A 115,815-nucleotide genomic window follows, 5' to 3' on the forward strand; every position below is an offset into this window, starting at 1 on the left:
CGATACCAACTAGAGAAACCTATAAAATGGTGTAAAGGCTCAATAATTTATCTGTTTAGCAAAGAGTTAACCAGTGACCCAGCTGCTCTAGGATCCACAGGGATTTCTGCTGCTGGAGGTGGTGGGTTTTCCACCATTACTATTTCTGAAACTTTTCACTGCCACTCAGAATATCAGTGCATATCAGCATGTAGTTCCTAAGCATTTTGTTTCACGTCAACTTTTTAAAATAACAAGAAGGAAAAAATATTAGCAATGAAGAGGAAAGGAGAAACTGAGATGTAATTCTACAACGGGTAGAAAGAATTACAGTGCTTTGCAACCCTACAGTTGTCTGCTGCAGTTCATACAATCCAATGCTTAATATAATTAGCCAGGGTCTTGCTCCCTTTTTGTTTCCAAAAGGCTGAGGGTCTTTTTCAAAGTCCTTAACTCAAGGGAAGGAAGGTGTTCCCGCTTCTGTGTTCCCTCCTCTTACCCTTAACTTAAGGTACACCATTATTTTGTGGTAGTGAAACCTGAAAACAATGGTAAAGAGTTAACATAAAGGACTTCAGCAAAACCACCGACAAAATACCACCCAATCCTGCTCTAAAGAGGTTTCTATAGAACATCTGAGTTAAGCATGGCAATTACAAAGAAGCTCAAGTGGTCTTTGCTTGAAATTGCAAATGTACCACATTGCATTATCACAAGAATTCACATGCAAGAACAGTTTGCAGATGGTTTGCATTGGCATACTTTATGTAAACGCTCTAGGGAACAGATGGCATCATGGGTTCTTGTGGCAAATGTGAATTTATAGTGCTCACAACATGCTAAAGTCTTTTGCCTGTAGCTGAAAAGCAACAAAAATGAAGTGGAAACTCAGCCCTGTAAATCAGTTTGCCAGTCCTTGTGCCATTGAAGCTATGGATAACATTTAGTTTAGTCTTTATTGTGAAATTTGGGTTCTTTTATTTGCCATCTACTTGCAATTGGGTGCGAGGGCATGTGGCGTGTGTGTGTTTATTTGAGTACACATATGCAGCTTTTAAATTAATAGACTGATATTGTGTAAAGACCAGGAAGTTGAGATCTCAACCATCGTTTAATCCAAAGCTTTTGAATTTTTGATCAGAAATTGAATTCGGATAATTCCAGTTTTCCGTGCACACATAGATTGCTCTGGGTAAATCAATTGATTTTAAACAAATGTTGACGAATATTGGTAGAAGTGGTAAAATAACAAGATAGGTTAGAAGTGTGAATTACTGACCTCTCAGTCATTTTGTACATACAGATCATACAGATGCAGTGGGTTGAGCATCAGGGCACATTAGTATAAAAAATGACAGTTCCTTCTCGTTTGGACACAAGTTGGAATTTGAACATATTCTGTAAAGAGGAGGTATTATTTAAGAAGCCAGACCTGGGGGGGGGGGGGGGGGGGGGAGAATATTGTGTAAACCAGCATTGAATTCCTTTGGAGCTATTATATTGAACTTGGAATATAATTATTATTGTGGTGTATTCCCTAATTATTTAGATGCTTGTAAAAATTGATTTTATGTAAACACAGCTTGTTCTAAAACAGCCAGGTCTTTGCAGTGAATGTAAGTTGTTTAAAATTTATTGACCTGTCGTTCACATGTGTTACTTTACTAGCACTTAATGGTCTGTTTAGATAGTCTTGGTGTGTATGAACTCCCAGTGCGCTACTCCAAGCACCACACGTTGACAGGTAGCTGCCATGTAGATAAAATAAGGGGCCCTACTCCAAAGCATACAGGGACACACAATCATTAGTTATTTTCTAATCTAAAGCAGGGATTTCCTCGGCAGCCAGAGGAAAAGAAACATTCTGGTTTGGCATTATCTTTGCAGCTGAGTTCGGCCCTAAGTCCTGAACCAATATGCAGCAAGGCCAAAAGCAAACAAGCAGGAAATCCAGCCTTGCACCGAATGTAATTGATTTAAGGAGTCTGAGCTTTGAGGGTTTCTTTTTAAATGCGTCGCGTAGACAGTGGCCGAGATTAGAAACTTTAGTCCTTCAAACTCTCCCAAAAGATTAAAGACTGGTAATGGAAAGGTAAATTACTTTTGTAGTAGATAGAGATCACCTTAAAAAACCATTTGTGGTAAAACTTGCTGCGGTGTTTTTTCATCCTGTGCAGTGTTTTTTCATCCTGCGGTGTTTTTTCAAAGCTGTCCAAAAAGAAAAACTAAAACCAAAAAGCATTACTTCATAAGCACTTCAGTGCTTATTCTCCGCTGGCTTAAATGTGATTGCTGTACTTCTTTTTCTTAATTTTTAGGGCTCCTGTGTATTTTATGAGTTGACATCACCTTTTTTATTGTTTAGGTTTCATGAAAAAATGATGCCAATTATATTTTGTAGATTAATGTAGCTCATGTTACTAACTTTGCTATTCTGTTTCTACGTTTATGAGGCCGAGTATGTCCAGAGACTGCCGGTTTTTCTGGTTGCTTCTTGTAATTGTGGATCAGCAGCATAGTTGTCTTAACTTGACACAGGCAAGGGTTGCATCCCTAAAATCCACTGCTGGAGTGTCATCTGTCCTGCCCAACTTAGTGGTTATCAATGTGTCTATGATCTAGGAATACTTGGCACCTAAAAAGGTATTTATCTTAGCTTTAAATGCCTAGTTTGAAAACATAGTCCTAAATTCATACTAATACTACATCATACCATCTGAAAACTTACTCTCAGAATATTTGGGGCCCTGGGAATTCAGCAGCAAGTTTTTCATAGGGAAGACTGTTTTATTTCTGTGTTTCAGTATTTCATAGCGTTCTTAAGTAAAGATTGTATTATGTTTCTATTTATTTTTTTTCCCACATATGCAGTTGCATAATTGTCTTTCTGCCTTCATGTCAGGCCAAATTCTGCTATATTTGGCCATCAGTAATTCAGAGTAACTATTATTTCCAGTGGATTTACAATTATGTAACTTGACATGACATCTGCAGTATTGATAAGATAAATCAGTATCAGGTTTTGTTTGCAGTGGCAATAAAGATGTTTATCCATTGACTTTTCAAAATACGCTGACCTTCCCTATAGACTGAGCAATCCCAGTATTCCTAACTCTTAAAAACAACAAAAACCCCACAACTCTTAAATGCTTTGCTGCTGTGGAATACACTTGGCTTTGAAAGCATACGAATTTAAAACATAAATAGCTACAGAAAATGCTTTTAAAAATGAAGAAATTTTGCCCATATAATTCTGTCTTTGCTATTTTCCACTAACACAGGATTACAAATTTTCTTAGTAGCCATCCATTACAATTAACAATTAGTACTTTAAAAAAGCAGGCCATCCTCTACCTGATAGATATGAACATAATTTATCAGCAATGGAAATGTCACACAGACCTGACGGATTATATATTTGGAGATCAGAATCACATTCACAAAAATGGTTATTTGAGAAAAGCTCTGCTCAATAACTCCATATTATTCCTCTGCAAAATACAACATTTTTGTGCTTAAGTTTCATATTGCTTTCATAGTTTTTGCCCTAGGAGCAGTGCGATTAGCTCAGGAGGGTGTTTAAGCCTAGATTGTCAACCTCCAGAGCTATCTTTTATTTTGAATGGTTGTATTTAGTGATAAAGTATTTGTCATCGGTTCTGTTCAGTAACAGGTGATCACGTTTTAGTGTGCTGAACACGAGCAAATCCTGTTGAAGATAAGGAAGCTACAATAGTGTGGTGCCTCTGACAGGTTTAGGTCTAGAGATTTTTCTGTTAAAAAGTCCCCTTTACCGTAAGCTACATGGTCATGCCTTGTTATGCCAGCTTTTTCCTCTCTGAATATCTGAAGTTGACTTTCCAGAAGTTCCTACTTCTGGGTGAGACCATTGACGGTATTTCTTTCCCTTGGCTGTAGTACTCGGCTCTACACCAGTCTGTTGTTCTGTGCTGTACCCCACGTTGTCCCTGGAGGATAAAGGGTAAGTGTGAGGACTGGGTGGCCTTGAGTGCTTGTCTCTCTCTGCTGGTGCTGGGAGGTAGGCCTTCATGACACCTGCTAAGGACCGTATCCCTTCCCTTCTGCTGTCTTGGCTAGGTGACCAACATCCTCATTCTGGAAGAAGTCCTGTTTCCATCTTGACAGGGGACGTCCAGGGGAGCGTAAGGAACACATAGTGATGCATTAAAAAGGTTGTCTTTTGGGCTTAAGTTTTTGTTTTAGCTAGATAGGGGTAAGGTTAGTGATGACAAAGATGGCTGGCTGGCTAACAATTAGACAGAATTGGGACTGAGCTAATGAGAGAAGATGGGGTAGGACCTTCCCAGAAGGGAATTTGTTATTGGTGTGATAAGCTTGGGCATCTGGGTTCTCAATACCAAACTTTATTCTTAGGGGAAATCTAGCAATTTTTACTAACCAGGGTGGCACTCTTTCTTATCCCTGATGAGAAACCAGCAAAAGCTTCACCATACTTGTGATATGGTGATATGACTTCCACCCTTTTTAATAAACTTGGTGAAGTGTAAGTGACCGGTAAGCTCACCTCTAGTTTAATGTGCCAGTGGGGACACTGAAAGATATCCTGTGGTTGCAGTTAAACTCCAAATAGGTGACCAGAATTCCCGTGTGATAGAACTGTCCTCTTGGTGGGCTCAAAGGATATTTTCCTAACTACTGACACTTTAAGAACATCACGAAGAGGCATTGCATCACTGCTACCTAAGCCGAGCCCATTTAGGAGATACGTACAGGAAAGACAAACAAAAAAATCTCCTTCCCCCCCTTTCATCAGATATCTGTCCATATCTCAAGAAGAGGACGCTGTCACTGAAGGGACTGACTTCTTGCATATATGCTTCAATATTAGGTAGTACAAAACACCACAAAAATTCTGTGGTTTTAGGAAGGGAATGTTATATAAGATGTATGAGTGCCCAAGGACGGACAAGCAGGTGAGACAACTGGAAACTTCCAAACATTTTGGATAGGTCCTGAAGGTAGTTGATCAGATTCCCAGGGTGGGTCCAATGAGGAGATCAAAATTTTGTGTGAGTGTTGCTAGCCCAGTAGAGCCAGTTCTTCCCCAAACTGGGCAGTTCCAGAGACAGCAAAGAGCACTTGTGTGAGGACTCCAGCCCTCTGCTAGCAATGCTGCTTGGAAAGACAGTGCCTGTCGCAGTTCCTGCTTTCAGCACTTCTCCTGGGCTCGAAGTCTCACATCTAGTGACACAGGCTCTTTTGCCACTACAGTGTGCTGAACAGTTCTGAGAGTCAGCAAAAGCCATAGAAAGCTCTTTGACTTACGTGGTTCCTACCCTTGTTGCTGGATAGGGCTTGGATGCTGCAGGGGTTCAAAGGCTATCAGAAAAACAAGCAGGGTCAAGGCATGGACCAAGGTGGTGTCCTGTGAGTTGTCCATACTGACAGTTAGCACACAGGCCTCCTCTCCCAGCAATGCCGTGCATGGTTCAGTCGTCAGCTGAGTGAGGAACTATCCCCATAGATATCCCCAAGCCAATGCTGTAATGTATGGGGGAGAAGCTTTGAATGCAAGCTGTGGCTCTGGCCCGTTGTATTTATGAAGAATTGCCGTACCTCTGCATAGACCCTCTGGAACTCACAGGGGAGAGTTCGTGCTAAGATGTTGTTTGGATCCAGATTCCCAAAACGGTCAAGAGGGTCACTTAGGATGCAGGGTGGTGCCTGCATCTTGGCTGAGGCTAAGGCTGATAGACAAGGCAGGCGTACTTTGCTAAAATGCAGGCATAAATATCCATGTATTTTTTTGCGGCTGTGATGGTGTGGTATATGGAGTAGAAAAAAATTATTTTTTTTTTTTTTGTTCCTGTGCTGAATTGGCTATTGCTATATGGTAACTAATAGTTGAGAGCTAGGTCTGGTACCTTCACATATGCTTTGAAAATGCTGTCGTGATCTTGACTACAGATCTTGAGGTGGGGGGCCGGCAGGATGGACATGCCACCTTTAATAATATTCATGTGTTCCTCTGTATTTAGAGATACTTATGTCTGTTGTTTGATTCAGATCCCACATCTATAAGCTTTTTATTAAAAATTTTCTGGAAAATTTTATCTTCCCATACTGAAGGTCTTTTTTTATGAAGATATGCTCCTGGTCCCATTGGCAGGACCTTATTAGCAGCATTCAGAAAGCTTCACAACAGGAAAGTCATGAGCCCTGAAGCTGTAGCTTTACATATATAGTCATTCCCTGCTCCCCCTCCACCATTTGAAGGCCTGTAAGATCTTCCTCTCTATTGTTTTTAGGATTATGTTTGTTAAGGATACTAAACTGAAGGATAAATCAAAAGGATTTTGTGATCATCAAGATTTACAATCATCACTATATTACATACTTGAGTAGGGTTAAAATAACAACTCAATTTTAATTTTAAGGGGAAATGGGGGAGTATATAAAGAATACTATTTTTTATGTAGTTATCTAGTAAACAACAAGGTGCAAGATTGCACAGCTTGGACAACAATTTGTAAGGAATAATAATAATAGAGAATAATAAGCTTGTCTCGGAGTATTTTCAGTACCTTTCTGTTGCCTCTTTTGCAGGTCCTGAATTCACTTTTGTATTTCTGAGTTACTCAGTGTTACCAGCCCCAAATGTAAAATAGATTATAACACTGACGCACAAGTTAGAAGGCTTAGTAATAGTAATTTAGAGTATTTCTTCCTTATCCTTTAGTTTCCTAGCCTTTCAACATGCCGGTCTGGTCATGTTTATAGGTCATTCTTCTGAGTCCTTAAAGCTGAAGACTTCTGTTAACTGAAAACGGAGTTGCTCATTTGACTGCTGAAACTTAGATAAAGAGAAGAAAAGGGTTTTTTTAATCTCACTATGAAGCTGAGAGATTTGGCAAAATTATTTAATATTATTCCTACACTTTAATGCCTTTCTTTAAGGGTGAGGGATAAGATGTGGAGCCTTAATAAAAACCCTTTTATTTAAAATCGTCACTGCATCCACTGTGCCTCGACTTTTCAGCAGCCATCACAGGTGCTCCTCTTTGCCATACGGTTGCCCATGGCAGGAGCTGCTATGAAGCTGCAGACCTTTCCATGATGGAGGCGAAGTCCTGCTTCACTGCCCAGTGTAGCGTGCATTACAAAACTTCTCTTCGTACGCTCAACAATGCTAATATGCAGAAGGCATTCGGCCACCAAAAATACCTTCTGTAATGAGGAAAGAGCTCGTCAGCTGATTCTTGGTATTTGTCTGCACCCTCACTGTCAGTGCGTTCTAAGTGGTCCATGTAGCCACGAGTAATTATTAGAAATGTGTGGTTTCCAGAAGCACAGTACAGACTCTGTACAGCTCTGCAAATGGCTGAATATAAACCCAAGCGGCAGGCATGCCTAAGGTCATGTTGGGATGAGGTGGGTGTTTGTGCATTCAAGGGGAATTTTTTTAAAAAAATAAATAAGTCTCCTTTGGATTCTAAAGTGTGATGTTCACTCAAAAGTATTAATGTTAAACCAGTGGCCCATGAGAGGCTTTGTGAGGGTAGTTTTGGCCTTGTATAATGGGATCAATACATTTTTGGAAAAAAGGAAAATCAAAGAACACAGCAATGCGGTTCTATTAAAAGACTGTATACATATATTGTAAAGGTGCTACAAATATTCCCAGTGTGGGCTTCATCTCTTCCCAAGGAGTGATGCACCCAGGCCCCAAGACTTCATAAAGTCTGAGCATGGGACATTTGGATCCAGGTTTTAGCAGACTAGCAGAAATCTTAGGTGCAGGTGTAGGTCCTGGTTCTGAACTTAATATTTCATGCTTTGTTGAGTCTGGATCTAGAGTTTGGGAGAACAGGCACACTCTGACTACCTTAAAATAGTTTAAAATCACAGGCTGGCTCTGCATTTCTGTGAAGGATGTCACAAAGTATTTTTGTTCTGGACCCTGTATGATCTTTCAATAAAACATCTTGCTTCCAGTGTCTAATATCCTAAAGAGGCCTAGTAATTACGTAAAAAGCTCTGCTTTATCAGTTGACTTTCTATGGTTCTTGTTGTCACTCTACTGTCTCTTTTCCTACTTGTCATCTTTTCTTTTTCCTTTACTTGGGTATGTGTTTGAAGTTAGTTTTAAAGGAATAAAACTACACCCGTTTATTTACATAGCAGCTGTCAAAGCATGATACTCTCTTCTCCAGAAGTAAGCATACAAAAAAAGTTCATCCCCTGGTTTGCCATCTTGAAATTGCAGGGACTTGGGTTTTCTAAACCGTCCTCCTTTTTATGAGTAATGATTCAAAGGAAAAAAATTCTGCCAGGAGCACAAAACCTCTAAGTTATTGTCACACTGGTATCACTTGCTAAAGCCGTGTAATAGGTTTGTGGGAGAGACCTTCAGAAGAAAGAACCGTCTCTGTATCTTTCACTGGGAACTCGGAATAGGAAAGCTGCGGCTTAATTCCTTACGGTGTTTTCTTGGCATCAGCTCTATCTCCCCAGCTTTTATTCAGGGCTAAAGAAAGGACGGTTTTGTTTTGTTGTGTTTTTGCAAGAGAGTTAAATAAAATCTTAACTGTGTCTTTCTTTTTAATATTGGGAGCATAATAAGGTCACTTAAGAAAAAGTAAGCCAACCAGTAAGCCTGGGACGTCTCTCATTTCTTTAACAGCTACATAGTGTGTGCAGCTGAGAGCTGCCAGTTGGATCCTAGGAGGGGAGAAACCACTTTAGTTTGTTTGGTTTGTATATGGAATAACATTTTTCTTGCCTTGGAATACTTGTTTGTCATCACTCCCCCTTTGTGTTTATGTTCTGCTTGGAAATAGTCTCCATGCTGTATATGCATTTGCCAGGATGTGCACATAAACAATGTTCCATTATGGTCAGCTCCGCATACTCCTTATTTACACCATATACATTCGGCAGTAAACACGTTGGGGAATGACAGAGAGCAAACTCTTCTTGGCCCCTTTTTTCAGTTAGTCCAGACTTTCTGCCATATGCTTGCTGAGGTCCCACTTCTATTCATGTTTTTATTAGGTAGAAAAAAAGTGTCCAGACTTCCAACAAAGCAGCTTTTGTGTTCTCTGTCAAAAAAAATCTTCTCCTATGAAATGTTGATAGAAGTACCCGGAGTCCTTGTGGGGGTGCAGAGTCTGAATAGGCCCATGGTGAAAGCACGGGAGGGGAGAGCAGGGGAGGTGGGGTACAATTTTTGCTTCCTGAGTGCCGTGAACAAATATCGGTTAACTTTCTTTTCCTCTAGTTTTCCATTTGGAAACCAGGGTCAGACCCCTCATCCTGATGCTCGTTATGAAGGCGATGTTTTTAAAGTGTTAAAGGCTTTCAGAATTTTAGCTGGAAGAGACGAGACGAGACACAAAATACTGTTTAGTGTAGCATAAAATGGAAGTTTGACTTAGAATATATGCTGTTTAGTAAAACTATAGAACCACGGTAAAAAAGTTTTACAGTGGCATAAATCATTTTTAGTGACTCTGCACTTGAAAACGGTTGGATTAGATCTTTTTCTCATTGATTTTGTATTTGGTTAATGATTCCAGTCCTGAGATCATAAAGCTATGTAAGATGTAAAAGATACGGGAAAATATCTTTAACCTCTACATTTAAACTACGTGTTTCTTTTGACGTTGAAATACTGCAATGACCTGGTAATGTTTTCCAGTGTTTTAATTTTTGCTGATGTACAAAAATATCACAGAAGAGCTGATTCGTAATTATTACACATGGTATTGCATAAATTTCTTCCTAATTAAAAAGCTTCTAAATTCTGAATAATCAATTGATGAAGGCATATGGTTTTGACAAATTACACATTTAATTTCTAAAGATTTATTAGAAATTTGACCTACAGCTAGTTAATTATGATTATAGTACTGATGCAGTAATACTGGAGATTGATATAATGATATGGTTGCAAATTTATTTTGATATCGCCTACCTTAGTAGCAGGATGTGGGAATACACCTATATTTTGTACCATCTTGTTTATTATGCAGTAAGGCATTAGTTTAATGAAGAACACAAATATTTGATAGGTGTGTTTTGGCATTTGTATGAAAAGGTACTTTCAATAGAGCATAAGCGTATTGAACCTAGTCCTTCAGGTTTTACCCTTTTATAGGCTACATTTCCAATGGAGTCAGTAATAATTTTAGATGAATAATGATAGTAAAACATGAACTTTTTTTTTAAAAAATCCACAATAAGAAATGAAATTGATTCTTGCTAATTAATTTTCAGACCACAAAATATTTCTGAAGTACATCTTTTTGGACTAATCTCTCATCCACTGTATTGATACTCTTAGTTTTATAAAGTCAGCAGCTAAGTTATTCAAGAAGAGCTTTCATGATGTCATGCAAGAAGCCAAAGTAAATACTGAATATAATTTAAAATGGTGTCTTTCTATCCCATCTGGATTTACAAGTGATCTATGAGAACCATACAAAGAAAATACAGATGAACTTTCAGAGTGTGAAACATTTGGAAAAGCAAGGCATTATCTTAAACATGTAGGTAGTCATTTTAGTAACATACAAAGGTTACCTATTTTTTTTACAGCAATTAAGAAAAAATAAAACTTTAACAAGATCCTTTGTGTTATCAGAGCAAATAAATTTCTGATTTCTTCTCACTACAGGAGCTACTACTGAGCAGTGAATATTCTTCATGAAGGGCAGTTGGTGGGAGGTGTGCATTACGGGACCTGCTGTGTCCATGTGTGAGAATGGTGGGGGAGGGAAAAGGGAGCAGAAGACAACTTGGCTCAAGGCTTTTGACTTCTGATCTTTCAGCTGAGAGCGTCCCTGGATCTTTCCAGAGGAAAGGAAAGGTATAGTCTTACCCTTGTCTGATACTGGGCAGTGTCAGTGGTGCCTGCCCTTCCTAGCCTTGGTTAGTGCCCAGGGTACCGTGAGTCCAGGTTTGGGTGTAAAAAGAAGGAAGAGAAGAAATGATATAGAGGGTTCTCACTTACTGTGACCAGAAGACAGTCGGAAATGTGTATATTGCATCAGTCTGATCTCTTATTTTCTCTGCTGGAAACCTAGTGGCTCCTTTTTCCTAATAGTACACAGCTGTGGCTCACAGCAGTGAAGTGTGACCACACGAGGTACGCCCTGAGTGAGGACGTGTGCCCTTTCTGGTCCCCAGGGTCCGTCTCACGCTCTCACAAGGGGGGAAACTAACAGGGCTGAATTATAACATTTTAAAAATAAAGCACTTTGGGAGTCTTTGCCCTAGATTTTGACGTTTTTATATTCAAACCTTGTTAGTCCTGATAACCAGGAGAACAGGAATAGTATTATACTAATTGTATATAATATTTGTGCTTATATTTCGTGTATACAATATACACAACTGCAATGCAGTTCTAAAAACAAAATAGGGAAGCTGCTGTAATGAAATAGTTTGAGATTCTCATGTAATTACTTGATGCCAGTAATTAGAAAGGTCTATTAGAAAAAAACAATTAGTATCATAAGATTTGCAGGAGTTTTTTAGGAATTTACTGTACAATTTTGGATGAAAGCAACACATTCTCTGATGGGGAAAAATTCTCTTCTAGATTAACGAAGTACTATCTCTACCAGCTGAGGACTTTTTAATGCTTCAGTAATTATCCAGGCAGAAGTCAATGGGTGGGCAGAATTTGGGTGAGAGAGACCATTGGTACTTGATAAATGCAGTCCAAATAAGATCCCCGCAGACTAAGCATGAACTATTTTTAAAAAAATACATTGTATGTTTTCTGTATGTCATGACACCTGATGATATAAAATGTAATTTAGACCGATCTGAACTCGCTGCATTCGCTGCTCATTGTACCATCAGCATCCCGTGGTGAGTCAGATAGCTTTGCTTTCACTGTAGTAGCACTCAACTCATTTTTTTCCAAACATTTTTTTGCAAACCTATGAAATTACTCTGAAGCAGGAGGAAAAGGTCTCTTAAATCATGCCAGATATGTTAACTGGGAAAGGGTTAATCTGCCCTCAGGAGTTGCTATGTAACTGAGTCCTGCTGTGAGAGTCAGGGTTTCCAGCCAATGAGACTCAGCCCAACAATACAATGCATCTATCTTGTGTTTCTTACATGTTGTCAGTTATTGGAGTTTTTCTGAACTGGAATTACACTCCTGCTCCTTTCATACTCTCCCACCGAGTCTTAAATAATTGTATTCCACACCAAAGTCAGAAAATAACAGTACAATGGTGTGCATTTATCCCTGAAAATGTTACTTTTGACAACTTTGATGAGTGTGTAGAAAGATCTCTCTTGCACCAAAACTAGAAAACTTGAAAGGTGAGATTTCCCAAAGAACTTCAGAGTGGCACATGCCTTGGTTCACTTTCAGTCCTCCAGAAAGCCTTCTCCTGCCTTTCTGCTCTCACCTGTGCATGCAGCCTTCAGCCCATTTGCTTTTGCAGAAGGAGTGGCTAAACATCTCAACCTTAAGCTGTTCCTTCCTGCCGAAGATATTTCAAGAAGCCAGTATTGATTTTTCCCTGTGTCCTGATTAGACTTTCTTTAGCTATTCCTCTTCTTAAGGCCACTCAAGGCTTGAAGGCAGAAGCATGAATTCTTTAATTTCTCCTTTAGAAGAGCCAGGTGTGTTTTCTCAAAGTCTTGCAGCTCAAGCAAAGCCTCTGTGGTTGCGCCAATATATTTGTATGGAAAAGGTGGCACTTCTGGTTTTTTTTCTTTGTTGTTTTTACTTTTTTCCTGGAGGAGATCCACCCACAGTCCCTTTGAAGGCTGCTGATAAGATGAGGGAGAGACTGAGCTTGGCCTGTAAAAACACTACTTAGGAATCTCTGCTTCGGCTGTTGGGTCCTGATAGGAAGCAAGAGAGTGGAGTGGTATTTGTCAACATGTCGTTCAATTCTCAATAAGTTTTACACTTCACTTAGATCTTTGTGCCTCATTTTTTCCAGTGAGGTTCTGCCTGATAATTTGTGTTGGCAAAGCTCTTAGCCTTTCCTACATGCTTGCACAGTTCTGCCTCCGAGTGACATAATGTTCCTGCATTGTTCAGCTAGCAGAATAGGCTTGAGTATCAGTGGTGTGTGCTTGTACTCTTAGCAAGTCTCGTTTTAAAAAAAATAAAATAAATTAACAAGTTTTAGACAAAATTAGGAATCCAGCAGGTGGAACCTTAACTTTTAAAGTCATTAAATAACTTGTATTCACTAACTTGTCAATTAGTCTAGTGGTTTAAGATCTGGTTGAAAATAGCATGATGGTGTACTTTTTAAGGAGAATTCCATCATGTGTCTCAGAATTGGGAGTGTGCACACGCTTCATTCTTGTTTACTAAACCTCCTATGGGTTGAGGCTTACTTTCCCCATCCATCAATCTCAGTAATTCCTTGAAGAAGTTGACCCACAACCCTGTTTTCTGGCATATCCTTAGGCATACTTCTTGCCAAAGACAGAATGGATGGATGCAGCAAGGGGGAGATCTCAGAGCCATTTTTGCAAAGGCAAGAGTTTCCTTCCACACATTCTTCTTTGCGCGTCTCCATATAAAGATGGGTGAAGTCTGTTCTTCTTATAGCCTGATAAGAATACATGGAAGATTAGTGTCCCATGAATGAGAAGCCTGTTCCAGAAGATACTTGCCCAAAACCGTGGATGGGTTAAAAGGAATGGTTTTTTTCAGTGTGATAGACATTTTTTTAAGGTCTGTGCAGAATTGTTCAGTCAGAAGAAGACTCAAGATAACAAAATGAAGAGTTTTGGTCTGGTTTATGCAAAACAGATTTGGTAGTTTTATAGACCTGTCAAACCTGATATGCTGCATAAGATGCTTGGAGACCACCTTGCACGTCCTTCACTACATGTGGCACAAAAGGTTCCAGAAGGGCAAAAAAATTCATGATACTGCGCAATGGCTGGGTTAATATGCTGTTGACCACCACAATCTCTAACTGCACCCCAGCTCTGTAAGTCCTCTTGGATTAAAGCACGTGTGTCAGTCATGATTTCCTGAGCATGGCCACAGTATGTCTGGACATTCAGTCTCTTCTGTGGCCCAGTCTGGCAGACCAAGGGTATGGGAATTTGCAGATCTACTTAATTGTGTGGGACTAGCTCAATGAAGCAGGTTGAGACCATGCAGATTTTTCTTTGTGGACTTAAATTGCAGAAGGCAAGTAGAATTTGAAGAATGCACCAAAGAACAATTTGATAGGTAGAGTTTGAAAACCAGGAAACATCTTGCAAGCATTTTAGACTGGACTTCATTCATGCTGCTGCTGCTTGTTCTGAAAGCAAGTGGAGTCCAGCCCAGACTGATTTTTGCTGAGATCTTGTCTATGTTTGGATGTTACATTGGTATAACAATATAGGGTGAGAAAGCGATCTTTCCCTTTTGAAGGAGTTGTACCTGCAGCAGCCCAATCGTGGACAGTTATTGTAGCATAAAAGGGATATACAGAATCCCTTACCTGCTCAGCAGTAGTTAGAATATGATAACTTGTATGCTTGTAAATCTGATTCCGTTAGCAAAGCTTACTTTTTAGGCTACATCAATAAAGTTACAGTGATAACAATGTTCCTGAGAGAACGTGTGCCCTCAGTTAATTCACACAGTATCGATGGCACATGATCTACAAAAGGGACACCAATTTCCCAAATACATGCCTCAGCTTCTGTGTAATCCTACCTCATTTACAGCAAAAATTCCCACAGACTGTTCCCCACACTGTGCCTAAACAGAAAGTACATCTGCACAATAAAATGAAGGTGTGGTTGTACAGCGTGTTAGAGCAACAGGCAGAGTAGAGGTATTGGCATGATGACCATCATTACTGGTGGATTTCAGGTGGTCTCACCACACTGTCATTCCCGTCATAACCTCTGCTAGCCAGGTAGCCATGCCAGCACATTTTCCAGTCACTCCTTCATTTTTGCCTTTTAAGATGCCCACAGACAGGATATTGGAATATTTTTTCAGTGGTTGATGAAGGTTTGTGAGCTAGCTAAGCGGGAATTGGATTATCATGAATACACGTGTCAAACTGCCGAGCTGTGGATCTATTGCAGTTTACACTAATGGCATAATCCAATCCAATCTGCATCAGGCTTTTTGTGACCAGAGCTCTGCACAAGAGTATTTCGGCTGTCACTGCCCTCTGGGATCCCTTGATATGGGTTGTCCCTGTAGCAGTGTAGGAGCACAAGCCCTAAATGCTGCTCAAGTCTGTCTTAAGTTAAATAGGGCCTAAGTAAGAGTTAGTCTTTGTTAGGATATATGTCTGCACTGAGCTGTAGTGCCAGTTATTGCTCGATAACCTTGGTCTTTTGTTGGAAGAAAGTCACTAGGGCTAACTTTTTGCTAAAAGTTTAAGCTGCCGTCAGTGAACCTCTAGAAATAGTATTGTCCCAGTTTCTATTCTGATTCTGGTTACAACTGGGGTTGTAAGTTGTCTGTGTCTGGAACTCCATTTTTTCTGCATTTTCTAATATTATTTATTTACACATTGTGAGACGCCTTTGAGGATATCAGAACATCAGGAAATACTGTCCTTTTGTTAGATAACTTTTTTTTTTTCCTCTCCCTAAAAAAGGCAGAAACAACACAGTTACTCATACAGCCTTTTGGAATCTCTGTTTTATTTTTAATGGAGCTCTGAGCTCTTTTGCCTTCAGCCAACCATGAGCATATTCAGCATATAGGAAACTTTATTGTTAAAAGTAGTATTCTCTGCAGTTTAATATCAATATTTCTACTTGCTCTTCTGCTCTTTCCTACATCTTGCTTCTACTTAACGTTTTATAGATCTCCCAGCCCTCATTCTCCCTGGATTATATAATGCAATGTGTCAGTGCCATGCATGGCACTCCAGTTACCTCAGCATTTCCATTATAACTCTATGTTTTGAGGGATTTATAGGCTAGCAGTAAAAATCTCGTTCTTGGCTAAACCTTGAAACAGCAGTTTCTGGTCATTTAAAAAGAAAACAAAATGAAACAAACTTTCTTTCCCCTCGTTTCTCTATTTTTTTCTGGCAACCATTTAGCAGTGGTGTTTGCACTGCAGGATCCTCCTAAGCAGCAAGTGTAGATTCAGCATGTAGCCAATTTTTAATGTAATAATGCTTTTCCTTTTTATATCCTTCAAAAATGCATGTCATCCCCTCTTTAGGCACATGATGTCATTGCTTCTTTGCCAACCTTTCTGGAGCCTACAGCAGTCAGCCTTTGGGGCCTCAGAGAAGTGCGGTTTGGTCTGTGTTTTCCTTTATTTGCAGCACGGATGTGTTTTAAAAAAATAATATTTATCCTTCTTTGTCTCAGAGCCCAATAAGTTACTATCTCATCCTGTGTCACGGAGCTACAAATTTATCACAATCCAAGAAGACATTGGCTATATATGAATATCTAGAATATCAGGGCTATTACCAAAAACAAATTTGGAAAAGATATTAAATCTCATGCTTTAATGCTTAAGTGATTTGCTGTTAGAGAACAGGCTATTAGAGGACCTATGGGTGAGTTATACTTTGCCAATCGCTAGGGATTCCTGTATTTTCCTTAGAAAGATCTAGTAGCAGTCACTCTTAGAAATGGATTGCTGAACCAGATACGCTTCCAGTTTTATCATATAGGGCAGTTCTCTTCCCCTGGCTCCAGGCCAAAGGAGTGTAAAACACAGTATGGATTCTAAGAAATGAGGTTGTGTGCTCAAGTTTGTGGAGATGAATTATTTTTATAGCCTTTAAGTTAAGCAATCAGCTTTAAAGGCATCTTTACAAATACATATCCACTGATTAAAACAAACAAAAAAGCCTTTATCAGTAAGGGACTCTCAGACTGGTTGCATGCTCGAGTTCTGGGTCTGGAGCTGACGAACTCTGCTTTTCCCATCTAAAATAAAAGACTGCTCTGCACTGAATAGTCTTTTGCGAGTTGCTGTTATATTTCAGGCCTGAAGTAATTCTTCCTGTTACGTGCAAATTCCTGTTTCAGTCATTGCGAGCTGTATAAAGTAGCATATAGGAGTCAGAAGAAACCCCTTTTTGACTTAATTTCACTGTACTTCATGTTTTTCCATGTCTTTTGTGCCATTTCATTCCGGTAATTTTACTGTTTTATTTTCTTCAGGGCAATTCATGCTCAGGATTGATACCCATTTCCTCAGGACTACCTTGGAGTTTTAATATTCAGCCATTCTCTTGTGACCCAGTGTTTTTCTTCCCCATAATCTTTTGACATCATTCATGTTTTTGAGACACAAGGAAAACATCCTCCAATACTAAAAAATACATTTAGTGAAGGAGTATTCAGGTTTTCAGATTGGAAACCCTGTATCACCAGTTGAGGGGGGGAAAGAGGGGAGAAAAAAAAAAAAAAAAAGGGAAAAGAAAAGCTCCAAGCAGACAAGTACTGTTTCATATTAACATCTATTCTCAATGAAGAGGTAAAAATCAAAGCCCCTGTGTGTGAGGCAGGGTTAGTGAACTGCCAGTGATTCTCCCAGCAACTGACACAAAGGAATCTGTGAGTATCAAAGCTGAGGCAGCAAGCTTAGTGTCAGCTCTTGCCTAGGGAGTAGAAGAAAACATCACTTTGTCTCTGCTTTCACTGCTTAAACACACACATCATTCACTAGTAACCATTTACTCTGCTGTCAAAACTGTTTCAAGAGAGTGCTACATTTGATTAATAGTGAAATGCATGCAAAAAAAAAAAAAGCCCACTTCCCCTCAGTTATGGTTTGGAGAATTTTTGCATGTACTTCTTAATTTTTCCATCCTGTAAGTATGTCTGTAGTATTCCAGGAGTACTCTGTTGCTTCTAGTAAAGTAATTTTTATTAGTGTGCCCAGTGCACTCATCCTAATTCTAGTTAATGCTTTCTCTCTCGGTGAAGCATATTATGGCATCCTCAGCCTCTTGTACTAACAAAAAAGTGACCAGCACAAACATGTGTGCAGTACATGATTCATAGTGCTGCTTTCTGAATTGTCCAGTGGGTAATTGCAGTACAAAAAACAGAGAAACAGATGTAGACCCTAAACCTTGGCTGTAAATTTTTGTTTTATGATTATGGGTTTCAAATGTGCTATGTCACACTGACAAATATACAGTAACACCAAAGGAAATAGATTTCTGACTTGAACTTTTGCTTTTTATTTCACTTGTGGCTAAGAATATGTTTATTGTAAAGTTTCTGCCATCACAGTCTGAGAGAAAATAGATTAAAGCGGTGATATGAAATCACGATTTCTTTGCACGGATAAAGTAGAAGATAATGGAGAGTTGTTGCTTACTCGCACCTCTATAGGAGCTGGGTAGACATTTAAAATATGTGGCAATACTTAAAGTTTCATTACATTTGAATTAGAGGGCTATTAGTTACTACAATAATTATGGTTAGTCCTGATCTAAATTAGAAAATACCCCCCATTTTATGAATGTAACTTTTCCTGATACTCTGTTTAAGAAAAACAAGTATCATACTGTTTCAGAGTAAAATATGAGATACATAAATTACTGTATTGTAGAAATAGTATGCGAGCAAACTATTAGGTTATTTGAAGAATTTGTTAATTACATGTGGCTTTAGTAATAAGTATAAGCATTAGCACAACTATTATTTGTAATAAAACATGATGAGCTCATTTAGATACAGTGAGAAAAAGCAATCTTTTTCAATTCATATGCAGTTAAGCCTGACTTCCTGACGTTTACTTTCAGAAGTTGCCAGCCTACATTTTGAGGGACGATGGGCAGATTTTATTTTAAATATGGTTTTATGACTGCTAATGGAATAAACATAACTGTATTTCTGTTTGTCTTATTTTGTTTATTTTAACTCACATGGGCAATATGTTTTTCTTGGCATAAGCTTAAACTGTTCCGAGAGCCTTGGTCCACACAAAATGCTGTTTTCTCCCTAAATTGGAGACTGAAAAAACATGCTGTGTTTTGTATCATCCTTTCCAGTTATTTTTGTGGTGCCGCATTACATATTCCAAACTTCTTGTGCGTCCTGTGTCATCTGGTTAGAAAATACTATCTTAATTTAGCTTTGCTACTGAAAACAAAATTGTAGCAACATTGCCAGCTGAGGTCTTAACAAAAATTTAGCCACTTTTTTGCTTGCCTTTTTAATACAGCGAATGCTGCTTGCTCTGCTGACGTGGTTTAAACAAGCCTTCCCTGAAGGATGGGTTTTTGGATAAACGTGCGCTGTGCATAATTTCTGGATTACAGAGCATCAGGGGCTTCTTCAGCTGGAGGAGTCTGAGCTGGGGGATGACACCCCAATGGACTGAGAAAGTCCTTAAAAAGTCCTTAAAAAGACACTGTTAAACTCCAGTGTTTGTAACTCTTCTGCCTAGAGGAAAGACGGAGAACAGAGGCTGCCTGCTGCAGGGACAGCCAGAGCTCTCCCGTTGGAGGGAAAGGAGCCTAAGAAAAGCTTTTGTTTTTATCTCTTCAAATGGATTCGCTTCCAGATTGCAGCAGGTCTTTCTGGTGGCCGATGGTTTTCATCGTGGATATATCAGTTTCATGGAACAAGTGCGTGTGCTGTGTGGGGGGTTTTGTTTTGGGGTGGTTTTTTTTTTAAATTCTTGAACCTGTGTGAAAAGTTTTGTTAATACAATCTGCAGGCATTGTCTGTCAGAGAGCATTCAGTTCATCAAAAGACTTTTTGTGAAGAGGGGAGACCGCATTGATTGAAGTGGCTGCGCAGGTCCCAGCACCAGTCTCTGCCTGGCGTTTCTTTACGGTCTCCAGTTGTGTGCCATGTCTGCGCGCAGCCTCCCCTGCTCTGCCCGACTGCCATCTTGGGCTTTTCTAGAAACAGACAGTAATCGAGGGGTTTGTTTTCCAGTTTCCAAACCCGAGCTAGCTTTGGGGTGGGAAGCGAGGCTCCTCCATGCCTTGGGAAGCTGTGCTCCAGGCCAGTGCTCCAGGCCAGTGCTCAGTCCGCCGGGGATGAGCAACTGGGCTCATTCACTGAAGGACATGGTCCTTGAGCTCGTTTCCTTTCCAGTGGGGCAGGGGGAGTGTTTCCAGGCTGTTGGTTTTCATTTTTAAAGTCTCTGTAGGAAAAAGGAACTGGCTGAGGCCGCAATGGATGGAGTCTCTGTGGAGCAAGACTTTGCAGAAGGTGGTCATTTAACTAAAAAGCAGAGGGCTCCCTGCTGGCTTGATGGAAATGGTGGGCCACCATGGTGCCGGCTGTGGTGTCCTGGCCACAGAGCTGGGAAGGCCTTGACACCTACTCCTGCCACGAGGGAGGGCTGCCAGGGGTGTGGTTTTGCTGAGACCTCTGACAATGTTTTCATGGGAGCAGCCCCATGCCCTCAAAATGGTTGTGCGAGGGGAGCCAGGGTTGCCTGCCCCCGGGAGGAGGTAGCCACCATCTCCCCCCCTGGCACCTTGGGGTGGGTCCTGTTCCTCACAGACCTGCTCATGGCCTTTCTCCTCTCCGAAGAAGCTGGGGCTCATTAGCCCTCTGAAAGCTGATACAGCCCCTCCGGGGCCACGCGAGCAGCCCTGGCCCCTCTCTGCTAATCAGAGACAGGCAGGACCTGGTGGCCCCCAGGCCGTGGAGAAGAGGGGTTGTATGGCTGCCTCCAGCCCCAGGCTGGGTGGTGGGGATGGGCCCTCCTGGGTGATGGCGCCTGTGAAATCAGGCCCATCAGGGAAGCCTGGGATCGCTGGGTGAATTTAGGAGTGAGGGTAAGGGGTGATGGGGAGAGATGGGACCTGACCCCCCCACCCCACTCCAGGAGGCACGGGGCTGGCGCCAGCCATCTTCTCTGATGGTGACATGGGATGGGGGTCCCCACAGGTGTGCGCGGGGCTGGGTTAGGGTGAGGCTGCTCCACACCCGGCCCTGCCAGCCCAGAAGTTGGGGCGAAACCCACGTCCATGGCTGTGGTACAGCAACAGATGCCTGCGCCTCGCTTGTGGCCTCTCCTGCAGGGAGGGAGTGGGGTGGGGCGGGGGAACCAAAGTTTTAAGCAAATTGAGCTGGAATTTAAAAATCCTCCATTCCCTGCAACCGCTGAAAACATCACTGTCTCAATTCCCTTCCCCTCCTCCTTGTGGTTGTGTTTTTGTGGGTTTTTTGGTTGTGTTTTGTTTTTTTTTTTTTTTAGTTTTGTGTTGGCTTTTTTTTTAACTTTCTTATTTTGGATCTTTTTCCAAGTTGGCCTCCCCGTTCCGCACCCGCCGTTGCCGCCCGCTCAGCGGCAGTGGGGCGACTCCCGGCAGGGCTGTGGCTAGCGTTTGCCCGCCCGCCCGCCTGCCTGCCTGCCTGCCTGCCCGCCTGCCTGCCTGCTTTTTTGCAGGGCTGCTGGGAGTTGTGAAGGCGTGTGAGAATCCTGGGAGCTGGTGATGTCAGACCGCTTGGGTCATTTGAAGGTTAGCAGCCTGGGAAGGGTTCACGGAAAGTTCACTCGCATATATTAGGCAATTCAATCTTTCATTCCCTGTGACACAAGTAGTAGGAAGTGAGCTGTTCAGAGGCAGAAGGATCTATTCACGTCCGAGGGGGGATCCCGAGTCCCTACCGGAGCCGTTTTATCCCGGGGAGACGGGCGATCGGCGCAGCGAGGGACGCGGCACCCACCTGGCGAGCGCCCCGGCAGCGGGACTGACTCTCGAGAAATTTTGGGGGGGAAATTGATGGGAGCTAAAACTTGGAATGCGGCTCGCTTCCCCCCATCTTGCTGGATTGGCTGGGCAGCCTGGAAAATGGTAAATGATCATTTGGATCAATTACAGGCTTTTAGCTGTGTTGTCTGTCATAATTCATGATTCTGGTCTGGGAAAAAGACCAACAGCCTACGTGCCAAAAAAGGGGCAGAGTTTGATGGAGTTGGGTGTACTTTTATGTGCCATTTTCCTCCACACCTAGAGGAAAGCACTTTTGCAGGCATTCTGTGCAGGGGGAATCATGTTTGACTGTATGGATGTCCTAGCAGTGAGCCCTGCTCAGATGCTGGATTTCTACACTGCGAGTCCGTCTTCCTGCATGCTCCAGGAGAAGGCTCTCAAAGCATGCTTCAGTGGATTGGCACAAACAGAGTGGCAACACCGGCACAGTGCTCAATGTAGGTCCCAACTGTTATTTTTCCACTTTAAAGCAATTATTATTGAATTATTATTATTATTATTGATTATTATTATTTGCATGTCTTTAAAAAAGAACTACTTGTAATTAAGCTTAGGGGTAATGATGGGTGGGGGGAGGTTTTGTGCAAAATGTGGTTTGCAAGCCTTTTTTTTTTTTCTCCTTTTGGCAAGAAATTAAAAAGGAAAGAAGCATCGGGCTGCTTTCTGTTTATCCCATCTCATGTAGCATACTGATCCTAACAACAGTTGTGGAGCCAAGTAGGAACACATGAAATTATAATATAATACGGCAGATACTTGCAAAACTCCAACCAGTGAAGGACAAATTTACATAACAGCTCTGTAGCAGTTGGGTTTTTTTCTTTGCTGCTTTAATCTAATTTTGTACCGCGTTTGATAATCGGGGTGCATGTTGTCTCAAAGTGCATTTAGCAGAGCAGCCAAGCAATTAAAATGCTGCTCCGTACAGTTCTTGCGAAGATGTGGAATTGCAGAGGATAGGTACCATTCCAAAAATTAGACAGTAGTTTTAAGTTTCCTAAGAAAAGGCAATATTTCTTTGTACTGACCTTGCTGCCACCTTTCTTCTTCACTTTGTTGCTCTAAGAAGTTGCTGTTTTGCTAGAAAACTACTTGCTGTGAACACCCTTTGAGTTTAACCATCAATTATTTCTATACCTTGAGATCCAGGCAGCGTTGCACTGGTAACAGAGGAGGGAGAGTTAGTGGTAGGACACTTCTGAAAATATATTATTACGTTAGAGGGTCTTGATTTGTTGCTGAAATACATAGATGGTAAACCATCGCAGCTTTTTAACACCACAGTTTCAAGTTTGAGAAATGACAAGAAGTGCCAGAAAGCATCACCTTATTCTCTGCATAAAAGCTTGCAGGATGCTTCACTGCTCTGACGGTGATTTAGATAAATGGCTTGGCTATCTATCAAAATGTTTTTAGCACACTCTGGGGCACTTCAGTACACCATTGACCGTATAATTCTGTTTAAAATTTTTGGTTTATGGTATGTTAAAAAGTTACCTAGGAATTAGAATAGTTCTCCCTTCAGTACAGTTTATCTCAAAGGGGAGGAGGGGGAAATCGAAAAAATAAATAAAAAAATGTTTGGTGAAGGAGCGTATGTTTCACTCTGCTCAAAAGTTTTCAGTCACCATATGACATTTGTGTGGGTTGAGTAATGAAAACAGAATTGTAAAAATCAGTGAATGCCAGCCTACAACACTGCAAATGTTTTGATGTCTTTACAATTAAAATTAGACTGTGAAGTTCAGCATGGGATGTTTATTTTCTCCGCGCTGTTTTCAAAGTGCTTCAAACATGATATGAAACAAAGATTTTGCTTCAAAATAATGTTACTAGTTATGGGAGAGCTTCAGTTTGGGGGGGAGGAAAAAAAACTCAAACCAGATGTTTTGCTAAAAATGTGTTTTCCTCTTTTCCATGGTTTAAACTTTAGTGTAACTTCAGCGGTGATATTGGGGAAACTTGGAATTAAATAAAGTTTTCTGGAGTAGGAGGCATATGCTGTTGTAAAAAGCTTACATTTGCAAAATATTCTTTAAATAACTTCTGCTTTAAAAATGTCCTGCTCATTCTCTTTTATGTTGGTAATACCTAGAAGCAGGATTCTTAAAAACAAAATATATGGTGTTTGTTCTTGGGGAAGTTAAACACAGGATTACCCTTATCAGACTGGAATGAGTGGTAAATATGTCATTTGCCGAGGGCCTGTGATAAGAGACAAGTGTTGATAACAGCAAAGTTTAGCTAATCAAAGAAACTCATATTAACAAGGGTAAATAAAAAATACAGGAAAACGCATTCAGGAATCTAGTCTCGTAACTTTGTAAGCAATGGGATTAATCTTCACTGCATGGGAATTTAAAATCAGGCCGAAACCTGAATCATAATATGGTGGCTGTAATTTGAACTGTGAAAGTTAATGGTATAGAAATGTGGAAAAACAATTTAGGTAGGGTCCAAATGAAGAGTTCTGTTTGAATTCTAGAGCAAGCTTTGTTTTTAATTTTGAAGAAAGTGTAAGCGCTTTATGTGTGGGGGTAAATATCTGTAAATGGATTATAAAATATTAAAATTCTCTCAACATGTAGGATTTTTTTCTTGCATCTTGTGAAGATAATGACAGAACCAGAGTTTTTGTGGTCCACAAAGCTTTCAATGGTTTAAAGGTTGCTCCAGTGCTTATAAATACAAAGATAGCAATGTTTAATTCTAACTCTGTGTTTCCTGATCCTCTATTTTTATGAAGACCTCTGTGATTCAATGGAATGTAATCATAGCCAAATTTTGAAATTATTAGACAAGTAATAGATAGGTTTTTTGGTCTAGTTTGTTGTTTTATTTTTGGCTCTGCCATAAAAGCAGTACACCTGCAGCCATTGCTTTAGGCCTTAGAAATATTGCTTTGATAGAGACGTGATTGTAGAGTAAAAGGTAAATGGTTGTTGAGGGAATAATACATGGATAGTGCAGACCCTGAACAGGCTAGTAACAATCCCAGGCAGCATCAGCGTTTTGACTGAAATGCTGGCAAAATTGGCCATTGCAGGGGTTAGGGCAGAATGCTGTAGGTCTGCAACTTCAGCTCATCTTCAGTATGTTAATCCCGTTACGATTCACTAAGCAAGCACACTCCTGCAGCATCACGAATCTTCTAGTCCACGAGGGTCTGCAAAGTAAAAATAGAGGGTAAGGCGCAACCCAAACATGACCTTAACTTGTGTGGTATTTTTTTCCTCTCCCCTGTGGGAGGAAAAACCTGCTATGGGTTGGAACCCAAAACTTAGCCACTGTATATTGCAAGATGTGTTACGAGCACGCAAAACAAATACCCGATTTTGCACTCATACATGTTTGGTTTATGTGATATTAGTTATATCATTATTGGTTTAAAAAGAAAGTATTTATTTGCTAAGAAAATTACGGACTCAGAAATGAGAGCAGAACTGACTGCACTTTTAATCACATGTCATTCTCACTCCTTTTCTCATAAGACAAAAATCAGGTCAGTATAATCAAATGAAAAGAGAATAGTTCTTAAGTGGACAAAAGAGTTAAGGTTGCAAGAATAAGTAATTTATACTTTTTTAAGTGAGGTAGAATTTTCTGCTCCTTTGCAGTGCAGCGACAGCAATTACTGAGAGAAAATGAGTAACTTTTGGTGAAATGCGAGCTAAGTAAATACTGCAGAAGTGGGAAGTGGACAGGCCCTGAGAGAGAAAGAGCTGCAAGGAATGGTAATTTTCCTTTGGCCTTGGAAAAGCCTATTAAAAAAAAAAAGTCTTCATTAATTAAACAGGCAAAAAACCACAAATGAGCAGGCCCAAAACAAGAGTAAGTTTGTTTGGCAGTATGTAGCATTTCAGCTAATTATGTCGAGTAGAAGACTACTGCCCACCGCATTTTGTTAGGTTTAGAAGAATAAGAAATTCGATGAAGGCAGAAGTTACGGATATGGCAGCAAAATGTAATAAGATGTCGAGACTCTTGTAGCATACAGTTCTTATTTCAGTTTAGTGGGAAGTGTTTGCCTGGAGAGGATCTAGCAGGTATTAACTTTCAGAAAGTTCGTGAAGGTGGGACTCCAGAAGGCATGCATTTTCCTTCTGAATTCTGGATTATTGCGATGTTTGGGTCAGGTTCTCATTCCCTGCAAGCACTGGAAATACTGGAAACATCTGTGCTCAACAGAAAAAAACTTAGTACTTTATTTTCTTTCATCTTTCTGAATTTAAAAACAAACATTTTGAAGTGAAGGACTTGTAATCTGCATTCCCAAGTATCAAATTGCTGCAGGTGTGTTTGCTAGTGCCCAGAAGGCAAGATCTGTTTGAACCAGGTTATTTTCTTTAAAGTTCATCTGTAAACTTTACAGTTAAATCGCTAGGACTGATTTGCTTAGGGATATAGTCTTTATTTAAATTTTTATACTTGTGGCTTAATGCCCTGAACTATGCAATGAAAAGTGTTTGTTTCTGATCCCCGACATTCAAAAAAAAAAAAAAAAAAAAGCATGAATGCATGGGGCTATTTTTATTTCAAATTAACTGAAATGAGAACAACTATTCTCGACGTAGACTCTGATACAGTTAGCCTGATTCAGCTGCTGGCACAGGAAAACTCTAATGGACACGCACCACTGTCAAAAACTCCTGCAGACAAAACTGATGAGAGGCGTTCGCTGGTGAAGTTAGGGTGGGATAAGCTTGGAGGAAAAGCAATGTATCTTTGGGTGACTCCCTGCGCGCCTAATGAGTCTGTGCAGCCGAGGTGCAACTTGTCAGAACAAAGCCAGGCTGGCGGGGCGCTGCCTCGAAGAGGGTTACTGAGAAGTTTTAAGGAGTTGAAAGAGAGAGATAATGTTTCAGGCAGCGAAGTTAGTCATCCTCATATCCAGTTAAATCCCCACTTACTGCTGAGCCTGTCTTCGTTAACCATGTGCGCGTCAGGCCTGCGCCGCAGCCCCGCTGAGCCGAGGGGCTTTGCACGGGGAGCGAGGTGCCCCGGTTGGCGGATTATGCTTCCACCTCCCTCCCCTGAACACCCCCGAGTGGCTGTTTTTCCTCAGGTCTAATTTACACACCGCCCTTTACGCCGCCGATGAAGTGCGGGCTGTGTTACACAGCAAGCATTTAGATTTGGGAGCGGGGTTGTGAAAGGGACATTGTGCTCAGGAGGACTGCTGGCCGCCGCCGTCAGCCGCGCCGTGCCCCGTCCTATTGAGACCTCAAAAGCAGAGCACAGCTGCGATGAGTTTCCAGATCTCTTTGGCCGTAGGGAACCGGGGCTGGTATGCGTGCGAGTTGTTGAGGGGGGGGAGCATCCCTTTCCCCCTCGCAGTTTCTGCCCGGGGGTCTGGCAGCAGCCTCCGAGCAGCGAATTTACAGGGGCAGGCGTCTGGGGCCAAATTAGTTGTGGTTTCGGAGGGCTTTCCAGAGCTTCGCTAGGCTGTAGCGTGCAGCCCCATGAGGAAGGATATCAGTCGATGTACAAAATGGCCAAGGAGCTTCGGTAAATAGACTTTACCCTTCAAATCCAGAGGTCCTGGCAGCGGCTGTGCGGGAGGGTGGGGTTGTACTTTTCCCCTTCCTGTACTTGGACACTTTTGATTATCCAGACTTTCTGGGACTGAGCAGGGCTGCCTTATAACAAAGCCTGCATAATATAATTGCCTAAATAGGCCTATTGTCCTTTTCGAGTCACTGTGCTGTGAAATCTTTCAACTTTTGGTTGAAAATGTTGCATCTAACTTTTAGACGGCGTAATGGCTACAGCGAGGAGGAGATCCTTTCCCCTCATTTCTCATTGCTGCGTGGTTGAGAAGCTGATTATATTCCTGCCCCCTATTGATGTTTACTCCTTTTGGGAAGCAAATATTTTAGCCCCTTCTGGCAGGGGAAACTGCCAAAAGTAATAGGCCTGGAAATACAAAGCTATGATTGATTTTGACCTTTGCTCACGTGCATGAAGTCTGTCCCCATGCAGTGTGACCCGTGCCACTTCTTGCTGAAATCCAAGCCCTTTCAAACCAAATGGAACCATGAAAATACAAGCCATGAAATGCTCAAAACTATTCTAAAATAACAGAATAATCATTTTCTCTGTATTGGGAAAAAAAAAAAGGTATAGGCAGGAGGGTAGCAAAGCTGGATTTTCTAGTACGCAAAACGAGTAATATCTTTCGTCTGCTGCTGCCTTTTATGAGAACCATATTCTAGGTACAAAATAAACAAACTGGTGTCATGTGGGAATGATTCTTCTGTGCAGTCTTTCGGTCACCGTAATCTTAGCTGTTCCTCCTAATTTTAATCAGTAAACAACTTTCATCCAAAAATGTGGATTTTAAACTGTCTTTTAAAAAATAATCTAAGGTCTGGGATTTTATTAATCCGTCGTTGCATGAGCAAATGTGTTTCAAAAGTTAAGAATGTCAGAAACAGTAGCCTGAAGTTAGCATCCTAAATCCACATTTCATGGCTTCATTTCCAAATATGCTGAGCATCTATGAGCTCCCTCAGCACTTCTAGAAGCAGGCACATATTTAAATGGCCAAATACTATTTAGAACCCTCATTTAATATTAAAAAATTTTGAAGGACTTCCCCAATTCTCCCAAACTATATGAAAAAGTAATTCAATTACAAAGTTCACAACATTAACAGTGAAAATAGAGACACTTACAAAACAGAGTACGAATTGCTTATAAGAGCATGTTACTCTCTTTCTATAAGTTTACAAGTCAAGTTTGCAGAATTCCACATTTAAACCACAGACCGAGTTTTTTTCCCTGCATTTTGTCTGACACTCAGATTTCTGTGATTGTCTGTTTTCTTCCTTACGTTAAAGTCTGCTCATCAGATATTAATCTGAGACAGTTTCAAACTTGTGGTATAGATTTGAATAGCTGTATGTTCTTCATATACTCACTCATCATTAGCAGCCGCTCTGGATTGTTTTCCCAGTGGCAGCGAATTAATATGACTGTGGTCACTGTGCATTTTGCTTATTTTGGGGGGGGGGGGAGGGAGGGAAAAATCTAGCTTCCTTCAGCTCATTTTAGTAATCTGAATAGGAGCAGAGAACTTGCATCATGTGACGGGGCAGCTCACGGCAGCTCACCAGCATGGGGTCCCTGTGTGAGAACCTCCCTTGTACATGACAATCTGATAAGGATATCATGTGGTTTAGAAACACATTCCCACAATGTTCACTTCTTTGTCCCTTTATTTGGGAGTGGGTAGGAAAAAAACTTTTTAACAAACTAATGCCAGCCCTTATATAACTGACCCCACTTTCTTTTAGCGTTGTGTTTGAGCCTTACAGCTTCTTCAAATACTTTTGTTAAGAGAGATGGAAATATAATCCAGCAAGTCTGTGTAAAGAATCCTAGACACAGAGTATATAATATACCTTCTGTTCCCCTTGGACAAGGTAATTTTTCTTTCCCCTGCTTATACCACATATAAACTGAATATTATAAAACTATGTAAGTTAAATATACACATGCAAGCGACACTTGTATAGGTTTAATAGGTTAAAGCTTGAATGAGTATTTATAAATTCTCAGGGTGCTCTGGATCTTCACCACTAAGGACATGATGTTAAAGTCCATCCATAGTTTGGAGGGATTTCCGTTTTATGCACTTTCAGTGACTTACATTTTACACTCTAAGTGCATCCCCTAAGAAAAAGAGTAGAGCGATTTCTCACAACTAAGAGGTTTTTTAGCACTGCTTAGTTTCTTTTAATGGTTTGGAGGATCTGTTTCCATTGAACCATAACATTTTTCTCTAGGCTCGCATTGTATTTTTAGCAAGGATCTTTGAACAATCAAATGACAAATTAAGTATATTTTTGTCTTTTAGAGCCTTATCTAGTGAAGCACTTAAATGCATTTAATCCTCCACCGTTGATTTTAGTAAGAGTTTCAGACACAGAGTGGTCATATGAGTGAGCCTTTAGTGTATTCATGTACCAGTACTTTTATGAAATACTAGTACAAGCTCGTGTCATTGCACTGGATGTTCAGCACAACGAACATCCAACATTTCTTTTCTTCTTAGAAAGAAAGAAGGGACATTCTCCTTTCAAAGGTGTATAGCAGAGGTGTGGAACAGTTAAACAGGTTGCCCGGTGTTGCACCAGCCAGAGGCAACTGCCACAGTTTGATTTAACTTGGATTTCCTTCAGTGGGTGCTTCAATCCTAGAAAGCCATTTGTGCTCATAAGACACAAACAGTGGAAGGAATGGTTCAATTAGAAAAAAAAAAAAAAAAAAAAAACAAACAAAATGCCACAAAACCCCAGTCAAATAACACCAAAAAAATCTCTTGAATCCTGTGATTTTTCATCTGTGGTGAGTTCTTGAAATGGCCATCACAGTGATCTTCTCCAAGCTGGCTGGTGGCACAGCAGCACATCATAGAGAGATGCGCATCTCTTTTCCTACAAGAGTTCCTTGTCATCTTCCAGTCTTGTACCAGAATCACTCCTCTGCCAGCTGGTGGCCGATAACAAGAGAATTCCCAGGTTCTTGCATGATAAGTGGATGAAACTGGAATTCAGCCTGGAGAAGAGAAGGCTCCAGAGAGACTTTATTGCAGCCTTCCAGTACCTAAAGGGGGCCTACAGGAGAGCTGGGGAAGAACTTTTTACTAGGGCATGTAGTGATAGGACAGGGGGGAATGGCTTCAAACTGGAAGAAGGTAGATTTAGATTAATTATTAGGAAGAAATTTTTCACTTTAAGGGTGGTAAGGTACTGGAAGAGGTTGCCCAGAGAAGTTGTTGAGGCCCCATCCCTGGAGGTGTTCAAAGCCAGGTTGGATGGGGCTTTGAGCAACCTGGTCTAGTGGGGAGGTATCCCTGGCTATGGCAGGGAGGTTGGAACTCGATGATCTTCAAGGTCCCTTCCAACCTAAAGCATTCTATGATTCTATGAAAAGGCATCTGAGTTGATTTAAATATTTCACTCGTTCACCAATACCAATGTGGAATCAAAGTGTTCAGGCACGGTGCAGCCATACCTTGGCTTTCGGGGGTCTTGTTGCTTCCTGCCCCTGCACCGGTGCTCAGGGAACAGCTGTGGGCAGAGACCGGGGCAGGGAGCAGTCTCCTCTGCCGCTCACCCCTCTCCATCTCCTGAACGCTTCTTTAATTCCTCATCTTGTACCCAATACCCCACAGTGAAAACCAGCGTTGCCTGTCTTTCCAAGACTGAACATTCGCTCGCACACAAAGAAAAAGGACTTGGAAAACTGTGTCACAGTGCCACCTGGCGATACCTGCCCAAACCGTACCCTTGGCAAGGGCTGTGGCAGCCGAGGCAGTTGATCCGCAGCCGGATGGATGATGCTTTCCCCAGGACTCTGGTTTAGACGCAGGGAAATGCCTGTGTGCCCCTCAGCTCGTCTCTCTGGATTTTTTTTGCACAACTCTCTGGGTTGTTCTAATCAAAGTTCCTATCTTCTCTACAAACCTTCCCTTCCTAGCACAGAGCACTAATCCACCAATCTGGTTTTTGGCTTGGGGCACAAGTCAAAGGACTGGCTAAAAAAGTCACGCATGTGTGAGCTTTTTTATTATTCAGATCAGGTCCTGAGGGGGGTTGGTTGATTGTTTTTAAGCGGTTGTTCATACTTCTGCCTCTCAACTTTTGGGCTGAGGAGGTTTTTTTCCACTACCACCCCACCCTCCCCCCCCAGTCTCTCAGAGCATTCCTTTGCATTGCTTTGTTGTTTGGGTTTGCTCTTTTCATTCATTGGAGGAAGAAATTTTATTAGTTATTGGATCAGGGTGTATGTCAGATCCTCCTTAGTGGCTGGCTTGAAAGTCTCAGAGACCGGTCTGTCTTAAAGACCATTCTGGTTTCACCCCACATTTTAAACACCAAGTTGTAAAATGTAGAACAAATGCCAAATCACCTATGTCTTTCAGGTGTTTGTGCAAAGTGTCTTTGATGAGGGGGGCTAACAGAAGAATATACTTTACCCAAGTCTTCATCCCCCGGTGAACCCCAGCCTTCCTCTTTCTGTTTGGAGACTACATTCCGGCTGTGTTTTTCTAGTTGCGCAGATCATCACATGCTATGCAGGTTAGGTATGTGAACTGCTCATCTTTCTATGCTTTGCATGTATTGCCACATTCACTTCTCTGAGACCATGCCAAGAAGGGATCCATTATCTCTCCGAAGTTTTGAAACGAAGCCTTCGGCTGCCTGCAAGAAGTCAGAGCTGACTCATATCCTTCTGTGTTGGTTTTTTTTTTTTTTTTTTTCTTCCTTATCCGAATCCTTTCCTTTCTCTGTGTTTTGGAGAGGTCCTGCAAGACTTCATGGTTGAAGCACAATCTACGTGTTAGGAAGCACTGCATGTCTGGAGGCAGTTTGGGAAAATAGCTGTTCCCCTCTCCCTGAAATGGAGCCCGGTATGAACGCAGCGGTTGTTCACAGGGGCTGTTTTCACCTTTACCAACATGTGAAAGCAGAGCTTAGTTACAGTGTGATACACTGACACAGCCCAGTAATACCGTGTTTGTTATGCTTTTGCTAACCTTAATTTCTGTGCAGAACAAGAAAATACTCTGACGAAAAGAGATGAGGAAGGAATGGAATGACGCAATTAAATGAGATTAAATCAGAGTATCGGTTTCCCTGGAACACGTATTTGGCTCTTTACCAACACTCTATTCCCCGTTTTTCAAATAAACACATATTTTCACATGATAACTCTATTTGAAATATTAATGCTTCCAGGGCTGCATTACCTTTGTTTCTTCATCAAAGTCCATTACTATGAAAAGGCTGCTGTTCCTCAGGCTGTTTCAGCTTCAAAAGAATTTTAGGGCCTGGTCTATTGGAAAGCTTGGGGGTGTAATTAGTGAAAATGGAAATAGATGCAAGAGAAATTTAGTTCCTGATGTTTTAATTTAGTGTAGTACTGCCATGTGTTGTTGAAGAGGATTCTTAAAGGCAAACATAATTATTTCATTATGGTCTTCAGAATGCTTTCATTGGTCTTAATGACAAGAAGCTGCATAAGGAGTCATACATTTTAATTAGACCTTCTTATATTTACATCAGATAAATAACAAATAATTGATGAAAAACAAGTCTTCTGAATGGATGATTTCACACAGAGCTCTGGTTACAGTTTAATGATAAAACATTTCTCTTATTGCTTTGCATTTTAATTATCTAGAATTATTACTCTAGCAGAGATCTCAAAATACTGTTATTTCCATGCATTTCATTAGATTCACAACTAATTTATATGAATCTGAAGCTAAGAGAAAAGGTGTTTTTCAACATATATCCCTTATGATCAGTTTCCAGCTTTATTAATTTCATTTTGCTTTCATTTCTTACATTTAGACACCTTTTTTTTTTGGTGATGGACTCTCTAGTAAAAGCTAGTGGGAAGAGGAGTCACACCTTTTCCTATGTGTTCAATTCCCTACACAGGAGCAAGTCCTGCCATTGTTAACAGCCCAGAATCCCTGTAGAGGTTAAGGAGTGAGTATGAAATTGTAGGGCTGGTAGTGGAATTTTCTAAGGACAAATTTGGTGCCTCTTTCTCACCAGCATAGTTGAAAGTTGTATTCCTAAATCTCTTCAATTTACTTGGAAAATCTTACCAATACCTTTTTATAATTGTGTGCATGCTTGCAGATGCCTTAAATACCTATATTTTTTCTTTTCTTTACCTCCTTTATTGGACGATTTTATTTTAGAAATTATTTTAGAGTTTTGCTACTTGCAGGAGTCTTTAATGTTTGCAAGCTCTCCAGCCTTTCATATTTGTAACAAAACATATTTCACGATTCATTCCTGAGAGTATACAGAACGCTAATTGTTGTTATTGATTTTAAATTTCGCAACCATTACAAGTAACCCAGATGAGTGGCAGATAAAGAGTAATAATCCATGGAGTTCTGGAAGTGTTTCATGTTTGTCTGTAGTACTTTATGTGATCAATAGTAACTGCCCCATTGAAACTAACTGCTGTATCAAATAACAGTAAATCAAATGAATGTGCTTACAGATTATTTATTGAAAGCTTTAATTGTTCACTGGGGTCCTGCTTATCTCAGGAAACAATAGAAGCCAGTGATCAGGCAAACTGGTTTGCAAATGCTGGGGGTGCCGTGAAACAGCGAGGTCTCCCCTGTGCCTGGGTGATGTGAGAGCTTTCCAAAATGTACCTCTGTCCCACTGGGATTGCCCATAGGGGTTGATCCCAGGGTAAATTGGTCGGGGTGAGTTTTCTCAGAGAACATCTGTTGAGTTCACAGGTTAGCCTTTTTTTTTTTTTTTTTTAATTATTATTTTTGTTGCAATCTCTTTGGATGACAAACATGTCATATCTGGTGGGTTAAAGTGTGGAAAAAGAGCTAAGATTTCCTAAAATTTCCAAGAGGTCCATGTAATGAGAGTCAAAACAGGATCAGACCTTAGAAAGGGAAGGGAAGGAAAGGAAAGCACACTAAATTTATTCTGTGGAAAGCTTACCTAGGTATATTACAGTTTTGGGCAATGATGTGCTGCTGTCATTGCTTGTCAGACTTGTGCAAATATCAAGAAATTAAAACCAATTACTTCTAACTAACATCTCGAAGCCATTAGATTTTACTGGTTCCTTAAAATGGCTGCTCTGTCTTGTCACAGTCACTCCATGAAGGACTAGCGCCACAGGTTGAAAGTTTTCTGGGCCTTAAAGTGAAATAGATAGTCTTATTTTGGTAATAGCCTCAGTGTGTTGTCAATTATACTTTGCTGTGGCTTCAGAATCCTTCCAGTGTCAGCTGAGGCACTGAAGCTGTCCTTCAGCAAATTCAGGAAGAAGGCACTGAATGAATTTACATTTAATAACACATCTTTCCAACCGTGACCACTGGGAAAGCATTTGTAAAAATGAGCTTAATTTCTACAGAAAGTGATGGCCCAAATCTCTCAAACATGGCAGGAAGAGTTTTTTTTTTCCCTAAAAAAATGTATGTTTTGTGAAATGTACTTATATGCATATGTATAATACTGGATTATCATAATATAGACATTTAAAAATTAAAGCACAGTAGCCAGAGATCTTCTGGAATCAAATCTCACTTGAGAAAAGTAACTTCCCTTTTTCAAGGCATAAGCTTTGCCTTACATTTCGTGGGACATCAGGTGTCAGGACTGAATGTTGCTTGTGTAGCTTTTTGGAAAAAAAGTATTTCCTTTTTTGTCCTATTCTGTATAAAGTACAATTGACATTTTCCCTGTTTATAAGGCTGGGATATTGCATTCAATTGTGAGCAGCATAGCTGGGCAAAAAAAAAACCCAAGTCACCTCCAAACCCCAAGTTGACGGTAGGTTTTGAACAAGAAAGACCGGGTGACTAGGAAATACTGCTAGCGTGTATGTGTTTGCCTACAGCACAGCGTGTGCGCATTTTTCCTCTTCCGAATGAGAATCATACTGGCAGACAACATAAAGGTAAAATGATGAGCATTCCTCACTCCAAGGGCTTAATAGGAAAATCCACTGCAGGTAGAGAATAGGAGAACAGAATATTGGAAAATGTGCTCTCCAGTCACGGTACTCATCTTGTCTCCGGTCTCTTGTGAATGTCTTATTTTATTGATCTTTGGTCTTCTAGGCAGAGAGTAGAGGTGCGCTCTGAGCCACAGTCGTAGTATCGCTATTGCTTCGCTATAGGACACCGAGCTCCTTCCCAGCTTTCAGCTTCTGCTGCACCTACTGCGAAAGGGGCAGAGGGCTGTTTGCCAGGTTAACCGCAGCAGTGGGAAGTAAATGGCACCTATAAAAATTTTTAAAAATAGATATAAAATATTGTGTAAACTCAACGATAAGGACTCTGAATTACAAGGAGAGGAAATCTGTTAGTGTCTTAGCGTTTCATCTGTGTTACCATCTTTTGTCTGGTTGGTACTCCGTTCAGAAATATTCGAAATTCCACTCAGGCAAGCATTACAGCTTGATAAACCATATATTTTATTTGGCCCCTCAAAAGATATTGGTGATGCCCAGTTCTTAAATATTCCATAAACTTGAATTTCTTACGTTAGCATCAGAAATGTTGAGGTAAGCTGCTCTTAGTAATATGCTGTCCTGGTCATGCTGAGGGGATGGAGGAGGGCAGAGTTTGTCCCTGTTTTTGTCTCAGATGTTGCAAATGTATGTGTGCTGGAGGATGTCGAAAGGTTAAATTTTGGTCTGACTGCCCTTCTAGTTGCAGATAAGCCCAAGTGATGAAAGCCATTTTTTCCTGTTACTGTGTCATGTCTAAATGGGAATAACGTATTGTTTTAATTATACCCCCACAGTTGCAGCAGTGAAGCAATGTGGGTGCAATTAGGCTAGTGTAAAAATTAATCTTAACACTTACTAGGGAAGTAAGCTACGTGGATGTAAAACATCTGTATACAAGCAGAGGTACCCCAGAGGTTCACTGCAACTGTCAGGGGCATAGGAGATGCACATTGGGCTATCTGCTTGGTTTAAGAAACCACCTTTGCCTCTCCCAATCTACGCACTGCCCTGTCCCCTGCGGGAGGCTGCTGCTGCACGGCAGGAGGAAACGCACGGCTCCATTTCACAGCCCCGAGCCTTGCCAGCTTCAGCAAATGGCCCTGTTTTGCAACGGCATGGCTGGGGAAGCTGGACACGTGCTGATCCGCCGGAGGGTTGGTAACCTCTGGGAAAAGGGGCTGGGGGTGGCTGCCCTGGGGTTCTGCTGGTTCAGCAGGTTTCATCCCAGCTCCGTTGTGGGATGAAACCTCCACTCAATAAAGAATCATACCTCTGGGTGGCATAATGCCAAAAAAAGGTCTGCAGCGAGGAACCAAGAGTTGAGATCCCGAGCAATGAGAGATACAAGCTTCTCAGCTGTCCGTTGCCTTGTAAAAAAGGCAAGTGGCTGTGTGACAGGGGGCTGTCAAAGAAAATAAGGAGTTAGACCTCCTTTTCTAAGGAAATCAAAACTTAGAATTAGCAGTGCAATAAAAGCCTTCTAAAGCAAAAGCTGGAAACAATACATTTTTAATAAAATGGGCAGTTACTCTAATTGCTGAACCCCTACTGTTCAATTTCTTTTAGTGCTCTTATTCATTAAATTCAGCATACTTATTATTTACAGATGTATGCGTTTTAAGTTGTTTATAGAAACCATGCTTTGCAGAAAGCTGTGGACGGTATAATACTAATTTGTAAGTGTTTATTGCTGCCTATAATATGCAATTTTAAAAACAATTAAAAATAGCAGTGGAGCTCATCATTGGAGTCAACCCCAAACTGCCCATGAAAAGTGAAATATTAGTACCGTGTACCACCTTAAAGGTTATAGGCCATTTGTAGTGGAATGATAGCATACCCATTAATGAAGAATTTACCTGTTCTTAAAGATTTTAAGCTCAGCAGTCTAGTTTCTAGATATTATTCTAATGTAACCCATTTAAACGTATGTGATGGAGTTCATAATTGCCCTTGTAAATGGGTATAGAAAGGAGGGTATATAAATCAATTAGTGATATCCAGCAGTGTGGCTGTAATACAAATTAATTGGGATGATAAGGGTTTTAACTGCTACTATACTTACTTGAAGTAGTTTCGATCACTGAATTGGCTCTTGTTGAGTCACTCTGTTAATTTTAAGATTTAAAAACACTTAAATATCAAAATGTTCTGAATTAATGGTCCTAAAGTTTGAGAAATAAAATGATATGTAACACAGCAAGTCAGTTTTACTGCATTTCCAAATAGAGCACAACAGTTTTATTTTGTCCATGTGGTACTGAACAACTGTGTAATAGTATTACGTGATTAAAGATATTAAAACACTAGTTTTCTTGCTGGATTCAAGCCACAGCACAAAGTCATGATTAATGGTGTCATAATAACATGTTGAATATATAGAAAATAAAAAAATTATTTGGCAGACATGGTAATACCAAAAACTAATACCAGCTTGGATAGGAGGTGAGTTTTGAAGAATAAAATCATTCCTTTAGTATAATACTCTGGATTATTCTGTTTGGATGCTTGAAAGGATTTCAAGATAAAAGTCCTCAAAACACTATAAAACATTCAATAACTACAAATGGAGACTTTATGACTGAGTAGAATATCTGGATGCATGTAGAGATTATAGTAACTATTTCATTTCCCTTGCAATTTTTATTTGTTATTGCAGATACTGGATCTGAGTTTTCTCCCGTTTATGTTTACAAGTGAAGAGTCTTTCTTGGAATCAGTGGGGTGACATCACTGTTAAACAGATCTGAAAAAGTCAGACCCCTCTTATTTTTAAGTGTTTTGTCCCTCACAATGTGGCTTCTTTCTTATTTTTGATCCTGCAGGGAAAACATGCTGAATTTTTGACACCACAGTTGTATCAATAGGCCACAGAAACAGGGTCCGTTTTCGTAAATAAAGAATAAAGAGTCCAGAGTTCTCATCTTCTCTACATTTGTGTGGCTGCTTTGCCTACGCCACTTTACTCCAGTTGAGGATCTGACCTTGGGCATTTACTGGTAAAGCAAACAGGGCCTGAATTCTAAGAAAAAGGTCATTTTCAGAGGAAAATCTAACTTCACATAGATGATAGCACACTTTATATACTTTTTAAAAATAAGATCCTATTTTTCAGTTTTGCAATAATGCAGAATTTTTTTTCTGGAGACTGATGCAATTTTGCATGGTAGTGGCCAGGCAGAAAATCACCGACCTGAAAAAACTACAGAGCTAGCGTCTTTCGGATGTTTTTCTTCAGTTTTCCGTACGATTTATTTTTTTTCATTTAACATGTTTTCTTTCTCGTTTTGAAAGTAGGCTTCTAATACAAAGTGATGAGCTGCTGCCCTGTAAACTCCGCCGTGCCTGCCAAACCCTCCGGCCATCCTGTCTGTACACTTACTTTCACCCTGGCTCCCTCATGGTGTCTGCCTGGCCATTTATTTAGCGAAAGACGCTCCTGTTCTCAGTTACTAGCGCGTCATTAAGTCTCACTGTCCTGTGAGTAACACAGGTATAACCAGACGCAGTTCTTGTCCCTGATTTAATTAATCCTGACAAGCTTTCTGCCTTCCACGTTTGCTCAGGTGTAAATGCTTCTCTCTGGCTACACGGACACATAAACCCAAATGTAGAACTGCTTTGCTGATACAACTGTAAAACAAACAAACAACCAGCCTGAAAATCAGTACCATTTTCTTTGACAAGGTGATGTGAACACAAATCTCCTTTGTTAGTTACACATACTACCCTTGGGTTTAGCGGAGCTGGTACTTGAGAACTGGGCATTGCAAACCAGGGTAAACCTTACCCCTGTTTGAAAATACCCTCATGAGCAAACCTAACAGAATACGAACGTGTTTTTACAGAGCAGCTGCAGCCTCCGTGTTGTCCTTTACTGCTAGCTGTAGTAAATAGGTGTGTAGAGTATGTAGTTCCCAGAAGATCCTGGCTTTACTGGCAGAAGCACCAGAGGTGGTTGCAATGACAGCTCCCCTCCAGAAGACCCACGGGGCACAACGCAGTGATGCAGCAGCTTCAGCAAAAAGTTTCAGGGTTTTTCATTCAGAAACACATGGTTGGGGCATATTGGTGATTTCCAGATCATATGTGCTCAATATATCAGACTAGCCCGGCAGATTCCGGCTTATGTCTTGGTGGTATATGAGGCTGGTGTTGGCTTGGACAGTATAGTCAAGAGTAGGAGTCTTTGTGGCAATTTCTGGTGTGGGACACAGCACCCACATGCATGGACGCTGCCTTCAGGAGAGGATTCGGGGCTCTTCTCAGGGCAGATCTGTTGTCTGCTGGGACATTCCTATGTAATTGTATATATGGTGTAGTAGTCTTATAGCAAGTTGGTTCCTGGCTGAAGGTGAGCCTTTCATCATCTCTCCTGAGTTGCTTGCCAGCAGCAGTGGTGGCTTTCGGGGGCAGAAGGCACCCAACCCTGGCCTGACTTGCGGTGGGCAGGTGAGCGGGGTGCACACGCAGGCTTGGGGGTGCTTCGGAGCTACCACGTTAGAGGGCCTGACCACAGACTGAGCTGAGTTCCCTCCTCTGTCACGTATCCCATGTGTAACTTGGGGCTATGTTTTGAAGATGCTGTTAGAGCCACAACTAGGTTCTGGGTTGCTGCTGAAAATCCCAGTTGGGTACTGCTTGCATTTCTCAAGGAATTTAAGACCCAAGCAAATCAAGTCCTTAGCTGTCAGTGCTCCTGTTTCCCATCTGTAAAGTAAGAACAGCTCTTCTCTCACTTTGGTGTTACAAAGGTAAAAATATGAATGCTCACAGGTTATTCACATACTGGAGTGGCAGGGTCCATGCTTTTACATCAGAGAGGTAGAAGAGAGCAGGATCTTTCATGCTGCTAAGTATGGCAGGACCAGAAGCGCTGCCTGCTGTGCTGCGTGGTGGGGACAGCGGGGCCCGGGGACAGTCACTCAGGGCACCTGTGATCTGTGCAGGAATGTCACTTGGGAAGATACGCTGGCAGGCGGGGCCCCTGCAGTGCCTTAATAAATGGCACTGTAAAGTCAGGTAACTGAATTTGCATGCTTAACAAATGGATTCGTTAAGAGGTCAGATTGTGGCATAATGGAAAAGTATGTTACAGAAGATTCCCCACCCTTCACTGGGCAACTGATAGAGGATATTTGTGGGAATAATAAACTCTGTGCTACAAATGAAGAAATTAGCTGCTAAGGAACAGAAGTTGTATTATGAGACTAGAACAGACGGCTAACCAAAAATTAGATGCTGTTGCCTTCTGATTTACTGCAAACAAATCTGGATAGCTCTGCTATGCTGGTAGTAGGATGCTGAACTTTATTTCCTGGCCCTAATCACCTGATGTGAATAAAGGTTTCAAAGGGCTATACTTCTGTCGTATTACCAAGATCAGTATCCACTGACTCCCGCTGACTTAGGTTACATGACTCTGCTGGTTAACATTACAGATTTGCAATGGAAACTTGGCAATTTTGTTGATGAAACGCATGAAGGAGAGAGCAAGCTGCATCATATTCCCAGTTCTAAACTGGGGGAGATGCGGCAGATGAGGGTAAACACTTCCTTTTCTGCCATTCCAGTTGGCAAATACAACTTGGTATACACACAGCAAAGGCATTTACTGACTATGAAGCAGCTTTTTTTTTTTTTTTTTTATTCATCCTTTGAAGTTAGTCTGGTTTTTAGCACTGAAATACTAAAATAGTTAAAGTGAAAGCGCTCCAAGGAACTGCTTTGCAAGTAATGGCTCCCCTCAAGGTTATGGAGGCCTTTCAAGGTTCATTCTTTCAAACACCTTTTGACTTGGCAGGATCACGATCATTACTATTATTTGCATTGGAGTAGCACTTGAAGGTCCTGCAGCGCCGGTTACTGTACACCATATTTTGAGACCCTGCCCAAAATAGCGTACTGTCTAAATACACGAGATGCAAAAGGGTGGGGGAAGAAAATACTGTCCTGATGGTATGTCTGCCTGCAGCGGAGCAATGGCCAAATTTGTACTTGGAACTTCATTAGGGTAAGGCTATCAGAGCAGAGAGCGTGCTTAACTGCTTCTTGTACTCGCAAGGCGGAGGGCAGAGTTCAGCAGGACCCCTCTTCTCCCAGATGCAACGGGACAGAAGCCAGCTGTCCGTATCGCTCTTGCACAGGCAAGAGTAGTAACAGCAAAAGCACTTTGGCTTTAGAGGCTCCTGCCAACTCCGCTGCGCCTATCGGGGCTCGCACCTTGTCTGAGATAGCTATTGGCAGCAGCAGGCTGTGCCCCAGGCATGGCTCTTAAAATGACCTGGCCCGAGGCACCTTTTAGGTGACCTTGGGTGCAGTTAGTCCATTAGTTAGACCTTGCAGATTGGGCTTCTGAGCTTCATAACCTCTACTTCGTGCTAGTTTTGTTGTTATTTTAGACATACTGTAGGAATCTTGAGCAGCACGTAGCGAGAACTTGCGGGATACTCTTTTAGCTTTTGAAATAACAGAAAAGGATCATTTTGGATTGCGCACCCTCAAGCAGAAACCAGGTCATGAAGTTTCATCTTCTGAAGTCCCTGGTGAAAGCAGAATGCCCCTTTTCAGGCTAAAAGCAAACCTGAAGACTTAGAGGGGTTTTTGGCTTTCTGCCCAAATTATACCTCTTTTTTTCTTAAGGCCTAGACAGTCTTGTAGAGATTAATTATGACTTGATTAAAATTAATGCTGGAAAAATTGGACTGAAGAATTAAAATAGAATAACTTGTATTTAACGTCATGGCTTTAAGGCAGATGTGTGCAGCTAGAAAGACGCAAATAATAAAAAAGAAACCCTCAAATGTGGACAACATACTTTCTTAATTACTTCTTAAAATCCTGATAATAGTATCTCAATCTGGAGTTACTGTGGGAGCCTATGTTTTAGCCCAGGTCTGTTGTGTTCATGTGTAATAAAAAGCATTCGCTCCTGAACCTGGGTGCATACCCAGCCCGACGAGGAAAGATTTTTGATTGTGGTTCTGATGTTACCCAGGCATCCCCTGAGCCTTTTCTTCTGTCCTCCTGCCCTGAGCCCACTCCACCTCCATGCCGTCCACCCCCAGCTCAAACAGCCGTCCAGCGCAGCGAGTGCCGATACGTGAAATAGTAGCCCAACTTCTTTCCTTTGTGTTGTTTTCTTTGCGAGGGAGAAAATGGGAGTCTTCGCACAAGGGAAGACTTTGTTTTCCTATTTCTGTTGTCTGTGATCCCCACCTGTTGTATATATGGTAAAAATATCTGGGACTTATAACCCAGCAACAGTCCACAGCCAGAGTCATGTGTGACCGGGTCAAACACACACTCGCTGGAGGGTCATGGCCAGGTTACTAAGTCAAGGCTGGCAAGTCTCCACCATAATGTTTTCTTTCTCTCTCACTCTTTTTTTTTTTTTTTCTTTCCTCTTTTTTCTTCTCCCCTTGTCTGTCTTCCAAACAACAGTTTTTAAAAAAAACAACCTCGTAACAATGCAAACTATTTAAGCATGACAAATTCAAAGGAGTTTTTTATTAAAAAAAAATTGGAGGGGGGGGGGGCTGAGTCAATGATATTTTGGATTTAATTTTATAGTATAGTTTTATGTGGCACATGAAAGAGAGAAATTTGTATTGAAACAATTGAGACCCACTTTCCCAGTTCCTGGCTCTTTCCTGGAAGATGATTAAAAGCAGACTTTTTTTTCCAGACGAGACATAAAAATTAAATGATCTACAGTATATAGTTATTTTTTCAAATGTTTGGAGGCTTATAAATAACTTCTACAATCAAATGCACACATACAAGCAGCAGAGAATCTGGTTCTAATTACTTGTACTTTAGTTGAACTTTGGCGTTTCCTTTGACTTTCTGCCTAATGTATGTGAGCTGTGTGCCTTGCACTCCTGCAGTGAATTCACAAAAAAAAAAAAAAAGGAAAAAAAAAAGGCAAAAAATCCAGACTCTTGTTGGTGCCAACAAAAATGAGGGTTAACAGAATGTTTTGACCAAATGCAACACTTTGCTATTCACCCTAATTAGCTGAAATTGCTGCTTCCCACCAGGGACCCTGAGCTCAGTATTCAAAATTCCCTTGAGGCGATCCAGGAAATGCCATTTGCTTTACAACTTCTTATTCTTTTAAGACTCAACTGTCCAAAGTGTGCATTAACATACAAGCTTAATAATCTAAGTTTCTAGCAAAACGCGAGGCATTTCATAGTGCCTGCCTGCTTCTAGTTGGTCACAAAGTAAAATACCTCCTCCATCTGTCAGCGTGGTTTAGCTGGCAGTAAATTAGCTCTCTCAAAGCACGCTGTGCTTTTAAAGATCTTATCTGCTGCTTTATCTAACCTTTAGAAATATTTCAGACATCTTAGGAATTGTGAAGTGACCGATTGTTTGAGAGTCCCTGTGTGCTTCAGCGGCATTCGGGTGTTGGGTGACGGCACTGAGGCTCTGTTTTCTCAGGTGAGAAGGGACACTGAAGTGTCATATCCCACAGGACAGGACAGCAGGGCATGGAAAGAAGTTCCTTCTTTTTTTTTTTTTCCTTTGCATTCTTCTTAAAATTTTAAGACTGCTTTAAAAATGCCTTTTCTGGCAAAGTCAACTGTCCACACCCCATCCTTTCTTTTTTCCACCCTGCATGTGCAGACATGCATTAGAAGAAAGCGGGTTCTGCTGTCGTGCATCCACTAGCCACCGACACGATACAGAAATAAAGCTTTATACCTGCTGAGCATGAATTGCTACAGATGCCTGCACCTGATTTCTACACTTCCATGCTGGCAGTACGTACGTTTTCAAATAAAGAGTTAAAAAGGCTAAATCCAAGGAAAAATACTAGGTCAGAAGCTGGAGTAAGAGTTGAGCATGTGTAACCTGAGTTCAAGCCTTCTCCAGAAAGCCGTGCATCTTGCCTGTGATCAACGGTGAATGCTCCCAGACTGGGTTTTCTTACAAAAAATCAAACTCTCTAGGCAGTTGTTCAGCTGATGCAAGTATTACATTGAATAGATTAAGCTCTTTTAGTGGCGTGTATGTATATGGGTGTTTTAGGAAAGGTCTTCTGGTTTACATTGGTTCTTTCCTTCTCACATACCTTTACAAATTGTTCAGGAAAAAATTCTCTAACGGTATCTTCAGCTCTTCAGTTGCTGACTATGTTGTGTATTTATGAACTGAGTTGGTTGCTTAATCTCTTCTGGGTATCGCAAGTTCCTGGTGCTTGGCTGGTGCCTGACAGACCTCTGTTGTACATATGGTCCATGGTTTCAATCCTACTATTGGATGCTAGCGCTTGTTTAGGATGAAATAATCAAAAAAGCAGAAGTGTATCAGTATTATTCCTCAAAGACTGCTTTCCCCAAACTGAAAACACAGGATTGCAGGAGTGCAATTGTTTTATTGAATGACACAACCTTGTTTTCCCATGGGGAGACTAAAAACTGCCTTTTAGATGGACTGGGAGAGTTGAATGAGCTAATACGAAACACATTGTCTGCTGGTATTAGAGTTTTAAAGCTAAAATTTTATCATTCCACAGACTGATTGGAAGCCACCATAATTCATGTACGAGCATGAAATAGGGCGCAGACCGTTTGAGGCCTCTCAAGGGCATTTGATGAATCTAACTTTAATTTAAAAGTACTAATAGATTATTGATTCAAGCAGGATGACTGTGCAGAGATCAATAACAGAGGACTCTCTGTCTCTCTTAAATACCAAAAATTAATGTTGAAAAGAAATTATCATTCTCATCTCTGTTTTCATTAAGAAAAAACTTCACTAAAGTTTGCTTGGTGCAGTAGGAACCTGTAGACTTTTGGTTTGCCAAGGTTCAGCGTATATGCTTGCTGAAATAGATAAATATAGTTCTGGACATTGTCTTAAAATCACAATTTATGGAGCCACGTTATTTTACTCTTCTGTTTTTTTTCACAGCCTCATTACTGTTAGATATATAAATAAATTGTTCCCATACTTCTTTGCTTAGAATCAGAGCCTTTAACTCTTCGCTCTGGCATTTATTTCCTTCTCAAGAAATGCCTGTCCTTGAAGTTGATGGTAGCTTAACCCGAGTAAAAATGGCAGAAAGGCGCCCTTCTCTCACAACTAATCAGAAGTTGCATCGTGCTCTGTGATGCCCTCTGTGAATTCTGCAGAACACAAGTTGACAATGAATCATGGGTTTAATACAAATGTATCATCTTTGTAATCTGAAAAATATCATGTACAGTAAATCTTGTCTAAGATTTTCCATTGAGTAATATTCTTTAGGGTTTGCTGTTAGTACTCTTGAGATTTAGCTCTGCTGATAGTGCCTAATATTTCTGGATAGATCTGAGTTCACAGATCCTGTCATTTCTGTGTATCTGTTGAAAAGTTAGAGGGATTTATCTGAGAAGCAACAGAACGGCTAGGTGAAACATGAAAATGTATTGCACATCTACAATAAATGTGAGGAATGATGACAGCATATCACAGAAAATGAATGCAGATGTTTTGGAAAGATGTAGTTCTCATGTCTTATCTCGCATCGTAGAGCTTTCACGTCCTTTCCCTGAAAAGGGATAACCGGCTTTTCAGCAGGTTCAAAACAAATGACCATCTAGAAATATTAAGGCAATAAAGGGATGTGGGGTCATAATATGTAAGTAGCTTTTTCTCAGAGAGGTTTCCTGATGTTACAAATCCCTAAGGTAGGTTAGGAAGTGTTGCTGAGTTGTGCCAAATTTTACAGATTTAAAAAAAAAAATAAAAAAAGATGAGTTGTTCAGGTAATTTTGTCTCTTTATGTATCCCCCGGTGCATGCCGCTCTCCTGCTGTGGCAGAATTGCACATTGGAAGTGTTACCTTTTGTAGAAAAAGGCAAGAGATATAAAAGCTCTCCCACCAAAATTAGGTACTGACTGGAAGGGTACATGCCACAGGCAGTTTCCCATTGAAGGCTGATATACAGCACACACACAGGGAACCCACGCAATTCTCAATAGGCTAAAACCCGAATATAGGCCCAAAGTTGTCCATTTTTGGAGCCTAGTAAGAGATTCACCCCTATATCTGAAGTGAGCTGAAGCTTTTGTGGTGTTGAGTAGCTGGATCATGAAAAAGGATCGAGTACTTAAAAATAAGATTCTGAGGCTATAGCAGGTAGTCCTGTCACTACTGGACTTGATTTAGTTCCCCTTTAATTTTGCTAGGAAAGACAAATGAACGTTTATTATACAAAGTTAAATATGGGGCAGTTTGATATAGTTATAATACAGTAAATAATCAGGTATTTAAAATTCATTCATGAATCATTCAATTATATTTCTTTTTTTTTTTTTTGTAGCAGTTGAAACTCAGAGCACCAGTTCTGAGGAACTTGTTCCGAGCCCTCCTTCACCACTTCCACCCCCTCGAGTTTACAAGCCCTGTTTTGTCTGTCAAGACAAGTCATCCGGATATCACTATGGTGTCAGTGCTTGTGAGGGATGTAAGGTAAGTGCCATCATCTCCCTCTTTATAGGACCACATTTCATTTTAGAGGGGTGCAAAGCAATGAAGTTTGGCGTGACTTGATTGTCTCCAAAGACGCCTGTGCCTTTCTTGTGTGAATTAATTCTGATTCATGAGTAAAACCAAGTAAATGACCATTGTGCCTGGAATTATTTCCCTTCACAACTTCTGCCGAAGTATGTCTTTCAGGGACTTTGTAAGTATCGACTAACATGAGAATGTGATCATAGATGCAGAGATAATCAAAGAATAAAGTGAAAATGCTTTGAGACTCTTCACTGTCCATCTGTAGGTCAGGTATACCCTGAGAACTCTCATGGTCGTTGTCTGCTCTCAGCCTGGCTTTTTCTGTATGCTGCTACCTCTCTAGATCCAGGGGGTGGAATTTGGGAAAAGGATCTGATCGTCTGGAAATTTTTGGCATAGTCTCTAACTGTCTAACTAATCTCAAATCAAATCGGGAATTTGAGGATAAGCAGGTTGGTATTTGCAAAATTTAATCCGGCAAACTACAGAGCTGGCACATCTGCTAGCTGCTTTCCAGTGCTGTGATTGTCAGACCACAAATTGACTATCTGTAGGATGTAGTAATATGATACACCATTCTGAAGTAGAGAGTATCTAAAGACTACGTGCGCATCAGAGAAGCAGCATCAGCTAAATCATGTATGTATGGCAATAATTAGAGGTGTACATACAGTGAACGGTATGTGTGCACAGAAGAAGATAGCGTGAAAAATGCTAAAGAAAAGATATCATAGGACAGAAGTTTCATAGTTAACTTTATTCGTTATGGTGCCCTAACTTACGTTTTTTTTTACTGATTAAACAAAAGACCTATGATTTTTATGTGTCAAATTATAATAGTTGTGTAGTGCTTAGTACAGTGAAGATCCTAATGGATGATCAAAATGTGACAGGCATTACACACATATGAATAAAGTTACTAGAATAAATTAATAAAAGGTATTTTGCTGGTTTATTTTTATGAATCATTTGAGTATTTTTCAGATACTGTGAGGTTAGGCATTTTTGCTTTATCCTTTGAACCTGCAACTTCTTCCATGGTACTGGCCTTTTGTAGTGTGTCATAGTCCTGGGCTTGCGTCATTAGGCAGGGAACTATAGGATTGAGTCTGCTTTCTCCCTTATTTTATAACCATAGGTACTGAAGTATTGAAAGTAACTATTTAAGCTCGTCTCAATTTAGAACCTCTTTCTGGTTTTGAGGTTTTCCTCAGATATTGTGTCTGTATTTTTTTTCTTTTAGATGCCACGAAACAGTTGAAATTTAAGTGTCTGTTAGGAAGGACAATGGTAAGAATATGCTGTAGCTGGCTTAATTAAATAGGAAATCTCATACTCAGATGCTAACACACAAATGGTGGTGTCATTTGCTCACCCACACATTCCTGTTAAGCATGGATGTAATTGCAGACTGGCAGAAAGGTCACGTGTTCCTAAGACTTCATTATTTTTGAAAAATATGCAAAGATATACTGTAGGGCTTTTATTGGCATACTGCAAAGCATTTTCATAAATAATTAAAGCAAGACCACACTTGTCAAAATATGTGAAGAAATCCATCTTGTAATGTATTAGCTATTACTCAACAACAACAAAAAAATCATGTTCACTTGTTTGCTAATTTGCAAGGTGGGGTAATTCAGAACGTAGAATTAGCTGCTGTTAAAAGAAAAAAAAAATACAACAAGATTAGTTATGTACAAAACCTGTCAGTCTATGAGAAATAACAAGATTCCAAAGCAGTAACTTGGCTTCTTGAGTCTGGTAATATTTGGATTAGTTGATGCTAGCTCTGCAACAGGTTGGGCTAGGATTTTGTGCATCTCTTCCACTGATTGAATCAACTTCTTTACTGAGTGCCAGAAACTGGCAAAGAAAACGGGGGGACCACTGAGTCAAGCAGTGGTCCCTTTGGTGGACAGTCATATACTACATTTGCTGTTGAAAGTTGTCTTGAGCTTTCAGGTCAACAGAAGTGGTGCGCTGAATGGCAGCAGTATGTGACCACAACATCAGAGACAGCCTCAGAAACCTCTACATTGACAGTTTCTACTCTTTCTATGAAGAATGTTACCCTTTTCTCTTGAGCCCTTTTGGACTTCATCTTTGCTCTACACTTGTTTTCATGCATTCATTTCTTGGTCCTGTACCATGAGAAAGCTGCCACATTGTACTTCATATTTCTAACCATCCAGGCTCCTGCCTGTACTCAAGTCTACTTTCACCCTTGGTTCCCACTATCAGTTCTTCATGCTTCCCTTTGTCTCCAGTGTATGAAGATACAGAAACCTTAGCCAGTTGATTTGCAAGTTTAAATAAGCACTGAGCATTGAGCACTGCCGCTGGGGAAGCCTTGTCTCCTGCGGATCTCCGCTTTTCAGTTGGTTTACCCAGGTTTATTAGAGAGCCTGAGTTTCACTGAAGGCTTCTGCTTGATGCGGAGCTGGAGTTTCATGCCGATTCTCTGGTGAATCAGGGAGCAGTAATAAGGAAGAATATATGTTACAGCCTTTTGTCTAGTTAGGAAACACAAATTTATTTCTCCTTTACCTGAACACACATCTCCATGCAATTTCGAAGAACTTTTATTTTCTTCGAGATTTGAAGTTTCACTGAAGCTGACCAGCCTGTTCAAAAGCTGTTGGGATGGGGAGAGGCAACCTCGCTTACAGACAGCTGGGTTGCACAACGTTCATTCCATAAGAAGCTACACTAATATCAGCCAAATCAAGTATCAATTCTCCTTTTTTTTTTTTTCCTCTTTTTCTCTGACCTTGTTGCCATTCTCTCTGCGTTCCACCATTTCTTTCTTCACCTGATTTGCAATCTCTGTTCTGTAATGTTAAGCTTTAAATTCACTCTTTTCTCCTGCATTGCACCTCCCTCTGCTCTGAGGTCTTTTTCTCAAGTCTTTTCCTTTTTCCTTTCTGACTCATTTACCTTTCCCTTCGAACTCCTGGCAGTCTTGTTTCTCAAGGGAAACAAATGGAAAACACTGCTCATATCATATTTATGTAATCAGGGCCCCATTCCTTTTGTTTTTCTCTGCTGGTTTTCCCGTGGTTTTCTTCTAGTTCTCTCTCTGTTTCTTTCTCCTTTGCCTTCCTCCTTTGAGCTCCAGTGAAGCTGCCATCACAGTGATGATTAGCAGTCTCCGTCTAGTGCAAAGGGACAGCTTTCTGTCTGGCAGGTTTTGGGTTGATGACTGCCTTTGATTCAGCAGGCTTTCTTTTTCCTGACTTTTGGGGCTCTTTAGATTCTCCTCCTACTTTGCTTACTGTTTATTCAGTCTCCGTAAGTGGCTTTTTCTTGAATTCCTGATGCTATTCTCTGAGGTTCAGTTCTTTGATTTTCCGTCTCAAACGCATCACCTACTGAACTGTTTTATGGTAGACCAATGGAGGAGGTCATGGCAATATTCTGCTCATAAAGGGTGTATTCTTAATGGAGCCTCTTCCAGCCTGGAGCCCTTGGACAGCTGTGGATGGTGATTATGACCTCAGTTTGGGAACCATTGCACTGGAAATTTTATCTTCCCTCAATTGTCACCAACACTCAATTGACACCAATGGATGATTTCCAAAGTTACCCCCATCTCTGATTTCTCCCCTGCCATCTTTCCTTGGTGTGTCTTCTTGCTTGCCTCACTGCTGCCTTGGACACAGAGACACACTTTCCACCTTCTCTCTTTGCAACATCACGAACTGTAGTCTCACGGCATGCAGTTTTTTCAGACATCGTGCCATGATGATGTCATTTCTTATCTGCAGCATTGTAATTCACACCATCTGGAGGAAAAGGGACAACACAATCTGCCTTCAGCTGCCTTCATTATTGCTGTGGTCTGCTCACATGGTGCTTAGATTGGTTTCTTCTTCTGTCCTTCCTTCCTCTTTTCCAACTCACTGTCATCCTTGGACCTTATTCTTTCAGGTACCTGGGAACGACCTCCTAACCTCCTTTGGCAAATGCTTTCTCATTATTCTAAGCGTCCCTTTTTTTTAAGTGATCCTTCTTTCGTACTCATTACCAGAGTCTTTAGTATTGTGCTCCACTAGAAAGGCTGTTCTGTGCCTTGTTTTGATATAGTAGTCTTTTAAGGTTTTTAGGGCTGGAGTATTTCATAATATGCACTTATGAACCACAATGAAAGTTTAGGAGCTGTCTAAATAACGTTAAGCTATCTTGTTTTCTAGTTTTAGTATGTTCATGCTGAAAATTTTATTTGTGATTATAGATTTGGAGTACCTGAATTTTTGCCTTCCAAATTTGAAATTTGGGAGTTTTCAGAAGGTTGATATCCTAAGCATTTTCCTCTATTTGGTCAGTTGAAATCAGCAATCAGGATGTTTTTTCATGGTTTAAACTGGTGTAAAAAAAAAAAAATAATAATAATCTTGTCTTTGTGTTTATTTCTGGGTGTTCTGCTGCAAAAGGCTTACATGCATCATAGCCAGTCAATGGCTTTGTGTGTGTATTAGAATCTTGAAACCAAACTGATCTTCACAGTGAACTTGTATTTTGTAAGAAAAATTCCAGATCCAGTCCATCCTTTTATGTGTAAAATACAATATATTGACAATATTCAGCTTATTTACAACTTTTCCATTTTGTAAACTGTGTGGCATTTCAGAGGCGGGTTTTGGAATCTACTTGTGTGTATCATGACCTCAGTTAAAGACTTCTGAAATCTTTTTTTTTTTTTCTTCCCCTGGTCTCTGGGTGTTGCTAGATTGCACGCAAACAAATTCCATACAAAATGAGCAGCTTGGGTTTATCCAGCTGGTACAAGTGGTTATAGGGCTGGCTGTCACCGAAAGCTCAGCTTTTTGGTCCTGGCTTGACTCGTCATTGTAGCCGGGTTTGCAGAAAGGGAGACTGAGTGTAGTGGGCTGGATTCCCCACACAATGCCATCATTGTGTGGGCGAGGAGGAGAAGCTGGTGTTCTGGCAGCTTCAGCTGTCTCTGAAAGCCTTGTCCCTTGTTCTGGGCGTTTAAAAGACGGCATTCCTCTGCTGGCAATCCTGCCCAGATTCCTGGCTTGAATTTGGTGGGCAGCAAAGATGCCTAGAGCAGTTTCAGGAGAGAAGACGGTGGAGCATATAAGAGGGTAGGTTTGCGGTCCAGCAGTTTTGTCTGAATGATCAAGGTGCCTCTCTGCCTGTTGTTGATGCTAACAGACGAAAATGTAGATAAATCTACTGCAGTGCCGAGTGATCCCAGGTTGGCTTCTATCATAAAAGAAGAATAGCTTTCCTTCCATCAGAGTTTTCATACAAAATCACATCTAATGTGGGATCATTAAAGTAAAAGGGTAGCTACATTTAATATATTTTCGAAGGTCTTCAGCTATGAAAATATGTCTATTTATTTGACACCTTCCTGACTTGAACATACGTATTTTTTTTTTATTCCAAAGACTCTAAGCAGTATGGAAAATGGGCATTGATATAAACCTTGAAATTTAGGCCTATAATTCAGTAGGACCAACTCCCACAAAAAAAAAAAAATGATACGCATAGGAGAAGAAAAAAAAAACAAAAAAGAGTGAAAATGAAACAATTTTTGCTACAGCTTTATCTTACTTGCTTACAGACCCAGTGGGAGGGAGTCCTACCACTCAGCTTGAGGCCCAAAATTAGTTGCCTAACTTTGAAGACTGGCCTCTCTCTGCAGTCAGTGGAGAGAGAGGAGGCCCTCTGATGGTTGATTCAGAGCATCTAAACTAGATCTACTCTGGGTGCCCTTCCAGAGCAGCCTGTCCCCACAAGCCATTGGGTTCGGTGCCCAAAGCACAGCTGTGTTAATAATCCCCATGATGTGCCCCACGGTTATGTCCCTCTGGACACTGGGAGGGTTGGGGTTCCCCCATTGCGGGACGTGAATCCGTGATCAGCATTAGTCAACAGCAGATTTACAAAATGCTACTGACAGAGACTGGAACTGGGTTTGATTTTGTTTATTTATTTGAAGTTCGGTGGCAAGGATATTACACTTCTGCAAGAAATGTTGATGAGTGGCCTAAAATATTTTAGGGTTTGTCATAGCAGAGTTCTCTTTATGGAACAGTGTCCTTCGGGACAGATGCCTTTTTCTTTTAGTAATGCCTCTTACATCACGTGAGGACAGATTTGCATTTTCTTAGGCAGTTCTGGGATTGTAGAGGGATCTTAAGCAGCAATTCTTTTTGATAACACCACTCTTGCACATGTTAGCTTCTAGGTATAATGTAATTATGTTTAAGCCTATACTTATGCCCCTTTACTGGGAATTAAGGATCCAGACATAGGATTTTCTCAGTTACCTAATACTAAAAAATAAAAACAAACTTCATAAAACCAGCTAACTAATACGTTGTATGTTTATTTGTTTGTTGGTTTGTTTTTTTTTTTTTCTGGCATGTTTTAATCACCTACAACTGAAACAAAAAGTAAGAAATGTGAAGTTGAAAATATGTGCACAGTATGATTTGCGTCATGGAAAGTAGTAATATTGTTTGCAGCAATGCAATTGTAAAAGCTTCTATGAGTTCAAAGAAAAATATAGATCAGCTTGAATGATCAAGCTGTATTCGTCTCCATTTAAGCTGTATTAGTAAGTGACAGTGCCAGCAGTAGAGATGCATGCTGTCGTTCATGCACAGCTATGAAAAATTCCTCAAATCACGGAAAATTGCTCCTAGTTTCACCTAAATCAACAATCATTTTTTATAGGGTGAAAAATGTATTTCAAGATACATTTCTGCATAATATCAGCTGATCTTAAACTATAAGTACTTTGCAGTGTAGCAACGTTGAGAGCCATTTGTTTGCAGAAAGCCATGCCATATGCAGAAAGACACTAAATGAGTTGCAACTGGTTTAAGTGAAGTAACGAAAACCTGGAGTCTTTATATATTTCAAACTATCAGAGGAGACCTGGTTGTTTTAATGCTGTCTTTGAGATTTTAGTTTTTTAAATAACCAAAAAAAAGGAAAGCAAGGTGTACTTTGAAAAGCTGGTGTCTGTGTCTCTGTAAGTTGTTAATTAATTTTTCTCTTTGTTTGGAAGTTAAAGCTTTCACCAAATACTGAATTTATTTCAGATTTTTTAAGGATGAGGAAGCATGTATTTATTGGAAGTCTACCAAGAGCAAGTAAAATCGATGAAATCGATGGGATCAGGGAAAATAATTTTGTGTTAACATATATTTTAAAATCTCTTTTCTGGGTAGTGTGAATGATGTGAAATGAAGAAAAAAAAATTAATCGCCAACCATGACAGATATAAAAATGAAAATTGTGTTGAGTGTTTGAATGCCCTGTTTGATTTCTGGTGCTTTGGGTCCAAGTTGTGGATTCTGCCTTTGCTGCTCCCCTCCGTTAGGCTTCTGGAACAGAGACAAAGAGCAGCAGTGTCTTTAGGGGGATATAGCATGTACACCCACAGCTAATATTCTTCTTCTCCTGCCCATTGCCCTCAATCATAGACCAGAAGTTCATCTTAAGCTGCAAGAATCAGCATTTTTGCTATTATTTTAATTTGTTTCTGGCAGTGATGCCAGCGCTATTAAAAGTGCAGAGATTATCCCAAATTATTTTCTAACCATGCTGCTCCAGTTATTCGTGAGCACAAGGGCTAATGTCCTGTGGAAACAGGAACTGGAAACTACTCCCTTATTTTGCATAAACTGTCAAATAGCAGCATATAATTGTTTGGATTAAATCTTGCACTCTCTTTTCCTGCAAAATTCCCAGTGCCATTAGTGAAGTCTTTCTCAAAAAGCAGCAGCAGCATCAGACTCTTAATCTATGGTGCATCGGTGACCAGCCACATTTTGGGTCATGACTGTGCCATCCTCTGTACCTGGAAGGTTTCTGGCTGTACCAGTTAGCACTCCTCCTGCATGCGGCTGTCTCCTGTGGCCGGTTTGGATGCAGCCATCCCGTTTCAGAGGATGAAGGAGTTAACTAATGTAGATGGGGACTTTCCCATCGTATGTCAGCCAGCCATAGTGCCCATGACTGTCCCCAAGAGCATTTCCTAATATAGATGTAGCCTGCGTGCCTGCTGACGTTGCATAGCTTTTGGGGGTCTTTGGCCAATAACCAGTCCATAAAAGCTACATTTTTTTCATTATTGTTATTAAATTAAAATTGTTGAGTCTTACTCTTCTGGCAGTGTCTATTCCTTTCTATACACACATACACACCTGAGAATACCGACTGTAAAAAGAAGAGACTTCAAATTTACATATGTATGTACCTGTTGTTATCAGAGTTGGATCATGGTTTACCACACGGAGGTAGGTACTGAAGAGTCCTTGTTAGATGCGTTTGTCACGTTTCTATCCAACTTTCACCTGCCGATAGCTGTTGTGGCTTATTAGCAGATGGCTGAGAGAGCTGAGGTTCACACCAGAACAGTAACACGCACATGGTTTGCAACAGCTTCAACAGAATTAAGTAAATTATATGTATGTGTAAAAGCGCTGTCTATGCAAATCGCGTCATGACGTACTGACGAGCGATGCCAGAAGCAGGTGGGCTGCGATTCAAGCTGGTACTCTTGCTGGCTTGCAAGGGATGTGGAGTGTATTTTTATTTTCCTGTAAGTAGGTTCTAATGGATTTTACTTTTTCAGTGTTCTTCACTAGAGAGGGGGGGAAAAACCTTTTATTTTGTTCTCATCTTGTCAATCTGTTTCATAGCTCTCCATTAGTTTAAGGACCACATGTGGCCTCTAAATATAAATGTGGAGTACAGACTGTCCTGTGCTCACCCAGAAAGTTGGTACAATATAGGAAAAAATGCAGCTTTCCACCATGTTTAATACAACGTTTTATAATATGATCTTTAAAAGTATTGTTTGCAGAGGTAATCCAGCAGATAAGGAAATAAGGATGTCTGAGCAAACATCTCAGAAATTAAATACTCTGAGGTCTTCTATTAACAGTGATAGCCTACCTTTTTTTATATACTATGCCATATTTACTTATGCTTACTGTACAGCAATTATAGACATGTAAAATTACAGTGAACTAGCTTTCTTTTTCTAACTCTGGAACTTTCTAAAAAGAAACTGGTTAATGAGACATTGATAGAGAATGATATACAAGCAATTGGTCTGTTAAATTTAGATGTAGGACAGCTGGCTGGACCCCACAAGAAAGTGCAGTGTTTTCCCTGGAGGAAAGGGGGAGAGTGCAACAGTTTGCTGAACGTGGTTCCAGCCAAGTGTTGACTTTGGTTCTGGTGAGATGGTTGGGGTCACTGTTCTGCTTGCTTTAGGCATCTTTTTAAATTGTAGTTTGCATTTTTCTTAACAAGTACTTAAAGATTTTCTGAGTGGTGCATCTTAGAGAAGTGAATCCAAAATTAAGAGGTTTCATAAGTGTACAAAATGGAATTATCCATCATCTAATTCTGTTCACTTACATGTTAAGTAGATATTCAATGCTGTTTGCTTGCTACTTGTTTTTAATTTATTTTGAAAGATACACCCATCTATATTTTCTGGTTATCGTAAACCATTCACACAGTTCATAAGTGGTCAGCTTCCCAATTTGGAGAAATACTTTGGTTGGACTTGGAAAGTGACTTCCCATTGCTCTCTGCGCTTACTAACTGACCTGCTAATGGAAACTGAGGTTCTTTCTAATCCCGGATTAAGTGTTCCTTTGAGGAAATTTCCTAAAGGGATATTTTCTTTAGCTTCTTCTGGAAATGGAGTGCAATTGAATTTGCAGCATGGATCCCAGAGCTGTTCAGCTTTGCAGAGCTCCTTTTTGTGAAATTTCAGTCTTGTGCTATAGCAGGAAAGACAATTGGATGTAATTTTCCAAGATTCTGTATTTCCAATACGGTTGGCTTTACAGATTCTTTCTTCAATTTGTTTATTGTATACATTCTTCTTTTTCTTCCCCCTGTAAAACAAAAGAAATGCGTTACTAAAAAAATGCTTCCATTTTTGAATAGCCATTCCAAAAAATAAGAAACTGCCAAAGTTAAGATTATACCCATGTGCCCATCTTTCCCTATTTGTAGCTGGATTTTGCTATAGTCTTGAGGTATACATATGTTGTTTCTTGAGTTCCATATAAAGGACATACTTGTTGTGTCCTTCTTCCTATTTTATATTATTCTGATTATTTCAGAGGAACATCCCATATACAGGAGACACCTCTAGGTGTGACACCTGTGCAGCTCAGTACTCCACTTACAAAAACTTCTTGTCGTGTTAAAGAAGCGATGCATCCAATTCTGTAATTGGTAGTTTTGGTATATTGGTATAGTAACTGTTTAATTGGTAGACTGCTGCAGCTGGTCTGCCAAATATACAGGGTCCGTACTCATAAATTGTTCTTCCCTCTGATAATATGCAGGAGTCCCCACAATTTCCACAAATCAATTCAGGAGACAGCTGAGAAGTGGAAAGACGTTTTTGTATATAAAGTCCCTTATGATTTCACATGGCCACACTTAAAATTTCTCATTTAATATATTTTAGTGGGAAAAGTTATTATGCAATAAAAACTGTATCATAATACCTGTGTTTAAAGGGGAAAAGGTATATTGTTTCTGGATCCCCTGTCTAGAATAACGGATACATAAATTACAAGGTGAGACGGCAGTCGCAAGTAGTGCCAAAAAATGTAGATTGGTAGGCTGTATATGCAATCGGCGATTTCACTCCAGCTACAGTGAACCTCAGTGACTGCTGGGGACCCTTCCAGCGCCAGAGGGGAGAGCCAGCAGCCCCCAGCCACAGCACGTGAGTAGGGTCTGCCATCACCTGGCAGCAGGGAGACTGATAAAATGCTTACGGAGCAAGTTTGTTCCCATTTCAGAGTTTCTTTAAAAGTGACAATTTAACGGGACCCATTACTGTCAGCTGTGGCCGGTTCCCTCTCCCTCCTCCCAGGCATTTACCAGGGAAAACAGAGATTTATAGCCATGGAACAGCCGCTCCGACGGGCTGCTGTTCACTCCTCCTGCGAGTGTCCCGGCTGGCTGCTCTCCAGATGAATCTTCCCAACAAGGGAGATGTATTCCCCTTCTCTGGGGTGCTTGGCTTGCTTTGGAGTTCTGTGCACCTATGATAAATATGTGGAAATTATTAGATCCTTGCTTCAGAATGCGCTGTGATCCTCATGTGCTTTCTGCCAGTCCAAAAGAGTGACAGGGCTCCACGTTCAGGGAAATTTAAGCAGAGCATTTTAGAGAAAGCTCTGCAGCCCATCATACTTGAAATGAATGAGTGCTACCAATTTTTTACCTTTTTTTTTATTATTATTTTCTTTGGACTGGCAGATCAAGGCATTGCTCAGATGTCACTGCATAGGGTCTTAACCAGTCCATGTTTATCCATAGTGATGCACAGCAACTACTACATGTACAGAAACAAAAGTGAAAACTACATATTTTTTTGAAAGGAAAGAAGAAAGGGAGTGTTAGGTGAACAGGAGAGGTGCAAGCACAGTACCCAGGAGCCAAATGGATGAGCTAACTAAAAAGACCTTTTATCTTAGCCCAAGTCCATGTGATTTTCGTAAAGTGAAAGAATGATCGTCTTGTGATTACATGAGCTCTGTGCTTGAATCTAGCCATTGATTAAAGTCTGGCAAGGGAGGGAGAAAACAGGAAAACATCTTGCTAAGATTTTCCTGTGTTAGATTAATCAGCCCCAGTTCATTCGCTCATCTCTGAAAGGTCATGTTTTCTCGTCGTCAAAAGTTGCCCACTGCCAGACTCTCCCTTGCTTCCCTACGGCTTGGCTGAACAAACAGGGATGCCCAACACTGGGCAAGGTGGAGGCAGCATTGCATTTGGCCTGTAAGCTGTGATGCTTTTTCAGCGTGTGTGATTTGTGTCAGTGTTTGCAACGAGACACACGTCTCTGATTAGTGTTACCTTGAGAGTCCTTATGCTTGGAGGAACTAGTCAGTTGATTCCTCTGGCTCTGTTTGTGCAGTTGCTAATCCCTTGCACTGGCACAGACTGCATTTCATCCACCTTCCTCAGCCTGCTTTTCCATGTTGTTGAGACCATTTTGACCGTGTGTACTTTGACTGTGTACGGGAACCGGGCAGAGGGATACGGCCACCATCTCACTCCTAAAAATGGTGGGTTTGCCAAGCTGGTCCAGCTCCAACTCATCCCTCTGCTGTCGCCTTCGGTAATGAGTTTCAGCTGCAGTGTGGAAAGGTAATTTTCCTTCGCTACTGCCAGTACTAGAGAGCCAGACTCGCATATTTCTGGGTGTTTACTTGAACTCTGTTTTCTAGTCTCCAGGCATCTGAGTTTTACAAAACTCGACGTTTTACGAGGTTTTCGTGGGTAGTTTTGTGTTAGCAGTTTCTTTGTCTCTGAATGCAGGGGAATGAGAGTGTAGCATGAAGTAGTAAGTGCAAGATACTATTTGCCAGATTTTAAGAGATCTGATACAACATATTTGTTTAGAGATCAATTGTCAAAACTAAGGGCAAAAAAAAATTATGGGGAGATAATGAATATGTGTTGATGAGTCGCTCAGATGGATGCCTTAAAACCATACCAGGAAGCATAATGGTCAAGACATCTGGTTTATTTTGGCATGTTTATGTCCTTGTTATTTCTTCTGAATATTTTGTGGTTGTTTTCTGCGTTGTTTTCATATGTCACTTCATCCCTCCCCAGAAACTTCTCTGCTGCGGATCGGGCACATTTTAAAACTTCTCCCAGGTCGGACCAAGGGAACAGAAATGTGCTGGGTCTGGAAGGCAAGCGGGAGCCATCCTGCAGCACCGCCAGAGCCAGCCCCTCGCCGGCCATCCTGGCAGGTGGGTGCTGGGCCAGCACCCGCAGGCACCCACGTGGCCGGCCAGGCTCGGGCTGGGGCACTGCCGTGGCTCCGAGTGGGCTGTGAACACAGAGGGCAGCGAACAGCTAGCTGTGCATGCAAACAGCATGAATCTCTCTGGTAGAGCAAGGGGAATTGTGCTTCAGCCAGCTTGCAGGCATATATATAAATATTTGTGGCATAGCCTGCATTATTGTTTCAGCTGAACTGTAAACATTCGGTTTCTGAAAGTGGGTTAGAAACTAGCGCCGCTATAAATTTCAGATGGTGCAGAAATGCAAGGATTTTTCCATTGGTTGACAATTAATGAAAGTCCCCGTGCCTCTTCTGCTAAATAACCGTGGTGCCAAATATGTGCGGGAACTCTGGGAGCCTTGTGGTGAAGACAGGGAGGGGAGGAGGAGGATGCAAAGCCTGCCCGTGCGGGGAATTTCCTTGGAGCATGCACATACCTTCCTTTTTCCATGTAGGTTTGTGTTTGAGCTTGCCTTTTCCTCTTGACATGTTTCCGGCTCTGCCAGCAGCTAAATGGAGAGGCTAATTTGAGAGACTACTACAAGTAATTGCGGCATAGTAATTGCATAGCTAACATGAGTCTTTTCCTTGTCCTGCCTGCTGCGGACATCTGCGTGTCACTGCATGGGTATAGCTTGGCGGGGATTTTTGTTTCTTTTTACTGGGACGTCTACTACTTTGTTAGCGTAGCTGTTGCTTAGTGTCCTTCCTTTGCAGCTCTGTGCAAAAAAAAATAATCCCATGTATGTCTAGTAAAGTTGTGACACTGGAAGATGGTCCCCCTGCTCCAACCACCCGAAAACCTAATGTATAAAAACAGAGACCCAAATGAAAAGCGTAAGTCAAAATCAGTCATACATTTGGGGGATAACAATTTGGAAAGTCTTTCCTGATACTGTGCTTCCATGCAAGAGAGCAGCTACATAAATGGTTTGGAAAAGTGTCATTCTTTACGAAGAAATACTGCGCTTAATTAATTCTTGCTCCTGGGAGGTCAACCTGGGGCACTCATTATTGTCTTAATTGGTGGTATAAATCCTGAGGCACTGGAGGGGAAGAGAGGAAAAAAACGATGAGCAGTTAACAACATATAGCCTTTTGGATAAGTGCTATCCAGTTGTACGACCATCCTAGTGACATTTTATGGTTTTATTGGGTTATAGGTCTGGTCCTCCACAAATTAGGTTAAAGGGAATTGATTTGCATAAACAAAAATATAAGAAAATAGCAAAATGCAATAATTCAACCCTGAGTTCTCAATTAAACTGTGTGAAGTAACTCAGTGCGCTGCAACTCAGAAAAGCATTTCTTTGATCTCCTGTTATTCGTATTAAATTATATTCATTACTCTTCCCATCTGGAGTTTCCTAGCAGGCCAAAAATCATCCGACAGACATTACTGAAAGGAAGTTAACTGTAACTTTTTAATTGTATACATTTAATCTCCTTTTTTTTTTTTTTTAAATTTGAATAAAGCAGATGGAAGTGCATACCAGCACCTTCCTCTCTGTTAAATCACTGAAGTGGAGAAGCAGAAAATCTCAACCGTTCTTTCCTCTCACATATTGTTTCAAGGTGATGACTGTTCTGTCTGGAGACTTTGACATGTTTGCTAAAAAGGTCAGGAGTTCAGTGAAAATCGAAATTGTGGAGAAATCCATGCGTAGTCTTAGGGATGCTGTGGTACCCTCACTGGAGAAATCCAGTTGTTGCAGATTTGCAGCCAATTGAACGCATCTCCCTCGTTTCGTTGGTAGCTGCCTCTGTGCCAGCTGGCCAGCAGAAGTGTTTCAGACTCCCCAGAAAAAAAAATAAAATCAATGTTCTGATGGTTTGGGCTACATTAGGCCAAGGTTTGTGAAATCAGATGTGTGGCGTGGGGCACCATGAAAAATGGGGTGCATTTGCACCTCACTAGTGACTAACGGCTAATTGGCATTAATAGCCCCATGAATAATTTCCTTCAAGCTCTCATTGAAATTGGGGGTTTTTTTCTTGCCCTCCGAGGCTCACAAGACTTTTTTCCACCTTAGAAACTATTAGAATTTATCAAGTATGGCATGCTCTGTCTTTGCTGGCAAATTTTTTGCAGTTGTGGATAAGCATCCCCATTTTGGTAGCTTAGGAAGGGGTAACACCTTCCTCATCTGCCTGTCCCTGTCCCCTGGCCCTTTTTCTTTCTTTAAGAAATGAGAAAACCCAGAAACCTTTCAAACTTTTCCATTTGTGTAAAAATAATGAAAAGAGAATAGGCCTTTTTTTCTCTTTAGCGTGTTGCTCTTAGGTCCACAGGTCTGCATTCCCATATGCAAGATGTGGGATAACACCTGCTTATTTTTATGAAGTGTTTTGAGTTTAGTCAATTTAAAAAAAAAAAAACAACCAAAACAAAACAACACCCTGGTTTCAATGGCAAATTTGGAAGCTTATGACTGCTCTTCATCTGCAGAATAAATGGCTGGGCGAGATGAAACGTGGATGGCGAGCAGAGAGTTTCTGCTGGCAATAACATCAACAACGGACAAACCCAGAGCACTTCCCTGGGCAGGCTGGTGCCCAGCCCCTCTGCTGCCGGCCGGCTGGCATCTCTAGGTGCTTTCTACAAGCTATTGACATTTAACAGCATTTATTCGTTTGTTTTTACAATGATCTGCCCGTTCTGCCCTGACATACATCATCAGCACAATTTCCCTGCTTCCTGGCAGCGAGCCTTCCTCTACTTATTGTTGTAGCTGCTTCCATTTTGTGCCGGCGGTGGTTTCCAGCCACAATGTCAGACAATTAATTTGTTTATTCTGCAAGCCGTAACTTCCAAAGCATGATAGACAGTGCAGACATCCCGGAAAAGTGCTGTGCAACTGGGAATTCGCTCATTTTAGCTTCCTTTTAGATAGCTGCTTTGGCAGCTTTCATTACTTCTGGGGTCTTGTGTTCTGACTGCAGCCATTTTACAGTGTCTTTTGTACTATATGGAATCACTTAACAGCGTATGCTGAGGCTTTTTAGGTCTTTTATAAGCCTTTCTATGCAACTCCAGTTGTGGCATTGCATGTTATCAAGGCCTTTCAGAGCAAATTTTCCTGGTTAACAACTAAAAATTGTGTGTCTCTGCCGTAACCTGACTGCTGATCCTACCAGGACTTTGTGAGAAAGGGGTTTTTTGTTCCTTGACTGCTGCCACCTGTAATAAACATACCACAAACCACATTCAGTTCATGAACGTAACTGGGCAATTCCCTGGACACAGAGCAAAGTAGTTTTGTGCGGATCTCATCATTAAGAGAGAGATCTTAAATGTCTTTGTTGATCCTCCAGAGAGAGCGGGAATGGGGTCCTCACCTTGCCTAAGTATGCTTTACAGGGTTAGCAAGGATAGAGGGTAACTTGAATGATTCAAATAAATAGATTGAAAAGAGACTATGCATCACAAACAGATTTGTTTTGTAAGAAAGGTACATATTTGTACAGCTCCTATTTCAGAATAAAGCTAATGGCAGAGGTTTCAGGTATGTTGTGGGTTGGATTTTCTTTTCAATTGTTACTGGGTTTTATCTTTCCCTTCAGAGCTCAGTCAGTCAGGGTTTATAAATGACTGGTAAACTGTACCATCGAAACGTCCTTCCTACTCCTTTGTTTCTTTTACGATAAACTAGCAATACACTTCACTCAGAAGCTTATTTTGCGAATTTACCAAAGAATGGCCTCTAAATCTGCGGGAGTCATAGCTGGCTGCCTGTATTTGGGGGTAATCAAAGCTGAACCAGATGAACCGAGCAGGCTGTTCAAACAGATTGATCTGGCAATAGCCCTTAGCTGCTGATTACCCTGTCCCTGGCTTGCAGTGCAAGTTTTCAACTTGTAAGCCCGCTACATCTGCAAATAAGATTTGGCATGCCCTATGCTGGCAAAATATTTTTAAGACGTTGTTGAGATCAAATGATCCATCTCTTCATGAGATGTGTATAACTTGAGCTGTAAATCATCTGACTTGCCAAAATCAACTGGACAGCAAAGGAGAGGGAGTTGTATAGATTCCCTATCAGATATGTAAGGATAGCAGTTCATGTTAACAATTCTGTAAGACTTCATAAGCTTAAACACTTAACATTATCTTGAGGGCTCATCCTTAATGAGCTCCTTTGTATTCAGACAGCCAGTGGCATAATAGCTTTCAAAATATTACTGAAATAGTTAATACTCTCTGTCGGCACCACTGATCTGTACTGAGCTCTCTAATTTTGACACACTCACAGGCAAATTCTACAAGAGTAAGTGGTGAGCGGGATGAGGTGGGGTTTTCTGGCATTGTGCTGAAGTTAGATTGCCTAAATAGGTTATTTAGTTCTAAGCAATAGAGCTAGTAAACTGGGTTTATTTGCTGCTTGATACATATGGTTTCACGTATCACTCTCTGCTTTCAGTGTGGCAGATAAGATAGCAACACAATTAAAAGTGAAAAATAATCTGTCTGCTCTGCCAGTGGTGGATGCTCAGAGAACACACGCTGATACAATAGATTTCTGAATAATTTATACTCAGCATTTTTTCCTTGCACTCGGTAAATGAGGACGCCTAATGTGGCATGGTCAGAGTGATACTCTATCTGTCATCCATTAAGATAACAAGATTGGTGGGCCTGGGAGGAGCATGGCGTGGTGCGCAGAAAAGATGAGATTAAAAATTGAAATGTTTGTCCAAAATGCTCTGTGTTAAAGGATGCCGATAAAAGCAGCTCAGAAGCACGGAATTAATTCAAAAGTGTGATTTCTGCAAAGCTTGCTTTGTCTTTGCTAAAGTAAAAACACAAGGTCCGTGTTCCTTTCTAAAGTTGTGGATAAAAGGAATATTAGAGCGATTCACTGTTCTGATAGGTCTTCAGTAGCTTCCTCTGCTTTAAATTCAAGTACTTTGTAGGTGCTATCAAAAACAATTATATATGACAGTAATGCTTTATGTCTCACAGAATGTTTTTTTATGTATTCATAAGGCATTTTAAATATACAAAGGAAGAATCATTTGTGCTTGTTTTTGGCACAGGAGTGTCTCATCTCCTGTCACAGGGAGATGGACAGGATGCTAAAATATTTGCATAAGAAATTGCAAATGTAAATATTCAGCCAAACAGATTCCTTTAGAGGTGAATGTATTACAGTAAGTTATAGTTTGTTTTCCAAGAGCCAGTAGGCGCTAGAAGTTGATTAATTTATAAGCAGTGGTGGTTTTGCCGTCTCTGAAGTTTCTGACAAATTATTAAGGTTAGGTTGCCTTCGGATTTTCTTGGTTTTTGAAGAAACTGTTGGGGTTGTGAGATCAGATGGAACTCATTTGACAAAAAGCACTTGGAGGAAAACTTGGGCCTGCTTCTGACTTTGCTATCTGTAGTGAACAGGCCAGTGTGTTATACCTGTGCTGTCTGGAACCCAGCTTTGAAATGGTTTTAATGTGCTTTTCTGTTTAACCGGGCAGCAAGCGCCTGCTCTGCCCATCCACGTGTCCTGTAGGGTTTTCTCGAGCTGCAGGTAACCAAAACAGGTGAGGTGCAAATTCCCACGGAGGGATAGACAGGACACTGTCTGGTTTTTTTAGCCCAGTGTCAGATTTGGGAAATGTTTCTGGGCATGACCCTACTTGCGGTGCCACCCAAAACTTGTGGCTGTGGAGGCAGGTGGGGAAACTGAGCCCCAGCACCCACCAAGTGCTCCTCACCCGTCGGTGCTTGAACTCCTGTCACTCCCCCTATGATGGCTTTGGTTTGGGGTTTTGCATGCAAAGAAACAAAATACCATTATCTGGGCATTTTTTTTAGCGCTGGCCCAGAGGAAAATTTAAAGATCAAATCTTTTCAGTGACGTATCGCTGAGGTTTTAAAATGAGCTTGCCGCAAATCTTGGTAGAAGCAGTATCCCACTGCTGTCTTAGAGAAAAGTACTGGGAGAGTGGGCACGAACATGCTGGTGAGAAACAGGTCATTAATTTTGAGCAGGACCATGTTATACCTTTTTTCACCTGAATACCTTTACATTAACAAGTTCATTTTTCTTTCCGCTTCACGAGTTACTCCAGGAAGAAAATCAAATACAGGTGTTAGAAAACAATTTGTAAAACAACAGTCTAAGCTTCCACAATTAATATCCTCATCTGTACGTTTCACTCTGTGGAGGATATTGCCTAAGGAGGTTAGGCTGTTGAAGAGGCTGTCTTCATTTTGACCTGGAGATCTGCTTTTTCTGAGTTTGTTCTTCCTAAACCTTTTATATTAGCAATGTGTTCATGAATGCTTTATGCTTGCTGTCAGCAGAAGTTGGATCACCTTTTTCTGTTGGGCTGCATGGTCAGCTTCGTATGGTAAGGACAGAGACAGCCTCCTCTGCTTTCCTTCCTCATGGGCTGTAATTAAACCCCAGGTTAAAAGGGTGCAGAACCTACGCCTAAACAGAGCAATGGATCAATCACTGGGTGCCGTTAGCTACTGGTTATATTTTGGTGAAGTACAGGTATATTTGGAGCAGTTTTTTCTCTGTGTTGGGTGACAGTTTTGAAGCTCGTATTTTGTTCGAGTAGTGCCTATGTCAGTAAAGCAGAAGTCTCTTGAGCACAAATGCACAGCAGCTTCTGCCCCAACAAATGTGCAGGCAAAGAGGAGGCTTTGAGGGCTGGTTTGTTTTTTTTTTTCTAATTACTCCAGTTGTTTAGCGTGGTGAGACAGTTGCTGCAAGACAGAGTCATTTCTGTCCATTTGGGCCATTTTGTTTCCTGCCCTGTTAGACTGGTGGTAGAAGAGTTTCTGATTTACATGCAGCACTGGATTAAGCTGGGGTGGCTGCAGAGGAAGCTATCAGTCTTGGTTTCCCCAACCTCTTTCCAGCTAAAAAGTGGTGACAGAATAAGCCATATATAGACCCTTGAACCAGCACAGCTCACGCTTTGTCTGTTGAATTAAACCAAAGTAAATGCGATAGACTTCTCACAGTTCTTGTTAGCGTCCTCGGCAATTACCACAGAGCTAGGCATCACAATAAGGAGAATATCAAAGCAAGAAAGTAGTCAGTGAATATTACCATAAATTTTCTTCTCGGCAAGCAAACAAATGTACACACACGCCATACTTTCCATTGCAAAGGTTCAAGCAGTGTTAATAATCAAAAGTGTAGAGTATAAAATAGCTGTTACTGATAACTTGAAAGGTTTTAATTGTTTAAACAAATAGCTTTAAATTCTTCTTCTATGCCCAGTAGCTTAAGGAAAAGAAAGAAGTGAAGAGTTTTTATTTACCTCTTTGATGGTAGTATTAAGTATCTTCTAAATCAGAGGAGCTACCCTCAGGATGAGGCTTGCCTGTGCAAGAGCTGCAGAAAACTATTGCCAGGGGTTACGTGATTAAGGAGGCATTTTTCAGTTCTGAGTGAATTTGAGATATTTTCATAACATTAGCATCTATAGCACGTTGGGTGTGCAAGGAATTTATGACCAGCCCTTACTGTGCCTGTCCTACCACTCCCTGATCATATGGCCAGAAACTCTCCCAGTTTAACTCTGAACGATAGGGTTTTTGGCTTTTGAACTACTCGCATATCTCGGCGAGTGCTTCTAGGAGAGCCAATTTTATAGCTTACCATGATTGCATCTTCAGACAAATGCATTGTGGGCACAGAGCTATCGTCTGCGGCATCAAGTTTACCACTTCCCTGTAGGGTGTAAACATGTGGCTGGTTGAAGAGTTTTAACCTCTCAAGCCCTCCAACAAATATTAAATTGCTAACTATTCTTCCATAATGCTACGATGTTGACTGAAATTTGACCCTGGTGCTTGCTGAAATGATTTTCAAAATCTGAGTGAGAAGGTTAAATAGTGCTGTCAAATTTCCAAATGTCTGTTGCAGAAATACTTTCGCTGAATATCTGTGGGTTGAGCTCTGAAATGCTTGAAATAATCCTCTTTTTTTTTTCTTCATTATTATATGATATTATCTAAAGCTTGATTTTTAGTGCAGATAGAGAAATTAACTTGTTTTTGCATGTTTTCCATGCCAGCTAACCTTGCCATTTATGGCTGTTTATCTCTCTTTTACTTGCTGATGGAGGAATCCAGTCAAATGGTGTTCCTTAAGTACCAACCGGACCTCTAGTTCTCTTTAATTTCTGTTCGAGATCACTGTAATTACTTGATTATTTTCACAGCTGTATCTGAATAAGAAAAAAATGCTGTAATTGGCAACTCTTACAAGTTCACAACTCAGTAACCTGATGCTGGAACTCTTCCACCTGCAGAAGCCTCATTAATTGCTGCAGGAGTTCCAGCAGCTAAGTGACCTGGGTTTCAAATTATTTCCCTTTTTACGTGCAGCCTTCGAACTAGTGAATCTCTGCAGTAACAGAAATAGATGGGGCCTTTAGGCTGAGAGAGGCTGTTGGTTGTTGGATGAGTGGTTGACTTCCAGGCGGATCTGTTGGGAAGGCTGTTTTTTACCCAACTCATTACTACATCCATAAGCCCAAACAGTTTTTATTTGAGCTTTCCTGTGAAATCTAGGACTTCATTTCCTGAATGCTGTTACTAGTTCCAGTTTTGTTTATTTTGGCCTTAGGTTGCATTTTTTAATTAGTTTTTATTTAAGAGATGAGTCTTATGTTGCAAGAAACGGTACTAAATTATAATAAGAGTGAGTCTTTAAAGATGCCATACTCAAGCCATAACTTCGAATTTATTTTGTTATTTTAAAGCAATGTTAGTGCCTGTCTCTAAGGGTTATGGGAAGCTCAAAAGTTTATTTGATTTCTTTTTTTCTTGATTTCAGGGCTTTTTCCGCAGGAGTATCCAGAAGAACATGGTTTACACATGTCACAGAGATAAAAACTGTGTTATCAATAAAGTTACCAGAAATCGCTGCCAGTACTGCAGACTACAGAAGTGCTTTGAAGTGGGAATGTCCAAAGAATGTAAGTTGTCTTCAGAAACAATTTATTGTTTGTCATATCCTACCTATATGTGGCAGTCGCAAGGAAGAAAAATATTATGCAAGTCTGTGATTGAAGCCAGTATCTGCATTCATAGGCAGAGAAAAGGAGTGTGAATTTTTTACACAACTTCAGACCTATACTGCACAAGCTTTTGAGTCCTTAACTTTGCAGCCTAAATGCTGTCAATTAAGAACTTGTAGTGCAACACGCTGCCTGTGTGGCGTGGCTACCCTGTGTGGGTGTGAGACCGCCCAAGTGGGTAATCTCACCAGGATTTCTAAAAGAACAAACCCACAGATACTTGCTTTAAGATTGGATTATCTCCCATCTGCTCTAGAAATGGCTTCTTGGGTGCAAGGGCAACAGCACTGGCTTCTTCAGCCCTGCGCCTTTTTCCTTGTGTCAGTGCAGGTGCTTGTGCCAGAGGTTCTTCTTTTAGCGGTAGGGCCAGTTTGTGCCATTTTACAAAACTGACAGTACAACAGCCTTGAGTCTTCTGTTCTTACCGGTTGGAGCCTCTCTGAAAGGTGAAACAAGCTGGCAAACCCTCTTCTCAACCTGCAAAGTCAGTAAACCTGCCTATGTAAAAGTGCTGCCAAGTGCACAAAAACCCTAAAGGATTTTCCTCTCCCTTCTTTTCTAGAAATCTCTGGTTTGCCCTTTAAATTAACATTTTAAAATATTTAGGTAGAAATCTGTGATTTTTTCTCTTTTCCCAGTTTATCGATATCACTATCACGCATGAAAATTTAGCTAAAAAAGACATTCTCAAATCTCCATGGGGTAATGCTTCTGAAACTTTCTCATTTTTGATTGGAGTGATTGCAGTAGCAAAAAAGTCTTTGGTGTAGTGACTTGTTTGATTGTTGAGGGGTTTTAGCTCTGTCAGTGATGTTCCTGATTTCAGTAGGTCAATTCCAACAATAAACACTACAGAAATTTGCAGCGTGTGCTTAAGAGAGGGGGAAAAATTGCTCAACACCACTTTTTTACTTTAATTCACCCACAGGAGCTCCTTGGAAAGACTTTAAGAGAAAAAAAAAATTTACACTGATGGAACATTTGTAACTGAACTGTGACTTACATCAGTTCTCATCCTCAGCATTTCTCCTTCTTGAATTGCATGGGACTTTCCAGTAGTTCCCTTCTCCATACTTGGGCAGGAGCTGAAGAAGTCCTGAAGTCACACTGGTCCCTCCTGGTTGCATCCTGTTTCTCTCTCCCACCTTCTCCTTCCTCTCCTCTCAGAGGAAGAACGTTGAGGAGCAGAGGAAGAATCGGATACATCTTTGGGAGCACTTTGCAGTATTTCCAACTCCCTTTTCCTGGAAATTGGAAATTGTGGTTATTGAAAAGCACTGACATCAAGTTTCAAGCAACTAGGGGAGCTAGGAGGTCTTAGGATTTCCATGATTTCACTGTCCTTGAGTTTTCTAGTTTTCTTGTGTGCTGTAAGTGCACTTATCTGTACTTATATATGGATTTAGTGTGGCAACCATGATGGGAGTAAAGGAGAAGATAGGCTTATACAGAGGTGCACAAAGTTGTAAGATTGAATGAGGAGGATTTTATTGATAAGTATTTGACTGCATATATATATCTGTGCACATGAAGCTTTTTTCCTTGATAAAAACAGGATGATGCTGTTTGGAAGAGAAGAAAAAACACTTTTCTCCCTGAGGGCTTCTTGGTCTTGAATTCTTCAGGATTTTATTGCTGTGACGTGAAGTAGTAATCTTATTAAATGCTATAACGTCACATCAGAGTAGGTTTTGGAAATAGCAGCAGTATTTCTAACATGTTAACCAAAGTTACTTAAAGTATAAAGACTTACTGCCTTTCAGGTGATTGATTGTTTTTTCCCATAGGATAGCTGGAGTTCTGTCAGCAAGAATTAAGGTTTTGCTCTGCCTGTTTCTTTGGATGCACTGAGTGAAATTGCCCTTTGGCAGTTGCCTTTATCTCAAACCGCTACAGGCACCGAAAGGGGGATAGCAGGTTGGAGGGGGAACAGAGGATACTGGGGAGCAGTGAAGGATGTCCTCTGGCTGCATTTTTGTAGAAGGTGTTTGCAAAGGAATAGAGAAATTATTTTAAATGTCATCAGTTTGAATGCAGCGTGTCTTGTCTTCTGGGTTTAGGAATTAAGTCTGAAGTGATTTCGTGTTATCCCTTCATAAACAGGAGCTTTTTATGTCTTAAGAGATTTGAAAAACTCTTTTCTTATCTGACCTTCTTTCATACGTGTCTCCAGGTTTCAACTCCGTTTCTTTAGAAGTTTATGTAAGCAAAGGCACGATTGTCAGTGGGCTTTTTCTTGCCAGGTAGAGGTTTTTCTTTTCCCCGGGTACCTTATTCACATTTTGGTTTTCTGCCTTCTTACAGTTCTGTTACACTGTAACGTGAGAACCACCAACAAAGGACAGAAAAAAAGTATCAGAGCAATCTCACAGGGAAACAAGCCTACAATGCTCAAACCAGTCCCAAACAGGGAAAGTAATCGTGGTGGGCAGCTGCAAATAGGAACCCCAAGGTCTGTTCCCAGGAGCTAAGGAGGAGTAAATGCAAAATCTCAGTATACAGGATAATCTGTGCTTAAATGCTACAGTCCTGTGTTTATTTGTTCTGCCTTTAAAGGGCATGCAGAAGTACTTGCATATGTGACTCCTTTTGAGTTTAATGAGTGTTACACACAAACATCAGAGATGAGAACTGGCTGCCCAGCCAGTGTGATAAGTAAGGTTTTAAGAATGGAGGTCCAGTGTTTTGGAAGAGAAGAGGTACTGAGCATTTCTTCTATGCTTTTATCTTGGCTTAGAGAATGAAGTGAGATGATGAAGGAATGCACCAAATTTGCATTTCTTTATTGCTTGTTTTGTTCGTGTGGGGAAAAAAGAAGTTATCTCCAACCCCATGTTAGTCCCCAGATCTGATCAAGAGAAGTCAATAACAAGACTGCCTCCAGGGCAGGAGTGGAGCTATTTGCCTTGTGATAGTATCTGCAGGACCCGCTGAAACTAGATCCCACTAGTGTAGGGACTGTCTCCCATCGTGCAGCCGATGTTGCAAAAAGTTTGTGCTCCAAATAGACAAGACAAAGGGTGTGAGGGGAAACGACTTACCGATGACTGTCTTATCATCCTACAGCAGGGCAAAACACAGCTTGAAATAAAGCCCTGCTCTCTTTCATCTGATCCCCCTTCCTTCAGAAACTGCTGAGCTTGTGTCCCTGCAACCTGAGCTGCTGCTCTCGGTGTGCCGGCCCGGAGCCAGCCCCTCCACCAGCACTGCATCAGGTTTTGGCTTTGTTGTATGCCTGTCCCGTGTCAGTTCATGCGTGGGCGCTCAGGAGTGTGTAGGTGCGGCTGAGGCTCTGATCCCCACTCCAAATCATTTCTATCCTTCTTACCCTTCCAGCCTTTTAATTTTTCAATTAACACGTAGAGACGAATGGTGATCACACAGGATTGCTTTTTTTTTTTGCTGCCGCTGAAGTGAGAAGGCTACTAAGGCTGACAGTGGCTCATTATGTGATGGAGAGCCTTAGGAAGCTAACCTTTGCCCTTCTATTACGTGATCTCTAAGCTGATGTTGAAGCACCATCCTTGGCCTGACCCCAGGTGTCAGCAAGCAGCACACTGTTGCCTGGATGCAGGGACCTCGGTCCTTGGGAGCTGGCGAGGGGTCACGCGTACGGCACTGCCTCCCGCAATTAAGGGAACAGGCGGGAAGCTGGGCAAAACTCTCGAACAATAATGGACTCTTTCAAGCAGGATGCTGGAACGTACGCTTTGTAAGATGAAGCCTGCCCTTAACGAAAACCTAAAATGGATTTATTGCAGGGTACAAGGAGGAAGAAAATGGAGCTTCCTTCTGCCCCAACTGCTCAGCTTAGCCCAGCAGCTCTTCCACTTCCATCCTCTTTGAAAGAATTTGCAGGCTGCAAGGACTGTCACTGTGCTTCATAACCTGTGGGGTCCCCCTCAGGCACACACCCAGCCCGTGCACCAGCGTGTGATGCAGAGAAGCCCTCCGTACTGGCATAAACCTTGTCTGCAGTGAGCTCTAGTAGAGCAAAATTATGTTTATAAAGGCACAAAATTATTGTTCCAGATTGCTTCAGTGCACTGAAGCAATGCTCAGATTTGTAAATCTGCTTACAATTAACCTCCCTGGAGGGGAGGGAAGGAGGAAGGGAGGGAATGCAGGGGAATTACCATGAAGTGGAGAGAATCCAGTTTTTGTGCTCCGTATTTGGGGTTCTTTTAAACTTGCAGAGAAATGTCTGTTACTCTTTGTCACAGACTTCAAAGTCTTATAATATTTAAATGTTCATGCTTCTCGGAACATATGATTACATTCTGCTGCTGAACAATAGAATGAATTGATTTACTTATTTTAATTCTGGTTTAAATTGGCGACAAGGAAACATCAACTTGAAGAACCGTCATGTTTGTATTTTCTATTTTATATTTCTGTTTCATTTTCTTTCAGACTTTTCAGAGAAGTGCAATTCCGTCTCCAGTGAGTGGTTAAGCGGAGAGCTAGTCTGCGTAGTTGAGTTTGAGAAGTTCATGCAGATTCCACCGATGTCATTTTAAAGTGGATTAATTAGAAGGCATGAAATCTTTGTTTAGATGCTTTTACTCAGAACTAAAGTGGGGGTTTATTCTTTGTAGCCAGCAGTAAGCACTGGATGTAAGAATTGCTTCTGCTTTGCTACGGGCTAGATTTCTTAACTAGATGCCTAAATACCACATAGTGGCTGGGGGCTTGTTCAAAAATTCCAGTGTGGTTGCCTCGCCTGCTGATTCCTGACTCGCCTTGCTTTCTCAAGAGGCACAAGCTAAATATCAGAATGGAAATCACAAAACCCTGAATTCTGTTCTGGGACTAATTCTTCTCTCTAAACACTACAAGCTGATTAGACTAGTTTTCCTATCTTGAGAGGTGAAAATGATGCGTCTCTTTACAGGGGCTGAGAGACCTTGTATTGGAAGTGCTTTGAAGGTGAAAGATGTAAACTGTGAAAATACCAATGAAATTAAGAATTTGAGTATATCGATAGTAGGGAAACAGTGATCAAGCCATACAGATCACAGATTTTTTCATGTTGTTCATTAAGGTTGGGTTGGGTTTTTTTTTTCAGTAGCTGGTCAGATAGGAATGCTTGTATTTATTTTTTCAGGCTGAGAAATTGAGAACTTTTAAAAGTTAATGCCAAACACTCAATATCACTGATAGGGAGTTTTTTTAAGATGAGAGCAAAGCCGACATGAAGGGTCTTCCTGCTACAAAACCCACAGTGCTCTAGTGTTAGTCTGTCCTCTGCCAGAGATAATGCGCACTTTGTTAGGCTGGGTGGCTGAAAATGATTTATATACAATTAAAATTCTCTTGTAGAGAACTGAGTTCTACTTGTTGCACATTGTTTCCCATGGTTAAACAAACATCTCTTGCTTTTCACGTCAGTTTAGTGTCTTCAAAGAAGCAGATCTGCTTTTCTTTTCTTCTTTTGGGGTCTGCCTCTTTTGTATTTTAGCCTTTCCCCTGATTTTGCATAGCTTTCACTTGCCAGCTTTAATGTTTAAAGGAGCAACTTAGATTGAATGTTATTATTCATAATTTACTCTATGTTCTGTGAAGATGGTTATGTAATAGCAGTAATTGCATCAACTCACCTAATGAGCTTTCCCTCCAGTGCCATGTACAGCAGATTAATAGCCCATGAATTCATTTGCAGCTCGTTGTGTTTCAGAAAAGTATTTCAGGCAGCAATTAATAAACTGCTAAAGAAAATAACATAAAAAATGATTTTTTTTATTATGTTAACTCTCCAGCTGAACAATTTATTGGCACCTTTCATGATGCGGCTAAGTAAATTCTCTCCTAATTCCTCAAGCAGAGCGTGATTAGTGAACCCTGCTCAACTCAAGACTGTTTGGTAATTAGTCTGATCTTTATATCCTAAAATGTTAGGGGAAAGTATGAATAGCATCCCAAGGTTTGCTTTTTCTTCTGTTCATTGCCTTTCGGGCATTACGCAAATAGCTGTAACTTTAAACCGTAAAGCACTAGTGCTGCGATTTATTTTTTTTCCCCTTTCTTGTGTAGAAAACCCATAATTGGGTAAACTAAGAACTGAAGACCCCGGCCAATAAACAACCCCTGGCACTGTTTCTGTGCTGCTTGTTGTTGGCTCCAGCGGCCCGTACCTCCCAAGTGGTGGGACTGAGCCCAGAGCAGGGACCCAGGGAGGGTCAGGGGGTGCTGCTGCCCTGCAGGAAGATAAACCAGGGGTCGAATGCCACTGGGAAGGATGATGCCGGGAGAAGGGCAGAGAGTGAAGAGAGAGCAGGGACAGTCCTGTGTTTTGCAGCGTCAGAGGGAATGAGGTGGTTGAACCCGATGGTAGAAGAGCAGCAGTGAGATGCCAGGGCTGCGGCGACCTCTGTGAGAGAAGTGTCTAGAGGAGGGGGGAGACATCATTGAACATGGCCCATCTTGCCAGGCTGCCCTAGAATTACTTTTTTCATCCTTTTTTTTTTAACGTCTTTATCAAGTTTTTCATGTTTTACATCACTTCTTCTTCAAAAAATACAGTTATCTCCCAATCCAAAAGAAGCACCAGGCCTTGGCTTGTCTTTAAAAGTAGTAAAATATATATATATTTTAAAACCTTTTCCCTCATTTTGGGCTCTTGAGAACTGAGTAAGCATAAAGGGAATTCCTTCAATAAGCTCATACAGAGATTGATTACATGTCCTCAGCTGGAAGTTACATTAAGACTTATTCACTAAGGTATAGCTACCGTGGTGAACTTTTCATCGCTCTCTGCTGTCTCTATGACAACACGGATCCTGGCCGAAGTTACCAGGGCTCGTGTGCTCTCTGCAGCCTTTGTCTGCATCCATCAATCCTAGTCGTCGGCAACTGTAAATGCGTGCCTTTCTTATGTTTTTTGCTTAACAAGGTGTTTTATTAAAGTTGTGACACTTCTGAAGTTATTATGCTAATCGTTTGTACTGAAGTACCCGACCCAGCTCTGAAAGAGATGTGCTTTAAGAAAGGAAAAAGTGTCAGTTAGGTATTAGTGGACTTTCTGAACGCCTCTTGATCTTGTCCTGTGGAAGAAATTCACCTGAATGGCACAGAGTCTTTGTACAAATAACTTTTCTGCCCTTATAGGTGAAACTCGGCGATAACTAGAGCCAGTGAAAAGTGTAATGTCTGCCTGTTGATGCTAGAGCTCAGGTTTCCGTGGCGGTCCTGCCCATGCCACCTCCTCTGGAGGTCCAGCTCTTCTGTGAGGAGAGTTAATGGCACTGACACAGGCGGAACTTCCCATTTTTTCATTTCATACCTTCGGGTTTTTTTAGGGATCATCACATGCTTTCTTCAGTCAGTTTCCCAGTAAAAGGTGTTTTGGGTGGGTATCGCTTACAAAACCACTTCTTAACGTGGATCTGGTTGTTTCCGTGGCCTTTTTCTGTTATTTCTTGTCCCCCTCTTTGGCTTTGGAGTGTCTGTGGGAGAGTTATAGCGTTATTCTAGACCGTATATATAAAGACACTGGCTCTTCGCATTCGTGTTGCCATTGCAGGTAGCCTTTGCCTCTTCTTGACTTTAGTATCCCAATTGGTTTCATGGCAGGCAAAACCCTGGGGTTATCCTTTCTGCCTTGCACTGTGCTGGGCAATGCTGCTGTAAGAGCAGATGGGAAATGTGGAGGTAGCCTGTCCCTGCCCGGTCCATGCGCTCTGAAGCACAGGGCTGAGGCCACGCTTGCTTGGTCATGCAGACATAACTGCTGAGACCCCAATCCCATGACCTCGAAAGCTTTGTTTCAGAGCTTCCATTCTTCCTTTATGCACTCAGTTCACTGCTTCGTATTCCTCATTCGGATCATTTTCTTGTTCGGGGGCACGGGGCATCTTTGATGCCTCTCTTTCTCCTAATTGCGATTGCGCCATGTGGATTGCGCTTTCTATACTGGCACCTTGTGGTTTCTCTGCTATCTTTTTTTCTCCCTTTGAATGCTTTTTTAATTTGGGGATGTTGAATCTGAAGGATGGAGACATGTCGATGAGATAAATATCAGTCTGGGAACGAGCAAATTGCCAATGTCCTGGGCCTCGGAGCTAAACATGGCTTATTTGGTTGTCAGGCCAACCTGAAAATGTTATCTACAGTAGCCAAGGTTCGTGAGAAATGCAGTAAATTGTTCCCAAGAGTTCTGGGAAGTCTGAACTGCAGCAACCCGAATGTGCCTGAAGGACTCAGTACCAGAGGAGACGCATATTTGGTCCTGCCCCTTAGAAGAAACATACGTGAGAGTGCGTACATCTTCCCGATGGTTTATATCAGCAAAATTACTTCTTTGTTTTCCTGGTGATCACTTTACTGGAGATGGTCTTGGGTAGGACAGGTGCCTCTGCAGAAGGCAAAGAAGCAAAGCCCATGCTGGCCCCTCTGTGGAGAGCAACTCCTGTGCCGATGGCGTGGAAGATAAAAAGCAGGCGCTCGGAAACCAGTAAGCTCTCAAAGACAGTTTAGGAAGATCTCTACATAAGTAGATGAGGCCACGGATTTCCCTCTGCTGCTGTCAGGCCCTTACGGCTTGCTTTCATCCGCTGTATGAATTGTTATAGCAGAGGGAGTTTTCCATTGCCGTGCCTGTGATAAGCCGGCTGACACGTTGCAGCTCCTCCTGCTGGGATGCTGGCCCTCGGACTCTGCTCTAAAAATAGCCGCGATTTGTTTTCGGTTTGACTTGGTATCACATGCTCAATTTAAAATACATCAGAACAGTTAATCTCCAGTTCTTCAGCTCTTGCGTGGAAAGTGTACAGGATTTTTTAAAGTTAGATGGCATACGAACAGTTGAAATAACACCCTTTCTATCCTAACTGAAGTAACGCTCTGCAGTTAATAGCAAAAAAAGGAAAAAGAAAGATCGTAGGGCGTCATGATTTTTAATTTCCTTTGACCCAAAGTGAACAGAAGTGGTTGTGCCCCCACTCACCTTATTTCAGTTCTTGTTCGGATGCTTGCATGTTTGTGAAAGCTCTTACATTTTTAAATCTAGGTCTTAGGAAAAGTCTGTCAATCGGAAGGCAGCTCTGCAACTGACTTTAACAAGTTGTAGCTTAAAGCCCTACAGGCGGTGCCTGTGGCTGATAAGCATTTAATCAGCTACGGGATCATTTCTCAGTGCCGTGCACCTGTAACCAGTTGCTTATTGTCGATATAAACGGATTTGGTAAGTAAATGTGAGGAAATTATCTGACTTTTGGAGGGTTTTACCTGAATTTCAGAGCTAAAGCTAAGTGGAATTCTTCCTTTCCCCTGGCAAAAAGTGCAACAGAAAGCAAACATGCTTTTAGTTGGATTACAGGCATGGTTAGTCATCTGACAGACAGTTTTAATGGAGTCAGAAAGACATGCTGGGGAAACATGCTGACCTACTTTTCTTTCTTTCTTTCTTTTTTTAAACTTTTAAGCCAGTGAAATGTTAATTTAAAAACTCCACATAAAGTTAGATTTTGCTGACAGAGCTCGTTTTGTAATTAATTTATTTACGCTTCTGCTTTGGGCTATGATAGATGGTTTTGGTAACGGAATTTCATCAGGTTGTTTTTGTTTCTGTTAGGAAATTGGGTTACATCTGAGAAATCCATGTTCTTCCCCCTTTCCAGGACAAAGCAATCGGCTTCAAGTTAATGAATGATTTAAGTCCAGTCCTCTTGAGGGAGGACTTTACAAACCATTTAAAATGACAGACTAACAAAGCGTATTACATCTGTATCGTTTTCAATGCATTATATTTTTAAACATTTCTAATCTTTAAACTTGTGGGAAGAGGGATTACCAGCAGATAGCGTCATGCATTTTGCATTTGGGATTGTTTTTTCCCATGTTAAGTAGGTCGATGCTCCACCGTCACTGTTTTCTTGGAGGAAGAACTTGGTGTATTTAAACCTGGGGAACTCTTCACCATACAACTTGAGAGCCTGAAAAGAATTTTTTCATTCAATTAAATAGGAGAACTTAGCAGTGAGAGTGGATTAGAACATCACAAACAGAAATACTAAATTGAATGATATTGGAAGATAAGGGAAAGCTTTTTAAAGATGCTGCAGGCATCACCGCACGCTCTGCTTTAGCAGTGGGCACACATGCAATTCATCAAATGGCTGAGGGGTGCCAGGTTACTGCCTCTCTGGCAGGGAGATGTGCTTTACTCCCTTGGCAGCAACAGATAGTTTTGGTGAAGACATCACCGCCCGGTTGAAGGAGCGGGAGAGGTCATCAGTCCTTGACTCATCGTTCGATCCAGAGATACTGTTTTCACCTGCTCTGTCTCCTCCTATTTCCATCATTAGCAGGTTTCCCGCTGTCGGTCAGCCCTGGTGGAATGGGTGCTGCTGCAAATCCTTTGCTTCTTCCCGTCTCTCCTGACAAAAAGTTCTGGTTTCTTTGTTTTTGTTTTAACTCCCAACTAGCCGATTACAGTTTGCATTATGGAAACAGTAACACAATGTAAGAGAGGTGGAAAAAATGGAAATTACCAGGAATTGCAGAAGTTTATGGGGAGTAGTATTACTTTTCAAAGAATCCACAAGTTATGTGTGCTCTTATGAAGCATAGTACATTTACTTGCTTTCATATGTTGTGTACTTTTAGAGGACGTCCCCATGGCAGAGTAAAGACTGAAATTTATTTTTTACCATTTTAAAAATTAAGTATAAGATGTTTATTTTACCTAATGCATGAGAGTTTTTTCTATATCTGAAGAAGACTGAAGTTGGCATTGCACGGCTTTTAGCCATTTTGTAACCTAGAGGCATCAGCCCAGGAAGACAAATCAGCAGTAAATGAACGTCCTTATGTGATGAGCTGCTGCACCTTGCGTGTTCAGCATCCCTTACTGCACCGTAGCTGTGTGAGCAGCTCCTTACATACAAGGACTGTCTTCCCCTGGTTTTGCTTGCCATAGCACTTCCTATGGGTGAACCATGGCTTGATTTATTTTGATTCTGTTGGAGAGACTGTGGGGAAGAGCCACTTGAAATTTCACTTCTGAAATTTTGTTACGGTGAGGTTTTTTCTGATACAGAAGAATCATTGATACTGGAAGATGGAGCATTAGAGTTAGTGAAGCTTGAGTTACTCTCTGGCGATACTGGTCTGCCTCTGTTGGGCAGGGAGTAAGCTGGGGCTCTTGTGTTTCAAATTAGATGTCTCATAATGATGGATGTGGAAATCCAGAGCTCAGTGTGTTTTTGGTCTCGGAGTCCGTATGTTGTACAGTGCCACGCCGCCTGGTTATCCCATTGAGGAGCTCAGGGATCAAACCCGTACGGTCCAGATTCCTGTAACAAGTGACATGGAGAACTGCTAGTTTGTAAGAGCCTTTTGACAGCCTCCTTCTACAAGAAGGGCACTTGATTTGTCCCTTTCTATAGTTTGTAAGAGAAGCTCAATGCATACTTCTTTTTTTCTCTCTGGGATGCCTCTTCAGGTGAACACTGCTCTGAAATCCAAACATCCAGAAAATAGTTTTCAGCTGAAAAGAGTGAGAATAATAGAACAAACGAAGGCAAGAAGATAGTTGTTAATAAGTTAAAGAAACCATGTTGTGTTCAACCCTCTCCCATAACAGAGTTAAAAAGTACACGTAAGAAGAAATATTTTGTTCCTTTAATTCTGCAGAAGGCTTAAATCCTGCATGTCCAAAAGAGAACGCCAAAGCCTTTTCTTGGCGACTTTTCCAGTTGTTTTCTAAGTCAGTTACAGCTATTCACATGTTTATTAGGAACATTTTTTCTACTAGAATTTTAAGCATGGCAAGGCGTGAACATATATAAAACCATACCGACACATCAGCTGCCTCCCACAGGGTATGCTATCAAGCCCCATGTGTTTTGGGGTCTTCTTTCGTGGCTGGGGGGGACAAGGTGGGGGATGACCCTGTGCCTAATGGGCCTTGCAATAACGGAGGAGGAATATTTTAAAATATTCTCTGGAAATCAGGATGTGGGAAGAATAAGGCAATTAAGAGGAATCACTAGATACCCTGTCTTAACAGTTTATTATATATATTTTTAATGAGTATTTAATCTCTAATGCTGTGTGATGGATTAGAACAGAGGGGGAGTCAGGCCTCTTTCTGTGCATACTTTTATGTTTCCCGTTCATTGAACATTTTCTCTGGGCAAATTGTTTAACTTGAGCTGGTTAGAGATGTTCCAGCACAACAGAGCTTCACTGAAAAATAACACTAGGTTGAATCCCAAAATGCAGAGTTGTCAGCATCGTGTTGTGTTCAGATTTGCATGACCTCGGGATGAGTTACGAGGGTGGCCGGGAGGGATTCTTGTCGGTTCCTGCCCTCCACATTGTGTGTCCAAGGCCCTGGCAGGCTTGTGTGTGCCATGTCTGCTGCACGGCCTGGGGCTGTGGGGCAGTCCTGCAGCTGGTCAGGGAGGTGGATGTTCATCGGCTCTTTCGGGAACTGCATAAAGCTCTGCTTTTGGAAATCTGAGTTTTCATCCAGTGCTTCCCATGGCGGTTGTAGCCCAGGAACAATGTCCTGAGGACCTCATAAAAAGCCTTCTGTAAGTGTGTCTTCCATCACACACTTGCCACTGTCTTGGAGAAGACCATTGTAGCTGGAAGGAGGTACTGAACCTGTGTATGATGAGTTCAGGGGCCCGGTCCTGTTGAAGGACTTGAAAGATTTCTCATCAGCATCAGTGCGATAAGATGGGGGTAGAAACCACTAGTAATGCCAGTTAATCCTATGCTGGGTAGTAGTTTGTAATGTCAACTGAGGACCACCACCCTCATTTAGGTAAGGGCCAGCTGTGTGTTGGATTCAGATGCCTTGCCCCAGCCCTTGGCTTCCTTTTCAGGCGTCATCTCACGTCCAAGTTGCATCCTTTGTTTTCACAGGGAAGTCTGGGAAAACTAGGTCAGTTTATCCAAGTAGAAATTATTATTTTATTGAGTTAACTCTGTGGTGACCTGCTGCCTGTTTGCCTTCTCAGAATGAACTCCCTTGTGTGCAGTAAGTCTTGCGCTGGAAGTTGCAGAGGCCTCAGTAATCACTTTGATTTCAAATCAACAATAAAAAGGCTGCTTTTTTTAGTATCTTGCCTCTTCCTGGAAACAAGTGTCTGTCTGCTTTGCTTCTTGTATGATCACTACATCATGCTGGTCTGGTGTACTTTGAAAGCACTTCATGTAAAAAGGTTATGTGCTAGCTTTACTGGGGATATTTAAAAGATCTTATGGAGGAATCAGGATTTGGTGCTGCTTGACCCTGTCTGGCAGAATTAAGCTCTTTAAGCTAGTCCTGTAATTACTAGCACGCCTTATTTTTAAATAATCTGGTCCACTTACTCCTGCTTACTCAGAACTTAAGTCCCAGACAAGAAAGCGATTATTATTTTTTTAAAAATGAAAGAGTAGTTGGAACATATTTTAAAGAACTTCTTTGGCATTGTACATAAAAGATAAAATATATCAAAATAGACAGTCTGATAATTAGGTGCAGGCTTGTGGAGTGATTCATGTCATAACGCGAGTGCTGAAACAGCTGAGGTTGCTGCAGGTGTGTTAAGGGAATTCGACCCCGTAATGCCGCGATGCTTCTGCCGCTACATAAAGCAGGAGTACAGATGTCCAGAGAGCCTGCATTAACAGATGAAAAACAGTATTTCGGCATGTGAATTATGGATGGAGCAGTGTTTATTAAACATACAAGCAATAGCCTTTGTCTCCCAGACACATTTTTTGCTTTGAAGAGTCACGTTAAAGCCTGCTGTTATCCCCGCCGCAGAGATCCCGGGTGCGAGCCCCGGCTTCGGCTGCTGCAGGTTCAGCCCCGCTGGGGCTCGGCGCCGACTTACGCCGTGCATGGGCGGAAAGGGCTGTCCTGCCTGAAGGAAAACCTGAGAGTCAGAGGCACTTCAGATGTCTGAGCTCACCGGTGTAGCGTTTCGAGGTGGGCAGTGAGATAATAAAGTGAATAAGATTGTTTACCTGTGTCAGCTGCCAGCTTCAGTGGGGCTTTTACGGGAATCCCGTGGCATTGCCACCCCAGCACTCCCAGAGCCTGCTGGCTTGCTTGGCTTGGCCTTCCCGAAATCCTGTGAATGGAAAGAAAAAGAAGTCCCCTGACCTCACTCCTTTCTTTATCCTGAGGTTACAGTTTGTGAAAAAAAAAAAAAAAAAAAAAGTATTCTTTAAAAAAAAAAACACAAAGTTGTAACCCACCCCAACAACAAATTTGCAGACTATTTATTCTGATTGCTCAGCTTTTGGGAAGGGTGAGGTAGCAAACACCAGACTAAAATGCAGAAATGCAGTCAGATGCAATAGTATTGTTTAAGCATGTTATTTTGCCATTTGATAAAACCATTCTTTTAATATTGCGGCAAAAACAATTTAAATGACAGGCACAATTAAAAAATCGGACCCAGCTGCAGACCAAGCCCACCGGCAGATGCCAATGCGTGCCCACCAGCTGCATTGGACCGCACATAAATGTGAGGCTTAAACAGTAAATTTTTTGGCCTATCTTCTGGTGCTTTTAGGTCCACCTGGTAAAGTAACACAGTTCTTCCCTTCTCTTGCTCCTGGGCTGCCTCTTCTGGTGGAACAGGTCATTCAGTGACAGCTGCAGCCGGGAGCAGAACCTGGGCCAGGCGGTTGAGCACAACTGGGGAGCCACACACTCTGTGTCCCCTCTGCCCGCTGCTTCGGGAGCCAACCCTGGCACCTCGAGAGCTGGAAATAACCTCCTGATCTTATTTTTTTGTTTCGTTTTGTTTATTTTAGTAGTAGGAGTACCGACAAGCCTTTGTCCTTAGGAAGGAATTTGTGTAAGTTCATAATGGTGTGGTTTCCACGTTAGTTTCAGAGGAATAGGTAAACAGCAGCTGAGCTCTTTCTTTGCTTTTTATTATCCCTGGCCTGGTGGGAGGCCAGGGCTGCAAGCTGCCGAGGCTGTAACGCGGGCTAACGCTGCGATTCAAGACTACGGCTCCCTTCCTTAAAGTGCGCCAGGAACAACTGTTCCTCCGCCTTCATGAGCTCAATTTACAGTTAGGGGAGGCAATGTGTTCTTCGTGCTTGACGAAGTACACCGCGCACGCAAGCCTCTTCAGATGTGTTGTCAGTTGGCAGCTCGCTCGCCGGATGCACCTTTACACAATTGCACAAGGCACCAGGAGGTACAAATGTGAAATTTAGCCTTAGGGGCAAAACAAAGAAATGAAACTTAGATACGAATGCGGTGTTATCCATCTGCAGATACAGATATTAGACCTGATCTCCTACTACGCTACTGTAGTTTTACACTAATAAGACTCTGCTGCGACCGATGGAGCAGCACCACTGCAAGACAAAAACAGCAGTGGGGATAAGTTGGGGCTGTTATTTTGAATTCTGGTAAATAACGTAGGATTGAACCCTCTTTGGGGAAAGCCAGACTGCGTTCACGGCACGAAACCAGATGTAAAAAAAGGGAGAAGTGCAGGTGGTGTGCCGTCTTGGTGTTGCTCCCGATCTTCTGCACTTCCTTCTGGGGAACCATCGCTCTGGCAGCTGAGTGGCCCTGTGCGCGCAGAAGGAAGGGGTCTTCCAGCTCACCTCCTGTTTTTTCTCCCCTGACAGAATTGTAGCCTTTCCATTTGCTGTCCCGTAAATTCTTGTTCTATCATACATAATGAGAAAGCCTAGATTTGTCCCATAGCTGAGACTCATTCATTGCATTGAATGAATGTGCTTATTATGGAAAGTTGTTCTGTTGAAGGAGTCTGTTAATGGTGCTGTCAGGAAAGAGGTTGCAATTTGTCATGGTAGGTAGCTTTCCAGGTAAGTAAAAAGCAAGTCATGTTCTTCTCCTCTGTGCATGTTAGGGTGAGAAATAAAATAGCTGCAGCAGGTTGAAGTCAACGAAGTGCTACAGTCAGGCTGGGCAGCAGGCAGGAATAGATCGCCGTGTCTCATCTTAGTTTACAGCCGTGTGCTTCCCTGGCCACCAGTGGTCCTGGATAATGCCCAACAAATTGAATTGATGGCTTTGGATAACCCCAGCTTCTCCCAGTAGTGAGGCATCGTACTACCGTGACTGTCTCCTAAGAGAAATTAATGTAATATCTGTAGATGAGTAGACTGATTTACCTTTTGGTGACCCTGGACAGAAAGGTCGGGTTCGGGATATTTTTACCTTTAATCGTTTATCCATAGAGTTAGTGTACCAGGCTTCGAGATTGTAGCTCAAAAGGGCAGTTGCTTTGAGAAGGTAGCTCGAAAGGGCACTTGAACAGCTGAAATCAGATGAGACAGGTTTAATGGTCTCTTAGTGACTTCTGACTGAAAGTTCAGAGTTTGAAATTTAGGGATTTTTTCTTTACCCAGCCTGTGGTAAAACAAACGCGCTATAGCTTAATAGAAATTTAATTTCAGGCTGAGTATTTAGAAGTGTTTTTCAGCTGCAGTACGTGGACTTGGTCACTTCAGCTGTAAGGAAGAGAAAGAATAATCACATTGTGTTTGTGGTCTTGTGTATTTTTAGTTAATGTGTTAAGACACTGCAATTCCAGAAAAGCCGTCCTCCAGTTCCCTAGAGTATTTCAGTTTAACCAGCTGTATGCAGAAATTTATCCAGACTGCCACAGAAGCTACTAGTAAATCCACTGGGATTTCGGCAGCCGAAACGGCATACAGTAAGCACAATACTTCGTTTCCCTGAGCGTTTTAGTTTCTCGGGGATTCTGCCTTAGGCTGGCACTGGGCAGTGGGTTACCCGCAGAAGCCCTCTGAGTCTGGGAAACCTCCCAGGATGGAGTGATTGATTCCCGAAGCTCCTTCCCATTCCTGCACTGAGCAGGAAAAGGGACGACTGGCAATATCCACCGGGTGATGCTATTACTCTGCAAAACCTGTTGCAGGTGGCGTGGTAGATCTTAATAAAAATTGCAGTTCTTACATTTAGAGTGAGGAAGTGATCGATTTCACAGGGTATATATAGAGAGATGTGGCGGGGCATGAGTGAGGAGGGAATGACAGATGTGTAGCTTAATTCAACAGCAGCACAGGATGCACACAGACAATGTGGGACCTGCCTGTGGAGACGCTCCATCTCACAGATGGGAATTTCTGGCTGTATTAAGTAACTTGAGGTGATGCCTATGTGAAATACAGATGGAAACGTATCAGCGAGTAAATTCTGTCTTAGTCAATGGGTATGGCTAGGCTGTTTCCATTGCAGATGTGTTGGTGGGCCTTTATGGGAAATATTAGTGATTTATTCTGCCTGCAATTGTTAATGCTAACAACCTTCAGTAGCTCTTTAAGCATCAGCTGCTAAGAGTGTGTGGATTATCCTATTTCAGACTAGCAATTAGTTGATGATATTAAAGCACTTTGAAAATGGAAATCGCAGGGCAAACGCTATTAAAACAGTTTATCATTAAACGTATAATCGCGTCTCTCTGCCTACTTTGATTGCAATGTGTAGGGAGATGGTAAGGGAGACCAAGGAGTCTGCTTTCGGTTCAGCCTCCGGTGCAGATTCTGGTCCCTGTATATCCTGGCTCTGCCCCAGCTGCGCCACTTACCGTCTCTTCTGCCCGCCCACACTCGCTTGCTGGAAAACACATTTTCTTCTAGTTTTGTGCCCCTTGTTTGTCTTCTTTCTGTTTTTGCAACTTCTTAATTTCTCATTTGTTCTTAGGACCTGTTTTAGGGGGGGGGGGGGGGGTTCATTTCTATTTCTGAAGTCTGATTTTTATTCTTTGGACAGTTGTTACTGTGTTTGCCGTGTTCTACAGAACTTGAACCAATCCTGAAATACTATAGTCAATACAAAGGTAGGCATTAGTGGTATATTCATAGACCTGGAAACAGTTTGTGGGCTTTGGTTTGTTTGTTTGTTTGTTTGTTTGTTTTCCCTGCTGAAGCACTTTATGGAGCCTTCTGCAGCATTCAAGCCAAATCTGCCTTTAGAACGAGGTTCTTTTCCTTCAGCTGTGGTTTCAGGTCTTGGATTGGCAGTTCTAGATATCCAAAGTGTGATAGCTGTTGGGTTTCCTTCTGGACATCTTAAAGTCAAAAAGAGAAAAAAAAATATCTTAAATGATAGTAAAGTGAACTAACAAAAATAATAATTTAAATAAATTTAAAATACCAAATTATACCTTTCAGCTGTCTTCAAGGGGTATTTTTCTCAGCCTGTTGTTCTGCATTGGTTTGCCAATTTTTGTCCTACATCTGAATTCAGTTAGCATTGTTTTTCTTCAAGAGACTAGAAACTCCTTTTTTGCTCATTCCATCTACTGGTATTTCAGGGATGTGACAATATCAGGTGCCAAATTTCATGTAAAAAATAAAATTTTCAGGCCGATGGAATCCTTGAAACCACCGATCAAGTTTCAGGCCAGTTAAATAAAACTGTAGAGCATCCATTTGTATCTTTCATTCATATAATGAAACCTGTTCTTATAACTCAGTTCTTGATATATTAACCCTGCAGTTATCCTCATACATAAATGGGAGATGTGTTGCTTTCGTCGATTATAATAGGATATAACCATATAAATCCCCTGTGCATGAATGGAAAAATAGAGGCCCTTAGGCTATAGGTATCAAAGGTCTCCCCTATACGTACAATAGCCTAATAAGGTTATTTTGGAGGCATAGGTAATTACTCACGGACTCCCTATAGCTATTGATTCATTGTTCACTACTGAAACATTTCTAAATGAATTATGTTTTAAACAAGCAAATCCTTGGGCTTCTCTTTTATGGGGCGGGGGGGGTGGGGGGTGGAGGAGAACTGGAGGGGCACAAAATCCCACCATTTTCTGTGTTAAAACACACTGCTTGCTAGTTAAAGGGTCCCTGGTATTTGAACCAATTTAAATGGACTATTGTGCTTCTTGCTGTTTTGATTCCATGCATGTGTATTTCTGAATTTCACGTTTTGATGAAAATATTGTTGTTGTCATTAATTTGATATTTAGAAAAGACTGTGGATACAAGAGCTCAGTGCAATGAATAAAACAGTTGGAGTTAACTGTCCCTGGGGATAGAATCAATCACTGTTGTAGAAAAGGGTGACATTTAAAAAAGAAACTCAGAAGAAAATGTCATGCTTAAAAAATTAGATTTAAACGCACTAGCTCCTGATTGATTTTTATTGCACTCAGATGGATACACTGATTGATTATCAGCCTTACAAATGTTTAGTACCTTTCTCACTTCTCTAATAATCAGAATAATCTAATTTTCAATGTCATTTAAGTTACCATATTCAAGGTTATAATAGATCATATTTCTAATAAAACATAGCAATTATGTAATGAATAATACAAAGCTGTAAGGCAGAGTTCAGATTCACCTTCGTCAAAAAAAAAAAAAAAAGGTAAAATACCACCAGTGGCTGGAAGAGCCAGTGTACCTGAAGGCAGCTGACAGGACGACGTCCTCTGGATTTGAGGTGTTGTCTGAGGCTCCTGGAGCGTTGGTCAGGGTGTGTTTGCCATGGCTGAACATTATTTCTCAATAGGAAACCAGGGGCGGGCTTGAATTCTGTAATAAATGTGCTCGCTCTGTGCCTGGGGAAAAATGATAGCATGCCAGGTGCTTATGAAATTTCTTCCATGGTTGTTTCTCTGTGCTCCCTGTTAATTTTGATACGTGTCTGTAGAGAGATACTATCTCACTTAATTCGAGATGTTTTCTTGTGTCAATTGTACCTGACAGCTGACATGGTTGATTTCTCTGAATCAGCTACAAAATATGCAGTTTTCAGTGTGTTTCACTTTTGTACTCGAAGCCCCTTACATGACTGTGGACTTGTTATTGGCTTTGTCCATTAGAAACGAGAGTTTTGTATTTGAAACGTGCTTTGCCTCCAATCGTTCTCCATATGTCAAAGATCAGTTTTGGCATGGGAATTTGTTTTAGGATAGTTTCCTGCTCTTTTTAAAGACTGAGCAGTTTTGCCTAAAAGAAAACATTATTTCATCTGGAGATCGCGATGTAGGAAAGCCAGTCTATTTATAACTACCCGGTCTTCTGCATATTTTAATGCTGTGTTTGGCTTGCGATTGCATTGCTGTTAAAACCTGAACAGGAGCCTTGCCGTTCTGAATTGATGATTGTGTTGCTTTCAAGGTGGTTATTTTGTTCCTTTTCTTACATTGGAGCTGGGAAAATCAACCTCCTTGAGATCCCTCATCTCTGTGCCTGCTTCCCCCAGCTCCCGGGCATGGGAGCCAGGTGGGATGTGCAGCTGGGTGATGGCTTTGTCCGTGGGGTCGGAGAGCCTGGTGCAGCAGCAGCATCAGAGGTTCTAAGTCTCCCTTGGTTCCGAGGTTCTCCAAGGTGATCGTTGTGAAAGACGTCCTTACGGACTGCCATTCATTACCATGAGCACAGTTTGTTGAAGAGTGATGGGGAGAAGGGTGACGCGTGGTATGTGCGGGGCATTTATCCTGATGGATCAAACCTGGCAGCGGCAATAGGTGAGCGTTTTGCATATTTCACCAAAATTGTCCACAGCTGCTGATTTCTGCCAGAATTAGACATTGGAGAATTGGAGAAGTTGAAGTGTAAAGGAGCTGTGCAGGACTTGAGGGTTTCCACCCTAGCGAGCGGCTGGGTGCTGCTGGAAGCCTTGGCTGCAGCGCTGAGCATGGGTCCCACCGCCCGCCTGTGGCACCATTTGCCCGCCGTGTCGGGCAACCCGGGCTGCCTGGTGTTGGGGTGGGATGGATGGCTTCCCCAGGTGCGGGAGAGCGAGCCTCTGCCCGGAGGGGAGAGTTGGCAGGGCTGCCGGCGGTCCTGCCTCAGCTCACCTGCGATTTCTCTTCCCATCAGTGTTCACAAACAAAAGGAGTCTTTTGAAAACCTGCCTTGCGCCCAGCGCTGTGCAATTACGGACTTGCTCTGTGTGCTTTATGGTGCTTTTGAGATTTGTTAGCTTAACGAGTAACTTCCAAAATATTTAATGACGAGAGAAGTGTGGTTTTACAGGAATGCAAACTAACTGGAAACACTAGTAGTTGTTGCTGCAGGAACAAAACCGGTTAACTAGTACACGGAGCTCTTCAAAGGTCATGGGGATCTCCGAGAGGCAAAACTGCAATGATAGCATTTCAAGTCATGAATTTATAGCTGATAAATCATTATAATATATGAAAGGTGCTGTCTAACTACCTTCTGGGCATCTGGGGAAGCAAAGGTTATGCAAGTAATTGGAAATACTGTGTTGTGAGCTTCTCTGCTGGACAGGTTTGTGCCAGCTTTGACAAAGAGGAGTAACGGACACTCACTATTCCATAATTTTACCTGATTATCTAGAAGCTGCCTCAGTCTCTTGGGCTGGATCCCAGACTCTTCTCAGGCCAAGCGGTGACTAAGTTTGGTGGACCTGAGGGGCTTACGTTTAAGACTGGACGATTCCCAGCATTACAACATGCTTGAAATGATCCCGCTCAAGCAGGAGAATTGCTGCGTGGTTGCTAAATGAGCGCGCCGGGGTCCTCCGAGAGAAGCTGTTTGTGTCTTTCCTATGCTTAGATTCATCTACAGCAGGCCCTGCTTTTCTTGAAAAACGCATCCTTCCCTCCTGCAGCTTTCGTGCCCAACCCATCGCTTCAAGCAGAAGAGGGAAAATGTGTCTGAGGCTAAGGAAAGCAGTGGCAACCCCGGGGTGAGGACAGGCTGGATGGGGCAAGAGGTGATGTTCAGCCCCTCTACCATCAGGTTTGAGGGTGGGGGCCGGTCCTGAAAGCTAAGGCAACAGAAAGTGCCTTCACCAGCTTGTGAACCCCGCCGCAGCTGCCTGGAGGTTTCTGGGTGTGGAAGTGCAAGTCCCGGCGTGTGTGTCAAGGGGACAGGGAAGCTGTCACGGGAAGATGGATCGGAGCAGACGTGCTCAGGCGTGGGCGTGCGTCGCTCAGCCATCCGAGCAGCACCGAGACGTGGCTTCCTCACGTACCAAGATACACCTTTTTTCATTCTCTTTCCCCACCACCCTGTTTGTTTTGTTAGTTTTTTAACTTCCAACATTTCTCGCAGGGCAAGAGAGCTTCCATACTGTCCCCTGTCGGAAGCTCTTAAATAATGCAGCCATCGAGTCAGAATTTAGTGCACAAGTAATGAAATTCATAACCTGAGTTTTCTACGGCAGCATTAACTGTGGCACAGATTCATCACCGGCATATCATCATTAAAAGGCAGTGGAATTGCATCAGGGATTGATGTGATCATATGCGTGTAAAGATCAAGATACAAAAAGGTGTGATTTATGTAATATAAGCATAAGCTGTAATCCAAAACCCTTCCCACATGCAGTATGACAGTTCCTATTCCAAGAGCAGTGATGGCTTTTAAATTTACTAGCTAAATGTGTGTGTTTATATGTTTTTATTTAACCCTTTCAAACATAGTGTTGTCTTAATCTTCTTCTCTCTTTTTTTGGGGGGCGTTGAATTATAGTTGTAGCTGAATCTGCGTAGTAATTCAACGTTACTGAAATTCTTTATATTTTTTGAACCTGGGTGTTATATGACAGGACTTTATTGTGTTATCTTACAGAGAATATAGAAACACTGCTGTGTCTGGTGTGGCCTTAGCAAAGACGAGTGTAGGAAATATAAAAAATGTACATAAAGCAAGAAGATAAATGTTATTCAGGTTTTATCATTACTACAAAGGCTATCAGAATTGTAGAAAAAAGGCAACCGTGAACAAAAACTGTTCCTAGTTTTCAGGACATGTTAATTCTCTCCTTCCTACCCTTTAGTGATTTGTGCCTGAAAAGAAAGAGGACAGAGCAGGGTCATTTTGGTGACTAACAGCTGTTTCTCTGGTGGCCTTTGGAGGGGAAGGGACTTCAGGTACAGCTGCAGAGGGAGCTGTGCCAGGGTAGCACGGGAATGGTGGCACAGTTCCTGCCAGAGTTATCTCCTGGTCTCTGGGAGCTCTTGGCAGCTGCTCCGAAGCCTGGCCTAAATAACGTGTTTGTCTTCCACGAGGAGTTCAAAGCTATTGAGATAAGTAGTTGCTTGGGCTGCCTGTTTGGCAAATTTGTCAATCAGCTCGTAGAGCTATAAGTAAATGGGGCTTTATTACAAAGGCTTATTGCTCTTTGCGGTTGTGTAGGAGTTTACATAATTTTCTAAGGAGCTCTTTTATCTCCCAAGTACAGCGGTGATTAGGATTTACTTCTGAAGTGCGGTGGCAATTTGGAGCACTTGAGACGTATGTGTCAGTCCCGGATGTTTTTTCAACGCAAGAGACCGTACTTGCACTCTGCCCTGGGGTCCAGCGAACGCATTGGGGCATCGTCTTTAGGGGAATATTAGTAAAAGGAAGCAGGGGGTCCAACCCCAGCCCGCCTCCCCCAAACCTGACTACGCTGATAGTGTTGAACCTTCACAAGAAGGTACCTTTTTAGTCCACCCTTCCCGGCCTCCTTTGAGTCTGCATTACTCCAGACACCAGCACTGATGATGTTTGAAGTTAGGCTTTAAGTCGGTGAGGTGCTCAGCATCCCAGCCCTGATCCAGCAAAGCACATAATTAACTTTAGTGCCGGTGTGTTCACACAGTTAAAGTCAAGTTCATCTTTAAAATATCTGCTGGTTCAGGGTCAGAGTTCTCTTAGTTGCAAAGTCAAACCTTTAGTGAGAAAACCAGAGCCGTTCGTCACATGGAGTATGTGCCTGATGGCCTTGTAAAGGAGCAACAATATTCAGTCCACCTACCCCTTGTTTTCTGTTACACATACTGCATTATTTCTGTAGATGCCTCCGACTCTGCTGCTTTCCCACCCCACCATTTTCCTATGTCGCTCTTAATGTTCTCTCAGAAGTTACATATCTTGAACAGATGCTGTAGGTGAGGCTGGATCAAGACCCCTTTTCCCTGAAACATTCAGTGTTTGTCTGCTCTTTGCGACCATTTGTGGTTGACAAGTGTGGAGGAAGCAACCACGGAAGATGTGGTGCCATGGAGATGGGCCTGGGGAACCCCCAGGGGAAAAGAGGTGTCTCTGGGCATCTGCCCATTTTGCTGTGCTTCCCTCCTGCTGCAGGCACAGATAGATGCGCTTTCTGGGGTGGGACAGTAGAAATGAGAATCGGCAGATCTTCGGCATCCAAAAACTCTGCCCATCCTCACATGTGTCCAGCCCACAAGCTGCACCCTCAGCATTAAGGGCCCTGATTTAAATATCATAAGGTTTTGAACACGGGTGAATGTTAAGATTATTTTTTATTTGTCCAGCAGCATTTAGTCTTTGGGGTGTTTAATATTGACACAGAGTCTTTGGGGAGAGGGATTGATTTTGTTTGGCTTTGTTGTAAAGCCTTATGCATCTGGTTACGCTTAAGACGGTCGCTTTAGCTAAAAACAAGCCTCTTGATAAAATTCACAAGTACTGGCAATGCTGCGGACATAGACTTATCTCCTGGGCACGTTTTGTAAAATTAAGCTATTTTCATTAAAAGAACAAAGAGTAGCATGGTGATGGAGCAGCTGTCATATTTTATTACAAAACACAAGTATGTGGGAAATCAATTACAGCACGAGTGCTTCACAATGCATATTTCCAGTAATCCCCCATGGCTGGGGGAAGGTAGAAGGCTGATCTGAGTGCAGGAGCAGATGGCAAGCAACTTTAGATAGCTTCACTGCCATTTTTACTCTTTCAAGTGTTTGTGCTTCCCCTTTGATCTTCAGATCTTGAGTTTAACGTTTTTCTTCTTCTTTCATTTACTGTTTTCGAATTTAACTTTCCCTTTAAATAACTTTTGCTTGGTGGAGTTTGTATTAGTATAGGTTTTGTTATCTTCCATACTGAGAAATTTAAAAAGAGGGACAGTTGCTGTGTTTCTTTAGCGTTGTTCACATCCAATAAAATACCAACTGCATCACTGCAGAGGACTTCACCATTCACCATGTGCAGCTGTAATGATACAGTGAAAAATTTCCACCCCACAAAGTTACTGAGACGTTTAGAGTGCATGTGAAGTTGCAGTAGAATTTGTTGGAAGGTACATACTATGGGAGTGTGGTGGTACGTCCACAGCAAGCGCCTATGGAAGTTTGGTTTCATCATTATCCCATTAAATTTAATTCTTACTGTTGAGTAATTAAGATTGTGTTAGTATTCTCCGTGCATATAACATTTTTGTCTCCACTTAAAAGAATTTGTTTAAAATAAAAGCATTTTGCAGTGTTTTGAAGTAGAGTGGCAAGAGCAACATGAGGTGATCTGAATAACCACATGTGATCTGTGTCTCTGCTTTTTCTATAGCTGTCAGAAATGACAGGAACAAAAAGAAGAAGGAACCTTCCAAGCAGGAGTCCACAGAAAACTATGAAATGACAGCAGAGTTGGATGATCTCACTGAGAAGATCCGAAAAGCTCACCAGGAAACCTTCCCTTCACTCTGCCAGCTGGGAAAATACACTACGGTAAGTATGGTTGGTGACACATATGTTTTGGATATGCCTGGATGATGTGAGTTTTGCATTGGAGGCATTTTAGATAGGTGCAGAAGAAGATACACTCCTTGCACATCTGTAGCCTTAAAAAAATGCAGGTATGCATGCAAATACATGCTGAAGAAGAGAAAATACACTTAACTGTAAGCATTACTTAGCGGTATTGCGAGAGACTGTCTGAAGGATTAATCCAGCCCAGAGACAAGCTTGGAGTCCATGAGTTAATTACATGCCATCATTCATTAGAAATTTGTTGGCTTCCAAAGACGTGATCTCTGCTTGTGCGTCAGCAGATTACGACTTCGCAGGTGTAGAGAGTTCTTAAATGCTGCTGGATTACTGAAGACAGTCCCAAAGCTACCAAGGTCAAGGAAAATACAAAATGTCTATATAAACCAGTTTCCAAAATGCTCATTTGCAGTTTATTCCTGTTCTAGTCCACCAAAATACCACAAAAGTGTTTGCTGCTTTTAGAAATGAAAAATTGTCTCCCTCTCAAAAGGTTCAGTACTGTAGGAATTTCTCCAGAGGATGACTTGGGGAAATAATTTTTCTATACACATATAAGTTGCTAAATACAGGGAAAGTCTGTGATATTTACTTATTTCGAACAGACAATTCAAAGTCAAGTTTGCAAGTGCAGTAATAAAAGAGGTGCTTAAAAATAATTGTTAGGTACTGTTTAGAGTCCTGTTGGTAGAGAAATGACTTTGCTGGGTCTGGTCTTGCTGTCGGTTGTAGCAGCACTGGCTGTTTCACAGGGTTGTGCAGTAGGTCCTGGAGTAGTCTAGTGTGCGCCCTTGCTGCTGAGGCTGGGAGTTCAGGAGCGGCATGGCTGTGGCAAGGAGACACCTGCCTCCAGGGTCCTTGTCCTCCATGGTTCCCCAGCTGGAGAGCTGTGACCAAGCCCAGGAGGCCAGGTAAAATACCTCCATCACTGGATTGCTCTCTGTTTTGAGTAAATGCTCTGCTACTGAAGCAAACATTAAATTTCTCAGAGAGTGATATGGGCAAATCCCTATGTGGCATCAACATTCGCTGTTTTAGCAAGCAGGGTGCTGTTTATGGCATATTCATCTATTTTAAAAGTGCAGCGTTCGAAACTCTTAGGTCTAGGTGTAAGACTTTGTATTTAAGTGTAAGAAAAGGAAGCATATGCGATGCGATGTTAGAAAAAAAGCATGTTTTTCGTGTTGCTGAAAGTATTTTCACAAACGTTTTTCGCTTCTAATTTTGAGACCCGCACGAAATGGTTAGCACTGGGGAAGGTGCCTGTCCTCTGCACGCTTCTGCGGTGCTATCTTTGCTGGGGTGAAATGTAGTCAAAACAGTCAGCGTAGGCGGACTGGTAAATACTGCACGGGCAGACCCCCGGGGACCAGTGCAGCGTGCGAGGCTGGAAGCTCGAAAGCAGCCAGCTGGTGACATAACCGAAGGCAAAGCTGGAGACAGTGGGATCCATAGCATGTCTTTTCAAGGAAATTCCTGGGTTAATGCCCTCCACCGCTCCCCTCAGCATGTGTGGTTACGTCTTCGTCTTGGAGCGAATAGAATCTTCCACACAGGCTCTCACACTTCTGCAAACGTGAGAGTGCTTCTGAACAAGTGCGAAAAATAACTCCCCAGTTCAAAGACAGTGAGTTTATGCCTTGTAGAAGAGGTGATCGTATGGCTGCAGCTGGGACACGTAGCCAGGCTGGTATGCGTGCCAGAGTTTATTGCTCACAGGCTGCCTTGCAAATGAGCCTGGCTATCCCAGAATAATCTCTCCATGCGCCTCCCAACGTGAACATGTTGGGACGTACTTTTGTGTTACCTCTGAGTTAGAAGAGTGCACTGCAGCTGCAGGTTCTTCGTCCTGGTAATTGCCAAAGATCCTGGAGGGTTGAAAGATAAACCCGGGTGCCTATTCGCTTGCATTATGTATTGGATGCTTAAGTATCATTAATATTTTAGCTCTTGAAATGATACAAGTGGATGAAATTGGAGAGGGTCTTGTTGCATATCACACCCACCACTGATGCCTTCATCCTTGGATTCCTGCTGACCCCCACAGTGTGTTTGTTATATCCCTGTTGGAATTTCAGAGCCCTTACTGAGAGCACCTGGATCTAAGTAATAAGCGGATGAATCTGGTCTGTCCATGGGTGCCAGGTAACCATGACCTGGCCACGCTCTCTCTGAGGCTGGATATTGGTCATTCGTATCTCAGGCCAGAGTGGACAGCTTGGGGAAAGAGATTTCTTGGGTTTATCGTTGGTCTGTTGGAAGTCCACAGCAGTGAGCTGCACGTGGCTGAAGTCCCTGCTGCTTTGTCATGCTTTGATATTATACAAGTTGCAATAACAAAATTATACTGAAAGAGTTATTTTTGGCTTACCTTGAATCTTTGAGAGCAATACAGCTTCCTTCAACAGCTGTGTCAAAACTAATAGCAGTGGTGCTTAAATGCTGTCTTCTTGCTGCATTCTAATAGTCTCTGTGTGAAATGCAAAGTATTTAAATCTCTTGTCTAGCTAAGGTCTGGCCAGCACTCCAGATTTTTAGGTAGGAATTCAGTGTTAAGAGCTCATTTTTATAAACACTGTCTCTGCCCAGCTGTGGAAAAGGGACAGAGTACTGTTGAGGCTGGAATAAGGGTCGTCTTCATCTCCAGCTGCCCGTCAGCCCAGGAGCCGGGGAGAAGCCTTTCTGCAGTGATGGAGGATCCAGGTGGATCTGGGAGATGGAAGGTGTGTGTGCTGGTGGGAGGAGCACAGCTTCAGTGGTTAGACAATACCACCGTCAAACAGCAGGGCTCAGGCAATAATCTTGCCTTTTGAGACACTTGAGATAGAGACCAAAAGTCCAAAAAAAGGAGCACACAGCCCTTTTTCTGAATGCTGAGTCCAAGGGGAGCTAGAACCCTGCGCCACTCTACTTTTCTTGACGGTAACAAGTTAGTACGGGTAGAAGGTTGCCACCAGTCCCGCTTTTATACCTGGTTCTGCAGGGTAGCAGTCACGAAGCGTGGCGCGCTCGCACTGCGGAGCATACAGATTGCTTTTGTAACCTTGGAGTTTTTTATTTAATTCTGTAAGCGAGAGGCGAGAAGTGAGAGTATTGAATCGATGCGGATTCAGTTGAATTTCATGAGCTTTGCTCTTGCGTACTGATAGAGACGGCGGACAGAAGAAACTGTTCTGTAAGCGCGGCCCCTGTGTGCCTTCGGTTACGTGATCTAGACTGATTTAAAACGTTATTTTGTTTGTTGCTACAAAGAGCAAAGAATTTTAAGTATAAGAGAGTGGAGTAAAAAAGACCTCGCAGAGATACAGTCATAAAAAAAAAATCTGTTCAGACATTTGGCTTGCGTATCTGGCTCTTCTTGCTCTTGAGCACTGCAGCCTTGCATTTTCCCAGAGGGAAAAGGTTACATGGCGATTCTTTTCCCCCCACTGTGTATTTTTACCTGTTCAAAAATGGTTTTGGTGAAGCATTTTCAATTATGTTTTTTTATATCCATCTGCTCTTTAAAAAGAAAAAGTGTCCCTATCTGTAATAATTACCATACTTTGCATAGTTAATAAAAGTCTACTTAAAATAATGGGAGAACAGCAGTCGTATTAAATTCCTTGGGTCATTTGACTTAACAGTTGCATTTGGTGGGCAGTGGCAAGTATAGTTCTGCCGATGATGAGAATCAGCAAGCTGTTTAAACGTAATGGATTTCAAAAGTCCATCATAAATAGATCTGTTTTATTACTGTCATCCAGGTAAGAGAGAGTGCCTTCGTAATTTCTCTGGAGATGTCATACTTTATAGTATAATTGAGTGTAACTATACTGCTTGTCCCTCGAGACTGGTATTATTTGTAAGTCTACAGCTGTGTAACATCCAGCCTCGTGATAAAGGGAGGATAGAACAGAAAATAATTTTGACTCTGCGGACCTTTGCTGTGGGTTCTCCTGCGTTGCTTTTGGCTGGTTGGAACCAAAGAGGTTTTGCATCTCAGTGGCGTATTGTCCTTTGTAAGTGCTGGGCGTAGAAGTTATGCAGCTATTGTTCTGTGCCATTGCAGAGGAATATATAGATATAGATATAGATATAGATATAGATATAGATATAGATATAGATATAGATATAGATATAGATATAGATATAGATATAGATATAGATATAGATATCTCCTGGTGCTGGGACTGAGCAGAGACGTGCTCTGGTCCTCAGTGAGCTCGCGGGAGCTGGAGTGCATTGCTGCTTTTACTAAAGAGGCACAGCAAGTGTTCCTGATTAGGGCAGAGTGCCCCTGTGAGCCTTGTTTCATTTGTAAAGTGGATTTTAAAGACAGTAGGGATTCTGCTACTGTGTACGTTTCTGCGAGTACCTCATCCCGTATCATTAATGTGGAGATAGAGCAGCCTGCAATGAAAAAACAAAAATGATGGAAAAAATGGGATCAATTTATGTGGCAAAAATGGCTGTTTAATTGGATTTCATAGCAAGGTTGGGCTTTTCCACTGATAAAGATGCCACTAGGGTGTATTACAGTATTGTTCCACCATATGTGCACTGGTGCAGAGGCCTGAAAAACATGCAAGGCTGCTCCTGGAAAAGACACCTAAAAAACTGCTTCAGTAAAATATTCAGCAAAACTCATAGCGTCTGCATCTTTTTCACAGCATGGTTAGAGGAGATCCCCAGGCAAATTTAATCAGAGTTTCTGCTTCTAACATGCATTTTATTAACCCCGTGTTTTATTGTTCAACCTATACAATGATATTGAGTCAGTTTAAGTTTTACATATTCAGAAATGCAGCTAAAAATCCAGCTATTTTCCGTGACGCTTGCCACTACATTCGTTACCAAATAAAATGTTAAAAGTCTTTCCATTTGTAGCATCTCAAAGCTAATGTGTAAACCACATTAGCTCCAACGCTGAGGAATCTGGCACCCGGCGTAATAAAACACCCGGTTATTTTGTATTTTATTAACTGCCCCTTCTCTTCAGTTTGCATAATAGTGAGTTAGATTTACATTTGTTAAGACGGCCGTGCATTACTCTTAATAGAAGACATGTCAAACTTCCCGTTGCCGGTACTGCAGCATGATAAAGTAACCTCATATGATACTGATGAAGATTTCGTTCACACTTGCTGGTTTCATGCAACGTCTTTTTTTCCAGATGGATACCCTATTGTAAAATGATTTCCTGCTTTAGGCTCTGCTTTGTGTAGCTCTCTGCTATGCCATCTTTCTATGAACTGGATAAACTGCCTATTAAATTTAATTACAGCCTGAATGACTGCACATCTTGATCTTATTTTTCCTCCAATGTACTGTATTTCACCAAGGTCCTTGAGGATGAAATAAAATAAATCTGAAGGATGCATACTCCAGTAGCCGAAAGAAATGTTTCAAAGGGCATTACAGTGACTGTTAACCCATTAGTTTAGGACCATTTTGAAGGCAATTCTTTAGGTTTAAAATTATAAAGATGTTTTCTCCTATCTTTTCTTCTGTCATTTAAAAAAAAAAACCAAAACAAATTGAGGAAGTTCCCAGAATAAAAATTCAAATAGAAATGCTGAAGATAATTTCTTATCCCTTAAAAAGAGGAGAAGCTGGGGGGAGCACGTATGCACCTTCAAACTGTTCAGCATGGTTAGCATTTAGTTTTTGCAGTAAGGGTCTGGTGTAAATATTATTGGCTCGAATCCCCACCCTGTTGCAAATCAGGGTGAACGTTGGGCTGTTGGTGCCCTTGGGGACCCATCGTGACTTTCCCCGTCGTGACTGGTGATGGTTGTGGTGTTTGCGAAGGCAGCCGCGGGAGCGGGTGACAGAGCATCACAGCCAAGCTGAGCTCACCCAACGTCCCCTCATCGACCTCTTCAGGCCCTGTGTCCTTCCTGTGAACCGAAGAAAGCTGATGAATTCAAAGCCTTCCAAGGAGTTGGACATCCTGACCATCAGCAGCGATGGTGGCAGAGTCACTAGAGATGCTTCCTCCGAGAAAGTGCAATCTGTGTAAACGGAATGCTTTTTGATGGCCGTGTCTGTTAGACTTTTAGGTTGAGGCTCCTCTCATTTAGCTTTAATTTCAAAGTTAGTTTAATATTTTATCTTCAACCAGCTAAGACTGAGGCAGCTAATCACATCGGCTGGGGAGAAAGCTGCCATGTGAAGGGATTTTCCCTTACCTGCTTTAGGTACCTAACTGGAGTGGGTGGGCCTTTTGTTTGGAGATGCCTCTCTCTTCCTTGGTTAGTCAACAAGCTCAGATGAGACATGGAAGAGAGAAACTCTGCATTTGGTTTTCTGTGGTTGCAGCTCAGCACCTTTTGCATATTCATTACCAGCATATTTCTACAGGTAAACTTCCTCTTGCAGTGAAGAGGAGATCTCCCAGACGCTGAAGGCAGCTGCAACGCCCACTAAATCTGGTGGTTCATGAGATAGCAGGGGGGACCATCACGCTGGCTGCATCCCATGCCGCATTGGATGGAATGCTGGCAAAATGGGAATATGCTGCGTGCTGGGGAAGGAGGAGAGGGGCCACGGGTATTTGAGAGCTCTGACGTTACCCGTTTCTCATCACCCCACAGGAATCATGGCTGGGTGGTGTTTCCAGCAACTCGCCACGTCCCTCCATGCCCTCATGTTTTGTCAAATAGATCCCAGTAACTTTTGAGTCAGCCAGTTCTTGGCTGACACGTTAAACTTTTTCAAGGGTTAAATGGTTATTCTGAATGTATGGAAAACATTATCTCATTCACAAACTTAACACAAATTTGCTACTCACCCTAGCAAATTACGGACTTTTTTGATGAAGATACATGAATATTATACAGAAACAGTCTCTGAAAGGTGCAGCTGGAATGTCCTTGTAACACCTCAAACAGTAGGGTATGTGTTGGATGCACCATCAAATGAGCATACAGTATTCATCAGCGCACGTGGTATTTCTCTTAACGTTGTTTAAAGAAATGCTCTTTAATTCATGGGAGACTGTAGCTTGAGAAAGCTGTAAAACTCTTGCAGAGCCACAGCGCAGATAAATTAAGTAGAACTAATTTGCTAAGACCTTAAGTATGTGAAACTATGTTCCAAATATTGTGCTGCTTTTTCCAGATGAGGACCCGATATTCTTGTTCCACTGTTCATTTATATTTTCTGGGGTACAACTGTAAATTGTTTCTCTCAATGCACTTATTATATAATGGCAAGGAAGAATAATGATAGTGGCATTTGGAAATGTTTAAGTTCATTTGTATTCCTTGTACAGATGGCCTCTGCAATCGTAAGTAACAGAGAAATATCCAAGGAATTTTCAGGCGATTAATCCAAGTTTAAAACCAGCATCATCCCAACAGCAAGCTGCAGAAAATGCCTGGAATGTTAATAGAAAGTACTTCTGGAAGGAAGACTCGGTTGTTGTTTCTTTCCCTTGAAAACCATTTACTGAAAGGGACGTTGTTGATTTATGGTGCCTTCTGTCTGTCTTTCCAGAACTCCAGCGCAGATCATCGGGTTCGACTGGACCTCGGGCTTTGGGACAAATTCAGTGAACTTGCAACAAAGTGCATTATTAAAATAGTGGAATTTGCAAAGCGATTGCCAGGCTTTACGAGTTTGACCATTGCAGACCAGATAACTCTACTTAAAGCAGCCTGCCTGGATATACTGGTATGTATTTTTAACATCATTGTTACACTACTGATGTATTTTCTATTGCTCTTTTTACTGTAATCGACAGGGAGAGGGGGTCAAATACTGTCCCGGCCTTATGGTTGCAAAACTGTGAACTCACCAGGTAATCTGGTGTGGTCACGGGTGGGCTCTAGCCTGTCTACAGACATGTGTTATAGGGGACGAGCATACTTTTCCAAATAAGTCCTTGTAGTTTGCGGATTTTGGTATAGTTGCGAGAAGGGCCCATTTTGGTATTGTTGGCACTAACTTGAAATGTGTGCAACTTTGGAAAAATTCCCTTGTTGTTAACACGGAAGAGAGATCTTTCCTCCTCCCTCCAAAACCTAATGCTCTGTATAAAGGATACCTAGAAAGACGGTCTGCTGGATGATGTTTTAGGAACATGCTGTACCCGTGGTCATGAGGTCATTTGAGGAACAAGACACAAATCTTCAGAGTGAGGTTTTTGCGCGTAGTGGAGGGGAACCCAGTGTGCCTGGAGCCTGGCAGGCGCGAGCCTCCGGCGCGCAGATCCCCCTGCTTTCACCAGTGCTGCAGGCGCCTGTGGAAGTAGATGCTGTAATGGGCTCTGTACAGATTTTAGCTAAACGTCATTTAATTTTAAATAGGCAAACATACAACCTGAAGCAGGGAACTGTGCAGATGGACTCGGAGGTTTTCTCCAGGCCTTGCCACTATGTCAAGGCAAACTGTCTTCCTTCCCTTTGTCTCCCGTTCTTTCTGTCACGCTGACCTTCAGAGGAACCCTCTGGAATCTCAGCATTTCTTTATCAAGACCTTAGAGGTCTTCAGGCTTTTAGTTGCAAATATGCTTCTTGTTCTTGGTCATAGCGATAACTTTCAGTAAAATAGTATTTTCAACGTGTTTTAAACATATTTTAGATGTTTTCTTCTGAGTGCAAACCTTTAGGTCCTCATTAAGCCAAGCATGGCCAAGAAGCCTGTTGTAGCATGGATACTGTAGGTGTATTTTTTGGAACGACACAGGAGTTTAAACTAGGGAAATTGAAGTTGAAGTAATTAATCTTGGAATTTCTAGAAGTGCATTGCTTCAAACAGGATCATAGCGAGGAGGACGTTAACTGCTGTGACCTTTTCCTCTTGTTTTGTCAAAAGCTCTTTTGAAGAATCGCATCTAGAGGACATTGATGAAGGAGGAAGAGGGGTGGGAGAGGGGAAGGGTTCTCATTCTCTGGCCTATAAAAATGGGAAGGTTGAGGTTGCCTTGTCATGCTGGAGATTCACCTCTCATTGTCCCCTTGGTCCAGGCGCTCATTCAGACTTGACCATCTCCTCGTTACTGTGTGTGGTCCCCTCCACAGAGCAGGTCCATTTGTTACCAATTGCACGCCTGTCATCGCCAGCTCTGTCCTGATAAGACACAGTTACGTTCCCCTTACCCCGAAAGGCATACAGTGATCGATAACCTGTGGCGTTGCCTCAAGTGCATTCTGCCAGATGTATGGGCTGGGAACCGCTTTGTGCTTTGCTGTTGTAACCAGTAACAAAATGGTTAATACAGAAACTACCCAAAAATGGTGGGGAGGAGTCAGGATTTAGCAAGAATCTGCACATCTAAACTCTTTACCCCTAAAACTTCAGGCCTTAAGCTGCCACCCCCGATTTGTTGCTGCCATGCCCTGGCTCTGTAGCTGCTGGAAAAAAGCCATACCCTAATTCTGTGATTGCTCAGGATGCTGCGAGCTCCTGGCACTCTTTTTTGGGGTGGGTGGTGGGAGCTTACGCCGGGAGCCTGCACAGCCCCAGGGGCACAGGGTCCCCCCAGCAGCTCCACTCGCTGCTTGTGTCACCGACACCGGCTGGATAATATCAAGTATTTAGGGGGTAGCCTTTCTGCTAGCGGTTTTTATCTGAAGTGCCTAGATAAAGGCACTTCACAGCCTTTGATCAAAGTGACTAAATAAAAGCCTAGTTGCCAGATTAGAAAAAGAATAATGAAGCAGGTGGTAAACGGTGACTTTATTTCAACTAATTAATGGATAGAAAAGGTCGATTCTTTAATACAGTTCACCACTTTTACTTTGTGGCCATGTGGCACCCTTCAAGCTCTAGTTATAAACTTTACTGAGACCTGTCGTTCCCAATCACCTGCTCATGCTCTTTTTTATTTCTCACGAAGCCGGAGAAGGTGACACATCCGAGCAGGCAGGGTGTAGCGAGTGCCAGAGCTACCCGTAGCAGGGAGGAGCTGAGGCTTTTTCAAGAACAGGAGAAGATAAGACCACTGTTGTGAAGAGTCCTAACTTTCCCGTGCGGCATTTACCCAGGCTTTATTGTGACTATTTTATGTCCTGCTTAAAAAGAACAAAGGAATAATTACCGCGAGCACAGTAATGCGTAGTGCGTGTGCTGTCCGTGAAATGCCCATATCCGTTAAACCCACATCACCTGCACATCGTCGGAATTGCAGTGCAGCTCGGTATCTTTATTTAAGCCAAACCTCGGCACGTGGAGCAGTGTTGTAATAGCGCGTATTCCCCGCCTCCAGCAAGCTAGTTCTCCTAATTATGAGGAGTGTTTCAAATGTTTTATTTTGTACATGGAGACACGGAGTGAGCACCGTTTCCCATCCCGCTGCTGGTGTCTGCCCGTGGCCTGCTGTCTGAGCGCTGCCGAGCGTGGGGCGAGCCTGGATGCTCTGCGCTCTCATCCCGCTCCTGTGCAGTCCCCTGGACGTGTCCCCAAGAGCCAAGGGACAGCGCGGGGCTCCCAGCCCTGGCCAGGTGGAGTGGCCGGGCTCCCCCCACCAGCAGGACCCCAGTTCACTGCCCACCCGCCCAGCAGCACCATCTCTGGGCATCTCTGTAGGGGAGTCTTAAGCATTTATAGAACCTGCTGAGGGCTCTGCTCAGTTGGTTCCCGCGGCCGTGGATGCTGAAGCCCCCCCTCCCGACGGGCTGATGAAGGAAATAGTGCTTTGAGCTCAGTAAACTCTGCTGGGTATGGGCCAAAGAATTGTTTTATATACAAACAAGCAAAATCTCTGGAAGGGAAAAAACATCAAGCCTTGCAAGGCGCCGATTGGGGATGGTGGAATTTATGTCTGCTCTGGTGCCAAAAGTTTCAGGGACAAATATTACTAAAATACAGTCAGTAACGCTTGTAAAAGCGAGTGCTTCTGTCTGCTGGTACGCTGGCCCGGCAGCGGTCAAGCATCCCCAGCCTCACCGAGCTCTGGCAAAATGAATGTGCAAAGAGCCTGGAGTCCATCCTGACTCAAAACCTGAGAAGTCCCAGAGTGCTAATCCTTAATAACGTAATTCTTGCTTTCTATTGTAAAACCCTAATGGTAGGAAGGCACTTGTGTGTGCGAACAACCCAAGCTGGTGGGGTACGGCAGTGCCACGGAGGTTTGATCATTGTTTCAGAGTCACCTGCTTGGGTTTCTCCTCTCGGGAAGCCATCCCAGCCAATAAAGGCAGCTAGCATCCAACAACAGGATTCCTTAAAAAAAAAAAAAAAAAAGCTTGCTTTAACTAATCTGTTTAAAATGAGTAACAATTTTATGGTAGCAATGATTTTGTAAATGCAACTTTCCGGATGATTTTGGTTTTGTGGGACCTGTAGGGTTTTTGCTTTAGACTTTGTAACTGGCTCATAGGAACCCCAGATGCTTTAAGATATAAATATTCCTTAAAACAAAGGGTCCTTTAATTGTGGGCAAGGACTTTATTTATGGCTGCAAGTGGCATTTAAAAGCAGAGTGACAACTAAAATACTTGGCTTGGTTACAAAATCTAAACAACATTGAGGACATTAGGAGGATGTCTTCTAGACAGTGGTTCAGTTTAAAACAGAGAAAGATATCGTGATTTCTTATTTTGAAGTGCTGACATTTCCCATATGTTCTTCAGTGAATATGAGCTTGAAATCAGCTTCACTTTGACACTGGAAGTTTGCCCAAGAAAGGTTTAGCAGCGAATCAGCAATATCCACGGCGTTTTGCAGATCTTGATGAAGGATACAAATTTAAAAAAAAAAAAAAAAAAAAGTTTTCAAATGATCTGTCTCGGAGTTTAATAAGACCGTGTTGTGGGATAATGTCGAAGGAATGCAGGAGAAACCTGAGACCCGGTTGCTGAAGTCGAGCTAAGTGCATTGCAGAAGACCACATCGTGGAGCTTCAGCTGTGGCAAGTGCCCGGCAGAGCCACTGCCGCCGCCTCCGGTTGACAGCTGGCGCAGCGTTTAGGTGTGACAGCTTCAAGTCTGCCTTTTCCAAAAAGCCGCTCTACTCGCTCTCTAGGCCTGGAAGTAGCTAAATTCCACGGGAAATTTATGTTTTAATTATAAATTTTGCAAGGCACCTGCAGGTCTCTTTCTGTGCATGCCCACAGGGGCTCTAGGCTGAATAACCCAACCCCAAATTCATTCCAGGTGGGGATCCAGCCTGGAAGTCTTCCTCTGCATTAGCCCTTGGGAGGCGATGATCTGGTAGGTCTTTGCTGAGCACCCCCGAACGGAGTGGGGTGTATGGCACCGGGGGGTGAGCACGGAGAGCTTCGCAGTGAGGGAGCCAGCAGCCTGCTGTATGGCAGGAGGCACACGTTTGGCCCTTCTTTTTTGGGGGACAACCACTCCGGGGCACCCCAGTCCCCCTGGGCTGGGAGTCTCTGCAGCGCCAGTATCCAGACTTACCCTCGGAGGGAAGATCCGGAGGAACCGTATCTGTGGGTCCTGCTTGAGCAGCTGCGGGGGAGGCTGCGGGCAGCATTTGGGAAACACCACGGTGTTGCCCGATTTAGCTCCAAGTCCTGCTCCGCTAATTTGTTGGGCTGGGAGTCCTGAAGGTGTGGAGGGAGGAACTCTCGTTGCTAAGGATTATCAGTTAAAATAGCACCGGAATAAAAGGGGCTGCCTTTCTCCCCAGCTTGAGCTAAGGGAAAACCAGTACCATCTAAGAAGTACAGAGCCTGGTTCCTCCAAAAGCTGGTCAACACGCCCTTACTGGGAGGCAGCTGCTGTATGTGCAGGCTTCAGGTGGGAAGAGCTGCACTCCAGTTTCTCTTGCATGCCACTAGAGAAATAAACCAAGTAGATCTTGGGTTTCTCCATAAATATGCCAAGCTTTCAAACCTTGCTTTTCTTGAAAACAACAAACTCTGCATGTTTCTTCTCCTTTCTGTACAATCCTTTTAATGATTTAAAAGGATAACCAACGGCGAACTTGAGGGGAGAGAACTGCCGGTGGTTACTGGCAGCGCAGAATATGGTAAACGTGCGGTCTCTTATTGACAGGGTGCCATGCTTTATAATGTTAATTTCTGCTAATAATCCTGAAATACACTTTGGCTGTTACATAAAACCTTTGGGGTTACCAGCAGCCTTTTAAGATCACTTGTATTAGTGGGGAATTTGTGGTCAGTGAAGAATTTGAGTGCCGTGCGTTTGTATTTCTGCCTGTCTTGGTCATTGATTCAAGTGATTTCAAGAGCTTATTCTAATTCAGGGTTGGGAGAACGATGTGAAACATGCCTGTCCAACCACAGATTGTCTCAGTGCCTCAATGCATACCCGCAGTGTGAGATAAGATTATTGCGGAGATAGAAAATAGTTGAAGAGCCTTCTGCAGAAATACACCCTATTAAGTCTCTTACCAAGGAATTTAAGAAGAGAAATAAAAGCTTCCCTGTAGGTCTCTTACGTGCCATGTCCTCCTCATTCTCCTCCCTGCTTATTTGGAGCGGTGTTGCCAGGCAAAGATGAAAGTGGGAGAACCAAGCCCAGACTGGTCAGCTGCCAAGTGCTGGGGCCTCTGACTCAGAGCTTCGGCAGCTATAGCAGTAATTAAAATTCCCCCTCTGCTCACTTACATTGGTGTAAATCTTCTTCGTTGAATGTTTAAAACCGAGTAGGATGGCTGTAGGGGAAATAAATACAGTCAAGCCCTGAAGAAATACAGCTGTGGTGTGAGCTCAGCTAATCAGCTCGACTTCTGCAAGGGTTTAGTTTAGTTTAGTTTAGTTTAATTTAGGGATAGGCCTTCTCCCACCTCTGATTATTTCGAGCAGTAAGCATTGATATATATAACGGAAATATGTCAACATGGTGGACATCTCTTTTATTTGATCCTTAAGGCGGCGTTCATTAATAGCAGCTGTACAAATGAGCCTGTGCTGTACAGAGTCTATCACGGGACACATCCGAGAGGAGAAAGCGTTCGCGCAGTCGCTCTCCCTGGCCGTGCCGCCACCTCCGCCGTGACAGCACTCTTGACGCTGCCGCTACCCAGAGGCGTTTACTAACAAAACGCAGAGCATCCTCAGTGTTTTACCCATGTGGTTTGCATTCCTCCGTGTCCGTTTAGAGGTGCGAATCCCCATCCTCCCCTCAAACCCTCTTTCATCTGGGGTCAGTGCTAGGTGGCTGTTGGCATACAAGCAAACTTGCCGAGACCACCAGTGGCTTGCAGAGGAGCGAGTGACACCCTCAGCAGTGGGAAGATGCACTTTGCACGGGGCGGGCAGGCGGGCAGGGTAGGCACCCTGACCAGCACTGCCCAGGGCGCGGGATGGGGGAAACCCAGAGCCTCAAGGAACGCTCTCAGCAGCGGGCTGGTGAGGAGGTTCGGTGTTACAGCACACGGAAGCAATGACAACCAGAAAAGAAGAAAAGCTGGGCCAACTCCTGAGGCTGCAGCCCCGCGCGCTGCCCCGTGGAGGTTCCAAGTTTGATAATGCGCTCAGGTGTGAGCTCCCAGGCTGGCAAGACAACGGCGCTCAGTGGAGACTGTAACTGCAGCTGCTGGGGAGGCGGAGGACTTCACGCTGCTCTCCAGGGAGCCCTCACGCAGGGATTGTGGTCACAGCGCGGTGTTCTCCTCGCTGCTGTCGCAGAAGGGAGGGCAGCACGAAGCATAAGTTACGTTTGGCCTCTTTCACCAGCTCACAGCTGTCCGCGCTCACTCACACGAGGTACCGCAGAGACGCTTTGTCCTTACCAAAGACACAGCCCAAAGAAGCACTGTCACATGAGATTGATCCCCAAAATCAATGAAATCTGTGTGTGTGTGTGTGTGTTCGAAGAGGTGAGATATTTTTATGATCTTGCTGGATCGAACCAGCGGTGCAATAGCATCTTTTATTTAGTGCGTATAGCATACTAATTAAAGAGCAATTTATGTCAATATGATGGTAATGTCGGTGACCTAAGTGGTGAGAATTGCATAGAAGTTTTGATTATTTCATAACTAGGGGGAAAATTTCTGTTCTTAAATTTCTGTTATAAAAAATACCAATAGGCAATCGAGTACATTTATGTTGTACCGGAGAATTTTTGTGCTGCTAGAACCAAACAAACTGGAGTTTGATTTCTAATTGTTTTGAAGTGATGGTGTACTGCTGTTCCGTGGGTCATTTGCCGCATCGAGAAAATGCAACAAACCTCTCATGGATTGAATTCTTCAGATTATTTTTTTTTTTGGTCCTTCCACAGATCCTTAGAATTTGCACAAGATACACACCAGAACAAGACACCATGACCTTTTCAGATGGCCTTACCCTAAACCGAACTCAGATGCACAACGCCGGATTTGGCCCACTGACTGATCTCGTGTTCACATTTGCCAACCAGCTCCTGCCTTTGGAAATGGATGATACAGAAACCGGTCTCCTGAGTGCCATCTGCTTAATCTGTGGAGGTATCGTACAGCATGAACTGGGATGGGATGCGTTTGAAAAGGACACACACGATAAGATCTCCATTTATGTTTTACTTGTTTTGCTTTCCTGTACTAAAACATATATATAAAGTAGATATATGTAATATTATTGTATGTGCTCTATAAACCCCTTAATACTCAAGGTTTGTTTTCCACGGGTGATAGTTGTTGGTTTTATTATTGATACATTTTTAAATGAATCGAATCATTCTGTCCAGCAACTGATCCTATTATTTGCCTGATAAAGGACTAAAGGATATGTTCTGCTGCATTCTTTTATAAGCGGTATTTCGGGTACCTGTATGAATGACCTTTGTTACGGCAAGATACCCGTTAGGCAGCTTTTACACATAAATATAATTGTATGCGTATGCATATAGTTACATTCACACAGAAGTCATTGGTGATAACTTTCTTTATAAAAAAAAATAGATTATACTTTGAAATTAGCATAGTGGTTCTGATGACATGATTTGGGGGGCGTTGATTACAACTTGAAAGGGACATTGTCAAGTAAAATTGGGTAAAATCATGGTTTTAAAATACAAAAACCAAAGTCTCAGATGATTTCTGAAATCCTCTGTAAATCTTTGTTGGTTTAATCCCCTAGTCTCTCTCCTCTTCTGCAAAATCTGGACTAGCAATAGAAACACACCTTGTTTGGTTGGGCCGTTTTGTTGATACACAAACCGGGTGCTACTAGAGGATGTTTAAACAGCAAGAGTTTAGCAGCCCTTTAGTACAAAATCATTCCGATTTTATGTATCTCTAACCATAACGCATCAAAAGCGTTGATGGGTTCTGAGATGTCATTGATACGCGACCAGTGCATCCTGGTTTATGGGTGACATTTGTTGTCACTCAAGCTAGCACTGCCATCTGCTGATACCTGATGGTAACTCACTTTATTTTAGCATTGATACAAAAAACACATGGACTGTAATCTCTTTGTATACCCAGGTAGCGTATCAATGACGCATATAAAATTAATTCTGAGATAGTGTTTGCAGCAAGGTGTTTTCCCCTTGGAGAGGGAGGTACAAGAGCAAACTGATAGTTCTGGACCACTCAAATGACAAAGCTTTCCAGTCACCGAGGAGAAATGAATCTTAAGTTTCAGAAAGCCATGGTTTATCCTCTTCCTTTGGAGTATTCACTACAGAGTGTGGGTCAGAAGTGGAGAGAAAGAGGAAATTCATGGAGTTCTAATCAAGAACATGGAGGAGCTTCCGTGGAGTGTGTAAAAAAAAAAAAAAAAAAAATATATTGGAAACCATATGAGTGATATGATACTTTTCTACAGATCGCCAGGACCTTGAAGAACCAATGAAAGTGGATAAGCTTCAGGAACCACTGCTTGAAGCACTGAAAATTTATATCCGAAAGAGACGACCCAACAAGCCTCATATGTTCCCAAAGATCTTAATGAAAATCACAGATCTTCGTAGCATCAGTGCAAAAGGTACAGTGTCTCCCAATAATCCAGCAAGTGGCAGTGTTATGTTTCAGAGGAAACTGGCCTGGAGACCCGGGTTGTTATTTTTTTAATATATCTTAAGAAAAGTCCTTGTGACCTTTCTCTTCCCTTGTTTATGTAACTCCCGTGTTTAAATTGGTTCTGCTTTAAACATACATGGTGCTACATTCTTCATCCAACTTACCGTGAAAATTATCTTAGGTATAAGTAGGTTAGCAAATCATTAGCATGAACTCTTTGTTAGTCGTTTTAAGTCGAGATAAACCCCTGAATTAAACCTTTGTTAATGTTTACAAGGGGGTGCGGGTCAACATGTACTTTGTAGCAGTAATGGCTTTCAAAAAAAACCAAAGTCTGTTTACAGACAGCAGAAAGCACTTCTGCATCCAAAATTCCCCTAAACTGTGGCCTGACGTACTGCAGATTTAGAACTGATTTGATCCAGGAATTTGGAGATTTGGCACCTCCAATCCAAACTAACCGTGCTTACACACAGATCAGTTTTGGTTGAACGTTTTGTGTAGTCGTGTATCTGATTGACCGATCGTGTGAAATACCCACAGTCTAAGCGCTATCACAGAAATTCTCTAAGGCACAGACACGACAGCTGAATGCTTTCGTGTCATCAGAGGGGTTCCCCACTCAGTGCTCTGTCCCGCGACGCGTACAGCCCAAGAGGGGAAGCTGGGCAGATGGGCTCAAAGTAGCGGTGGACCGTCAGCGGTGTGTCAGCTCGTTAGCAGCCTCGGCGCAGCCCTGTTCTGCCCGGTGCTGTGGCTTGGAAGCTGACTGTGCTCCTCTCGTTTTTGTCCCCCTGCACCTCCCTGAGACCCGGGTTCAGACGTGTCCAGCTGTGTCATGTATGTTCACTGCCAGACTTCTGGGGAGCTCTGTCGGAGATGTACCAGCCTGAGTACAGACAGTCTCAAGTGCCACAGGTCTTATTTTTTACAGCGATTGACACAGTTCCGCTTTCTTACTGTGCTTACTCTACTACAGATTTGTTACCCCGGATAGATAAGCGAGCACATGGCCTTGTATGTAGCAGGTACCTTTGCAGCTATAGATTGGGTTTATGCTTTTGACAAAATTACAAATTTAATTTGACACGGTTTTTGAAAGGACTTCAGGGGGAAAAAAAAAAAAGCAGTTAAATCGCTCAAATAAATACACTTGTTTAGAACCTAAAATGTTACACTTCAAACAATATCTATCTAAGTTAAAAGATTAAGCTACAGCTATGTTGATAAAAAGTGAGCAATTTAATTGGATTGATTAGTACCAAAGGACTAACTTAGAAGGGAAACACCGGAGCTGGAAGCAAAAGTATCCTAAAAAGGAACCACTTCCCGGGTTATCTAAAGCTTGCAGTTTACCCTCAAGGACAGCAAGCTCCGTCCAGCTGTATCTACAAAATAAACTTACAGCAGTACTGAGCTATAAAAATATTTAGGGGAGCCCTTTCGTTCCACTCTTCTTGCTTGTGGGAAATCTTATTTCTGCTTTCCTGCTTCTTTGCCAGAGCCCCCCCAGCTCCTCAGGAACATGGCTCAGTCTCTTCACCATTCAATGCACAAGAAAGGATCCTTCTTTCCATTCTGACATAACTGTTTAGCTTTAATTATATCATTAATGTTTTATAGTAAGACTAAATTATACCAAAGGACTGGTGATGTCCTGGAGGGGTGGGTGTGTCTTGGGTTTCATGTGAAAAGATGTACATTAGAAGATAATGACTCTTGATGGTACATGGTCCCGGAAAGCAATTACCAAAGTAAGCATGAACCGAAAAGACCAAGAATGTCTCCTTATGCCAGAGTTCCTTATCCAGCTATGTTCTTCTGTGGCACTAGAAGTACTGTAACAAAAGCAGCAAGCATTTGTGGGACTGCAGCAAGAGACCATCTTCTGACTTCTCTTATCCCAGTAGTAATTGGAAGCTTGCAAGACCTGAAAAATTACTGTGGCTCTACACTGCAGTAACCACACAAACACGTGGTACCGCAACCCACCTACTCCGCAACAGCAGAAAGCAGATATCTAACGTGGCCAAATTCAGTCCACCAACACTGCGCTGACTACAGATGGTTTTCAGAGAAGCTCTCAGCATAATTCTGCATTAACGTCTTTCCAATGACAGAGCTTGCCCCTTTGTTCCTAACAGTTATTTAAGAGACTTTTCTAATCAGCATTCACTTGGAAAGTCGGTCAGTGCCTTTGTAGATGATTTTTGAAGCTCTGCAGTTAAAAGCATGAACGTAAGCTTTACAGATCAGGCTTTTCCCAGTAACAGCCTTCCTTTTTGCTGACAAGTTTTGCCCGTCCGGCATTTAAGGATTCATGTGTTTGTAGTAACTTATTAATGCCTGAGCGCTTCCCTCAGCGTTAACTGCCCAGTGCCAGGCGGGGGCTTGTCCGCTTTTTAAATGCTGGCAGGAGCTGGTGCTGTACCGCTGCATGCTAATTACGCACGGTGCTGACGTCGTGAACTATGAGGCAACTGCCTGTTCGTGCTGTCCTCCCTGTATGCCCGGCCCGTTCAAGCAGCCTTAACACATCTTAGGAGCATCAGCCACTCTTCTGTGGTTTAGTGTTTGGGATTTTTTTCCCTAAACTAGTAGTAGTTGTTGGCTCACAGTCTGAGCAGTCACGCATCAGGTAGTAATTTTGATTAATCCTACACCCAGAAACCTACAAAGCCACCTCTATATAAAAATACTCGTTGTTATGGTTTATGAGATAAAACACAATTAGCTTCAGTTGAGTCAGATGTAAACAGTATTAGTGTTTCTGTGTACTTTTGTGGTTAATTAGCACAAGAGAAGATGCCTGAAAACTACAGAAGACAGCTTCACAAAAAAATATCCTTTTGCCTGAATTTGTTCTTTTATAAACAATGGTTTGTTAAATTCTGATTCTTATTTCACAGTTTTCTATATGTTCTCTTATAGGATTCACCTCACGTATTTAACATAAGTCAACCAGAATTTTTGTCATTCTATAGTCTTTGCAGATCCAGTACAGACTAAAAACTATAAAGTATATTCCAATTTATAAAGACATCTATGTGATCATGGTTGAATTTATTTTTTCAGTATCATTTAATGCCGTTCTGGTTCCTTCTATGAAAAGCAGTAGGTCATCCAGTTTACCTGTACTGTAATATCAGTTGCTATGTTATAATTTTAAATTAATTTGTTATGGAGTCTTCATCTAACTCCTTTTTCTTGTAATGAAGTCATTCACTTACATAATTTGTATGCAAGGATGTATAGAAGGAGACACCAAATCCATTAAAAAATAACATACGCTGAAATTACCACTGACTATGCTCACGAAACTGAATGCTACTAACAGAAAGGACTTTTTGTTTTCTTTTTAAAGGTGCAGAACGTGTCATTACATTGAAAATGGAAATTCCTGGATCCATGCCACCTCTTATTCAGGAAATGTTGGAGAACTCTGAAGGACACGAACCACTGACACCAACCTCAAATGGAAATACTGCAGAACACAGTCCGAGTATCTCACCTAGTTCAGTGGATAACAGCAGTGTCAGTCAATCCCCTATGGTGCAATAAGACATTTTCCAGCTACTTCAGACATTCCTAATACCTTATGTACAGGGATGAAAAGCAAGAAAAACATTTTTACTGCTGCTTAGTTTCTGGACTTAATATATATATATCTATATATGTATATATATATAGATAAAAACTCAACAAGGACCAAGAATTTTTCATATGTATCGATATATACTCCTTGCTGTTTAAACTCTTAAAACTAGAAAATGCAAACTTTTGAAACTCTAAATCAGCCATTTCATGCAAAAAATAGTTAAGCTTCTGTTTTCTCCTCTGAACATTCAAGATTGCATGGTGACAAGACAGCTCTCAAACTTTAAATTCTGGTTGCATTTCTGATGACTTTGTACATACAAACGTATGGCTGTACTTTCTATACTGGATGTTTGGTGCTTTCCTTTTGTCTCTCATACCTAAACCGATCAAGACACCAACCATATGAAATGGACTACTGTACACATCCAGAAAAGGAAGTTTAAAGGACCGTCTGATTTAGTTTAATATGAAAACTTGTCTTTGATGCCCTCGATTTGCATCTCCTTCCTTGTAAAAAGTATACAAAAATTCACTGCACTAGCAGAAAAGGCATCAGTATCAGCATTAACTGCCAGATCAGTTATTCCGATGTCATTTGTTCCGCTGTTGATGTCACTTTAAAATTTAAAGAAGTGGTTTCTTACCCGGCTGGTGACCTAGCTACACAACTAACTACTACACTTCTGCAGTAATGATAGCCTCCAAGGCAGAAACACTTCTCAGTGTTACCATGTTTTTGTTTACTTGTTCTCAAGCCATTAGGGAAACTTCATGGGATGATAACCAGCAGAGTCATTTACAGCTTTTGAACCGTCGAGTCTAGGCTATTTCCTTAAGAATCGGCTGCCAGAAAGTAGCTGGGTTGTCCAGCCTTCCAGGCGCTAGGGAAGTACAGCCAGGACTTCCAGAAACACAAGGAGAGAATCTGCCTTCTTGGCCTTGTTAAATCACCATGAAGCAGAGTGAAAACTGTGGTAGAATGGTTAACAGATTTAAAGTGTCAGTTTCTTAGGTTTCATTTAAAGCACTAGTGGATTTTTTTTTTTTTTATATATTCTAGCAAGTCTGTGATGTACTTTCACTGGCTCTGTTTGTACATTGAGATTGTTTAACAATGCTTTCTATGTTCATATACTGTTTACCTTTTTCCATGGAGTCTCCTGGCAAAGAATAAAATATATTTATTTTAAAAAAAAAAAAAACCAAGTGTGCAGAAGTAGTCCCTCTAGTCCAAGTTTTACACACATGTGTTATTTTTCCATTTTTTAATGTTTAAACTTCATTTCAAAAAGCAGGTTTGCTGTTTGCAACCATGACAATTAAAATGTGCTT

At 41.9% G+C, this 115,815-nt stretch overlaps 1 protein-coding gene across 1 annotated transcript; it reads left to right on the top strand.

The window, feature by feature from the left end:
- The first annotated feature begins 21,763 nt into the window (after window positions 1-21,763).
- Window positions 21,764-114,449, top strand: RARB (retinoic acid receptor beta). Its single transcript, XM_082499309.1, has 8 exons — window positions 21,764-22,081; window positions 46,490-46,638; window positions 68,314-68,455; window positions 93,821-93,981; window positions 101,503-101,679; window positions 109,161-109,365; window positions 110,690-110,848; window positions 114,248-114,449. The coding sequence occupies exons 1-8, from the start codon at window positions 21,925-21,927 to the stop codon at window positions 114,442-114,444; spliced, it is 1,347 nt and encodes a 448-aa protein (XP_082355435.1). The 5' UTR covers window positions 21,764-21,924; the 3' UTR covers window positions 114,445-114,449.
- Window positions 114,450-115,815: the final 1,366 nt, after the last annotated feature.

Source organism: Vanellus vanellus, assembly GCF_965231255.1.
Source record: "Vanellus vanellus genome assembly, chromosome: 2".
NCBI classification, from domain to species: domain Eukaryota; kingdom Metazoa; phylum Chordata; class Aves; order Charadriiformes; family Charadriidae; genus Vanellus; species Vanellus vanellus.

Coding starts and splice junctions, on each gene's coding strand:
- RARB (XM_082499309.1), top strand. CDS start 21,925: ATGTTTGACTGTATGGATGTCCTAGCAGTGAGCCCTGCTCAGATGCTG. Junction 22,082..46,489: donor ACACCGGCACAGTGCTCAAT/GTAGGTCCCAAC, acceptor TTTTTTTTGTAG/CAGTTGAAACTCAGAGCACC. Junction 46,639..68,313: donor GTGCTTGTGAGGGATGTAAG/GTAAGTGCCATC, acceptor TCTTGATTTCAG/GGCTTTTTCCGCAGGAGTAT.